Genomic DNA, 140,711 nt, shown 5'->3' with positions numbered 1-140,711 from the left:
AATTTATAACTTATTTCTCTGGGCTTTAATTGCCAGAAGCCTCAGCACTGGTCAGTAATCCTAGGCTGTTGTGATGGTCTGTCCTGTCCCTTTAAGAGACAAGCCCCGCCTACTCCCTCCCTTGTCCACCACTGAGGCAGGCAGATCTTCCTTCTACTTCCAGCCTGAGCTCTCTTCCTTCTCTCTCCCAAAGAGATAGCTGCTGCTGTGGCTCTTCTCCTTTCCCCCTTCCTCTCCCTCTCTCTCTCTGTTTCTTTCCTTGTCCCCTTTCTCCCTCCCTCTCCTCTTCCCTTCCATAACCCACTAAATAAATACCCATCCTCACTCTGTATGGGGTACCTATCCATCTCCGGCTCTCACCTACCGTGTGATTCCCTGCCTGGGATCTGCTGTCCCATGGGCCCCTCGGGGACCTGCAGTGTTTTATTTTTACCATTACAAATATTAAAGCCCAGAACAGCCTTAGGTATTGGGACCCTTGGCTCCTTGTATTATTACAGCTCTCTGACAGAGATTGTTGGGACTCTTGGCATTTAAGACTTGGGAGGTTTTGTCTTCAGCTCTTCACAGCTGTCTTCTGCAGCCCGTGTTCCCCATCCTATGCTCTCTGCAGCTTCCTTCCCACTGCTGCACCTCCTGCCTCTGCTGCCTTTCTGGCTGATCCCACTGTACTCCCATGTCTCCCCATCTCTTCTTCATATTGCCAGCTCAAGATCTAATAATAACTATCAAAAGCAGGCCAGAAAACACCAGCCCTGAGGGATGGAGAGGTAAATGAATGGGGAGGAGCACTGTTCTGCAAGCAAGAGGAGCCGAATTTGAATTTCTAGACCCAGATGGAAGCCAAGTATGGCTGCACATGCCTGTAACCCCAGAACCAGGAGCCAGAAACAGGTGGATATCAAGAGCTTCCTGGCCAGCCAGCCAATGGCACAGTGACAGATGTGCCTGGTTTTTCACATTAGCCTGTGCATGCACATGCACCTGTACATTCACATGCACACAACACACACAGAAAACACACAGAGTACTTTGATAGAGGCTGTTAAAGATTTATTTGTATTTTTAAACTATATGTATGCGGGTATGTGCACATGGTGCCTGTGGAGGCCAGTCAGGAAGAATCTCCAGCAGATGGAATTATAGGTGCTTGTGAGCCACCTCAGGTAGGTGACAGTAGTGGATGTCCTCTGGACGAGTACTTACTATGCACTTTTAATCACTGAGCCATCTCTCTAGCCCCAGCAGAAGCCCTTGCAATGCCACGCATGAGGGGGGTCCCCTAGCTGACTCAAAAGAGTGTTCCAGACAACTTGATTATTCCATAGCCAGAAAAAGGGCATGGCATGGGAGCCCCTCACGCAAATGAAGGACAGTATGCACCAGTCATAAACCTACTGAGTCACCAAAGGAAGGCATCCCCCTGTGCCATGGGCAAAAATGGCTGCTAGAGTTTTTCAAGGTTTGAAAAGGCAGAAATTCAGCGCAAGCAATTTGTAATTCTGTGTTTGATTAGTGCCTTCTGCAACCAGGCATTTTGGCAATAAGCTATGGTCTAACTCTATCCTTAGGGTATCAGTGAAACATTCAGAGTAGCCAAACCATGCTTATGGAGCCCAAAGATAGAGCTTGACTGACAGTCCTCCACAAAAGGCAGAGAGGAGCCAGGGAAGGACCTAACAACCATCAATTAGAGTCAAATTGCCCCAGCCCAACCCCTACTGGAACATTTAAGTTAATGAGAAAATAAACATTAAAAGGAATGCTTACAATAAAGGCCTATTGTTGCCATTAACAATGGCAATAATTAATAGCTGGGAATGACAACACTTGCCTATAATCCCAGGTCCAGGCTGAGGTAGGAAGGTCAAAGTTCAAAGCCAACCTGGGCTACATAGCAAGTTCTGTGTCAAAACAGAAACAAAATTGGAAACATCAGTAGTGCTTTTATAATATTTAATGGTGTTTTTCACTGAGACAAAACCATTGGAGAGAATCAGGCCATTTTATCTGTCTCAGTTCTACTGTGGGATACATGCCAAAAAATAACCAGAAGCAGGGACCTGAGCAGGTTTCTGCACACCCATGTCCATAGCAACATTAGTCACAGCTGCTGAGAGGTGGAAACAAATGTGAACTCACAGGTGACATGCGAGCGAAAGGAGTTATATACATCAGACTGTTACTGCAATGCGATGGAACTTTACTCAGGATTTTCAGAAGGAAACAGACCTGCACAGAAGACATTTACCGAATGAAATAAAGTACATAACAGCAACAAACATCCCATGATTTCACTTACACAAGCCACTTGGAGGAATCAAATTCACAGTGACTGTAATGGCTTGTCTTTAACTTGGGAGGATCTAGACTCACCCAGGAGACAAAATTCTGAGTTTACTCATGAGGGATCATTTAGATTGATTTAGCCTCTGCACATGCCTGTGAGGGATTATTTTGATCAGGTTAATTGAAGAGGGAGGATTCACCGTAAAAATGGGGAACATAAGGGCCGGAGAGATGGCTCAGTATTCAAAGCACTTGTTGCTCTTGCAGAGGACCTGGGTTCTGTTCCTGGAACCTACATTGTGGCCCACAACCATCCATAGTTCCAGTTTCTAGGATCCGGCACCCTCTTCTGAACTCTGGGGGCACCAGGCACACATATAGTACATATACATACATGTGGAGGTTTGAGTAAGAATGGCCCCCATAGACTAAGATTTGAATGCTTGGTCACCAGGTAGTGGCATTGTTAGGAGGTGTGGCCTTATTGGAAGTATGTCCCTGGGGTGAACTTTGAGGTTTCAGATGCTAAAGTCAGGTCCAATGTCTCTCTCTTCTTGCTGCCTTCTAATTCGGATGTAGAGCTCTCAGCTCCTTCTCCAGTACCATGTCGGCATGCATGCCACCATGCTTCCCATCATGATGATAATGGACTAAACCTGTGAACTGTAAGCCAACCCCAATTAAATGTTTTCTTTTACAAGAGTTGCCATGGTCATGATGTCTCTTCACAGAAACAGAACACTGACTAAGACAATATTGTAGACAAAACACCCATACACATAAAATATGTAAGTTATTTTTAAAAAGTGGGTAACACCATTTGCTGGGATTGGGTCCTGAGAAGCACAAAAAGCAGGAAGCAAACTGAGCACCATCATCATTATCTGCTTCCTGGCTGTGAATGCAATGTGCCCAGGGACTCCATGCTCTGCTCCCAGGCTTTCCTTACTATGATTGACTTCACCCTTGCACTCTGAGCCAAAATAAACCCTTTCTTCCTTAATTATGCATTTGTCAGGGCATGTTATAGTAACAAGAAGAGGGACTAAGACAGAACATTGGTACCAGGAGTGAGGCTGCTACTATGATAAACAAGATCACATGGTTCTTGGGCCTTCGAAACTGGTTTGTGGGAAGAATGTGGAAAACTTTGGTAAACAGAGCATAATGGACATTCTGGTGGGAACTTGGGAGACAAAATTCTGAGAGAAATACAGATAGTGGAGGCTGGCTCACAAGCTTCTGTGGGGAACAAAGGACTCCGTTAGGAGCTAGGATAGAGGCCAGATGCTGTTTTGGCCAAGATTCTTGTTTTATTTTCCCTAAGATTAATTTTTAAATTGTCTGTAATATAAATACCCTCCATTTTGGGGTATCTCAGTGTACATCACTTGCCTGGCATTCAAGAGCCCCTCGACTCAAACTCCAGCACCAGAAAATGAGAAAGGAAGGAAGCAGGGAAGGAAAAGAATGAGAAGAAAGAAAAGGAAAGTAAAGTAAAAAGGCAATTTACACACTCTCCTATACTACCCAGCTCAGTCAAAAATTTCATGACTAAGTTCCTGAAAACACTACTTTAATCAGTGTTCAAAAGAGTAAAGGTGTGGAAAATACCTGCTGTGGAGATTAAGGGAAGCTTAGTGACTGGAGAGATGGCCTAGCAGTTAAGAGCAGTGAATGCTCTTCCAGAACATCTCATATGTGTGGCAACTCAACCCTCTATAACTCCAGCTCTAGGGGATCTGACATCATCTTCTGATCTCTCTCCATGAGCACTGGACACATGTGGTACACAGACATACAGGCAGACAAACAACCATACATATAAAATAGTAAAGGTTCTTTTTAAAGAAGGGAAAACTTCTATTTAACAGTGAAGGACTCTGGTAAAGACCCCAGAATCCAGTTGAACCAGGCATCTGAAAGGATATGTGTTCCAGAATCCCAGAAGGGATGGCAGACTGTGGGTGTGGGAGAATTGTCTGTATTCTGTCAACCATGTATTTTAATAAAGCACTGATTGGCCAGGAAGAAAGTATAGGCGGGTCAACCAGACAGGAAGTAGAGGCAGGGCAATGAGATTAGGAGAAGGCTAGGGAGGAGGAAACTCCCTCCGCCAGTTCTGCCCAGACCACCGGACAGGAAAGATGTAAGCTGCCCCACTGGAAAAGGTACTGAGTCATGTGGCTAATGTAGATAAGGATAATGGGGTAACATAAGTTATAAGAACTAATAAGTAGCCTGACCTAATGGGCCAATCAGTTTATAACCTTATGGAGTCTTGTGTGTGATTTTCCTTGGGAGTTGCCGGTTGTGGGGTACCAGGTGGGACTGAAAGACTCCCGTGGGCGTCTTCCCTCGGGAGAGACCCCGTGCCCAAAGATCAGTCGAAAACACGCAGCCGGATGCAAATAGCAAGAGGTTTATTGGATACACAGGTACCTGGGGCTGCAAAGTCTCTCGGAGGACTTGCGTGCCGCAGGTTGGGGGTGAGGGGTTCTTATAGGAGAGCAAAAAGCGAGGTTTACAGAAGCAAGATGCAGGGTGGTAAATTTTTAACCTAGATAACAATGAGGAGACTATTCAGCGGTTTATTGTTCCTCTCATCCTGCCTCCCCCTTTCCTGGCTGGCGACCAGATGTCTGATTGCACAGCCCCTGACTCGTGAGAGCCCCGCTTTATACGTGACTCAGGCCTCGCAATCCTCTCTCTCTTTGTTTCTATGACCAATTCATAAATCTCCTGTCTTGCAGCCAGATAAGGCTGTCCTCAGGTATCTTTGCTCAGCATTCCGGAGGCACTGAATTCCGGAGGCCTTTAATGGAGCTTGTTATCTGCTCAGCATTCCGGAGGCTCTGAACTCCGGAGGCCCTGAATTAAGCTTGTTATTTGCTCAGCATTCCGGAGGCCCTGAGCTGAGCTTGTTACTGTGAATCCTTTGCAAAACAGTATAACTATGGTTAAAACTAGTTGGGGTCCTTCAGGACAGAAACCCCAACAAGCCGGCCCCTCATGTTACAGACTGCAGGTGCATTGCAGAAGGAGAGTGTGTGGTTTTTACACAAGAGGCCCTAGATCAGTCTCTAACACCAACAAACAAGAGAAGGAACATAGTCACGGCGGACTGCACAACCTGTACAAATAGTTAAGTGTGCCAAACTCTATCTAAATCCCAGATCATTGTCTGACCACAGCTGAAGCCCAAGCTAGATCGTGTAAACCTTTATGTTTTATGCTAAACATTTTACTTCTCACGAAGCCCATGGTCTGACACTCACAATTCATCGGTCAACATACAGAAAAGAAGTGCGAAGCAAGACTCGGGAGATGTGAGCAGTTGTGTGGCGGAATGCTTGACGAACATACCAAGGCATGCGTTCGATCTCAGCACACAAAGCAACAAAGCCACTGGACAGTGGTTCTCAGCCTGTGGTTCATGACCCCTTGAGGTCAAGTGGCCCTTTCACAGGGGTTACATAAAAGATATCCTGCATATCAGATATTTACATTACAATAGATAACAGAAACAAAATTACAGTTATGAAGTAGCAATGAAAATAATATGCTTGGGGGTCACAACATGAGGAGAAGTATTAAAGGGTCGCAGAATTAGGAAGATTGGGAGCCACTGCGATAGGAAATATCAAGCCCTGTGCCCTGTTCAATATTTTTTTTTTTGTATGGGAAGGGTTATTTTTTGAGACAGCATTTCTCGGTGCAGCTCTGCTGTCCTGGAATTCTCTGTAGACCAGGATGACCTTGAACTCAAGAAATCTGTCTGCCATTTTCTCCTGAGTGCTGGGATTAAAGGCATGTGCCACCATCACATGGCCATGTTCAACTGTTAATAAGCTGTATAATAATGGCAAACAGGTTTATTGTTTCAATCTCAAGTTTCCACTTATAAAGAGAGATGATTAGGGACTATGCTACTTCTCTGTTATACCGTCTGTCTGTCTCTCCTCGTGAGACTGGCTACCTCATCACGGTCTCTCACCCACTACGCAGCTCCCTGCCTAGGACTCATGGCCACTTGGGGAACTGTGCCATCCCTGCCTGGGACTAGATGCTCTCGGGACCCACTGCCCACTGCCGCCACTTGGGGACCTGCAGCGTTTCTGCCGCTGCAGTCACTCAGGGATCCACAGCATTTTATTTTTACCATTAATCCCACCTGACCCATTGGCTTAGTCATTGTGAGATATGGTGTGAGAGGGACTTTTGCAATGTCCCTAGTGAGTTGGGACTGCAACAGGTGACAGAATATGCCTTACAGAAAGAGCTTGAATGTGGAGTTTTATTTGAGAGAAAGGGAATGTGGAGGGGAAGAGAAAATGGGAGAGACAGCATAGAGGGAGGGGGAAGAGAGAGGGTGGGGGGAAGAGACGCAGAGACTTGCTTCTTCAGAAGAATGATGGGGGGTGGAGAGAGAGAGAGAGAGAGAGAGAGAGAGAGAGAGAGAGAGAAAGGAGGGGAGAGGGAGAGCGAGAATGGCAGGGAGGAAGAAGAGAGGAATGTGGGTGGAGCATGTCTCTTAAAGGACCTTTGCATCCGTGTGCAATCAGAACTGCTTGCCTTAAGCAGAGGAGTACCAGGTTCCCAAGGGACAGGGCCAAGATATGCCTGGATACTAACAGTCACATACCTTTCTTATACATCCTAGGACTATTTGCCCAGGGATGACACCACTCACAGTGGGCTGAGCCCTCCTGAATCAATTAGAATTCAAGAAAAAGCTCCATCAGCCAATCTGATAGAGCCAGTTCTTCAGTTGAGGTTGCCTCTTTCCAGTTGACTCTAGTTTGTATCAAACTGACAGACTCACCAGCACACTAGGGTAGAATCTGTTATCGGCATTTCACTAAATGGTCATGCTGTCAAAGTGCTGTCTACATATCTGTGTTTACACTCATAGACCTAGGCTGCTGTCCCTTGTTCAGAGGAGCTTCTTTTTTCAGTGGACCCCAACCCATGGAAAGATTTGTGACTGGCCAAAGTGTCGAGAATAAGAGACTGAGTGCTCAGACCTAAATGAGAGAGACATCTGTGCTACCACCCATCAGGAAACATTGTAGGGGATGATGATGGGAAGAAGATCAGAGACAGAGGATGGGGAAGAGTGTTGTGCTCTGCTGCCTTCTGGATATGGCATGGCTATCAAAGTAATGCAATCCCAGTAATGTCGTTACCTACACAAGATCAAGTCAGCCAGATTTCTAGCGTAGATGAACCAGATGATGTCCAGACACCATTATCACGGAAGAGCTCTTGGCAACTGAACGGGGACTGGGTGGGGGAGAATCACTCTTCTGTAAGGATTGCAGCCCCTGGTAGATTTCCCAGGCCCCAGTGACACATTGGAGTGAAGTTGGAGGGAGATGTGTTGAAAATATTGGGAGAGGTGGAGAAGGGAAGTGGGGGGTTAAATCTTATCATACTCTATTGTTGATATACATGAAATGCTTATGAATAAAGAAAGTTTGGGGGACTTTAGAGTTGACTCAGTGGTTAAGAGAACTTGTTGCTCTAGCAGAGGACTCAGGTTTGATTTCCAGTACCTACAAGTCAGCTTCAAACCATCTGTAACTGGCTCAGGTTTCTGGAATCTGATGCCCTTCTATGACCTCCACAGATGCTAGGTATGCACATGGTCCACAGACATACACACAGGCAAAATATTCACATGTAAAACAATAAAACAAATAAATCTTAAAAAAATAAAGAAAACTGTAACGAAACAATTTCTACATCTAAGTTTTTCTGTTAGACCACTGACTAGTTTTCTCCATTTTCTTGAAGCTTATTAGGCTATCTTAAAACAGGTATTTAAAATTCTCCCCCTAGGTTTTAGGCAGTCTAACTACTATCTAGCTGTTTTCTGGCTCTTTGTCTTTTCCATTGGGCAAGTTCAGGATGCTTATTGGTTTATTGCGTCATCTGAGTATTGAGGGATTTGGTGTTTGTTCAAATCTTTGGAATCTAGCTTTGTGCTTATCTTTCTAAAAATTATAAACAGCCTGCTAACTTCTGTGAGCTGTCATCTTCAGATAATGTCCCTATCCTAATCTATGATGTTTTCAGTTGATGGGTTGCCATTGTTTCAACACTAGAGGGAGATCTGAGCCCAAGTTTGTCCCGACTGTACACCTGGTAGTCTATTCAGGATGAGCCCGAGGAATAATGAGAAAGAATAGACTGCCCCACCCCTACACCCCCCACTAATCAGAGATGGGCAAAATTCCATGAGCAAACTAATTCCAGGACCAGTGTTTTGCCTGTGGCCACCAATGCACCATGTACCACCCTGATCTGAGAGCAACACAGTACTGGAATAAGATCAAGGTTGACAATGCCATAGGCTGCCTGATGCTGATGCTGAATTATGACTGAAATAAGACTGCTACAACCATCCAGAGCAACCAAGCATAAAGGATGCTGACTGGAATGGAAGTCTGGTAGCCTGGGGTGATGTGTCTTTCCTTGGCTCCAGAAAAAGGAAGGAAGGAAGGAAGGAAGGAAGGAAGGAAGGAAGGAAGGAAGGAAGAAAGAAAGGAAAGAAGGAAGAATGAAAGAAAGAAAAAAGTTTTAAAAAACATTCTGTGTTGTCAAATAAACCATCAAGTAATATTATTAAAACTAAAATTAGTTTTAATTAGCTTAATTAATTTAGTTTCTAAATAGCATATTCTCACACTTGAAAACACCATCCATCACTGATAGATTTCCACACTAATTAACTAGAATATGAACCATTCTGTTTCCAAAACTTGTTTGTTTTCTTTCCAATACTTAATTTGGTGATACAGAAAAGTTTTCAGTTTCTATTTCCTTTCATAAATGACATTAAGAACTTACATAACTTTCTCCATAAGAAAAGAAAAGATGACTTAACACTAGTAGACCTCTACACACACACACACACACACACACACACACACACACACACACTCCCATGACTGCCATAAACTCTTATCTATGTTTTTTTATCCTATACAAGGGAACAATAGTCTTGACCCACTTTCCTTTCAGACTGCCTACTTATCCCCTTAGAGTTTCCGTGGCCTTCTTCTGTGGCACTTTTCCTAATAAGTCACCATAGGACCACTAGAGTCCCCACCACACGCCATATTACCGCCAGCACTACGGAAGCTTTGCCATAACTGCTTTGTGAATCTTACTCCTCCTCAGATACCTCCTGTGGCCCAGATTCCTGTGCCTTTGTTCTCTTTATCTCCACCAGTTATTTTCCTCAAGTGTCAGCAGCTTTGGGTTCAAGAAATGGAGGCCCTGAGTTCAGAAAAACTATGCTAACTTGCTTACGCCCTCACACAGTCAAGGTGAAGAAGACATGTTATTTTTTGGAAGGGTGGAAGGAAGCCAGGGCACCCTGATGAAAAAATGTCCAGGAGGTAGAGGTGGAATTGCCATTTCTGAGCAGAGATGGTGGTGGTGAGGAAAAGCGTGGCAGGACTCAACACCTGCTTAAACACACCTGAGCCACAGGCTGTGCGCCAGTCAGGTAATTCCTGCCATCTCTAGCTTTGTAATACTAGAGGAAGCTTCAGCTAACACAGGAGCAACACCCCTGGGTGTGAAGGCTTCCTGGAAGGGGAAGTGTGCCCAGGGAGCTCTTATCCTTTACTAGCTTGGCATGACTGTGTTCTGGACATTATGGTCCAGCCTTTTGACATTCTGAAGTAACTCTGCCCCCTATAAAGTTCATACTCGAGCACCACATAATTGAGGGACAAGATAACAGCTTTTCTGCTCCCCCAATAATAAGTTTGTCCGCTGATGCAGTCAGTCAGATCAAGCTGAAATGAAAAATTTAAAGAACAGATTTATTTGAGAAAGCAACTCCCGGGAGTGTTCTTTGGTCCCAGAGATCAAGGTCAGAGAAGCCGCACAGCTGAACTAAAGCAGGGAGATTATATAGCTTGTAGGCGAGGACTGATGACATGTCTGCCAGAAGCTGGGTTTGTGCCCAAGTATGGTCAAAAGTTGACTGCTTTAGGCAGGAACTTGGGCTACTGGCAACTTTAGGGGAAGGGCTGCCATAGTCATCAAGAATGTGGAACTGGGCTTTTTGGTGCCTTTCCTTTGTTTGGAGAGTCTCTGAGTGGGTAGTGTTTGGAGAAACAGGAATGGGGCTTCTCAGACCTTGCAGGAACTGAGGTTCCTGCAGCTGAAGGTTCCAATTGAGCAGTCAGGATCTGCAGAGAGACTCTCCAGCTGCATGGCAGATCAAGGTGGGGTCTCCCTGATGTCCCCAGCAGTCCTGAAGAGGTAAAGAATATTACATTGCTCTTGGTCTCTGCATATACACTGTTGAGTGGACATTGTGGGCTTCTCTGCTTATTTCATCACATGCCAGGTTATCTTGAGTGGTGTTACTGGGGTCTGCTTATCAGGTGCAGCCTTGGATGTGATGGGGTTCCTAAATAAGCTAGTTCTTTATGTCTAAAAAGCATTTTATTATGCTTATCACAAATGGTTATGTATGCCCTTGTATGTTGGAAGGATGTAATTTGATTTTTCATTTTACAGGGAGTTACAATTAAGAGATTTCTTTGAGGTTCAGAAGAGATTTTGAACTTTGGACTTTTAAACCATATTTAGACAGAGACTATGGGGACTTTTTAAGTTCAAATGAATGCATTTTACATTATGCTATGGCCAGGAGTCTATTGAAACCATATTCCAATGTAGGCTCACACATTTGAATTCTTGGTCCCCATTTGGTGGAACTGTCTGGGAAGGATTAGTGTGTGTTGGAGGAGGTATGTGATGGCTACTGTTGGTTGTCAACTTGACTACATCTGGAATTAAGTAAAATCCAAAAATGGAGGGCACCCCTATGAGGGACTTTTGCTTAATTAGGAGTAGGAAGATTCAGGCTTTTGAGGTATAAAGACATACTTTTAATCCAAATCTTTTGAGTTTGGAAACCCCACATCTTTAATATGACTCTTAAGGTGGGCTGACACATGTCTTTAATTTGGGCCATACCTCCTGCTGGAAGCCTATATAAGGACATGAACGAAAGAAGCTTTTGATCTCTGCCTACTTGCTCTTCTCTTGCTAGTAGGTCCATCTCTTCATTGGTATTAGAGACCAGCTTTTCAAGATCCCAGCCAATGCTGAAGACTAGATGAGATATCCAGCTGCATGCACTGAGCAGCTACTGGATTCTGGGGCTTTTTGTTCACAGCCAACCATTGTTTTTGGATTATCTGGAGCACAGCCTATAAGTCATTCTAATAATTCACACATATATATTCATTCTGTAGGTTCTGTTACTCTAGAGAGGACTGACAGTGACAAGGTGTGTCCATGAAGGGGGGCTCTGAGGCTTCAAAAGTCTCCCACCACTCCCAGTGTGCTCATTGCCTCTTACTAGCAGATCAAGATGTAAGCTCTCAACTGTTCCTGCTACTATGCTTTTGCTTTGCCATCTTGAGCTTTAACCCTCTGAAACTGTAAATCCAATTAAACACTTCCTTTTATAAGCTGTTTTGGTCATGGTGTCTTGTCACAGAATGAAAAAATGACATATTGTAGTAGGAATACTGGGGGTATATGTCTTAGTTTCTTTCATGTTGCTATGATAAAATTCCCCGACAGAAGCCCCCTCCTGAGGTTCCTGAGGAATGGCGAGTTTGGGCTTCTGTTTACTGGATAGCAATCTTCTGCTTATTCCATCACAGTCCAGCCAGGGTTGGGCCCAGGCCATCATTTAGGACATTGTCAGCAGCACTGCCATTAGGGAAACCTGCTTTGGACCTAACAATTTTATATTTCAATTAAAGAATATGCCCATTCATATTCTTTCTTTTTTTAAGGTGGTCCTGGGCAAACTTTATTACTTTATCCTGGAACCTCAATTGCCACATCTATAAGATGGGAATGAGACTAGCACCCATTCCAAAATTAGGTTTAAATACATTACTTCCCTTATTCACCCCCAGAGGTCGACTACCTCGGGCAAAGAGCATCTAGCTCCTCTGAATTAACCCAAACAGCCTGCAACAGATCAAAGTCCCCATGCTAATTCCCAGACTGTTCAGGCCTGGGCACCACCTCCCACTCCTTCTGGCCCCAGGAAAATTAGCCAGGCTTGCCCTTCCCACTCGGTGCTGTCCTCTATTCCCTGGGGCAGCCCAGCAGTTTGTGTCCCCAATAAACTTTTCTTTCTTTCTTCTTCTTCTTTTTTTTTTTTTAAAGATTTTTATTTATTCATTATGCATACAGTGTTCAGCCTGCATGTATTCCTTCACACCAGAAGAGGGCACCAGATCTCATCATAGGGGTTGTGAGCCACCATATGGTTGCTGGGAATTGAACTAAGGACCTTTGGGAGAGCAGCCAGTGCTCTTAACCTCTGAGCCATCTCTCCAGCCCCCCCCCCAATAAACTTTTCTTTCTAGCTAAGGAGAGGTCTAGTTCATTGGTTTCAATGAGTCTTCCTTACAAAAATATTTTAAGGAATGATGAAACTGATAATTTAGCAAAAAATAATGTTTTAGAAAGTATATCTAGCTTAGAAAGGAAATGAAATTAGAAAATTGAGAGATTGTGTCAGAAACAAACACAGATTCTGATGACCAGACTCCCTTCGCCACCTCTGGGTCCCACTTTCTCTAGTTTTCTGGTCTTGTCTCTTTATCTCCAAGAAGAGAAAAGGGAAATATTGTTACAGCCTGTTTTTGGATAAAGCCTGCAGGGAGAAGAGATCTCAGACTTGTAAAAAGATTTTCTGTTTCAACTCTACTATCTGGCTCTTTCTTACATCTCAGAGAGATACAAGTTTTCGACCTTGTTTTTAATCAAAAGCACACTCTTAACTAATGTGATTGTGTCATGCGTGTTCGTGATAACTTTTTATGCAGTTATATTATCTGTATGTATCATTGGTTGGCTTGGAACTCACTGTGTAAACCAGAATGGCCCCAAATGCATAGAGATCCACCAGCCGCTGCCTCCTTAGTGTTGGGATTAAAGGCGTTCATCACCATGCTTGCCGTTCATGCAATTATTTTTATGTGTCATTTTGTGTCTAGGGCGTCATGGAACAAACTCCTAAAATTAATAGAAGTAACTGAGCTGTGTGTGTTCACGTGTGCATGTGGTATGAGGGTGCACATGTTCCCTTGCTTATGGAGGTCATTAGGTCTGTGTCAGGTTTTTTCCTCAGTCACCCACGACCTCAGTTTTTGAGGCAGGATTTCCCACTGAACCTAGAACTTATCCATTTGGAGAAGACGGTTGGCTGGTGAGCTCTAAGGATCCATCTGCTCTCTTCAGAACTGGGTCGGGGACTAGCCATGCACTGTCATGCTGACATTTGTGGAAGTGATGGGATCCAGTCATGTCCTCACATTTGCACAGCAGGTGCTTTGCTGCCTGAGACCAAGCCCCACCCCCCATTTTATAGTTTCTAAACCGACTTCAAGCTAAAGCCACTCTTTCTTGACATGTCTAATTTGAGTTCTGTGTGTTGTGAATATGATAAACATTTGTAGGATCTTTTTATACATGCGTGACACACATAGGCATACGCCTGTTTACATGTATGTGAGCATATGCATATGTCTACATTAGTGAAGAGGCCTGAGGTTGAAGCTGGAAGTACCAAGCTAGGCACTTGCTCTAGGGATGACCCCCTTCCTGCCTTCTGAGCACTGAAGTCACAGGCTGCCACACAGGCAGGCATCACGTGGGTTTTGGAGTTCCAAATTCCAGTTTTTTTTTAAATTGTTTTTATTGAGCTATGTGGTTTCTCTCCCCTCCCCCTCCTTTTTCTCCCCTCCTCTTCAGCCCTCTCCCATGGTCCCCATGCTCCCAATTTACTCAGGAGATTTTTGGTTTTTTTCCACATCCCATGTATTTTAGATCCATATATGTCTCTCTTAGGGTCCACAAGTCCTCAATGTTGTCTAGGTTCTCTGGGATTGGGAACTGTAGGCTTTTATTGTTGTTGCTGTTGTTGCCGTTGTTTTTGGGTTTTTTTGCTTTATGCCTAAAATCTACTTATGAGTGACTACATATGATATTTGTCTTTCTGGGTAAGGGTTACCTCACTCAATATGATGTTTTCTAGCTCCATCCATTTGCCTGCAAATTTCAAGATGTCATTGTTTTTTTTTTCTGCTGTGTAGTACTCCATTGTGTAAATGTACCACATTTTCCATATCCATTCTTCAATCAGGGGGCATTTAGGTTGTTTCCAGGCCAAACTCCAGTCTTTCTTCTTTTTTTTTAATACATGATTTTTATTGATTCTTTGGGTGTAACACGAGGGCTGGCTTGTTGGGGTTTCTGTCCCACCCGGTACCCCACAACCGGCAAATCTCAAAGAAAAATCACACATAGGACTCCATAAGGTTATAAACTGATTGGTCCATTAGGTCAGGCTTCTTGTTAACTCTTATAACTTATGTTACCCCATTATCCTTATCTACATTAGCCACATGGCTCCGTACCTTTCTCAGCTGGGCAAGTTACATGCTGCCTCTTTGGTGGTCTGCGCAGGAGTGGAAAGAGAGCTTCCTGTGTCCCAGAATACTCCCAGTCTCTTTACTCCACCCCTACTTCCTGTCTGGCTTTCCCGCCTATACTGCCTGCCTGGCTAATCAGCGTTTTATTAAAATATGATTGACAGAATACAGACAATTCTCCCACACCATTTGGGAATTTCACATTATGCACCCCAATTCCATTCATTTCCTAGTCCTTCCATATTCACCCTTCACTCTTGTAGTGTTCTCCCGAAAGAAAATTAAAAAGAAATAAAACTTAACAAAAACAAATAAAAATATTAAACAAGAAATACAAAACAACAGCAAAATAGAAAAACAAACAAAACCCACTTTGTTCCTGTCTTCCTGTCTCTCCGTCACCTCTTCATGTATCTTAGAGGTTTTGGGAGCTGTTGTGTATCTTGCAGTGTACCCTCCTGTTCAAACAGTTTTGATTGCAAATGTTCATTGCATAATGTGTTGTTGGTCTGGCTCCAGGCTATGGCTTGTGGTACTCCATCAACACTGAACCCTCATGGAAACGCCTCTCAGATATCCTGCTGTTGTCCCAGTCGAGGAGATGCTGCGGCCATTGTTCTGCAGGACCTGCCCCTTCATGTGCTCCAGCAGGCCATAGGTGGGATAGATGTCAAGATGTGCCATCTCAGTGCCTGGCTGGTAGCTGGATTGGCCAGTCTGGGCTGCTGGAACCATTCCCCTGGGGTGAGCGGTCGATCCAACTGTCCCACACCCATGGTGAGGGGTGGGGTCAGCTTTCCCAAGTGTGGGGAAGGGCTGGGGGTGATGGGGGCAGCTCTCCTATGAAGTACAGGGTCAACTCTTCTGTATGGGCCTGGTGGCAGTGTGGTCCCTACACTGCAGCATGACCCCAAGTGTCAGCCCAGACCCTGGGTGTCTGCATGGCCTTTGATGGTAACAGGAGCCATGGATATCAACACCCACTCAGACATGGCCCCCAGCCACAGCTTGGGCTAGGGTGTCACCATGGCCCTGGGTAGCAGCACAGGTCACTCAGATCTGAATGGCCCTGGTGGTAGCATGACCCTCATATACCAGCATGGCCTCAGGTGTCAGCCTGATCCCTGGGCATCTGCATAGCCTGTGATGGTAACGGTCGTCACGGACATCGCGCCAGACCCTGGCTGCGGCAGGGCCATCCCGGTTTTCTTTCTTGTACAGCAATCGTTTTATCCACTCAGCCCCAGGATGAGGTTTTTACCGCTACTGCCACTTTTTGAAAACAACAGGTTTGCCAGGTATGGTGGCACCTGTCTTTATCCCAGGACTTGGAGCGAGAGGCAAGCAAATTTCTGTGTGTTCAAGGCCATACTGATGTATATGGCAAGTTCCAGGACAGCCAGGGCTGCATAGCGAGATCATGTTTCAACAAACAAAAAAACAGATTTGCCTAAGATCTTGGTTAGTATTTCTATTGCCATAATGAAACACCATGAATGGAAGTAATTTGGGGGAGAAAAGGGTTCATTCGGCTCTTGTTTTCATATCACTGTTCACCACTGGAGGAAGTCAGGACAGGAACTCAAGCAGGGCTGGAACCTGGAGGTAGGAGCTGATACAGAGGCCATAGAGGAGTGCTGCTTATTGCCTTGCTCCCCTGACTTGATCAACCTGCTTTCTTATAGAACCCAGGACCAGCAGCCCCGGGGTTGCATGACCCACAGTGAACTGGGTCCTCCCATCAATCATTAATTAGGAAAATGTCCTACAAGCTTGTCAATAGCCCCATTGCATGGAGACACTTCCTTAATTGAGGTTTCCTCTATGACTTTAGCTTGTATCAAGTTGACAGAAATCTTGCCAGTCAAGTCTAGATAAGATGCAATGCTAAAAAAAAAAAAAAATGGGACTAAGGAAGAAAAAAAAATCATTAAAAACCCTACTTCTCCTCCTTAAGGTTTACAAAGGCGTCGTAAATTTTACTGGTAACTCTCATGTCGTTCATTAAATCATAAATATGGCATGGCATTTGTTATGATAATTTATCTTTATGTCTTCAGATTTAAGGAGGAAGAAAATAATTTTGTAGCTATTTACTAGATCAACATTCTTACTACAAAGGAAAACAGGTGATTAAAAAAGTACAAGATGAAAAACAGGTAGAGACAGAAAGGTCAGATTAATCCTCCTTTTGACTGCTTTGTGGGCCCAGAGGAAAAGATACTTTCTGGCAAGAACAGTTTCTGGGTGGCTGTTATGATGTCTTAAATCTCTAACAAATTGTTCACTTGAGAAAACACAGAAATACCTTAATATTAAGACTCAGAGTCCGTGTGTGTTTCAGGCACAGCTTCTTAGACTTTTAACTGAAGTATAGTTATTTTATTTAGGAAATATATTTCATAAATTTTGTAAAGAAAAAAGCTATCTTTAAAAAGAGGTAGCGATTACAGATAAAAATGCTCTTTTTTGGTTGTGTGTGTATTTGAAACAGGATCTTAATATGTAACACTGGCCTTTAACTACTATGTAGACCAGGCTAGACTCAAATTCATAGAGAACCTTCCTGCCTTACCTACCTAGTTCTACTATGAAAGGCATGCACCACCACCTGGCAAAACTGTAATTTTGCTGAAGAAACGTAAAGAAATAAAAAAATACCCTTTTAATTTAGAATTTTATTGATCTATTTTTATGTTTATGAGTGCCATGCCTGAACATATCCCAGTGTGTGCATGCCTGGTGCCTGCTGAGGCCATACAAAGATGCCAGATTCCCTGGGACTGGAGTTACATACAATTGTGAGTTGTCATGTGGGTGCTGGGAATTGAACCTGGGCCCTTTGGAAGAGCAGCCAGTGCTCTTAACCCTGTGCCATCATTCCTGTCCCACAAAATAGCTTTTTTTTTTTGAGCTGAGTTGGTGGAAATGCCTTTAATCCCAGTACTTGGGAGGCACAGAAGCAGGTGAAATGCTGTGAGTTTGAGGCCAGCCTGGTCTACAGAGTGAATTCCAGGATAGCTAGGATTGTTAAACTAAGAAATGCTATCTCCCCCGTCCTGCAAAAAAAATATTTTTTATTTATTTTTAAAAATGTAATGTGTATGAGTTTTATGTACATGTATGTATACACTCACACATGTCTGTGCTTGAGAGGCCAGGAGAGGGAGTCTGCTCCTGTGCTGTGTGATTTCTGCCAACTTGACACAGGCTAGGGGCATCTGGGGAAAAGGAACCTCAAGTAAAGAGCAGCCTCCATACGCCTGGCCTGCTGATATGTCTGTTGGGCATTTTTTTGGTTACTGATTGATGCTGGCAGATCTTCTGTGGGCATTGCCACTTCTGGGCAGGGGGTCCTGGGTTGTACAAGAAAGCAAGCTAAGAACCTAGTAAGCACTATTCTGTCATAGTCTTTGCTTTGAGATTCCTGAGGTGGATTTCTTCAGTAATAAAGCAAACCCCCTTTCTTCCCAGGCTGCCTCTGGTCATGGATTTATACCAGCAACAGAAACTTAACTAGGACAGATCTCAGATCTCTTGCAGCTAGAGTTACAAACTGCTATGAACCATCATGAGGGTTCTGGGAACCAAATTCAGGCTCTTTGCGAGAGTCATCTCTCTAACACCAGACATGCTTTTAAATTACAAACGTTTTAGATTAGTTCTGTCTTAAGGTAAAGAATGTTTCCCAAATGGAAATTAAAGTCCAAGGGAATACTTAAAGTTAGGGGACAGGAGAGATAGATATCTCTGTGGCTAAAAGCACTGGCTGCTCTTCCAGAGGATCTGGATTCAAATTTGGCAACCTGCCTGTTGGCTGGCAAGCCTCTGTAACAGTAGTTTCTATGGAATCTGCCACCCTCTTCTGGCCTCTATGGGCATGGCATGTGTGTGGTACTGAAGACCAGCTGCTTTCTAAGAATCCTCCAGATCTCTAACAGCATAGTGGGACCAGTGAGACAGCCAGTTGTGTACAGTATGCAACTACCAGATTCTTGACCTTTTCATCATGAGACAAACCTTGTTAAACTACTTGATCTACAGTGTGTAAGGGACTCTAGTAAATCGTGTGTGTGTGTGTGTGTGTGTGTGTGTGTGTGTGTGTGTAAAATCAGTTCTCTTCCATTATAGAACCCCCAGGAACAAATTTTCAGCTTTTGAGTCCTCCCTCTACTTTGCGGAGGGTCTTCTCTGTATGTTTCCCTTGTGCGTGTTTCCTCCCCCCAGTAAATGTCTTCTTGAGCTGCGGATTATGTTTGCAGTGCTTGGGGTTTCTCTGCTGCTACCTGTGTGCTTCAGATTTTCCCTGCCTTTTTATTTTTTAACTGGAAGAGAAAACAAACCCAACCAAGACTCATCGACTATATTATTTCTAGGCTGTATCATTTTAGGGGTTTGTCTCCAAATTTCTTCTGAAGGCGGCATCATTTTGAGACCTCATCTTGGGATTTTTTTTAAAGACCAGTGACTTCTCAAAATGGGGATGAAATCTTCTAAGATTCCCTCAAGTTCCCCTCTGGCTTGCCTCCTGGACAACTGGAACAGGCTAGACCCTCAGGTGCTTAGGGTGACAGTCTTAGTTTTGTTCTCAACCATGCATGACCTAAATATCCTCTAGGAAATAATAACAGGTGGCCCCCAGGGGAGCCCTTCAACTCTGCCATTATTCTTCAATTAGAGTTGTCCTGCAAACAGAAGTACTTGTTCCCTATGTTCAACTGTTCCTTTACCTGCAGGACCATTCAGATCTTGCAACACTGCAAAATGGGCCCACAGACTTTAATTGTAATATGTGACTTGGGAGGGAGCTTGTACAGATACCTGATAGGAGCTGCTGGGTGTTGTAGTTCAAATGGGATCTGAACTAACTGTGGCCAATGGCCCACCCTGTCTAGAAGCTGAGGCTAAATCTAATTTTATTTTCATTAATTATGGTACCCCACTCCTCTGGAAAATAGCCTCCAATAACTTCAGGGAGACTTCCTGTGTCCTAACCACACAGGTTCCTTGATTAGATGAGGCAATTAAACATCCCATTGACAAACTGATGGGATTAGGAGAGATTATTCAAAGCAAGCAAACAAACAAACAAAGAACATGTTGTACTCATGGGACACCGATGGGCAATTCTACAGAACAAAACTCAGTGGGACTGTATCTTTCTTTCAGACTGTGACCTGAAAAATGGCATCTTGGCTTTGCCCTGAATAGGCTTGGGACCCAGACTACAGCCAAATTTGGCATCAGGTGTCCACTACTATCAAAACTTATGTGTGGTCCATGGGGAATGGTATATATTGTTGGGAGGGACTAACTAATGATACAATTACTCTCATCAATTTCTCCTTTGAGGTTTCCAAACACTCCTTCAATCCGACAGGACTCACTCAGCCAGTCATACAGTTACTAAACAAAATGTGTGTTAATCATGATGTCCTCATTAGCCTTGTCTGTTAATGCTTCCCCTGAGGTTGCATCTGACTTGTGAACTTGAATTGGCTGATGAAAGGCTCCGTGAACTCTTGAATCAGACACATGGCATGTTGCACGATATACTTCCTACAGTAGACACTGGTGACAGAAAGATCATCAGTCGCACTGACACCTGTGACAAAGCCTGTCAAACATTCTTTGGATGCTTTTCTTACCTGTTCTCTTACCCCAGTAAGGACAAAGCTCCTCCAACTATTTTTCTATCTGTACTCTCAGTAGGAATTGCAGTAATAACAATCTCACTTTCTGGGTTTATAGATGCTACCACACTTGTATGATAAGCTGCAAAGATATACACCATCACTAAATGACTGTCTTATGCTTTTGATCATCACCTCCCATTAAGTTTTATCATGGCCCCTTAAAGGGTTCCCCTGGGCACTCTGATTGCTCACACCCATTGTTCACCCTTTGCTGGCTTGAAGTATGTAAGAGTGACCATTGCTCTCAAACCCCTTACCAATAGTTAGGGTGACCTCTGAGAGACAGGAACAAGAGGCCAGGAGTTAAGACTCCCTGGTAGACAGACAGCTAGGGAAAGGGGCTATGATTATGTAATCAAGGTGGTAAATTTTCAAGACAGTCTTCCTCAACCTCCTGACTTGAGACAAAAGCCTGGCAGCTTTGGTCACTCACCAGGAGGCCTTTTGCTGATGGAGTGACTCAGCAAGCTCAAGGCCGGATAAGGACGAGTCACCCAACTGTTGCACACCAGACAACCATTCTACCTATCTTCAAACTGGACAGCCCTAAAGTAGGGGAGGAAGACACTTCAGAGGCTTTAAGACCCCCCAGTTCTCCAGAAGGGACTGCATTTTCAGCTCTCTGTGCCCCGCTCCCCCTTTGCAGAGGGTCTTTTCCTCTAGATGTCTGCCATGTTATAGGTTTCCTCAGCCCCAAGAAATGCCTTCCTGTAACTGCTAAAAAATAAAATAAAAAATAATAATCAAATAAAAACATTTAAAATATTTCAATGGTAATAAAAAATTCAAAGTTAAAATATAAAGAAAATAGCACAGATATGATGAGGTTGTCTATATAGTTGAATGTATTAAGATTCCTAAGTTCAAAAGTCAACATCCTAATCTTGATGTAGAGCTGGTGTCCGGGTCTCTGTTTACAATGAGATTTCCTTAAAGCAGTGGGAAGAAAGAATAATGATATCCAGCAATTCTCCCACACCCATCTTCAGGCTCCTGATATGAGGCTTAGGGTTAAACATAAAACAAGAGACAAATAAGGGGTTTTGCTTATCACTGACCCACCATTGTCTGGGCTCCAATCTCTCTCACAAAGGAGCTGATGGGCTCACAGAACTGTGATGTCTCCCTCAGATTCCTCTCTGGGTTGGACCTGCCTTTTCTTTCTCCCAGCATGGCACGCTTGGAGGAATTCCAACTCCTCAGGGTTTGTCCGTCAACCCCCTGATAGCTGAAGGGAGCCTTCTCTTCAGTCTTTGATTCCGCTAGGTAGTTACATTAGAAACACTTCCAAAAAACCAGCTTAGAGAACAAGAATTTTATTTTTCATTTTTTATCTTTTTGCAAGTGTTGAAGGAATTTAATTTTACTTTTCAAGTCCTGGAAACAACAGTGATTAAATAACAAAATATAAGGAGCAGTTTAATTACTACCAGCCGGGTCACGTGACCTGAAATCAGCGAATGCTAGCCAGATTACAAACAACGCCCTTTAGGAAAAATTGTGTTTGGATTCTGCTTCAGAGTGACTGTTTATCCTGTGTGCATGGAGTACCACAGTCAGTAAAAAGAGGTCAAACAAATCACATGGTCTGAGAAGGCCTCAGTGAGGCAGCAGCTTCAATGCCAGCTTTCATGCAGTTCGTAAATCCAAGTCCCCAAATCTCCGAGTCATGAACTTCCAGCGCAGCTACTTAGAGGTTTGTGAAAGTTTCGGGGCTCTTCAGTGTAGAATCCACGTGAATTGCTCTCTGGCTCTACCAATTCCCGGAAGACTACCTTGGATGGAATGCTAGTAATAAAATTTCATTTGACAACACTGTATGACTAGAGAGCAAGGATTTTTATGTTTTGTCCTTTTACTGAATGAGTCATGAAAAACTCTGATTAGATTTTATCCAAATGCTAAGTTTATGTTTCACTGTGGGCTAAAATCTTCACTGCCTTAGCAGTAGAAACATTCCCTTAAGAAGAATTATTCTTACTTGGGGCATTCTTGCTAAATTATACAGTAACTAGGAAACTTTTTTAGTGGACAGATACTTGAGCGCATTTGTAAAATTGTCTATTGTCTAAGATTCTCATTTAGCCTTCGGTCTTCAGCCCTCTAGACTGGTGCTCAAACACACACACGACAGTAACCGTGGCAACTGACTGGGGTTCTGGCTTCTTTAGCCTAACGCCTTCCCATCAGTTGGAACTTAAGTTCTACCCTTTGGGGTGGAAAAATCACTAATCTCCTTATAAAAATAATTACCAATTGTCCTATAAAAATAAAGATCATATAAGCCACCTCTGCTAAAGGGAATGTGAACGAGAACTCCTGGGAAGAAGCTGTGCCTGCAGACTGACTGACTGGCTGGATGACTGACAGACAGACTGACTGACTGACAGGCTGGCTGACTGACGGACTGACTGACAGACTAACTGCTAAGAATGTCATCTTGGTTCTATAGAAAAGCTTCCTCCACCTCACTCTAACTGCCTCTTTGATGTGCTCACCAGCCTTGCCTTAATTTATGACCTTCTTCGCTCTACAAAACTCCATGAAGCTGCTTCCATGTTGGAACATGGAATTTAGGCTAACATAAATCTGTGTTCTGGGGCCATAGTCACATAAATTTGGCTCTACAATAAGCTATCTCTTATTTTAAGATGACATCTGTGTTTTTGTTTTGACAGGAAACATTCGGCACGGTCATACAGGATCCCTAAACATAATAACTCAAAATGCAGAACTTTGCGGGTCAGTCGACAGGAGACCCCTAGAACAAAGAATGACAGTGCTGAGAACTAAACCGCTGTGCGTCATAACTGGAGAAAGGACAGCGCATTCAGCCTAGAAAGAAGGCCTCTAGCAGGCCTTTCTACCTGTTTTCTGTGCTGCAAAGCTTCAGGAACTAAATTCACAGATACACACTTGTCACCTTGAACTTGAGCCACCTTCTTCTGAAAGCACATCCACGTAAACCTTCTAAAGTTGAGTGCTAGTTCATCTACTTACATCGACATTCAGTACCCCAGGGTCTTAGTTAGGACTTCTATTGCTCTTAAGAGACATTATGACTGCTCACCTCTTATAAAAGAGGTGGCTTACAGTTCAGAGGTTCAGTCCGTTATCATCATGGCGACATACAGGCAGACATGGTGCTGGAGAGGTAGCTGAGAGTCCGACAACTTGCAAACAGCAGGAAGTGGTCTGAGATGCCGAGCATAATGAGACCTCAAGGTCTGCCTCCACAGTGACACACTGGCTCCAACAAGGCCATACCTCCTTATAGTGCCACTCCCTTTGGGAGCCATTTTCTTTTCCTCTGCCACACCAAGTGTCCTGGCTAGTTCTTTTGTCCACTTGTTACAGCTATAGGCATTTTGGAAGAGGAGCTTTCAGTTGAGAAAATGTCTCTGTAAGCTTTGCTAGCAGGCAAGTCTGCAGTGCATTTTAAAAACTAGTTTTTGACATTGGAAGACCCAGCCTACTGTGATTTGTATTTTCCATGGGCTGGTTGTCCTCAGCTCTATGAGAAGGCAAACTGAGCAAGTCATGAATGAGCAAATCAGTAAACAGCACCTATCCTTGGCCTCTGCATCAGTTGCTGCCTCCAAGTCCCTGCCTTGGCTTCCCTAGATGATGGAATTATAAGCTTTAAGAAGAAATAAATACTTTCCTCTTCAAGTTGCTCTAGTTTATAGTGTTTTATCTCAGCAGCATAAATAATAAAGACACTAAGTAAATGAACTGAAGCCCTTCTAACAGCCATTTTACTAACTCTCAGTGTTCCTGTTTTTAGGGCTGGTGAGATAGCTCATCAGGGAAAGGTCTTACCCTGTAGGCTGACAACTTGTGTTCAATTCCTGAAACCATATAAAGGGGTATGGAGAGAATCTATTCCATGAAGCTGTTCTTTGACCTTCAGTGGCACACCATGGCTTATGTGTACGTACTGCCCCCCCCAAAGTTAAAAAATAAAGTAAGATATACTTTCAAATCTTTTAATAGATATTTTAAAAATGATTGGAGATATTTGCAACTTTCTTTGTGTATTTCTAAATGATAGAGATAATGCCAATCTTGGTTTTAATGAAGAATGCAAACTAGGACAGCAAAGCAATTCCTTTTTGCAAAATGGTTGAACCAAAATCCAAACTAGGTAATAAGCATGATAGAGCAGGAAGTTCATTCGATTATTTTATAGAGACTTATAACTCCAAACTTTAAGGGCCAGGGGTAATTCTATGCTTTAAAATCTAGAGACGAGGGGTCTAGACACTCAGGTTGAAGGTTTGTCGCTCAGGCTAACCACTGGCAAACAGCCTTGTTCTTGGCTGTCCTGTATTTAGTGTACTCGACAGCATTACTTGGCAACAACAGACAGAAGTAAGTGGTACCTCCTGATGATAAAGCTGTTCCTCAGGCCCAAAGCAACACCCATTATAGTCTCAGGCTTGGGATATCTGAAACCCTCGAAACTTAAGGCTTGGCAGCTAGGTCCCTGGACCTCACCCAGCAATTAGGGCCTGTAGTTTCTCTTCTCTAGCTCCTTAAAACCTTCTGCCTTTGCTCAGCCTCAGCTCTTCAGTCTCTCTTGCCTTCTCTCTGTACTGCAACTGTCCCTAATTTCTAACACGTCTGGACCCTTGCACAGATCATAATTCATTAGCGATTAACTCAAAGTTACCAACAATGCATCAGTGTTGCAAAAAGAGAAGAAATAAGGCACTTCTCCTCAGAGTCCATTAACTAGGAGCGAGTTCATAATGAATTCTCTCCTACAGGTTCCCATGCCTTCTGTGTCTGTGTGTATTTCTCCCCTTGACAAAGGGCTTCAGTCTATTTATTGGACAGCACATAGGGAAGGAATGGAATACTTGACAGAAACCCTTAACAGAGCTTTAACAGGGATAAGGTTGCTGGTTCCAAAAGACCTCAGCTGACCCAGACAACAAACATCCTTGTCTGTCAACTCATATCCATAAATGGATGCTTTCCAACCTTTATGGTAGAGTCTAGGAAGTTGCTTCAATTTCTGTATTTCCTTCTTTCAGCAAATATGCATGTGCGTTGTGTGGGTCAGCTGCATGAAAAGCATATAATTTAAGATCACAGCTATGCCTGAGCTTAGGTTGTAAACGCTGATCACATGGGAAATCCAAGGCAAACAAGGCTGGCTGGTACATTGTTCTCTAAAAGATAGAATAAACGAACCCAGTAGGATAGCAGTATTAAGTGATGTCTCTCTCTATATAGTATTAATTTGTCCAGGAGGGGCCAATAAAAATTTCAGTCTTGTAGAATCTGAGATATTTTCAGATTATTGTATCTGCCAGTTTCTGGAACCGTCTGCCTCTTTCTTGTCAATATCGTGCCATTGCCACTGCTGCTACTCCTACTGATTTTGCCGCCTTTGCCACCAGCCTGGCTGTTTGGTAGCTTCTGCCATCCTTTCTTTATGTTACCAGCTCAGTGCACTCTAATAATGATAAAGATCAAAGTTAGGCAAGGTTGTTCCCTTTTTTGAAGGATCCTAGCTCCAAAGCTTAAGATGTGAGTACCTAGTCTGCAGAAAACTGCAGAAACCAGGAAGATAAAATGGGATCATTGTCAGGATTGGGGCAGTGTGTTTGTGTGTGGGAACGGGTCAGTGAATTTCAGCAGAGAGGGGAATAGCAGGGTATGAATAAATCTGGTCAGGGAAATGGGAAAAGGAGGCGCTTGTCGGGGAGAGGGGGGCTGTCTTAGTTAGGGTTTCTATTGCTGTGACCACAGCAACTCTTACAAAAGAAAACATTTCATCGTGGGGCTTGCTTACCATTCAGAAGTTTAGTCCACTATCACCATGGTAGGGAGCATGGCAGCATACAGGCAGACACGGTGCTGGAACTGAGAGTCCTACATTTTGATCCAAAGGCAGCAGGAAGTGAACTCACTGGGTGTGGTTTGAGCACATATGAGACCTCAAAGCGCACTCCCACAGTGGCACACTTCCTCCAACAAGACCACTCCTATTCTAAAAAAGTCACACCTCTTAATAGTGCCACTCCCTTTGGGGGTCATTTTCTTTTAAACCACCTCAGGTGTAAACACGGAAGAAGCTGAGGAAAGAGTAAGGGAGAATGGTAGTATACAGGTGATCTGATAGGGGAAATGGGAAAAGTGGGGCTCCTTAGGGAACGGAGAGGGAGGTAACCACAGGAGATGGAGGGAGGTGGGTGAAACAACAAAGATGTCTGAGAAGCCACAGGAATTATACTATTAACTATTTACCTTAAAAATACCTACAATGCGGAAACAACCTACCTAAAGGCCTAGCACTACCACTTCTGGGTATATACCCAAAGGATACTCAATCACACCACAAAGACATGCACTCAACTATGTTCATAGCAGCATTGTTTGTCATGCCAGAACCTGGAAACAACCTTAATGACCCTCAACCAAAGAATGGATTAAAAAAAAAGGTGGTTCATTTATATAATGGAGTACTACACAGCAGAAAAAAAAGACATCTTGAAATTTTTAGGCAAGTGAATGGATCTAGAAAGCATCGTATTGATTGAGGTAACCCAGACCCAGAAAGACAAATATCATATGTACTCACTTATAAGTGGCTTTTAGACATAAAACAAAGAAAAATCAGCCTACAATTCACAACCCCAGATAACCTAGACAACAAAGAGGACTCTAAGAGAGAAATACATGGATCTAATCTATATGGGAAGTAAAAAAAGACAAGATCTTCTGAGTAAGTTGGGAGCATGGAGATCACGGGAGAGAGCAGAAGGGGAGAGGGGAAGGGAGGGGAGCAGAGCAAAATATATAGCTCAATAAAAACAATTAAAAAGATAGACTATAGATATTTTTATACATATATGTAAATATAGATAATATGTTTTTAGAAGATAGGTGAAAGATAAAATGATAAATAGATAGATAAAAAACTGATAAAATTATGTAGAAGTTGAAAGCATTATATTAAAAGCTATGCAGGTAAACAAGATATAGACCAATAAAACAAAGCTTTAAAAGAAAAAAAGCTGGGCTGGAGAGATGGCTCAGAGGTTAAGAGCATTGCCTGCTCTTCCAAAGGTCCTGAGTTCAATTCCCAGCAACCACATGGTGGCTCACAACCATCTGTAATGGGGTCTGGTGCCCTCTTCTGGCCTGCAGGCATACACACAGACAGAATATTGTATACATAATAAATAAATAAATATTTTTAAAAAAAAGAAAAAAAGCTGCTGAAGATACAGCTACCTATGTGGTCTTGGACCTGATAAAATTTCCTCACTCAATGTGATGCTTTCTAGTTCCATACATTTGCCTGCAAATTTCAAGATGTCATTATTTTTTTCTGCTGTGTAGTACTCTATTGTTTAAATGTACCACATTTTCCTTATCCATTCTTTGGCCGAGGGGCCTTTAGGTTGTTTCCAGGTTCTGGCTATGACAAACAAGACTGTTATGAACATAGTTGAGCACATGTCCTGTGGTATGATTGAGCATCCTTTGGGTATATACCCCAAAATGGTACTGGTGGGTCTTGAGTTAGGTTGTTTCCTAGTTTTCTGATAAACTGTCATACTGAAATTCAAAGCAGCTGTATCATTTTGCACTCCCACCAGCAATGCAGGAGTGTTCCCTTTACCCCACATTCTCTCCAGCATAAGTTGTTATCGGTGTTTTTGATCTTGGCCATTCTTACAGGTGTTAAGATTTCCAGGTGTTTTGATTTGCTTTTCTCTGATGACTAAGGATGTTGAACATTTCCCTAACTGTCTTTTAGCCATTTTATATTCCTCTGTTGAGAGTTCTCTGTTTAGGTCTGTACCCCATTTTTCTACTGGATTATTTGTCCTTTTGATGACCAATTTTGAAAAGACACTTTCTAAATACTGTTGTTCTCTTGTCTTACAGCCAGGTGAGTGGTCACCTCCCTGAATTGAGAACACTCTCCTTGTTTAGAGCACTCACTATAGGCCACATCTTACCTACATTGCTTCTAGCTTCAGGTTTCCCATGGCACGCTGAAGCCATCTGGGTGGATTGTACTCCATGTCCTTTCATGCTACCACCCTCTCTGGAAAGAAAGATGGAATGTTTGACTGTTCCCGTATGCTTCTGCAGCTGGTGGGTACCAGCTGAAACAAAGAAAACAATTGGCAACCAAGCCAGGGACCCTATCTCTGATCAGAAGGGAGCATCCTAGTGTTTGGGATAATAGGCTTAGGGACAGTGAGTCATGCATTGGTTTGGGCACAGTCAACCTCACTTTTGATCTTTTACCACCCCAAGAATCCATAGGTTGCTTCCTCCTACTATCTGGAAATATTCACCATGAATTTTCATATCTCCATTCTTCATCTAGTTCACAATAGGGACAGGTTTTCTAGAAACTGTGCTCAAACTCAATATTCACGCGACACAGAGGTTAGAACGGTGATCTACAACCATGGTATAATGAAGACTGGGAACACTGAAGAGGCGCAAATGCTCCTATATGCCTGTGTTAGTTACATTTCTGTTGCTGGGACAAAATACCATGACCACAGCAAATTGGAGAAGGAAGAACTTATTTGGGCTTATGCTCCCAGAGAGATAAGAGTCCATCGCTGTGGGTTGGCAAGCCAGTAGACAGGCAAGGTGGCCAGAGAAGGACGTAGAGAAATCACATATTCAAGTCCAAGCATGAGGCGGAGGATGGGTGGGAAGTGGAGTGAGGTTATAAACACGCAAAGTCCACCTCTAGTGCCATACTTCCTCCAACAAGGCTCTTCCTCCCAAAGGCCCCACAACCTTCTCAACCAGCACCACCACCTGAGCCTTTGAAGGACATTGCCGTTCAAACCACAGCATATGAGATAGCAGAGATGGAGGTTCTACTGTCACCACCTGTCACGCTGGAGGTGAGCAGGTTGTTTTCATTCAATAACAACTGCTTTTCAGGCTTGTTTTTCACAGTGCTGCACCCCATCTTCTGGCACTTTCCTCCAGCCCTCTCTTCTGTGATATTTCCTGCGCCTCGGTGGGGAAGAGTGGGAGGTAGGTATAGATCTACAGTGACTTCCTTGTTCCGTAACCAGGTAAAATTCAGCAGGTCATAGCGAGACACACAATGCTTGGGGAAAACAGCTCATTTCTTTCGATGCTACTACACCGGGTGATCTCTGCTGAAGATACAGCCACCTATGTGGTCTTGGACCTGATAAAATTCTGACCGGCTTCAGTTTCTGTTCATGACCTGAACGTTAGTAGATTCTAGTGCCCCCTCTTTGACACTGGCTGATCTTCAATGCTCCAGACGGCAAGAACATAACCTGGACATCTCTTGGGACAGGAGCAAAGTCTTGATGACTTTTCCCTCAGTGTTATTGTTGGGGTGGGCTCCCCAGTGATGTCATGCTTTAATAGCTCTATGTCACTCGTGAAGGCTATGATAGTTTGCCTGGAAAAGGAAATTCAGTGGTATTTGGGCCTTTGTTGATTAGTAAATCTTTCTGTACCAGATTGGACTGCTAAGACATCCAGACTTGTGGACTGAACTAGCTAGCTACAAGGTTCTTAGCCTTTTCAGTATGGAGACAGCTGTCCTATCTTCAGTTATCAGGTTGATACAATATAGAGTCAACTGTGGAAACTCAGTTGCAGAGTTGCCAGATTAGATTAATTTACGAGTGTGTCTGTGGGGACATTGTCATGATTGATGTGGAAGGACTCAGCTCACCATGGGTGGCATTAGCCATAGGCAGGCGACTCTGAGCTGCGTAAGAAAGTTATCTCAAAATAGATCCGAGAACAAGCCAGAAAGCAAGATGGGAAGCAGCTTTCTGCCGTGGTTTCTGCTTCAGTTCCTGCCCTGACTTCACTTAGTGGTGGCTTATGATCTGAAAGTGTAAGCCAAAGAGACCTTTTTTACTCCCTCCTCGCCCAGCTGCTTTTGGTCAGTGTTGTGTTTTTGTTTTTGTCTTTTTAAGTCACAGAATGACAGTCATTGTTGGACCTCTCAAAATTTATTGTATACGCCAAGAAATCCCCTTTTGACATATATTCATTCTGTCAGTTATTGTGGTGGTTTGAGTAAGACTGGCCTCCATAGACTTATAGATTTGAATGCTTGCTTGGTCAATAGAAAGTTCCGCTCTTTGAAATGATGAGGAGGTGTGGCCTTGTTGGAGGAAGTGTGATACTGGGTCAAGCTTTGACATTTCAAGGGCCCAAGCCAGGTTCCGTGTCTCTCTCTTCTTGCTGCCTGACTCTGATCTGAATGTAGAATTTTCAGCGACTTCTCTAGCACCATGTCTGCCTGTATGCCACCATGCTTGCCACCATGATGATAATGTATTAAAGCTCTGAAGCTGTAAACAAGCCCCAATTAAGTGCTCTCTTTTCAACAGCACACTGACTAACACAGTTACATTCCTCTAGATCTGTCCAATACAGATACTATGGTACTAGATGCTGTCCTACAGACTTGGGGTGGAATTGTGATGGTTGATACTAATTGTCAATGTGACAGAGTCTAGAATCACCTGGGAGACGGGTCTCTGGGTGTGTCTGTGGCAGATTGTTTTGATTGTGTTAAATGAGGTGGGAAGGCCTGCACATTGTATGTAGCATCAACCCTTGGCTGGGGTCCATGACTAAGGAAGAATTCTTTTCGTTATTAGGCACTATGAATCCTTACGCTAGTACTGCTCAGATTCTGCACCAGAATATATTGCTTCTGTAGAGGAAAAATTAGAATCATTGTATCTAGGGTAAACATCAGAATGAAAGATTATTTTCCAGAAGGACTTAGACCTTGAAGTGCGGAAAACAGTGATTGCTGCTATCTAAAGAGCTGTTTTTCTGAAGGAGCTTTACAGCCCTTGAGTGACCTTGGTCACGAGACAATCCTGGCACACCTGGATATCTTGGATTATTGGGTCCTGGAAATAGTACAAATATGGACCAAAGTGGCAGTGGCTTTGCTTCAGAAAACATATAGATTAGATCAGGGCTTTGACGTGAGGAACTTGTGTTATCCAAAAAACAACTGTGTTTAGCAATCAATAAATAAGCCTTTGCATGGCCGTTCAAGGTTCTGGTCATAGAAACTGTTCCTCCCAGTTTCCAGAGAGCCTACAATTCATCTTGGAGTGACTCTCTTTCTTTGCCCAACCACACAATACTGAACACCTGACAACTTCAGATGATCCTTACAGAAACCCTAAGGGAGTTATGAAGAAACATGCCATAAAGACATTGGAATTCATGGAGGAGGGCGTTGGCCACAACCAAAATAGTCTGATTTCTAGCCCAGGGGTGTTCATGGTAAGTCATGTGAATGCCAGTGATCTGCGGACACTGGAGGTAGTAGACACTCTTAGAAATCTTGGGGAGGGAAAAGAATAGGGAGCCACTGAGAACGATTTCCCTGGACTGCCCACTGACATCAGTTCAGACAGCTGGTTTTCTCCCCATTTCTTTAGTTATGCTTGATAAGAAGGCTAGAGCGGCATCCGGTCTGGCTTAGCTGCCACTGTCTGTTGATTTCCAATCTCAATAAAATGCGAAAACTTGTTTTTCTTTAGTGACCCGCTTTACTTACAAGTTTATGCTTGATTTCAATATCAATACTTCAAAGCCTGTGTATTACTGGAGGATAGGTAGAGCTCAGTTTTCTGCTTTCCATTAATTTCCAGTTTTCTGCCTTCTGTTTAAATTGCCCCCCCCTTTTTTTTTGGTATGATTTTACTGTACTCTGAGGTTGCTGGCTTCCTAGCCTCTCACTGAATCTCATCTGTTTTTATATTCTGATCAGCTTTCTCTCTCATCACGTTGCTTTATCCCAATGTGAAGTTTCCTTCTTCTCTAGAAAATATTTCTAATCACAGAAGACCAGCTGCCATCATAAATATCCATGAGGACTTCCTTTCTATTGCTCACTGTGGTGTTAGGCCAGTCACTCTGATTTCCTGCTCTTAGCCTGGGGACCCAGAGACTGCACAGGAAATTGATTCAAAAGCTTCCTCATTTGCCAAAGCGAGGGCACAACCTAAACCTCCTTGGCTCCAGCACCATCCACCCCGTGTGGTCCGGGGCTTCATGGATCACTGCCTTGAGTATTTGGTCCCAGGCACTTCCTCTCAGGAAAGATCAGTTGTTGCAAGAGTGGGTTTACAGACATCTGCACCATCGAGGCACAACCTGAAGATCCTCGTCAGAATGGCTTCTCAGAACCCAGCCAGAAACTTTTCCTCCTTGGACCCTGCATAAATCCCTGGTCCTCAGAGCCCTCTGCAGGATCACAAGGGACTTTTTTTAGGGGGCAAAGGGCATCATAAATCCAGTGATAACAAGCATGGTTTGGCAAAAATAAGAGCTAATGGGGCTGCTCACTTGGCTCTGGTGCAGCTCCCCATTTCTTATCAAAGACACCCCATCCTTTGTCCCTCCAGGTCCTAACTCATTGGCTCAAATAGACCAGTGGCCTTGGTGCTTGAGGTCAAACTGCCAGGAAAGGAGGGATTGTTCCCTTGCTGGTGTCACCCTGGAGACCCCCAGCCAGCCTTTGCCCCAGGGTGGGTGCATTTGTGTAATAACATTTAATGACAATAAAAAGAAAATACTTAAAAATATATTGAAAAATAAGAATCGTACAAATTTATGGACTAGAGTGCAAAATTTCAACACACTTGTATGACGCATAATAGTTAGGGAGATATCATGTCAGACATTCAATGTTTGTCTAAGTTGAAACATTCCAAATACATATTAGCTAATTTGAGATATTTAACTTACTTTTGTGAAGCTCACTTACCCTATAGCATTAGAGAACCCACCTTTGTGAAGTGTGAATTAGCACCCTCTGTGGGGGTATGCAGACTTGTCAGGACGGCTATTGCTGTGATGGAACACGATGACCAAAAGTAACTTGGGGGATTTGCTGGCTAAGTTTCCATCAAGTTGATAGTAACAGGAGTCGTCTGAGAAGAGGGAACCTCAGCTGGGAAAATGCCTCCTATGATCGGGCTGTAAGCAGACAAGCTAGGCATTCTCTTATTGGTAACCGAGGGAGAAGAACCCAGTCTATTGTGGGTGGGGACACTCCTGGTGCTGTGGAATATTTTTTGGTGCATTGTAAAAATGTGTTGCTCTCACTGTTACTAAAAAAGTTATTGGTCAATAGCTAGGTAGGATTTTCCGGGCAGAAAGAATGGTGGGAAGTAGAAGGGCAGAGTCTGAGGAGTCAAGAACAGGCGCAGAGAGAAGGAAGATGATCGTGCAATGTTGAGAGAAGGTACTGCCATGTGGCAAAGGGTAGATAAGAAGCAGAGGCTAATTTAAAATGTAGGAGTTAGCTAGTAGCAAGCCTAAGCTATTGGCTGAGCATTTATAATTAATATTAAGTCTCTTGGGTTTTTTTGAGAATGATTCCTGCTATACAAAAAACATCTGCTTACATCCTGGCCTGGTGGTCATAGGTTCTACAGGAAAGTAGAATGAGCAAGCCATGGGGAGCAAGGAAACAAGCCACTAAGCAGCACTCCTCTATGGCTTCTGTGTCAGCTCCTGCCTCTAGATTCCTACTCTGTTTGAGTTCTGGTCTGTCTTTCTTTGATGATCAGCTACAATGTAAAAATGAAAGCTAAATAGACTCCTTCCTCCCCAAGTTACTTTTGGTCATAGTGTTTCATCACAGTGACAGGAACCCCAGCTAAGTCAGAAACTAGAACCAGGACAGTGGTGTGTCATGTGACAGACCTGACCATGTTGTTTTGGGGAGGATGATGGGAGGACATTGGAACATTGGGGTAGAAAAGTCATTGTGTGTTTAAAGCGTGGTGAGCTGTTCTGTGGGAGCTTGGGAGAGGAGAGGGTTGAGAGAAATGCAGATGATGGAGGCCTGGCTTGTGAAGTTCCAGAGGGAGTCTGAGAGTTACTCAGAGACTCTATTGGGGTTGTTACCTATTTTGAGTTAAGAATCTGTGGTTCTGGTTAGCTGGGGCTTAAGAATCAGCTGTGATTAACAAGACACCAGACCCACTAAAGTCAAACCTTTGCTTTTGTGGGATAATCAGGGCTGGGCAGCTAGAGCTGAGAAGGAAGTGGTGAGTAGGAAGAGAGCAGCATCACTGAGGTGACAAAGTGCTTCCCTAGAGTCAGCACAGAGAAGCTGTGTTCCTGAGGTGGCCAGGGTTGTACCTTTGCTGGTGACCAAAGTTGGTAATGTTTACCAAGGTGGTATTGGTTCTGAAGATCATGGAGAACAGTTGAGGCTTGGCACTGGGTGGTAGAACTGGAGTCTTAACTTATTTTTTGTGAAGCTGAAGAGAGCCCAGGAAAGGCTACTGATGAAAGTGCAGCCTAGTTGCGGTAGAAGATCCCAGGATGTTGGAGACGCCAGTACTATGGCGTGACCACCAAGAACAGCAGCAGCTTTGGAGTGGAGTCAGCCTGAGTTTAGGAGACAGTCTGTGTAGGCTGCAGAGGATGGAGCTGGAGAAGTGACTTAGGTCCTTTGGAGGAGCCCAGACTTTGAACACCAAGTTATTTACACAGTTGGAGTTCAGTTTTGCTTTGTTTTGTTTGTGACTGTGCCCTAGTTCTTCCTTTCTTGAAAGGAGAGAGTATTTGACTTAATTTTTATTTTATAGGACTTGTTGAATGTGACGTCCCTGCAAATACTATGGCTGGCAGGGGCAAGAGGAAATCCAGCTGAACATGACCTAGTTAGCTGGTACTGGTTCAGACTTCTAGAGTCTGACACCAGAAGGCTTATTATAGGCATATTTAAGTACAGTGCAATTTGGAAAAAAGTTTCGTAGTGCAATACAGCTTTCTGTGCACAAGGAGGCATAACTACATCGAAACTCTTCAAAGTACGTGTCACTTCTCCCGTGAAGAAGTTGGATAATAGAGATAGGCTGCCTGCGTCATCCTAAGGGCCTGGGGGAGGATCTGGCATGGTCTCTGTTATACAGATAGCACAGAGGTCCTCTGGGATATTAACCACCTCCAATTCTGGTTGTGGGAGTTGGTGGGAGCCCCTGACCACACAGATAATGCAAAGGTCACCTAGACTATCAGCCTCTTCCAGTTCTGTTTGTAGAAGCTTGGTATGGCCAGACCCTAAGGATAATACAGACGATCAGGTTACTAGTCCCCTCTATTCCCAGACTTCTGGGTGGAAAAGCAGGTTATATATCTTTTTCTTTGAAAAGACAGCCTTGCTTGTTTTGTATTCCCGGTTTCCCTAGAACTATCTGTGAGTGGGAGAAACTTCATGCTCCCAACACTTGACAGACTAAACTTTTAAAGAGACTGGATTTTTAAAGAGACTTGGATATTTAAAGAGACTAAATTTTAATGTGTTTAAGTTTGTAAAGATTGTGGAAGTTGTGGAATACTCTTTTTGTACACTGTGAAGATGTGTCTTTACCAAGGTGATTTATGATTGTTTTAATAAAGAGCTTAAAGCACTGGGCTGAACTTTTGGAGTACAGTTGAAGAGAGGAAGGAAGGATCATATAAACAAGAGGGGTCAAGATCATGATTGGGAAAAATATGGGTGACAACTATGTGATAGGTGGGGCTGGCAGGGGGACCAGGACTTATTCCAGATGCATGAACTGGCTTTTTGGAGCCCATTCCTAAGGTGGGATACCTTACTCAGCCTTGATACAGAGGGGAGGGCCTTGGTCTTGCCTCAACTTGGTATGACAGACTTCGGTGACTTCCAAAGGGAGGCCTTAACCTCTCAAAGGAGTGGATGGGGAAGGGGATGAGAGGGATATTGTGAGGAGCAAGAGAAGGGGGGAGGGAGAGGAAACTGGGATTTATAAGTAAAATGAAAAAAAATTTAAACAAACAAACAAAAAAAAGCTTAATGACCAATAACTAGGTAGGAAAATGTTAGGCAGGATTTCCAGGCATAGAGAGAAAAAGAAGTGAGGAATCTAGGCCCTAGGAGATGGAGAACCAGCAAGACATGCAGTTGGAGAGGAACAGTCACAAGTCACCTGGCAGAAATGGCTTAATTTAAGTTATAAGAACTAATTAGGAACTAGCCTAAGCCATAGACTGAGCTTTCATAATTGATAATAAGTCTCTGTGTCATACTTTGTGATCTGGCAACCCAAAGAAAAATCCAACCACATATGACCTCCAGTGTGGGTGCTTGATTATCTAAACAAAGGACCTGAGAAAGCTAAGAAAAGTTCTGGACAAGGAGCCAGATGTATCTTCCTAGTTCTGCAGTCTCTCAGGCTGTCTGGTACTTGGTGACATACGGAGCTGTGGTTACTGACTGCTGCCTGAGGGCGGGAGGCAGCCAGCAGTGCCACACACCAGCACTGTGTGCTAAGCTAAGCCACACAGTGATTGACATGGGAGTTTAAGATTTGTCTCATGTGGTCAGAAAATGCCACAGATGCTTAGTAAAGCCAGGACCAGACACAGGAAACCTCTAAAAAGGTACAGTATATTTAAAAAATGTGACTAGATATGAAGAAAGAAAAGAAAATGAGTATAGATAGTCATAGAAAAATAGTTTAAAAATAATAAAGTATTTAAGAAGAAAGTAATGTAATATCAAAAAAATAAGCCACATAAGGATGCAAAATATAACATAAGGAGTTTTTTATGATGGTTTGTTAATTTTGAAATTTTTTGAATGTTAATGAACAGAGAATGACAGTTGCCAAGAGCTGTTGGATTGTAGAAGGATCTGCTGAATTAAACTAGCTTATGCACTTTAGGGATGTCTTGACCTCAAGATGGAAGTTGGAAAATGTATTGTGTTGGGGAAGAGGTCATGATTTTGTTTCCAGAGAAAACTCAAGGCTATGGATTCATTCAAAGTTGATCGAGATCAAGTTTGATCAGGAGAGATCCCCTGAAAATCCTGGCTACAAATACAAATACATAAACCTAGAAAAACTACAAGACAAGTTATGTATGTTTTACCTGCCCAAACATAAAACAGAAAACGATCTTTGATTGGCTTGTGTACAACACATAGACCTTCATGTATTAATGCAGATATGTATGTTACCTTTGAAAGTTTGTATGTTTTCAGAAGGGAACCAGACATCAATGAAAATGGATGACCCAAGTGATTCAGCCTCTCTGTAAACAGAGTGCCTGTGATATATTTTCCTCAGGGTTCTACATCCATAATAGCTTCAAGGCTCTTGGGCTGAAATAGTCCAGCCTCACAGACTATTCTTGTCAGGACTTTAGATAGACTTTGCACTTTCTTATTGTACAGAAACTGAACAACAAATATTACAACTAGCTCTTCTAGGACTTGACCATTATCCTAATTTTTTTGGGGTCCTCCAAAGATGCCATCATACCCAGACACCAGGAAGCAAACTAAAGAACATAATGCCTATATTCCTAAGAAGTGGTGTGGGTGGTTTTTGGTCATTTGAAGGGTTATGAATGTTTGTCATCACTAATTAAGAAAATGCCTTGATCTTATGGAGGCATCTTCTTAGTTGACTCTCCCTGTTCTCAGGTGATTATAGCCTATGTCAAGTTGAATAAACTAGCCAGCACAGGGCCCTTGTAAAATTTGGTAGTAGTATATGTTTTGTGAATATGAACAACAAGAAATCAACTCAAAATCCAACACATAGTGAACCTGAGGTCTTCCTGGAAGCACCTGTGTTCCCCACTTAACACCAGTGTAGCTGAACCTGCACTGTGTGCTCTTTGCCTTGCATCAGTAAATGAATACTTTAGGACACAGACTAGAGATCATGGTCTGACATGAATCAGTGTTTTTAACTATATGAAGGTTTTTACTCTTACAGAAACATAATGGTTTAGTTATAGAAAACAAAGACTTTCTCAGCATGTAATAATTAAGTTAGTATGTCTTTGGATTGTATGTGTAATAATGTTTGATTGTGTGGCTCTTGCATTCTTGAGCTTACAGCAGCTGTGTTACCTGAGCAAGTCTGAATCATCAACGTTCTATCATGGGTCAGGGAGTGGCTCCTAAGGCTCCACCACTTCTCTGGGAGTGACAGGCAGTTAACAGTTACTGGAGTAACACTCTTCTTTATTACACGGGACAGAGAAAGAAGCTCACTCTGGAGTGTAATTCAGGCTCTGTGCAGCAAGGAAACAGTTTCTGGCAACTGAGCCTGGAATAGTCATGCAGAAGCATTGATTGATTGTTACACAAAGGTTGTTTATTATGGGTCAAACTAGTTCCTCAAACCAAGCTTTTGGTCTAATCTGTATGTTCTCTGAAGGAAAAGAATCATGAACCTGCAACTTCAGTCCTTACGGTGCACTCTTTGCAGTACCCAATAATGTTAGATGCTCAAGATGTGCCAGGATTGTCTTGTGACCAAAGTCATTCAAAGGATGGAAAACTCCTTCAGAAAAACTACTCCATAAATCATAGAAAACAGTCACTGATTTCTACAATGATTTCTTCAAGGTCTAAATACTTCTAAAGACAACTATCTCATTTTAATTTTTACCCTAGGTACAATGAAAAACAACTCTTTTGTTCCAATGTTTATCCTAAACACAAATGACTCTACTAGGTTCTCACTATACTGGAGAAGGGGGAATCATATTGTCAGTGGTGGAGCCACTGGTAGGTTGCCCGTGCTCACAGAAGCAACCCTAATTAAATTCAGTGGAGTGTACCTATACTCCCAACACACACACACACACACACACACACACACACACACACACACACACGGGGGTGAAGTGGGACTTGGGAAGAAGAAAGGGGAGTGGATTGAGATAAGAGAGGATGATGGGAGGGTATGATCAAAGCCCATTATAAACATATAGTAAAATTGTCAGAGAATTAAAAAAGAAGGCTTGATTTTAAGAAATGACTTTTGAGTCAAGCATGGTGCTGCTTGTCTGTAATCTCAGCACTGGGGAGATGGAGGCAGGAAGATCAGGAGACCCCATGCCATAAGACAAAATAAAACAACAAAACAATATATTGCTGTTGATAATTTTTTAGTTTTATATAAAAAATTTATTCAATTAATTTTGGTTTATGATTAGAGTAGAACTTCCAAAATGACCCTAGGCAGGGCTTCTACTATATTGAAGAATGCGTGTGTCTATCCAAAAGGTGTTCTTAGCATTGAAGACTTAGACATCAGAAGTCAGTTTAGCTCTGAAAAATATTGATGTTGCTTTGTGTCCTGCAGTATCAACTATTCAGTTAGGATTAATCCTTTGTGTAAAAATAAGCAATTATATACATTTCATTGCTTCATAAACTTGGTTTCATTTCTAATAAATGGTAAAAATAAACATTAAAGAGTTGTTTTAAAATAAAACTCTTTGTATTTTAACATCAGCAAAGGTTTGATCTATATACTTATTTTATGTATCAGAGTGAAAGGGATCCTGTGTAGAAAAAGTTTAAAAATCTCTGTTATAAAATATCTGAATTTATTATGTGTCCTTCCAACCCTTCCTGGCCCATTAACATCCTCTTTCCAGTTCTTTCCAGGTTCTGGTGACCTCCCTTTCCTCTCCTCCTCCTCTTCCTCCTTCTTTTTCTTCTCCTTTCCCTTTCTTTCTGCTGGGTCTTGGACCCAAGGCCTTTGACAGGTTAGGCATGCACTAACACACACACACACACACACACACACACACACACACACACACACTCCATATTTTCAACTTAAGAATGAGTCGTTTACTTTCTACATTCAAGAACATGTGGTATGTGTCCTTCTCTGTCTGATTTGCTTTCTTAATGTAATACTCCGCTGGATCCATTCATGTTTCTTCAAATGATGTCATTTCATTCTTTTAAAGCATGTTGCAATAAACATGCTAGTGCAAGCGTCTCATTAAAACTGGGATTTCAATTCTTTTGTTTATATACTCAGTGTGGAATGTCTGGATCATGGTATATCTATCCTCCTTCCTGTGGTACTGGAGATTGTACTAAGCACTCTACCATTGAGCTATAGCCCAATGCTCCTTATTACTTTTTGACATGAGACAGCATCTTGCTAAGTGGCTTAGGCCAGACTTGAATTCTTCGGTAGCCCAAGCAGGTCTTGAACTTTAATCTTACTGCCTGAGGCTTCTCAGGAACCTGATTATGAACAGTGCTTCCCACTCCACCTCAGATGGTAGCTCCACCACTTCTAGATTTTCAGTAACCTCCTATTTTCCAAAACAGCGATACTAATTTACACTTTCATTAAGAATGTGAGATGGAAGCCAGGTAGTGGTGGTACATGCCTGTAATCCCAGCACTCGGAGGCAGAGGCAGGTGGATCTTGGTGAGTTCAAGGCCAGCCTGGTCTACAAAGTGAGTTCCAGGACAGCCACGGATACCCAGGGAAACTCTGTCTCAAAAAAACAGACAAAACCAACCAAACCAAAACAAAAAGAATGTGAAAAGCTTCTGTTACACACCTCACAGCATGCTTTTGTCTGGTGACAGCCATTATAACTGAGTTGAAGTCATACCTCATTACATATTTTTAGAAAATTTATGTGTATGAGTGTTTTGTCTGCATGTATGTCTGTGCACCATATGTGTGCATGGTGCCTTCAGAGACTAGAAGAGCGTGTCAGATCTTCTGGAGCTGAAGTTACAGACTATTGTGAGCCACGATATAGGTGCTGGGAATCGAATCAGAGTCCTCTGAATGAGCAGCAAGTACTTTTAACTACTGAACCATCTCTCCAGCCCCTCATTATGGTTTTGATTTGCATTTCTTTGATTAGTGTTGTTTTAAATATTCAACAGAATATTAAAAACTTGAATACACACATATACATGTTCATTTATCCTCTTGAAAAATATCTATTTACCTACTCATTTACTTATATTTATTGTGGTGCTGGGGTTTGAATCCAGGACCTTGCACACATGTAAGGCAGATTGACTGTCACTAACGACTTCTCCCTTGACCATTTTTTTTGGGGGGGGGGAGCTGGTGAATCAAAATTCTTATTTTTTTAAAAAAATTCTTCTATTTTAGAAGTGAATCCTTTGCCGGATGAATAGGAGGCAAATGGGTCCTCCCATCTGGGGGCTGTGCCCTTTGTTAATTGTTTCCTTTGCTTGTTTTATTTTTCTAATGCCAGCTAAAAAATATTTAATTTATGTGTCCAAATGGATGTTTTGCCTGCGTCTACGTCTCTGCACCAAAACTTCAGTGTCCAAAGAGGCCAGAAGGAGCTGGTCATTGAACCCAGCTCCTCTGCAAGAGCGAGCTGCCGGTGATCTTAACTTTCAAGCCTTCTCTCCAGCCCCTTGTCCCCTTGCTTTCTCCCAGTCGTTTCATGGCTTCCATTTAGGTCTTTGACCCATTTTGAATTGATCTTTGTGTACAGCAAGAGATAGGTTTCTAGTTCATTCTGCAGGAATACTCAGTTCCCCGGCATCATTCACAGAAGAAATGGTCCTTCATCCAATGAGTGCCCTTGCTGTCTTTGTTGAAAATCGGATGGCTGTGAATATATGTGCGTGGTGGGGACTGAACTCTTGTTTTACAAATGCTTGGTAATGGACCCTAGGTAAGAAAGGCCTTCTCAGAATCTCAAGTAACCCAGAGTAAAGAAAGGTTTTGGTTGATTCTCGGGTTGCTTGATTATAAAAGCAGAATTCGATGTGGTCTTGATCTTCAGAGTCCAGGGAAGGAATGTGGAGCATTTCTTTTTCTTTGTTAATTTAGCATGGAGCTTAGTTAGTATGGATTTCTTTTTTCCTCTATCTTTTAGCCTGTAACTTAATTTAGGACACACCGATTTTTTTTTTTAAACATTAGAAAAACTAACACCTATTTTTTTTTTTTGAGAGTCACATGTAGTTTCTTAGGTCGCTGGACTCAATAATTAGCTCTATACTTTCCGTCAGTATTCTATTTTCTCTCCAGTTCGCAGATGTCTCTGAAACTCTCAGTTCACTCAGGTTTAGCACTTTGCTTTTTTTTTTTTTTTTTAAACAAAAAACTTGTTTGGTTCCCGTTGTTTATTTTTTCTCTTTTGTTGATGCTTTTACTAGGTTTTGGGACCTGGATTATTTGTTAATATTCAAAACAAGTTAAGAACGCCCTAGTGACGTCTAATATTTCAAAGTTTTAATAAATCGAGGATGCATTTAACTACTGAGGAGCTAGTGGGAGCCTACACACACGCTGTCCACGGACCACATTAGTTCACAGCAACTCAAAGACATCCCGAGGGATAGTCCCAGCCTGTTTACTGGGTATACCGCAGTAACTGTTTTTAAAAAGACTCAAGTTTCCTTCCTTTCCCTGATCAGCAAAGGGGAAACTGGATCCGCTGCCACGTAGGAGTTTCCAAATCGTCTCTTGGGACCAGCAGGAATCAGGCGCAGGGCCTGGCAGTCGGAGCTGTCTTCTCTGGGCTTCTGGGCGCGGGGAAGGCGGAGGAAGTCCCGGGAGCTCGGCGCCCCTCCGCTAGGGCGCGGCTCCTCCCCTCGGCCTGGCTGGGGGCGGACACGGGCGGCGGGGGGCGGGCGCTGCGGCCCGGGGCTAGCCGGGAGCCCTTTCCACGTTTGCAACGCTGCGGCGCGCCCAGCCTTGCTCCTCGCCCCTCCAGTCCAGGCCGTGCGATGGCGTTCGGGGCCCGGGGCTGGCGACCCCGATCGCTGCTCTTGCTGCTGCTCTGGGTGACCGGGCAGGCGGCACCCGTGGCGGGCCTGGGTGTGAGCTCCGAGCTTCAGATCGAGCGGCGCTTCGTGCCGGACGAGTGTCCGCGCACGGTGCGCAGCGGCGACTTCGTGCGGTACCATTACGTGGGGACTTTCCTCGACGGCCAGAAGTTCGACTCCAGGTACCCCGAGCCCTCCTCACTCCCCAGGGACCTCTACCAGCCCTCCCCCTCCGCCGCCCTCCTCCAGCCCCTGGAGGTGGGCTGAACCTTAAGCACGCGACCGCAGCGGAAGGTGGGACTTTGAGGTTGGGGTCGGGACCATCCCTTCCTCCCTTTCTGCCTGGTTCAGCCGCACACGCTTTTACACAGTAGTGTAAAATGGCCACTCGAGGACACCTCCAAGAGTGGGCGATGCCCGCCCGCTGTCTTCCTGGCGGTCCTTCCCGATTGGTCCCTGAATTTCATCCCTTGAGGACTAGAAGGAGGCGGCGGCGGCGGCGGTTCATAATCGCAGCCACAGTACTACACTGTTGAGGCGCTGGGCACCGGTCTGTTTGTATATATACATATGCATGAGCTCATTTAAATATTTTGGGAGTTCCCAGAAGAACCTCGTCTTCACCAACGAGGTAACCGGGACCAGCGAAGCCTGCGCAAACGGTGGACTCAGGCTGTGGAAATTCAAAAGCAGTGCCTGTGTGTAACGTCCTGTGCCTTCCCCTTCCGGCTTCACAAAAACTGTGGGAGAGACGGCCTGGAGCAGCCCTGTGGTCTGGCCCGCATCACCTGTAGTCAAGGCTGAAGGGCTCACTTCAGTCTCTCTCCTCTCCCAGGCTGCTGTTACCAACCTTGGGCTGTGCCCTTGTGGTGAGCCAGTCCAGTAGGCGAGTAACAGTTGAGCCTCTTCTGTGTGCCTGAGTGGGCTTATAACATATACAAGCAGCCACCCCCATCTTTTTTGACTTTGCAGACATTGAGAATGTAAAAACAGTTTAGCTTGTTGGTACTTTGTGGCACAGAGCAGGTGCTTAGATATGGTCATCTTTACTGTTAACTATTTTAGGGTACACACAAAGAGATTGAACACAGGACTTTGTTTAGTCTAGGTAAGCCCTTTGTTGCTGAGTTATATCCCCAGTCCCTATCCATACAGTTGTTTCCGTAGTAGCTTTCATATCAACCAGCTTTATCGAGGTATTCTCATGCCATGCAATTCTCCTAGAATGGAGAGGGCTGGTGAGATGGCTCAATGGTTAAGGTCCTTGCTGCCAAGTTTGATGACCTAAGTTCAATCCCTGGGACTCCCATAGTGGAAGGAGAGAAATGACTCCCACAAGTTGCCCTCTGACCTCCACAAGCATGTCCACACCCCACATAGATGAATAATGTGAAAAAAATAGATTATACAATTTGGTGGGTTTTAATATGTGGGTTTTAATATGTGGGTTTAACTCCCACAAGTTGCCCTCTGACCTCCACAAGCATGTCCACACCCCACATAGATGAATAATCTGAAAAAGATAGATTATACAATTTGGTGGGTTTTAATATGGCCATAGAGTATTGTGTAAATACCACAACTCTGTAATTCTCGAGGGTTTCCATTACTCCAGAAAAATGCTGGGTCTCTCCCACCTCACATCTCCTCCCTCCCATTTGGACTCTCTGGAAGCTACTGTTCTGGACAGCTTGCGGTACTGATTCTCTTCTTTCACTGTGCATTCCTGGGGATGCAGAAGTTGAACTCAGGCTGCCAGACTTGCTGGCAATCTCTCTGTTCCTGGCTGAGCTGTATCGCTGACCCATCATCAAGGTTTTGATCCTCATTTCTCTAGAGATGTTGAGCATTTCTCCATGTGTTCATTGGTTATTTGTTTTTTTTAATATGATTTATTTATCTTTTATTTTATGAGCATTGGTGTGAAGGTGTCATGTCCCCTGGAACCGGATTTTCAGACAGTTGTGAGCTGCCATATGGATGCTGGGAATTGAACCCGGGTCCTCTGGAAGAGCAGTCAGTGCTCTTAACCGCTGAGCCATTTCTCCAGCCCTTCATTGGTTATTTGTATATCTTCTTTGATTTGTTCCTCATTATATAATAGGGAATGAGTTTTTTCTTTAACTGAAGGTAATTAATAATTCCCATTAGAACAGGTTCTACTCTTTGGGGGTGGCTGGCACTGTTAGGCAGTATAGGACAGTGGAAAGAGCACCTTGGAACTACCATAGCATTTATGTCCTGCCTGCCCTCAAGAGATCTAGTCTCTTATGTTTCTCTCTGATGCTGTCATTTAGCATAATCAAGTAATTGCAAAATGGTAAGGTAGGCATGGTAAGAATAGCAGAGCCTGCACCCTCTCACAGAAGGCCACACCTAGTTTTACCCTGTGCCTTCACACAGTTTAATTATTTTTATTTCAGAAGAATCCATTTACCCTCACAAGACAGTGAAGAAAATATCTCATTACAGACGAAGAAAGTGAGGCTAAGAATGTCCAGATGACTTGCTCTAGACGCCTAAGAATTAGGTGGTCATGTGGGGATTTTAATGCAGGCAGTTTATGACCATAATCTACGTTCTGTAGTCAGCCCATAAATATGGTGGGAGAAAAGTGAGAAGCAATGGACGCGTATAGAAGGCTTGACTATATGTTGTGTGTGTGCCAGGGGTGTGTGGTCAGGATGGAGTTCCTAGACTGCACGAGGAAGGCCTAAAGAAGACTAAAATGTATAAAGGAAGAGCTGAGGAGGAGGGTTTGGTGCAGGGGAGGAGATATCGCTGGTGGTAGGGTATGGAACTGGGTATATGGTGTTGCAGAAGTGAGGTCTGAGGAAGGGTTGAAGGAAGAGTGGGGAGGTGGCAAGAGGAAAAGTAAGAGGAAGCTAGAGGTGAGGGTTTTATAAAAATTAAGAAGACTTTTAAAACTTTTCATTGACATAGAATTATGCATACTTATAGGAAACAGTGTAATAGCCAAGAGCCGGCCAGCTTTGGTGGGATCTTGCTTTCTGGATGTGGACTGTGACTACGGACAGTAGAAAGTCCATAAAGACTCTGAGTCCTGGGGCTCCGGCATCCGATTTACCACTCACAAGCAGCTGCTGATGGAAGACTGAATGTGAGGGGCCAGACACTGAGGAACTGTTTCATTTTCCCTCTTAGGTCTCTATTCCTTTGGAATTTGTGGAACTTTAGGATATGAGTTTGATAATCTCTTTGTTTTTAAAGAGAAGATTTTTGTTATTTTGAGTTCTGTGTCTCTGTAAGGATATGGGCACGTGCAGGTACCCTCAGGGGCCAGAGGTTTTGGATCCTGCAGAGCTGGAGTTAGAGGCAATTGGGAACTCCCTGATGGTGAGTGCTGGGAACCAAACCCGTGTCTGCTTAAAGTTTCCACTGAGCCATCTCTCTAGCCCATAACTTTGGTAGTCGTGGACAAAGTGTGTGCAGAGAGGAGAAATCTAGGAGTTTGGACTTTGGCTGCCTTGGGGGTTTTGCCAGAAGAAAGTGGCAATTGTCAGCCTGATGAGATGGCTCAGTGGGTAGAGGCCCTTGCTGCCACACCTGATGACTCATGCCCCCCGTAAGTAACTGTTAGAGAAAGAAAAGGAAATGATGACTTGTATTCTCAGTAGAGCCATACACCACCAAGAGCTTCTCGTGCCATGAGTTTTTCTCTGTCTCTCTTTCTGTGCCTCTGTTGTCCTTTTCTGCGTGTGATCATTCAGTCACACAGCCCTTGGTCGCTGCTTTGGATGTGGCGTTGATTAACTCTGAGAGCTCGTGAATGTGCTGCTGTGTCCACTGTTGCCAGGGCAGGCAGAGTGCAGCCTCCATGCTGTGGAGCTGCTGGTCAGCCTTCCCAGTTTCATCTCAGGAGTTTCATCACATTCCTAGGCATGAGAGTATGGGGGAACATGTCTGTGGCTCGCATTTCCTTCTGGGGCCAAAGTTGAATATGCTTCTATTTCCATTGTCCTGACAAAAAGTGCCTCTCACTGGTTCATTCACAGAATTCGGGCCTATCTGGAAACCTACAAGGTACTTGACTGATGGTACCATGTGCCCCATCGAGTCTTTGGTGGGTAGGTCAAGCTAGCTGCTTTAGCTTTCAAGCTAAATACATCAAAATCACCAGGAGAGATCGTTACAGTTACTGATTTGCTAGCTTTGGGGTTTGGGTCCAAGAAGAATTTGCATTTGTGACAAGTTCCCTGCTGATCCAGCCGTCTTGGATATCGGACTTTGAGAACCTTTGCTCTAAGAGAACCGTAGATTCGATGAATCTCGTTTTGGTACATTGTTATTCATTCAACCATTCATTGATTTATTAAAGAAATACTTATTGAGAGCCTACCCTTCCAGGTGCTGGAGATGGCAACAGTGGCTAAAACAGAATCCAGGCCGTGTGAAGTTCGCAATTGTAGCGGAAGAGGCACATACTCTAAGTTATACAGCAAAATAGATGCTGGTGAGAGCAGTAGAGACAGAAAGAACAGTAGGAGGTTTGAGGTGGGAGAGGAAGCTCTAGGCTCAGGAAGGTGTGGTGACATTGGGCATCCTGATAATAACTGATTTCTGGACTCCGTGGTAGACTCTCAGTGCCTCATGTAAGTCAGAGAGTACCCTGTGAATGGCAGACATCGGTGCCTCTGCCAGTTTCAATGAGAACGAGCTTTCTCTCTGCTGGGGAAGACCTGATGCTTGAGATAGGCCTTGAGCATTGTTGGGATTTTATTTCTTCATTGTAGAGAGTATCTAGAGAAAGGGGTGTGTGCAAAACCTGGGCATGCACAGTGCATGCCCAAGGAACAGAAAAAGAAAAGAAGGAGAAGAAGAAAGAAAAGAAGAATCCATGACAGTTGGAAGGAGGCAGAAGACCCAGAGCTGGTCAGATGTGGAGGAGCCATCCCATAGAAGCCCTGACAGCTACTTTGTGTAGAGTATCCAGGAGGTCTTCAGTGGAAAGAGTATGAGTAGAGAACCCTCGTTCTTAGCCTTGTTGCAGATTTATTTAGCCTAATTATTCAATTACGTTTTCAATGTTGGGATATAACAATGAATGGACTCTAACAATGCTGGAATATAACAGAATGAAAGCAGACAAAAGCCATGCCCTTGTCATGGTTGAGAAAAGTACGCAAACCTATTCCAGTTGACTAGAGCAGAGAGCAGAAGGAATTGCTGGAAGAATCTCTGGTGCTGTGAGAAGTTCCAGAATCATGATTTCAGATAACTTTCTCCAGATCCCCAAGGGGCTGCATAGGAGATTTCCTCAGAGGAGAGTTAGCTTTCCACACTATACACTTGACTAACCAGACTCTATCTCAAGTCCAGATTCCTGGGAGAGAATTTGGTTGGTTCTGTCTGGGTGAGCTGTGTGCTGTATAGGCATTTAGTTATCAGTCTGTTGAAGTTGGGACCCAGGCTCATCCCTTTAGTAGACCTGGCTGTTAGAGAAGAGCCCCTGGGCTGGGTGGTATCAGGGTAGTGCTGGGGTAGTATTGGGGTGGGCCGGGAGAGAGAAATGTGTGTAGCTAATGAGGGCATACTCACAGGCTGGCAGTATTTAGCGTGTGAATGTACTGTGGCAAGAGCAGTGATCTAGAGAGCTGCAGGTGGCGTGTGTGCCCCGGGATTCCTTCTGACTTAGGGTCCCTGGAGGCTATTGGCAGGTTGGCAAGGCACCCTGGGAAGTTTTGATTCTCTCTGTGGGGCATTGCAAGTTACTATCCATACTATACATTCATAAGAATGGTTTGATTTGGGTGTGTTTTTCTGACTGAGCCCTTGTTAAGAATTATCTATAGGAACCTAACATTTTAATCTGTGCAGTTGCCAAGAGCAATCCTCTGTAATAGGAACGTGACAGCTTGACTTTGCTTTGAAATGTTTCCTTTTAATATTTTAATGTGCTGGAGATCATCCCAGCTCCCGCCTGTTCACTCTCTCTTTTTCGCCCTTCTCTTCCTTCGTCACAACCTCCTTTCATTTTTCCATCTGGGCAGCAGACAGGTAGCTTGCCAGATCATTTACTGGTGTCTTTATCCTGCCAGTTGCCATTAGCTGCTGGTAGACGTGGCTGCTTTGAGAGAAATAATCTTAGCATCTGGGAACCCAGCCACCTTTGGGAGTGTATGGCAGTGGGAGATAGGAAAGCCAGACCTTGCCTGTCCTTTTGGAGTGTGCAGCTGGATCCTTTCTTAGTGGAGGAATGTCATCAGGGAAGGAGGCCAGTCACCCTGCAAGGAGGAGACTTTTTCACTAAGGGCTGAGATGTCAGGATCACAGTTGTCCTGTGAAGCAGATCCTAGGTGAGGCAGCCAGCCACCTTGAGTTGGCATGGGGGAAATTGAACTATCTGGGAGGTGCCCCAGGTGGTTATACCCAGGGCTTTTTTTTTTCCCACATGACAGTCTTGGGTATTCTGTGTGTGTGTATGTGTGTGTGTGTGTGTGTGTGTGTATGTGTGGTTTTGAGATAGGGAGGACTCCCTGTGTCACCCAGCTGGGCTCCAGCTTGGCATCTTCCTGCCTCAGTCTCTTCAGTACGGGGTTTGGAAGTGTTTGCCACCATACTTGACCTGTTAATTTTTGAGACAGGCTCTCCCAGTGTTGCCCAGGATTGGCTCAGATTCATGGGTTCAGAAGATCTTTCTGCCTCAGCCACTGGAGCAGCTGGGGCTGCCATACTAGCCCTGGTAGTCTTTGTAGTGTTCGAAAAACATTATCTTCAGTTTTGAATTGTCCAAGTGGAATCTTAAACTAGAACTTAAAGCAAACTGACTTTTCTTCTAGCTGATGTGTGTAACAGAACTGAGGGAAAAATTGTCTGCCTCTTCTGGAATTTTTTTTTTTGTCTCTGAATCTGAGATAAGAGTAATTTTAGCAAAGAATAGTATAAGCATGTACCATTTAATTTTAGTTTTAAAACATATTTATTTTTGATTTTTACGTGCATGTGAATGTGCCTGAGTGTTTGTTTATACACCATGTTGGAGCCTGTGGAGGTCAGCAGAGGACGTTGGGTCTCTTGAATCTAGAGTTACAAGGTAGTTGTGAGCCATCATGTGGGTGGTGGGAACCAAACCCGAGCCCTCTGCTCTGCAAGCATAGCAAATACTCTTAATCATTGAGCCTTCTTCTCTCCAGCCCCACCAAAAAAATGAATATGGAAAATAGTGTAGGACTGGGGGTATAGCTCAGTGGCAGAAATGTGAGGCTGTGGGGCTGAAGAAATGGCTCAATGGTTAAGAGCACTGATGCTCTTCTAGAGGACCGGTGTTCTATTTCTAGAACTCACATGGTGCCTCACAATCCTTTGTAATCCCAGTTCCAGGGGATCTGATGCCCTCTTCTGACATTCATAGGCACCAGGCATACAGGTGGTACACAGCTATACATGATGGTAAAACATTCACACCTTTAAAAAAATTAAATGTGTGTGAGGCCATGGATCCAATTCCAAGTACAACAAGTAGTCACATATATGCACTGGTTAGGTAATTTTATGATGTGGGATTCCCCTTTGTGTACTGTGAATACGACTGGTTAATTAATAAAGAAAAGTGGCTTGGCCTGATAGGGCAAAAGAATAGAGGTAGACAGGGAAAACTAAACTGAATGCTGGGAGAAAGAAGGGTGGAGTCAGAGAGAAGCCATATAGCTCCACCAGAGACAGGCGCCGGTTGGAATCTTGCCGGTAAGCCACAGCCACGTGGCGATACACAGATTACTAGAAATGGGTTAAATTAAGATGTAAGAGTTAGCCAGAAAGAAGCTGGAGCTAATGGGCCAAGCAGTGATTTAATTAATACAATATTTGTGTGATTATTTCAGGGCTAAGTGGCTGGGAACTAACTAGCGGCCTCCTCCTACAGCAATTTTTAGAACTTAAAATTCTAATTGCCCAGCTGCTAAGAATTGAGAAAGGACTCCTGGGCAGGTGTGGTCCCCTGTTGCATTGTAGACTTCTTTGCACAAGCCTTCCCAGGTTCTAGAAGACCCACCGGATGGACCTTTGGCCATATCTTGCGTTACACACTCTTAGATCGGTGTCTTCTTATTTAGATCCGCTCTGTTCTACTTGCTTTCAATTTTCCAAGGTTTTATTGCCTTCCCTGGCCTATTTTGGCCATTTTTGCTGTTCCTTTAATCCTTTTGGAGGGAAAGGCATAGGAGGCTTTATGGATTCATATTACTATTTGTTCTTTTGGTTTTTTTTTTTTAAGAAGATTTATTTGTTTCATTTTAGATGGCATGTATTTGCTTGGGTATGGGCATGAACTTGTAAGTACCGGGAGAAGCCAGGTATTAGATCCCCTGGATCTAGTTGTTAGCCACCCAACTGGATCCTCTGCAACAGCAGTATGACCTCTTAACCACGAAGCCATCTCTCCATCCTCTCTTTTTTTTATTGACATTTTTTTTTTTTTTTTGGAGGTAGGGTCTTGCTGTGGGCCAGGCTGGCTTTAATCTGCCCACCTCAGTGTTCGCAGAGCTTGGATTACCGGCACGCACCAGCCCACCCAGCGTGCCGTTTGTCCCTCCATCTGTTCTTTCTTGCTGTAGGAAGCCTGTATTCAGAGGCGCAGCCTGTTATTTACGCTGTAAGAATAGAGCCACCAAGTCCTTATTTATGTAAGTGATATGTTGCGAAGTAATGTGTGTCTAATGTGTAGACAGCTTCCTGAGTGGAGTGTGATGGATTTTTCGTATCACCAGCGACAGTGTTGTGGCTGGAGCTACCGGTTTTTGTTGTTTTTCCGATTTTTTTTTTTGAGACAGGGTCTCAAACTTGCTGACCTTGACTTCTGATCCTCTGCCTCCACTGCCTGAGTGTTAGGATACAGCTGTGAGCCGGCAAGGGATTGTAGTGTTGGGGATGGAGTCCAGGGCTTTGTGTGTGCTGCAGGAGTACTCTACTGCTGAGTTACATCCCCAACCCCCCAACCCTACCTAGCTAGACCCCCCCACTTTCTTAAATGATGACTTCATTTTGCAGTATCAGTCATTCATAGAAAACACCTCAAATCTCCTGGAGTCAGAGATAACTTTCTAGGACCATTTGGTGTTTTTTTTTTTTTTTTTTTTTTTTTTTTTTTTTTTTTTTTTTTTTTTTTTTTGTGCAAATGGGAAAGAAGTTCCATGAGACTTCATCTATAGCACCTAAAATTATTTTTATGTATGATGTCTCATGAACTATAACTCAACATCTTCATATGATTCTCTTTTCTAAGTGTCAAAATTCTGGGTCTTACAAAGGACAGACATCTAAATCTTGCCTAAAATACTTAGCAGTGTTTTTAAAACTATAGAACAATTTTTGATCATTTTCATCCTCACAACCCTTCCCAGATTTGCCCCTCTCCTCTCTCCTCACAGCTTTTTGTCCTTTTTTCTTTTTCTTCATCAAGACAAATTTGTGGTGCCCACAGGTTCTTGGATATGTGGTCTTCCAGTGGGGATGGTAGCTATAGCAGGGGCTATACTCTTAGAAGAAACTGACCCTTCTCTTCCTGCAGCTAAGGATTGCAAGTAGCCCCTCAGCTGGAGGCGAAACTTCCTTACTCTCCATGCTGGGCTTTGGTTTGACTTGGGCTTGCACGGGTCTTGTCCTAGCTACATATCTTGCAGACTGCCACTGGGAGGCCCTACAGATCCTGTCACCCCCTGGAGGCAGGTAGTAGTGTCCAGGGCTAGGAAGCAACTGTCAGCGAGTGTGCAGGGCCAGGCAGCCAGTGGAGAGGAAGGCGGGGTGTTAGACATGCTGTTTCCCTGGCTTTTCTAGGTCCGTTTCTCAGCAGCTTCCCTGGTGATTGGTTCTGCAAGGCTCCGCTGTTCGGCCTGTGCATTTATGACCCGCCTGTCCTCTAGCTTTGGCTGGTTTCAGCCATAAGAAAGAAGGAGGGGCCCTCAGAAGAAGTGAGGTGGTAATCTTTAGGCCCTACCTGTAGGGTCGCCAAGGTTTGTGTCTCTAAACCAAAAGTCTGAGCCCTAGTTATGTGTCACTTAGCTACAAAAACTCCCTGGGTCCCCCCCGGCACAATATAATAAAATAAAGGCACTCCCTTCTTAGCCTTGGGCTGCTGACCTGTCCACTGTCCTGCTCTGCCTCGGTCCATACTCGTGCACATAGCCCTTTGCTAATAAATCAATAAAGTTTACCATTGTAACCTAACCGTGTAAAAGTATAGAGTAGCGGTGTGAATTGCATGCATGTTGATATGTAGCGGCTCTCTAGGACTGCTTTTCTTTTTTTTTTTTTGTCTTAAAAACTCTTAACTCCATAAGCATTGACAATCCCTTTCCATTTTCACTGTACCTCCCTTTCCTGGTAACCACCTTTTACTTTTGTTTCTATGAGTTTATTTTTGTTAATTTTTATTTTTGAGACAGAGTTTCACACCATAGCTCAGGCAGCCCTGGGGTTCCCTGTAGAGCCCAGGCTGGCTTCAAACATGGTGTCTCCCTGCCTTAGCTGATCAGGCACTGGGATTATAAAGTCCCTGTGCTCTTATCTGGCTCGTGTCCTTTGTGGAACCATACCTGCAGTGTTTGATCTTTCCTGACTAGTTCATTTCACTTCACGAATCGCCCTCAAGATGCATTAGCGATGCACAGCCTATCACAGGGTTTCCTTCATTTAGTTCCTTCACTTTGTTTACTTTCCCCCATTTGTCAACTGTTGCACGTTTAGTTTGCTTGCATATTTTTGGCTGTTGTGGGTCATGCTGTAGTGAGGATGTTTGCACAGATATTCTCTGCAAGCCTCTGTTTTTAATTCTGTTGGGTAAATAAGATTCTTGGGCCTTCTTTTACTGCTGAGTTAAATTTTTGATGCAATTCCTTTTCCCATGGAATTCCTTTTTCCGTAGTAGTTGCACTATTTTACCTTCCCACCCACAGTGCACAAGGTTTGCGTTTCCCCACATGGTCATCTGTGTCGGTTATTTTCTGTGTATTTTAGTGGCCTCCCTGCCTGACCTGGGGTGACAATTACTATCATTGTTTTTAATTATTAAATTTGTTGTTTAAAATATGTATCTCTGTGTGTCTGTCTGCATGAGTGTGTATGTGTGGGTGCTCACGGAGGCTAGAAGTGGGTGCTGGATCTTCTGGGACAGGAATTATAGGCAGCTGTGAGCTGCCCAATGTGGGTGCTGGGAACCCAACCCTGGTCTCCTAGGAGAGCAACAGGCATCCTTAACGGTAAACCATCTCCTCAGCCCCCTGGATTCTGTTTACAGATGAGGAAGCTGGGGAGGCCTGGAGAAGAGCATTGACTGACTTGAAGTCAGAGCTGGGATTCAAGCCTGGGTTTGTCAGCTGCAGAGCCGCCTGAGGTCAGCCTAGGATTCAGGACTGAGGAGGGAGACAGTAGTGGAGGGGGTAGATGTGGGCAGTTTTTAAGGAAAGCTGCGGAGAAGGCAAAGCTGGAGTTTAGGGGAAGAGGACAGTGGTGCCAGCATAACCCGAGAGGCAGGAGAGGCTGTCTGTTGAAGGTAGCATTTGAAGTCCTCTGGCCAGGCTTCCAGATGGTTTGGTATCTGCCTCCAGTCCCTAGGTAAATTCCTGCTTTGGAGTCTGCTGGGAAAACAGAGATTGGGCTACAGTGGCTTCATGCCCTGACTGTGTTTAGCCCCTTGGCAGGGAAGGTCTTATTCCTGACTCTTTGTTTTGGCTTCCAGTGCTATGCGTGGAATTTTCCTCCTGCCCCAAACCAAGGCCACTGAGAAGGGCCAACGGGTCTTGATCTCTCTAGGGTAGTGGAGACGGTCTTTATATTCTAGAGTGGGTCTGTCTGTGTAGATCACAGCAGAACCTGGAACCCAAGCTGCTTGAGACCCGTCTAGGGCTGTGGGTTAGATTCTGGTTGGTGGCACATCCCTGTTCTGAGTGCTCCATAGCTGCATGTGGCTAGTGGCTACCATATGGAAGGCACAGGTTTCGAAACATGCTTTTATTCGTTCTGAGTCGGGATGATAGGTAAGGAAATTAAAGTCAGTGATTGTCCACTAGGTGACACTTACCCCTTGAGACCCGAGTTGTCTGCTTGGGAGTATACTGACCACCTGCACTCGCCGGAGGAGGGCATGCAGGTGGTAAGTGCTCTGAAAACACATTATGGTTTCAATTTGTAGTTCCTTGGGGCTTGGTAATAGTGAACATCTTTTTACATGCTTGATGGCCATTTGTGTTTCTTCTTTTTTGAAGAAGTGTCGATTCAAATGTTTTTCTTAGTTTTTTGTTTTTGTTTTTGTTTTTGGGCTGGGTCCATTTGTTGTTGTTGAGTTGTAAGACTTTAGATTTTCTAGGTAGGACTCCCGTATGTGGTGTCTTAGTTATTGTTCTTGTCACCGTGACAGAATACCTGGCAGAAGCTGTTAAAGGAAGGGGAGGATGACTTTGCCATGTAGTCTGGAGGGTTCGGTACATCATGGCGGGAAAAGCGTGGTGTGGAGCAGCTTGGTCTATGACAGCTGGAGGGTGTGGTGCTGCCGTTTACATCTCAGCCAGCAGGAGGCAGAGAACACAGGCCAGAACTGCAGGAGGCTGGAACCTCCAGTGGCCTAGGTCTACTTGCTGGGCCTCATATCCCAGAGGTTCTCTAACTTTCCCAGATAGCATTACTGGCTATGGACTGAGTGTCCAAACACTCTGAGTCTGTGGGCGATGTTTCAGATCAGACCTCACGGTGGTTCGTGTGTATCCACTGCTGTTCCGTAGGTCCTTCCACTCTACTGATTATTTCCTTCACTGCGAGGATTTTTTAAGTTCGACACAATCCTACTTGTCTGTTGTCGCTTCAGCACCCTGTGCTTTTGCTGCTGTTCAAGACACCAGTGTAAAATCTAATGCTAGGAGGCTTTCCCCTGTGCTTTTGGAGATGGAGTTTAAGAATGAAGGCGGCCTCTCATTCCTTGATCTTCCCGCCTCGACCTCCCCATTGCTGCCATGATGCCTATGAACTATCAGGCCTGTTTTCTTCTAGGATTTTTGTAGCTTTGGAGCTCAAGTTTTTGTCTTTACCATGCTTTGCCTTTGATGGCATAAGGCTAAGACCCAACTTTGCTCTTTTGCATGTAGACATCCAGATAGATTTTCTGGCACCATTCGTTGGAGCCCTCGCATTTCATCACCACGTGGTCTTATCAACAACCCCTTGATCATGTACGAAATGGTTCATTTCTGGGCTCTCTGTTCAGTTTTGCTGGTTTCTGTAATTTAAGTCTGAGATGCACTGCTTTCATGACTGTAGCCTTCTACAGTTAAAGGCGAGGAACTAGGGGATACTGCATTTGCCCTTCTTCCTAGGGTTACTGTGGCTAATTTGAGTCTTTAGACATTTCCAGATGAATTTTAGGATATTTTTCTACTGCTGGGAATGTGCTAGGAATTGCCCTGGCTCTGTAGGTCTCTTTGATGGTGCACGTGTTTTAATGAGATCATGTCTCTTTATCCACGAACACAGGGTTGGGTGTCTTTATTTTTGTTCTCTTTAATTTGTTTTTGCTCAAAAAGTTGTAACATTTATTTATCATGTGCATGTGTGTGCCTGAGTGTCTAGTGCGCACATGCATGTCTGGAGGTCAGAGGACAGTCTACGGGAGTTGGTTCTCTCCTTCTACCATGTGGGTTCTGAGGCTCAAATTCAGGTTCTCAGGCTTGGTGACAAGTGTCCTTACAGGGTAAACCACCTTGCCAGTCCTCTTTAATTTCGTTCAGCAGTATTTGTCTGTTTTTCAGTGCATAGTTCTTTTGGGCCCTTGTTTGGTTTATTTTATTGTTTTGCTATTGTAGATAGACTTTTTTATCGACTAGTGATTATTTACTGGTGGTATGGGCACAACTCATTTTTGCTTATTGACTTCTGTATTGTGCCACGTTGTCCTTTACTAGTTCAGAGGAGGGTAGGGGAAGAGGGGGAGATTGCGAGAGAGAGCGCTTCAGAGTTTTCTACGGACAGTTTCATGGGTGAGCACAGTAATCCTTTACCTTGCTTCTCTCCAGTTTACATGCCATCTACTTCGCTTTCTTGATGAATTGCTCTCACCACTTTTTCCAGGACTTTGTTGCCTAGAACTGGGAAAGTAGGCATCGTTATTTTATTTATGAGCACATGGAGAGCGTCCGGTCTTTCCACCGTTGAGTACAATGTCAGCTGTGCACAGCACCTTCATTAAGTCCCCCTGGAACTGCCTGGTTGGATGAGCCATCTGTTTCCTGCTGTTCCCCGATTGGGACATCTATAAAAGGTGTGAACGAGCTGGCCAGTGGGACAGGCTGCGTAAGCGCTTATTCTTGCGTTGCAGAAATGATTTTCATGATCAGTTCTGGGCTTGAGGCGTCTCATGAGTTTGTGCCAGTTGCACTGATCAGCATAAATCGAGAACAGCTTCAGTTTTTCCAGATGGCCAGCCTTTTAAGCAATAGATAACATTGGTTTTGCATGGTTAGAGCCTTATGTGTCTGGGTGTGTATGTGGTACATTTTCTCATCATTGCTCACAGTGCTATGTGACCATCAAAGGATGGAATTAATACTGCCAGGCTGATCATCAGAGGAATTAACAGTACTGTGAGGCTGTGGAGCCTCCAGAGACCTGTGCCAGCCAGGAGCGGAGAGTAAGACTGTCCTGGATTCTTATGTCTTTGTTTTTTTCCCACTTGGCTAAATTTTGAGCTTGAAAAAGTTTTAACCCCCAGGGAGACTGCATGCCTGAGTCCCTACCTGTGTGGTGTAAAGATCATGAGGATTCAGGGATTCGAAGGGGATTCAAGTTCTTTGTGAAGAGCTTGCTTTGCTGCTGGACCTAACATGTGAGAAACACTCTGTCAATAGCAGTTACTTTTGAAGATGTGCAGTAAGGTGTGGGAAGAGAAGCACCACACGCTCTCTCTCCTTCGTGGACACTAGCTCCAAATCTTTAGATTTGAATATGCAATCTGAAGTATCTGAAGAACCCCACAAGAACGGGACTGTGGCAGGACGGAGAAGGAGGAAAAGCACTAGAGAGGAGTGCTATAAAGCGGCAATGGGAAAAATGTGCCCAGGGAATTTAACTGTGGATACAGGGGGAGAGTGAAGAAGCAGGGATAAATAATACTAAGGGTGTTTGAAAAAGGGCAATGTGTTACTCTATAAGTTTAGTTAAAAATATATGTACGTGTGCACATGTGTATGTATGTATGGTGTGCATGCTACCCTCAAGAGCCATGCTTTGAACACAGTTCAAATCCCTGCGCCAGGATGGGAAACTTCAAACAAGATGGAGGTCAGAGCCACGCAAGAGACTCCTAAAAGAATATGGTTTATTGCCATTTTCCTTGATAGCCTTCCAGAATTTGAAGGACCTAGTTGTAAGACCCTGTTGCTGAAGATGCACATAGCACACACTTCAGACACAGGGCATGGAGGAATAGAGCTGGAACTGACCTAGTAGGAGACACTGTGCAAGCTCTCAAGGGAGGAATGCAGGCAGTAGCTCTGGCCAGCTGTAAAGGCTACAACAGTACTCGCCAGCCTGGCAAGGTATCCCCAGCAGTGCAGTAGCGGCGCGTTTATCTTGGGCATTACCAACACACAGTCGTCTGATGGGACTTATGGCCTGAAACAGGAGGGATTCATGCTTGGTACCATAAACCTAGTCAGCTTCCCATGGCTGGAGAGGTCATAGACCTGAGAGAAGAGCCTGCTACTGCCGTTTTCTAACTGCATTTTAAATGGATATCCTTACACCCGCAGATAACGGTAGCTCTCGCGCCTCATCCAAGAGGCTACTTTCTACAGCAGATGGAGACTGTGATGGAAATGACAGCTGACCAAAGCGCAGAGGATAAGTGCCTGGGGTGCCCTGACAGATACATCTGCAGTGTACCCCCCCCCACCCCCAAAGCTCAGGGGAAGGCATGAAGAAGGATTGTAGGAGTCAGAGGCCATTAAATAACGTCCCTTAGGTATGACAGGGAGAACACACCCATGAAGTAGTCGGTATGGTTGCCTGAACAAATCTATAATGCCACTATCTGCTGATATGCCAGTGTTGATGGGGAAAATTCCACATGGTTTCACCCCTAGATGAAGAGCTCTACGTGGTCGTTGTCTGCTAAGAGAATCAGTTTCTTCCATGGGTGAACTCCTGCATAGATGTCCAATCCCAAGTGATCAGCCTTCGGATTGGATAACCTATGTTTATATAAGAAATGCTAGATGTATAAACATGCATATATATATGTATATAATATATGTATGCACACACACACACGCACACGAGTATTGGGGTGGGGCACAGTCATCTGGTCATCTAGGCAATCTGCAGGCTCTCTTCCTTGGGGCAGACAGAGCATTGGAATTCTGGGAAAGGCAGAAGACTGAATCACGAAAAGGAGAAACCACTTGGCAGATGCCCAGACAATAACACTTGGGAGTTAGAAGGCCGCCGAAGTGGAGAACTTGGCTTGAGCCTGGATAATAAGAGTGGTAGGTGGAGAGCTTGGCCCTGCAGGTGCAAAGAAAGAATTGTGAAGAGACAGAAAGGACAAAATACCAACTTTATTAGAACCAACAACTCACACCAAGGGAGCTAAAGGGGCCCCAGAGGTGAGAGGTCACTCTGGGATTCTGGGTCGCCCTTTTTATAGGTTCCTTAGCGTTCTCCTTTCTGCACCCCTTCTCCTCCCTGCATGGTCTGGCTGGAGTCCTCACTTGAGTGGACTTGCTTCTCAGGAGCAAGAAGCAGGCCCTCTTAAAGGGCCCCACACCTGATTTCCTTATCAGATTCAGTCCCCAGCCTTCCTTCAATATGTATATGCATAGAACAATGATAATTAAATAAGGGAGCATGAATTTGGGAAGCAGGGGATGGGAGGGATGATAGGGGAAGAAAAGGAGTGGGAAAGAAATAGATACAGTGCTCATGTATGAAGTTCTCAGGAGAGAAGGCTCCGTGCTAAGAACATTGACTGCTCTTCGGAAAGACCCAGGACCCCTGTGATGGCTTACAGCTATCTACAACTCCAGTTCCAGGGGATCTGAGGTGGGCACCAGGCATGCATGTGCTGCACAGACAGACATACATGCAGGCAAAGAACTCATACACATTAAGTAAAATAAGCTTTTAAAACCAAATAAAGACTTGTAAATAAAACAAAACAAAGCCCCCAAACCACTCTTGATTTAGTTTGCAACTCCTTTATACGCAGTGTAGTTTTCAGTGGAATGATTTGGGACCTGCTAGCTGTGCCTACAATAGTCTTCTATCACCAAAACGATTCTTTGAATATCTTATTTTAGTCTAATGGACTTTTAAATAGGATTCAACGCTAAGTGTGTCAACTTCTTAGAGAATGAACTAGCTTGTTTAAAACAGAATGTGTGCACTTAAGAATTGCATTAAGCTTGGGAACTATTCTCGTTCTACAGATGAGGAATGCATTTCTACAGCCACTCCCTGCCTTTGCATTCTTGCTGCTCCCACATATGCTCTGTCTAGGGAGTCTTGAAAGCTTCGCTTTCGGATTTGTTAGCATGACATTAAAAACGGCCCTGAAGGTGATCCAGAGATTATGGCCGGGCTCAAGCAAAAGTCAAGAGCTGGCATTCCAGGCGGTGACACACGTGCCAGCGTGGTGGTACAAGGCTGACACATGTAGAAGCCTCACGTACTCCTTTGTGCCTTAATGTGGTCTCTGTGAAATCCTGCTTTCTGTTCATTGACCTTCAGGAAAGGAAGGCAGTGAAAATGGGGTGTAAGACTAGGAGGAGGGGGTGAAGGGGGCAGGTCTGAGGAAGCTGGCTCCACTGCTTGACCAAACCGTTCATTAGGAGAAAGTGAGGAAAAGGCAGGAGTTTCAAAAGGAGGCTTGGCACAACCTCATGAATTAAATGCTCTTACTTATTAATTGTTCTTTTCTATTTTTCCTTGATTTTTAAGAAATAGATCTTTCCATATTATCTATATATGAGTAAATGTAAAATGGTATATTTACACTGTAGCTCTGTTTCCTACAGTGTGTGTGTGTGTGTGTGTGTGTGTGTGTGTGTCTCTGTGTGTGCCTGCTTGTCACAGCACACATGCACAGGTCAGAGGATGTCTGGTAGCAGTTGGTTCTTTCCTTCCATCTACCGTGTAAGTCCTGGGGACCCAGGTTTTGTCAGGCTTGGCAGCAGGCACCTTTGCCAGCTGAACCATCCCGTTCGGCCTACCCCTCACTTACTGCCACTGTCGTTCTTGTGTGAGTGAGTAGGAATCCTAAAGATGGCCGCAGTCCATTTCATGGTACATCTGACTAAGATGCAGCCAGGGTCCCACCCTTGAGTTATCTCCACTGTTAATTACTGTAAACCAAGATCCACAGCAAGTTTTCTTTTGCTTATTTTTCTCTATTTCCACTCATTTCCCATAGCACTCTGTCTCTTTTCTTTGTTGTGCAGCACTGGAGGTGAAACCCAGGGCTTTGCAGTGCTAGGCAGCTACTCTTCCACTGAGTAAGCCCACAGACCTCTTTCGCTTTAAGTCTGGAGCCAATTTCACCAGGCTGCCCGACTGGCCTTGAACTTGTGATCCTTTCTCCTCAGCCTCCCTTGTAGCTGATCCTCCATAAGGGTTATGAAGCCCAGATGTGTAGTCATTTTTTTTAATACAATGTTTGAAATTATGAGTCTCTGCCAGTTTATAAAATACTAATAGACAAAGTTCTTGTCTTGAACTTTATTATTTCTCAAAGCACGTATCCATCATCTCCTAGAAGGTAAAAGTATTGCTGAATTTAACGTTAGAAAGCAAGGGTGTATGTCCCAGCCATGATTTGTTATTATTGTCTGACCCGTCAGCACGTACTAGTGTGCATCCCCTCCCTGCTGCACGTGCCTCCTTGTGCTTAGGGCATCAGAGGGCAGCTTTCAGGACTGGGTTCTTTGCTTCCACTGTGGGTTCAGGGGATCAAACTCAGGTTGTCAGGCTTGTGTGACAATCATTTCTAAGTAGATTTGTTGGCAGTATTCAATTTAATATAAAAACCAACTCCTCAAATGTCCAGCGAAGACATTTCCTGGGCCAGTAACTCTTTGGTAGGTCGTTCCCTTGGCTGTGACCTTCATGAAGCTGCATTCTCTGTGGGGATGACTATGTTTTTATCTCTCTCCCCCTATCTTCTGGATCTTTAGCTACGACAGAGACTCTACCTTCAATGTATTTGTGGGAAAAGGCCAGCTGATCGCAGGGATGGACCAAGCTTTGGTTGGGATGTGCGTGAATGAGAGGCGCTTCGTGACGATTCCCCCAAACCTTGCCTATGGAAGTGAAGGAGTGTGTAAGTTTTCACTCAATTTACAGACACTTTTGCAGGCTTTGAAGCCAGCCTGACTGGAGAATTTGGGATCTTTAATTGGGGGGGGGGGAGGAGAAAGGCCGAAGAGCCTCAACTAGCATTTCCTTTGTAGGTTTACTTCTTAGATGCAGAAGAAAGTGCCAACTCAGGAGTATCTAATGAGGTCCAGATGAGAGGAGTCTTTCTCTCACTTTATTTGGAGGAAGGATGTAGGAAGAATGGACCTTTTGGAATTGTACCTTAGTGATGGGTTTGGATTCTTTGGACTTCTGTTACATTGATCGTAATGGTCAATTGGCTTTTTCCTTATGGAATGTGAAGAAATGTTTATTTAACCCACTTAGGCCATTGATAGCGGACCAAAGATCCCACCGAAATCCAGCCTGGAGAACCAGTGAGTTTACTGAAGTAACTTACAGAAGCATGGCTGAGGGGTTACTTCAGGGAGTGTGAGTCACTCTGCAGCAGCTGGATTGGTCAGAAGCCCACTGTAGCATGCATGGGTGACCCCACATAAAAGCTGTGTCCTCAGAGTTCCCTGTGCTCTTCAGGGCACAGTCCTCGCCTTAGCCACTGTTTACACTTTGCAGCTTTGGGGAGAAACCTAGGAAATCTTGTAACTTTTCGTTAGCTTCCCCAGACTGCTGCACCTGCTTTCTCTCTCCTTGAGGGAGTGATTGAGAAAATAGCATTCGACAGCGGCCTCCTAGGGAATCTCTGTGTCGCCAGGAGGGGGCAGACTCTCAGTGCGAGCTCACTTTAATTTCCAGCTGGTGTGATCCCTCCAAACTCGGTACTTCATTTTGATGTACTTCTGATGGATATTTGGAATTCTGAAGACCAGGTTCAGATTCAGACGTATTTCAAGCCTCCCAGCTGTCCTCGGACTATCCAGGTGTCCGATTTTGTGAGGTACCATTACAACGGAACATTCTTGGATGGGACGCTGTTTGATTCCAGGTAAGTTCCACGGTCCGTTGCAGTGTGTGGTTCTTTCTGTCATGTCTCCTTTCTGTGCCCATTTGGAAACCAGAAAAAGCACTCAGCCAAAGGCACTCATACCTAGGACCAAATCCTACCCCATATAGTTTTGGTTAATGTTTGATACTCCGTGGTGCCAGAGTCAAAATAGAACACCTTAGAAGAAATAAAAAAAGCAATCTTGATTTCATTTAAAACACATTTGAAGATTTCCACTTAAGAGCCACATTTCCCAGGAATCTCATGGGTGTTTGACTCATTTATATCGTTTGCCCATGGGAAGGGAAGAAGAGGGTTGGAGAGAGGGCTGAGAGATTAAGAGCATTAACTGGTCTTCCAGAGGTCCTGTGTTCAATTCCCAGTAACCACATGGTGAGACCTGGTGCCCTCTTCTGGCCTGCAGGGTTATGTGCATGCAGAACATTGCATACATAATACATAAATACATCTCTAAACAGGTAGGGGAGGGGACAATGAAACTGCAGAGACCTTTGAAGCTAGGATAAAAACCAGGGAACTCTCTGAGGCTTTCTGTAATACAGAATGTTCAACGAGTGGGATAACTGTTGACTCTGCTCTAAATATGAGCTTTTTGCTTCTTCCTTATATCAGGGAGCAAATATGGGACCTATGCCTGTCACTAGGGATGAGTGTGGGCTCTTCGTTTATCTGAGATTTGAGAAGCAAAAATCCCATGAGTTAGAAATGATATAGAACGTGTTTCCTTCCCCTTCCTTCCTTCCTTCCTAGCCACAATCGCATGAAAACCTATGACACGTACGTGGGAATTGGATGGCTGATTCCGGGGATGGACAAAGGGCTGCTGGGCATGTGTGTTGGGGAGAAGCGCATCATCACCATCCCTCCTTTTCTGGCCTATGGCGAAGAGGGAGACGGTAAGTCCTCTTTCTCAGCGCGCTGCTCATTCGTTTTTACACGTTTGGTTTTTGTTTATGCGTATGTGTGTGTTCCTGCTTCTCTGTATGTGTACCCCATGTGTGTGCCGCCTCCGACACCAGAAGGGAGCTGCAGATCCCCCAGAGCTGGAGGGATAAACCATTGCAGGGAACCGACCCGGGGGCTTTTGCAAGAGCAGTAAGTGGATTCCTGGGAATTTCTCTAGTGCCAGGTTTCTTGCTAGCCCCATAATGGCTCCCTAAATCAAAATATCTCTTTTTTTGCAGTCATCTCTGTACTTCCTCCATCTCGACTATCCCGTTCCCTCAAGTTCTTTTCCCCTCCCTTTCTCCCCTTCTCTTCCCCTTCTGCCCTCCCTTCTCCCCCTACTCCCATGCTCCCAATTTTGTCAGTAATCTTATCTATTTCCCCCTTCCGGGTGGATCTTTATATGTTTTTCTTAGGGTTCACCTTGTTACTTACCTTCTCTAGAGTCATGGACTATAGGCTCATTATCCTTTGCTTTACAGCTAGTATCCACTTATGAGTGAGCACATACCATGTTCATCTTTCTGGGTCTGGGTTACCTCAGTCAGGATGGATTTTTTCTACTTCCATCCTCTTGCATGCAAAATTTAAGATGCTTTTTTTTTTTTTTTTTTGCTGAGTAGTACTCTAATGTGTAAATGTGTCACATTTTCTTTATTTGTTCCTCAGTTGAGGGGCATCTATGTTGTTTCCAGGTTCTGGCTATTATTAATAATGCTTCTATGAACATAGTTGAACAAATGTCCTTGTAGTATGATTGAGTGTCCTTTGGGTATTCCTTTAAAAGTGCTTCTAGGTCCTGAGGTAGGTTGAGTCCCAATTTTCTGAGAAACCGCTATACTGATTTCCAGAGTGGTTGTGCAAGTTTGCATTCCCACCAGCAATGGAGGAGTGTTCTCTTTACCCCACACCCTCTCCAGCATAAGCTATCATCGGTGAAAAACAATTTTTTATACAACATATTTTGATTATAGCCTTTCCCTTTCTCAACTTCTCTCATGTCCTGCCCACCTTCCTACTCCCCCAACTTCATGCACTCTCTCAAAAAAGAAAAAAACAAACAAAAATAAAGAAAGCCAATGAGACAAAACCCCCAAACAAACAAACAAGCAAACAAACAAAAAACCCAAAACAGAACAAACAGTGGACAAAAGCATGTAGTCCATTTTGTGTTGGCCAATCACTCCAGGCATAGGGCCTGCCCTGGAATATGGTTGATAATTTCACTGAGACTTAATTTGAGAAAACTAGTTTTTCTTTTTCCTGTAGGTATTGATTGCAAATAGCTTCTTGGTTAGGGGTGGACTTGGTATTCGCTTCCCCTGATCAGGGCTGGGATTTTGTCTGGTTAGAACCTGTACAGGTCTTGTGCATACTGTCACAGTCTGAGTTCATATATGCATCAGTTCTGTTGTGTCTAGAAGATACCAAAGAAGCTTCCTTTTATTCTCTTTATCCAAAAGCATAAAATATGTGATTTGTTTACCTTCTGAGTCTTCCCACTCCTGGCGGGAATATTTCCGTTCTGGGGGAAACTGCTATACATACACCGGGCATACTACATACATAAATAATTGTCATTTGGTATAGTTTTGAGAGTAATGAAAAAAGTAGAAGTATATGTTTTTAGTACAGATAGAATTTTTTAATTTTCTGAGAAAGGTCTAATTTAGTGCAGGCTGGCCTTGGATTCATTATGTAGCTGAGGATAACCTTGAATTCTCATCATCCTCCATGTGCCCAGTGCTGGGATTGCACTTGTGTTCCACCATACCTTGTTTTATAGGCATAATTTTTTGTCTTCAATATTTTTGCTCTGAGGTTGACTGAACTCATGGATGTGGAACCCACGAATACAGAGGGTAGGCTGTGTCCAGCACATCCTGTCTTAGAAACATCCAGGAATAGAAGCACCGTGCAGAAATGAGATAGAAAAGATGTAACAACTATTTTTAGATCGTGTGTATCACCTTTTGTTTGTCATCTAACTGCTGTTTATTTATGTTTTGTTTTGGATAAAGAACTTATGTTTATAAAAAGTGGCTCTTGGTTTGAAAGAACAAGACTGTATGCATAGCATTTTCCAGAGCAAAGTCACAGGTTTGGAATTTGCACATTTGAATGTTTACAGGGCACTTGTGCAGACAGAACCCACGGGAGTATGGGTTTGGGTTTCCCTGTGGGTGCAGGCTGCCTCCAGAGCTGCTCATTGCAGTGCGAGCATCTGAAGCATGTTTGTGGTGCTGTAGTGTGCGGTCAGGTAGTGTGCTGTACCCACTAGCCCATTGTTAGACAACAACCCAGGTTTTCCTTGGCTGGGAGGCTTTAAGGAGTGAGGAATACCCACACAGAGGGCATGAGTAGTGGCTAGAGCACCTCCCACATTCTGTGTCTGGAATGAGTCGTTCTTCCATTTCTCTCTAGGGAAAGACATCCCTGGGCAGGCGTCCCTCGTCTTTGACGTTGCATTGCTGGACCTCCATAACCCCAAGGACAGTATTTCCGTCGAGAACAAGGTAGTCCCCGAGAACTGTGAGCGCAGAAGTCAGAGTGGGGACTTCCTCAGGTATCATTACAATGGCACGCTCCTGGATGGCACCCTCTTTGATTCCAGGTAAGGAAACTACTTTCCCCTCACCAGAACAGCTCAGTGAAGTGCAGCTGGCACCGTTGACCATGGGTTAATAATTCCACCAGTGCTGACTTATATTTTAACCTGCAGTATAGGCCTCTCTTTTCAGATTCTGAATTTGTTCCTAGGTGGTTTACAAAGGTTTCCTGATTTACATGTCTTGAAAGAAAACGGGAGGGGCTTACCCTAGACACCCGTTATATTCCTTCTGACTCTGAACCCCACTGTAGACTCCGAGGTGTGGCGTGGTCAGAAGCGAGGTCACAGAGATACAGTGGACAAAGAAACAGCTGTCTGTGGTGCCCTAGCTTCCCCACATTGGCTAATGTTGGAGTTCTCCGAACATCAGCTTCACTTTATCCCTTGTTTCTACATGGTCTGAGATGGTTCAGTTCAGTACGACCAGCTGGAGGAGACAGCTGGGCGCCTTCAGCTCCCTTCTGAGTGGATGCTGCAGAGGGTAATTACACTGCCCCATCATCAGCACAGATGGCGTCAGTGCATAGTGCCCTCAGCAAGCTGTGGCATGTCTTGTTCATTCAGGTGGCAGGCTAGTGTTGAAACCACTCCTTTAGCTTCCTATAAACAAGTGGTGACAGAACGTCCTGTCTCTGACGTAATAGATTTCTCATTTGTTTATGTATCCAAAGCATCAAAGGGGGACTTTTTTTTATGATATTGCTTTTTTGGGATAACTCATCCTTCTTAGTCTTAAGATCTCGTCTACATTTTTTATTAAATTTTTCAAATAAAAAATAGTCACATGGTTCAAAGTAAAACTAAGTAATAAATTAAGATAATCAATGTACCTGGTCTGTTTGCCTCATTTGTTCTAGTCTTTAACATGAACAATTTTAATTAATTAATTAAGATCTATTTATTTTATGTATGTGAGTGTTTTGCCTGCATTTATGTATGTGTATCTCACGTGTGCCTGGTGTCCACAGAAGTCAGAAGTCATTAGACCTCTTGGAACTAGAGTTATGGATGGTTGTGAGCTACCAAGTGGGTGCCGGGAACTGAACGTGGTCCTCTGCAAGAGGAATCAATACTCCTTTAACTATGGAGCCAGCTGTCTAGCTCCAGTGTAACCATTTTATAAGTGTTTCTCTTACTTTTTCTTTTCCTTCCCTTATCATCTTTCTCCCCCCTCCTCCCTTTCTCTCCTCCCTTTCTCTCTCTCTCTTCATTCTTTTGAAAGTTTATAATTTTGGATTGAACCCCAGCACTTCACATTGAGTTAAAGCCCAAGCCCCCCCACCCTTTTTAATTTTTTGAAGTGGTGTATCTTACACTGATCTTGAACTCCTGAACTCAAGGTGGTCCTAGTAGAGTGGTATGTGCCTGTGTTCCCAGCTAATTGGGAGGTTGAGGCAGGAGGATTACTTGAGCTTGAATGTTGGACAACATAGGGATTGCCCTGTTGAAGGAAGAGAGGGAAGGAAGGAGGTGGGCAGATTATTTTTCTGGGCATACTAGATTTTTGCCCACACAATGGAACTGTTGTTTCTGCAGGTCTTGCATAGTTTTCAGTTTGAGTATAGTGGGATCTCGCTTGTCCTAACATAATAAATTTTGTCCTAAACTTGGGTATCAATTCTTTTTTGGGACCATTTATGGTCTCATTTATGGTTTTACTACTCTTTGACATTTAAGACTTTTAATTATTTTTGCACCTAAGTCTTCAAGTATGTTTCCAAGAAGAATCTTTGGGTCAAAGCTTATATGTTAATTGTATGTGTATTTAATTTTAATGTATTCTTAATTGAAATAGAATCATGTCAGTTTCTCATTTCCTGTCTACTCTCTTACATATATTTTTATAGGTTTTGATAAACATTCTCTGTATATCATTTAGAAGTAAGAACCAGGTTTGATTGCTTATGTTTTCAACCCTAGCACTTTGAAGGCTGAGGCAGGAAGATTTTTCTCAAGTTTTGATGCTAGCCTAGTCTCAAAACACAAAACAAAGCAAGTTAAACTTTGGTAAATTTCAAGAGAGAAATCATACCTATGATTTTAACCTGAAGTTCTTTGGTTACTGTTTCCAAATATTTATTTAGATATCCTTTATTATTATTTTTGCCTATTTTTATATTGCTGGTATTTAATTTACCCTTATTGATTTGAAGAAATTAACCCTTTGTTGGTTGATATTGTTGAAAGCATTTTTCTCTGTTTGCATTTTTATTGTTCTATATATTTAGTGTTTTGACTGTAAGTATGGCATGGGAAAGTTCTCTGGTCTTGCCTAATTGGCATTCTAAGTGCAACCTATTTCTGGGGACCTTTCCCCCTAGAGTTGGGAAAATTTCTGCTATGATTTTATTGAAAATGTTTTTTTTTTTTGTGCCTTGAACATGAAATTCTCCTTTTTCTGTGCCTAGATTTGGGTTTTAAATTATATCCCATAGATCTTGACTATTCTATTCATATTCTGATATGTTGTCTGTCTGTGTTGCTGTCTGAATATTGCAATTCCTCCACCTTGTCTTCAAGCTTCGCCACTCTGTCCTCCTGTTGAGCTGCTCTGCTGGTGAGTCTCCCCAACTTACAGGACATCCTGAAATTGTCATTTCCAGTGTTTCAGTTTTGATTTTTCAGTATTGTTAAAAAACACATGTATGTATGTATGTGTGTTGGCATGCACATTACGTCCATATAAGTGCGGGTATCTGCAGAGGCCACATTCCCGTGGAGCTGGAGGTGCATGAAGGTTTAGGCAGCTGCTCTGGATGTTGCAAACTGAATTGGGGTCTTCTCTCTTAACCACTGAGCCATCTCTTTGGCTCCTCAATATTTCTCTTTATTAAATTCCACTTTATATGCTGTATTGACTTTCTTATTACACTTATTTATTTCTGTTCTCTGTTAATTCACAAGTTTGTATTCTGTTTGATTTCTTTGGATATATTTATAGTTAATTATACTTTTGACTTCTTTGCTTGGGATTTCATCTGATTCATTTCTACGTGGGCCATCCTGTGGAACTGGCAAATCTTGATGGAGCCAGGCTGTATTGGTTTTACACAGCCCTTATGTTTTAACACTGGGACCTGTGCATCTGGGCTTAGGCTTTGTTTTTGTTCTTGTTCTTTTCACGTCATCCTTAGTTTTTCAGTGGAAGTGTCTCAGTGCTCAAGAGGGCCTGGACTTCCACAACTGGAGGTGTCACTCTTGTCTGCTAGAATGGCGCTAAGGGCACCAGGCTCAGTCTGGTATTTCTAGGGAGAAGAGTACTGTCTCCCAAAACAATTGCTATCAAAGGGAAGGCCCAGTGTGAAATTATGTGATAAACGCAACACCGTCGTTGTTTAGACAGTACTTGTTGTAGGAGTTCGGAAACACTGAAAGTACTTCTTACGCTCTGCTGTGGGTGTGAGTGGGAAGGGAAAACGCAGAGGAAGACTCATAGTATTGAGTTGATTTCAAAAGAAAGATGGAGGAGAGACCTGTTAATACTGGGGCGAGAGGGAACTGGGAAGGAGATAGGCAACTCCCATCAGCTCTGTTGTATGTGGCTGCTTCTCTCACTCCCATGCCTTTTATAATGTGATCATACACATCGTCATTATAGCATGTTGTTTCTGCAGGCGCCCTCATGCTCCCCACTCCTTGGGCTGTGAGTAATTTCCACAGCTGCTGTGGGTGTCCCTTATGAGTGACCTCGCCCTTTCTGTCTTCTTTCTTAGCTACTCACGGAACCACACCTTTGACACATACATTGGGCAGGGCTATGTGATTCCTGGGATGGATGAAGGCTTACTTGGTGTTTGCATTGGAGAGAGGCGAAGGATTGTGGTCCCTCCTCACCTGGGCTATGGAGAAGAAGGAAGAGGTGTGTATTACCTGCCCTCCTCACTAACTGGCTGTTTCCACATTGCTCAGGTCAGCGCCAAAACAAGGAAGCCAGATGCAATGTAAGACTCCATCCCACTGATGCCTGTCATTTCTAGAGCTGTTTGGTGGCAGCTGCGTCCCCTACCCATTTTCCTTTCTGAAAAATTTAAAATCTACAGCAGTGTTGAAAGGACTGCACAGTGAATTCTACTTTGTTTCACCAATTATTAATATTTTACTCTATCTATGATTCTATCTATGTATGCTTATATGTTATATACAATATATTTATTTATTTTTATTTTACCTGTATGAGTATTTCACCTGCACGTATGTAAGGTTACTATGTATGCATTGTCTGAAGAGGCCAGGAGAGGATACTGGATCCCCTGCAACTAGAGCAAAAGACAGTTATGAGCTGCCATGTTGATGCTAGGAGCTGAACTGGGTCTTTTGGAAGAGTAGCCAGTGTTCTTAACTGATGGGTCATCTCTTCAGTCCCAACATTTTACTCTATTTTAACTGTCTTTATATTTCTTAATTTATTTTAAATAAAGTAGTTGAAAGTAAGTGTAACTTTATCTCCCCCTTTTGGTTTCTATTTTGCACACTAAGAAATCCCCCTATATAACTGTACAATTCAGAAACATTAGCAAATTTAGTGAGGTGTGTAGTTAGAACCTTAATTCCAGGGACATTTTGTCACCCTAGGAGCAAACTTCCTTTAAAAAGTTGTAGAAATAGCTCAGCATGGTGCATGTGCCTGCAATCCCAACACTTTGTAGAAATAGCTCAGCATGATGGCATGTGCTTGCAATCCCAACACTTTGTAGAAATAGCTCAGCATGATGGCATGTGCCTGCAATCCCAACACTCTGTAGAAATAGCTTGCGTGGTACATGTGCCTGCAATCCCAACACTCTGTAGAAATAGCTTGCATGGTACATGTGCCTGCAATCTCAACACTGTAGAAATAGCTCAGCATGGTGTATGTGCCTGCAATCCCAACACTGTAGAAATAGCTCAGCATGGTGCATGTGCCTGCAATCCCAACACTCTGTAGAAATAGCTCAGCATGGTGCATGTGCCTGCAATCCCAACACTCTGTAGAAATAGCTCAGCATGGTACATGTGCCTGCAATTTCAACACTTTGTAGAAATAGCTCACTTTGTAGAAGTGCCTGCAATCCCAACGCTTTGGAGGTGGAAGCAGGAGAATCAGGAATTCGTAGTTATTCTGGCTACATAACAAATTTGAAACTAGCCTGAGCTAAATGGGACCTTGTTTCAAAAACAAAAACAAATAAACAAAAAACAAACCACAACAAAAAAACAAAATAAAAATGGATACAAAAATGTATTTTATTTTTAGGATTAGAGAAGTTTAAGACCTCCAACCTCCCTAAATCACACCACGAGAAGTTAATGCTACTGTGGTAGACATATCACATTAAAAAGTGTCCATGAACCTCTGAATATTTCTTTCTTCAAAGGGTATATTCTGGTGTGATTAAGGACCTTGAAGCAGGGATGGTGTTCTGGGTTATCCAGATGGCCCTGAAATGAATGCTTTGAGTGTCTTTGCGGGAGGTAGGATGTGCGCTGGATGAGAACTAAGCTTGACTGAGACTGAGAATGTGGGCGTGGTCACTGACGTGGGTTGTGTTTGGTTGGGGTGAGGGGTGGGGGAGACGGAACACAAGGTACAGGACAAGGAAACTCTTTCTTCTGGGCCTCCAAAGAGCACACCCCTGCTGGTGCCTCTGACTTCCAGAACTGTGTCTGTTTGCGTGTCCTCTCCTTGTCTCCCTGTTGCCTGCTTGCTCTCCTCTGTCTTCCCCTTCCCTTCCCTCTCTCTCTCTCTTACAGTGCTGGCCATGGAGCCTAGGACCCTGTGCGTCCTAGGCAAGTGCTGCTCTGTTGGCTTCTCCCCCGAACCCCCACCATCTCAGTGTTTGTGATTTCAAGTCCCCAAATTTGATGTAATTTCTTATCCCAGTAGTAGATATTTCTGTACTTTTGGGTGTATCTGTATATATCTGTAAGTTAAAAGAAATGTATGTACTACGTATGGGGTATGTACGTATCTATATTCATGGCTTTCGGGAGGCAGGAGAATTCAAGTCCAGCCTGGGCTACCTAAGTCGGCCCTTTATCAAAGATGGATAGGAAGAATAAGGAGATGTCTGCCACACTCCTATATCCCGAAAGAGATCATCTTCCCATCATGCTGTGTTGAAATTCCCCTCTTCCAGTTTGTTGTTAACAGTTTTATATGTCAACAGGTATTTTTTGGTTGTGTGCTTAACCTTTAATATTGCCAAGCCATCTCTCCACCCTGTCAACAGATGCTTTTAATAGCTATATAGTATTCAATATTTGAAATCATGTTTGTTTTTGTTTTTGTTGCTGCATGTCTATCTTCTTGCATTAGCTTTTGCTGAGTTACTTGACTTCCTTAGGGATAGTTGACACAGTTTTTTTTTTCTTCCCTGTTTTAGCATGGACTTATATTCCTTTTACTGCTGGAATTCAGGCTGATCTCATTGGCTGAATATATTCACTTGGTTAACCCTCTTCTGACTTCTGTTCACATATAATATAGATCTTGACAATTTTCTCTGGAGATTTCCTCACAGAGGATCCAAGGTGCAGCAAGCTGATTAGAAACTAGAGGGTTTCATTTAAGAGCAGTTTTTCCTCTCTGGCTTAATCTTCTGAGTTTCTGGCCATAAAGGACCATACCTAAGGAAATGTGAGCTGGAGCCAGATGTGGCAGTGCATTCTGTCACCTCAGCACTCGGTAGGAGACTTAGGAGTCAGAGGGTGTGCTCAGTGTCTTAGTTACTTTCTGTTGCTGTGATGTGCTCAGTGTCTTAGTTACTTTCTGTTGCTGTGATAAGACACCGTGACCAAGGCAACTTGTAGAAGCATTTATTTTAGGCTCACAGTTTCAGAGGGTTGGAGTCCACGATGGCAAAGCAGCAGTATAGGAAGCGTGGTGGCATGAATAGCTAAGAGCTTCGGTCTGTATGTAGGAGGCAGAAAGAATCAACTAGGAATGGCACGGGCTTTTGAAACCGTAAAGCCTGTCCCTAGTGACTCACCTCCTCCAACAAGGTTATGTCTGCTAATCCTTCTCAAATGGTCTCACCCACTTGGGACCAAGCATTTAAATATATGAGCCTATGGGGTCATTCTAATTCAAACCACTACGCTAAACTGATAGTGACTTTGAGGCTAATATGTGCTACATGAGACCCTGTTCCAGATATACACATACATACACACACACAAACATACATACATACATACATAGAGAGAGAGAGAGAGAGAGAGAGAGAGAGACAGAAGGAGAGAGAAAAAAGATAAAAAAGATGGGTTAGTATACAGTGGTAAAAATGCTTTTTTAGCATACATGAGGCCCTGGGTTCAGCCCTCTGCAATGAACTAAATGAATGAATAAATGAATAAATAAATTAATTAATAGGTAAAATGGGCCTTGCTTCCTGTCCTGTTTAGTGTTTTGATACTACTGTGCCAAGTTTTAGTTCTGGCCAACCATACACAGAAGCAGGTAGTTTCTGAGTGTTCTTATTTCATTATGACTTGAGAAATGATCCTTCCTGTCTTTAAAAACAAAACAAAACAAAACAAAAGAACACACTGATGAAAACCATTTGCTTAAACTATTTTTTCCTTTTGGCTCTCCATCAAGTATGAGACCGAGGTCTGCACAGAATTAAATGAGGCTTTGGGAAACCTCCAAAGAATCATAAATGTTATGAGCAAGAGGCTACTCCATCCTGAATCCCATGTTGAAGTGTAAAATGTAGGTGTTGTTGTGTAAACGGAGACTGTGCTTTCGTGTCCCGGCTGCCCACACCAGAAGGACATCCCACATCTCTCTTGTGCGGGGGTGGGAGGTGTGCTGCATCATTGCTTTGGATTAGCACTCTGACTTTTGGGGATGGTTACCTGCTGATTCCTGGAGCCCTGGTCCAGAAACACATAGGATGCAGCTCTGCCTAGCTTGTTACTTCCTCTTAGCACATGGGAGTGCCGGGCACTGAGGTCTCAGTCAGATTGGCAGCAATGAGCCCCTGGTGGAACTCACAGCGTCTACCAGCATTTTGTTCTGTTATAGCCGCGTCACTTGCAGGGTTAGTAAAGCAGAGTGGGACTTCTGGAATCATTCTGGTCTTTTTTGCCTTGCTATGTCCCTTGAGGACAGCTCTGGATTGAGGACACTTGAAAGTTTGCAACTCTGAAATGCAGCTTTCTTGTTAGAGAAGCAAGCTTCTTTGTATCTGGGATTGTGTGTGTGTGTGTTGTTATTGTTGTTGTTGTATATGTGTGTGTGCACATTGGGTGGAGGCCTGAAGTTGATGTCAGGTGTCTTTTCTTGATTGTCCTTCCTTTTATTTTTTTCAGAATGAGTTTCTCTGAACCCACAGCTCATCCATTCAGTTTAGGCTAAATGAGCTTCAGGCTAGGATTGCAGGCATGCAGTCTGTGCCCAGAGTTTTGCATATTCTGGAGATCTGAATTCAACTTGTCATGCTTGCGTGGCAGGCACTTTGCTGACTGAGCCTTCTCCCCAAGCCCTCTGGGATTGCTTGCACAAAAGCTCATTGAAAACTGGAAACAGCTGTGGGTAGTGTTACTATAATAAGGCTTGTCATATAAACTTGAAGACCAAATGTTTGATCTGTAATACCACATAGAACAGCCAGATATGGCGGTATTGGCGTGTGCACCAAGGAGGCAGAGACAGATGGATCTCTGGGGCTCCCTGAGCGAGCCTAGATGACTTGCTAAGTTCAAGAACAGTGGGAGACCATGTCTTAAAAGGATAAAACAACAACAACAATAACAACAACAACATCAACAAAAAACCCCCCAAAACACAGAAAAGTCAACAGTGTTCATGGCACAATAGCAGAATTTGCCCTCTGGCCTGCATATGTGTCTCCGTGTACTTACACACACATGACCAGACACAACAGAAAGTGTTACTGTAATCGCTGTGTAGATATGATAGTAAGACCCATAAAAGTTGAGCTTTTTGATTAATGCCGTAGAATGGAGCCATAGTCAGACCTAGAACTTTCTAATGTGTCTGTGTCCCCATTAGGCAGCGGCGTGTTGGTTTCCATATGTGGTGAACTGAGAACTCAGACCAGAAGTTCCAGAGATCTCAAAGGGAATTAGTAACTGCCAGGAAGTGGAGCATTCTGCTGGGACAGACCGCCTACTGGCAGCCCTTGTCGTCAGCCTTAACTGGCTCTTTGTGGGCTCAAGATTAATCCTTAGGGTTCAAGGTCTGTCCTCTGGTTCTACAGGTGAAGGAACTCCCATTTTCCGGTCTGTCGCAGATGCACTAGAGTCATGCTGAGGTGTTGGGAACCCATCAGAGAATAAGAGCAACAATAACTCCCTGCCCACACAGAGCCCAGATCCTCATTGATGCCCTCACTAGGATGTTTGTGTCTCTGAGTGAGCTGGGCTCCTGGGAGACTGACCCACATTAACTTCCTAGAGGCTGACAAGCAAGCCTAGCTAATACAGTGCTCACTGAGTGGGTGTGTGTCTGTCTCTCGACTGACCAAGATGTCTGTGTCAAAGAAGCTACCTTAGTCATCAGCAGAGTGCTTGGCAAGGTAGGAGCAGATCCCGGGAATGCGCAGATTTCAAACTTCTTTCACTGTGTATCCCTGTGGCCTGGAACTTGCTATGTAGATCCCACTGGCCTAGTGCTATGTAGACCAGGCTGACCTAGAATTCAGAGATCTGCCTGTCTCTGTCTCCTGAGTTCTGTGGTTAAAGGCCCGTACCATGCCCAACCATAGTTTTTCTTAAACACAGTCACCTAGGAAAAGAAATCCCTGGCCCTTTTCTGGCCCACAGGCCCTCGAATGTTGGTGCAGTGAGAATCACCTGTAATTTGTAGGGAATTGAGTGGCAGTGAGCCACGCTTCTGTGTTTTTACCTTGTTCTCAATCCAGAAAAAGTTGCTACCACAGTTAACATCCCAGAATGAGGCCCGGGCACTGACATTTTAATTTTTCTTTTTGAGACAGACTGTGTCCATGTAGCCCAGGATGACTCTAGAACTCAAAATTCTCCTGCCTCAGCCTCCCTACTGCTGCTGACATTTTTAAGGTTCTGATGTGATTTTTTTGAGATCTATCATTAAATTTTTTTTTGTATTCTTCAGAGATGGAAAATTACATTATTTGATTTTTTTTTTTTTTTGGAGACAGGGTCTTACTGTATAACAGTGTCTGGTTTGGGGTTTGCTATATAGTTTAGGCTGGCCTTAAACTGGCTCGTCTGCTTGCTTTTGTCTCCCGAGTGCTGGAGTAGTGCATGCCTTTCCCATTTTAACCATTTTTTGTTTGACTGGATTTTTGTTAACATAATTGTTGAGTCATTATAGAATAATAGGTATCCCCCTTTACTTAGTTTCCTTAGTGGTCATGTTAATAAAATCATAGTCTAAGTATCTCATACAAGGATGTGCATATTGTGTATATTGATCAAATCTTATTCAAATTTCTCTAGATTTACTAATTTTATCATATGTGGAAAAGAATCATTGTCTATCACAAGCAAGCTATATAGTAGTTCCATATCTTCCTTTTTTAAAATTGTTTTTAATTGAGCTATATATTTTTCTCTGCTTCCCCCCCTTCCTCCTCTCCTTCTACCCTCTCCCATGATCTCCATGCTCCCAATTTACTCAGGAGATCTTGTCTTTTTCTACTTCCCTTTTCTATTAGAGCCATATATGTCTCTCTTCGGGTCCTGCTTGTTATCTAGGTTCTTTGGGGTTATGAATTTTTTTTAACTTTATGTCTAAAAGCTACTTATGAGTGAGAAGGGAAAATACACACACTAACAGTCATTTTAACCACTTTTAATCTTACAGAGGAATTAAGTATATTCACAGTGTTATTGAAGTCATTCAGGTTAAAGCTCCGGAAGCCCTTGCAAGTTAGGCTCAGCCTCATCCCCAATATACCAAGAAAGAGATAATGATTGATGAAAAACAAGTGAGATTGACTTGAGTGGTCACCCTGGACAGATGAAGTGGCCTGAAAACCTCCTTCCGTATATCCATCTTTAGTGACGTGAGGCTGAGGTTTAAATAGAGGGCGAGAGGTACATGTATCTGAGCAGTCCTGGTCAAGGTGTGCTCCTGCCATCACTGACTTACACCTGTCTGCCTCTCCCAAAAGATGGTTTATTTATCATCATAGCTTTTTATTATTAACTTTATCAGTAGCTGTCCTGAAGAGCCACCTTTGATTCAGGGATCCTTTCCACAGGAGTTGATCATAGACTGGTGACTGCTTCACAGGTGGAGGTTTGTGGTCTATGGACAAATGAACACATAGAGATCATGATCCTAACTGGAGTCTCATCACTAAGCCAAGAGATACCCGATCTCAAGGACAAAAGTCATTATTACTCTTTACGCTGTAACTGCCCAGAGGCCATCTGGCCAGTGCCCAAACTCATGGTTGATAATAAAAGAAACTATTTCACCCAACTGCTTTGGCAAACAAGGTCTGAGTGAAGTTAAATAAGAAACTGGCTGGAGATCTGACCTCAGTGATTGACTTCAGTTTTATTCTCTTTTTAAAAGCTTTATTTATTTTGTATCGGTGAGTGTCTGCTTGCATGCGTGTATGTGTGCCACATGTGTGAAATGTCTTAGAAGGCCAGAAAAGGGCATGGGTTTCCCTGGAACCAGAGTTATAGATGGATGTGAGCCACTATGTGAGTGCTGGGAATGGAACGCAGGTCCTCTTCAAAAGCAACAAGTGCTCTTAACTGCAAAGCTGTCTCTCCAGCCCTGCTCAGCTTCAGTGAAGCTTATCACTTCCTGGTTCTTAGTGGAGTCACACTGTGGGTGCAGATGCTTTGACGAGGCCCTGTTATAAAACCACAAAATTCCACAAACGCAGCAGTGACAGCCACAGCTGTGCCTTAGGGTAAAGACACAAATTTCCCTATAATTCTTAACTTTGTGCCCATGTTTTCCCATTTGTATATTGAAAATAGAAGATTATGTCAAGTATTGGCTAATATATATAAGCAGTAGGTGCTTATTAAAAACCAGGCACTCATCTAATGGCTTTATTTGTGCCAGACCTGATTATGCCCACCCTGTGTGGAACAAGCTGGATGCATTGCAGATACTTTTTGACTCTGGCATGCTAATGTAAGGGATATGCACAGTACAGTTTGTGTTTCTTTTATGAAGTTTATGATAGTTTTGCTTTTCTTGAGTAGTAGGTTGGACACTGACCTACGATACACTACAGTTCATTTCCTATGCTGTCTCTTCTGTTGGGACAGGGTGAGCCTTCATTGGCATAGGCTTGAGTTTTCTGATCTATGTTTCACTGAGCCATGCCTCTTTTCATGCTTAGTAATTGGGGCAGTGGGTTGAATTCAAGTTGTACTCATAATTAGTTTCATAACTCCTATCAACTGTGTCTCTGTTCTTTTCAAGTGCAAAATGAAGATTAGATTATGTCTGACATTCCTTTTGGCTTCTTTCCTTTAGTGCCCCTTCAATTTCATGCCTGGACCCCTGGGTTCCTTGCACCTGCCAGTACTGGGGAGGCAAGTGTACTGTAGCTTGGTGGACTTGTTCATTGATTCCCTGTGTCTCCCCTTTAGGGAATATTCCTGGCTCAGCTGTGCTGGTGTTTGACATCCATGTGATTGACTTCCACAACCCTTCAGATTCCATCAGCATCACGTCCCATTACAAGCCTCCTGATTGCTCTGTGCTGAGTAAGAAGGGGGATTACCTGAAATACCACTACAATGCCTCACTCCTGGATGGGACTCTGCTGGACTCCACGTAAGGGTACCTGGGAACCAGATGTGGAGGGAGTTTTGGATAGTAGTTCTTGCTGTCTTCCTCTCTTCATCAGATACTGGGTAGGGGTTGCTTGGTCCAGCCCTCCCTAGTGTGTAGTGTAAGCCTTCTCAGTGCTCAGTGTATCATTCTGAGAGTTCCCTACTGAAGATCTTCCTGGCTCTAGACTGTTTCTTACCTGGTGGAATGCTCTTTCTCAAAGTCAGATTTATATTTAATAACTAAACCCTTGGAGCCAGATGTAGTGACTTACACCTCTAATTCTATTGCTCGGAAAGCTGCAATAGAAGATAGAAAGTTAAAGTCAAATACAGATACATAGTGAGACCCTTAAGTGTGTTGTTTTTATCTAAGATGTTTTATTTACCAATAAAGACCCGGGAGTCAGATGGTGGGGTGAAGGCCTGCTAGATCAGAGAAGCTGCTAAGCAACCAGCTGGCCTTCCTTTTTGGCTGGACACTCAGCAAGAGAGCATCTCTCCTCTTACCCCAAACCAAAAAGGCTTGTAACATTCTAAGTCCCTCCTTCCTCCTTTCTATGCATCTCTCTATTCTCCTGGGTCCTCCATCCTCTCTATGGCTAATTCTTGTCAACTAGTTACTGGCTCTGCCCCTAATCCAAGATTAATTTTATTAGCACAGTCTCAGAGTTTCACAGAAAGATCAAATATCCCTCAGCAAGTAGAAGCTAGTGTTAGAGTGGGGTCCATGGGCTTTCTTTGTCCTCGTTTGTTACAGAAACTGTGTCCTCACTGGGGTCCCACCATGCACAGTGGCACAGTCTGCAGACTGCTTGGCCTCTCTGCTGATGGACATTTGTCCCTACTTACATGTCCCTCCTGATTCCAAAAACATCCCTGAATTCGTGGTAGGAATCACTGCTCCTTCTTTGTCCGTCTCCTTACATGTTCTGTTTTTATCTTCTGGCTTTGACTTATTCTTGTGTCTGTTATAACCTAAATCCTTTAGGGGCACCTGATTTGCTTGTTGATGTTTTTTTTTCTTTTGTTTGTCCAGTATCTAAAACACAAAGGATCAATTTATAAACGTTAGGTGATAGAAACAAACCTGGAAATCACAAAATAACGTAACCCTGTGACCCCCAAGTTTCAGTTGAGTCTGGAAGTGAAGCCTGTCTTCTCTCTGGGAAAGGACCATCTTCAGACTTTATATTTCTGTATGGGGACATCCACTTTTGTGTTCAGCCTAATTCAGATCCCTGAGCCCAGAGTTTGGGAGCAGAAAGAGTTTCCTTCTGCTGCAGTTTGTTCTGGGCATGGAGGTGCCTCTCTTTTACCTGTCCCTCAGCCTTCTAGCTCTGAGAACCTGACAAGGTCCTGCATGCTGGTACATCTAGAGTTATTTTATCAAATCAAAAGCTCATTCATTGTTGGAAATACTATTTTATGTATCTCTAAGAACACAAAAGTATTTTTCCAGGAAGTAACAATGCTCTGTCTGTCATAATCACAGAGATGTTAAGATGTGTGTGTCAGGGGGAAAGTCCACATTTTAGAATTAATGAAATATATCCTTTACTTTGGTGGCCCAGATTCACAGAGATATGGCTTACAACAGGCCAGTGACTGGTTATGGAACTATTCAAAGTTAGTGGGAATGACTAGCTAGCTCACACACGTGAAAATGGCTCAGAAGGTTAGCGCAGTGCAAGTCGCTGTTCCGTTCCTGCTCTGCTGTGCAGACCAAGAAAAGGGAAGCGAGGGTGAGCAATAAAAGGACTTCTTTCTCGTTGGTGCAGAATGCACTTATCAGAGTTCCCGTCCTCTGTTATGTTTGGTGGAATCACCGTATTCTTACCGAGGGGGAGCCACGGGATGCAGGGGGGTCTTCACTTTGTGCTTTGGGAGTCGTCTGTGTCCCATGGAAATCCAAAGGCAGAGCAATGGCCACACATCCTTCTTGGTCTCTAGTGTGTGAGATTACAAATAAAGGGATTATGGGAAGGTGGCAGGCACCTGCCTTCCTCATGCTATCTCAAACCCTACGTGGGTACAATAGACATAACCAGTTCACTGGTGTGGGCGCTTGCTAGGGTTTCCACTGTGGTGATGAAGCATGTCACCATGACAGAAGCAACTTGGGGAGGAAAGGGCTTATTTGGCTTCATCATTGAAGGAGGTCAGGACAGGAACTCAAACTGGGCGAGGACCTGGAGGCAGGAGATGCTGCAGAGGCCATTTGAGGGGAACCCTGCAGGTATCCCAGCAGGAAAGTGAACTGCAGAGAGGTGAGACTGAAAAAGTCAGTTAAGATCGACATTGTCACCCTGAGTCAAGTCTTCAGGGAGTCTGATATTAGACAGTTTATTCCCAACAAATTTAGACACAGTATAAACTGGAAACAAAGTTTTCCTGGTATATATAGTACAGTTTCTGGTGCACAAGGAAGCATGACTTCTCCAGTACAATGCTACTTCTGGAAAACATGGAGATTTCAGTGCGAGACTGGGCAAGGAGCCAGAGCACTGAGGGGACTCATGACAGGAAGCAGGAAGCCTGGGGGGGGCAGGGGTGGGAGAACCCAGAGGAATGAGGGTGGCTTTTGACAGTCCCACAAAATAAGTAAATAAACAGAAATAGACCCCAGAGAAAAGAAATAATGGAGTTGTTTGCTTAGAGGATTCTCTTACTGTCTCTGTGTTTCAATGGGGTGTTTGTTATGTGGTCAGCAAGGTCTTGAATATTCTCTAAGCCTCAGAGACCCGTACTGCTTCCAGATGGGATCAGAGGCAGCATGGAGATTCCTGATGGCTGAAAAGGCTCAACAGCCAGTGGGTCAGAGATGGCTCCTCGGCAGGCCTCTCCTGAGGATGTCCTGTGCCAGTGCTGGCTTTGGGTCATTTTTCTCCTAGGTAGGGTAAGCACAGGGGGTCATCTTGGGTTCGCTGGATTCTGAACATCAGCCGGCCTTGGGAAGGAGGGCAGGAAGTGGCAGTCCTGGCCTGTGAAGGCTGGGAGGCTTGGGAGACATCTGCTCCTTGTGATGGGCACCAAGGGAACGAAGAATGTGATAGCTGTTGTTTGCCTTTGGGAAGTAGCAGGAGTGCTGTAGCTTTTGAAACAGTGATTGATTTTCATTCATGGCTGAGCCTATGGGGCCCACTTCTCAGCTGGGTCCTCAGGATCCCTGAACTTTGTGGTCAGTGGAACCCTCGTTGGGATCTTTGGAGTTGGAGACTGTACAGATCCCAGTGTCTCACACCCCTTTCTTTGCTTTCTATTATCTCAAGCATATTTATTGTCGACTGTTATTATCTCTACATGATAGACAAAGAAACCAAGATTACATTTCCCAGGGCAAATGAAATGACAGAGCCAGGATTTTTAAGTGGTCTTAATGGCTGGACTACCTCTTAGCTCAACACCAGGGTTCTACCTCAGGCCATGAACCTAAAAGCCATGTTTCTCAGCCTGTTTTTTTTTTTTTTTTTTTTTTTTTTTTGTTCGTTTTGTTTTGTTTTGCTTTTTGTTTTTTTGAGACCAGGTTTCTCTGTAGCTTTGGGGCCTGTTCTGAAACTAGCTCTTGTAGGTCAGGGTGGCCCCGAACTCACAGAGATCCGCCTGCTTCCCGAATGCTGTGATTAAAGGTGTGTGCCACCACCACCTGGTTTTAGCCTGGTTCTTGCCTGCAATGCTAGCAGTTTGAAGTCTGAGGCAACAGGATCAGGAGTTTGAGGTCATCCTGGATTACATGGTGGTTTCAAGGCTATCCTGGGCTACATAGTTTTTCTAAATAGATCAGTAATAAATGAAATAAAATCCAGGCTCCTATCTACATTATATAGTCTACACTCTCATAAAATGCCTATCTAGATACAAAGAACTTACTCCTTGAAGCCACTGGAGAGCCAGCTATCACTAGGAATATATCCATGTCACTCAATGCTCCTACTTCCTTCTTACCAGAATTCCTGTAGGATCCCTCATAGCAGTAAGTTCCCAAACCAGCATGCTCCTGTACTGCGAAATGGGCATTTTGTCTTGATTTTCATGCCTTTGACAGTTTAGAAATGGGCGGGCTGGTTGTTTTACAGCGTGCCCTGCCATGGGTCTGCCTGACATTTCCTCAGAACTGTATGTGTTGAGCAGAACACCCTCCGTCACCATTGAGGGCACTCATTTCTTCTCTTTTTCAGGTGGAACTTGGGCAAAACTTACAACATTGTGCTGGGATCTGGGCAGGTCGTGCTGGGCATGGACATGGGTCTCCGAGAGATGTGTGTGGGCGAGAAGCGGACAGTAATCATTCCACCCCATCTGGGCTATGGAGAGGCCGGCGTGGGTAAGCGGTGGTGTGCAGGAGTGCTGGGAATTCCCTATCTAGACTTCGGGCTTTTGGTGCCATAATTAGGGGCATAGGTGTTGCTTCTGTGTTAAAGCTACGGAGTTGTTGGGGTTTGTGTGTGTGTGTGTTTTCCTGTTTTAAGTTTTGAACATTTTTGTTTAAAGACCCCTGAGTTTCGTTTAAAGACCTGTGTTACTGCCCCTGACTGCTTTAGAAAGGTTAAGCTTCAAGAAAACACACCAGTGGTCTGCAGGTTCATCTGCCAGGCCTCAGAGGAGGGGTCTGGGTGGTTCGGGGTCAGGCCGCCTGCTTCTTCGGAACTGTTTCCTGGACCAGGTACAGAGTTAAAAGCCATTGCTGTTCACTGCTCTGCCGCCTGTAGGTCAGGAAGATGCTCTACGCTAGAGATTGCTTCTGTGTTCTGGAAAAGCCAAATACTGCATCCCTGCAGGGGCACATTTTACTTTATTAGATCCTGATTCCAGAGCACTCCTTTATGGTGTGTACCCTGCAGACAGCTGGTACTGAAGGGTTCCAGTTAGTAAAAGTGTGTGACATTTCTTTTTCTTAAGGAAAACCCAAACCAAAAAAAACAAAACAAAACAAAACAAAACAAAAAACCATGCCGGGTAGTGGTGGGGCATGCCTTTAATCTCTGTGAGTTCAAGGCCTGCCTGGTCTCCAGAGGGAATTTCAGGACAGACAGGGTTGTTACACAGAGAAACCCTGTCTCCAAACAAAAACAAAACAAAAACAAACAAACCAACAAAACCAAAAATCCAAACTAAAAGAAATATCAAAATAGATCAGTTACTGCCTGCTCCTTTTACTTATCCCAGAAGAAATGCTTCAAAAACTGTGTGTGTCCTTCTTATGACATATAATTATATTATACACTATATGTAACATAGAATATAATTTAGTGGAAAAGTTTGTGCTTGGCATGCACGAGGCCCTGGGTTTAATCTCTAGCACCAAAACTAAAAAGCAAATTTCAAAACTATAATCTATAATTTTTAATAATTATAGCATTTATTTTTAATACATATAGGACTTCTTTTGAGTCTTACTGTATATATTAACCTTGAATTGCATATAGTTTTCAGGCATTGTTATTGTCCTTAAAGTTCTGCAGTTAAATTTATCCTAAAATTCTTTAGTTGGGGTTGGGAGTACATTTCAGAGATAGAGTGCTGGCTGAACATATGGAGGCCGTGGCTTGGTCTCTGGTACCTCAAAAGGAAGAAAAGGTTCCACAACTGTTGTCCCTACTAGTGGCTTTCAAATGTTTTGTTTTTACCAAAGAATAAAGCAAGAGATACTTTTCCTATAGTTGTTACTTTTTTGGTTTTCTGAAGCAAAGTTTTCCCCTGTAGCCCAGGTTGGCCTCAAACTTTCAGTCTTTTTACTCCAGCCTCCTAAGTGCCAGGTTTACAGGCATGGTCAACACACCTGGCCTAAAGATTTTATATTTCATTTTGTGTTCCACATAAACATAGAATTGTTTCATTGCATGTTTGTGTGGGTTATGTGTGTTTGTGAGTGCATGTGTGGAGCTAGAAGGCAATGCTGAGTGTCTTTCCTTAGGTGCCATCCACTTTGTTGTTTGAAATGGTTTCGCACTAACCTGGGACTTAAATAGACCAGACTGGTTGGGCTCAGGCATCTTGTCTGCCTCTACCTCTCCCCAGCTTCCCCAGAGCTAGGTTATGAGGAGTGTATGCTGCCATACCTGCCTCGATGTCTGTTTGACTTTCATTCATTCATTTGTTCATTTAGTTTGTGTGTGTGTGTGTGTGTGTGTGTGTGTGTGTGTGTGTGTGTGTGTGTGTGTATACATATGTGTGGAGGTCAGAGGACAAATTGCGACATAAGTTTTCTCCTACCATGTTGGTCCTGGGAATCTTACTCAGGTTTGGTGAGCCATTTTGCCTGCCCGTGCCTGACATGGGTAATGGGAACTAAACTCAGGCTCTCTCCCTAGCCTCTACATTTAGTTTGCACATAAATTGAGACTCAGGTTTCATGAAAAGACATACATCCTTCCTGTATGGGATATTCAGGGATCTAGCTTATTTTATTCCTTTAAGAAGATTCTGGTCACCCTCCTTTAAGCTGGCCTCATGCCTCTGTGAGGGGTCACTAGCTGGAATGAGTGGCCTCCTTGCAGATGGCAGCTGGATACCGCGGAGGGCAGCATGGGTGGATGGTCCCAACCGGGTCAGCCTGTGGTTTAACACCATGCTCTGTTCCGTTGCACAGATGGAGAGGTGCCTGGCAGTGCCGTCCTGGTGTTTGACATTGAGCTGTTGGAGCTTGTCTCTGGCCTTCCGGAGGGGTACATGTTCATATGGAATGGCGAAGTGTCTCCCAACCTCTTTGAAGAGATCGACAAGGATGGCAATGGGGAAGTCCTCCTGGAGGAGGTAAATGGCCTTTGTAAGAGGAGGCTCAGCAGTTGTTCAGGGGCCTGTCAGTGTGCCGAGGACAGGGCTGGGCATGCAGATGGTGGTAACTAGAGCATGTGTGCACTGAGGACTTTCACACACATTCCCACGTGCAGGAACAGAGCTCCTGAGAGGTGTAGGGTTATCTCAAATGCACAGATCTGAATTCGATTCCCAGTCACTGGGTGCTCGCGGCAGGTCTGCCTGGACACATGTTCTCTGGCTGCTGCCCTCACAGCAGTCAAAGGAGAGGTCTGCTTATGCTTTAGAACAATGCTTCTCAACCTGTAGGTCGCGACCCCTCTGGGGGCGCATATCAGATATCCTGCACATCAGGTATTTACATCACGATTCACAGCAGTAGAAAAATTACAGTTATGAAGTTTCAACAAAATAATTTCATGGTTGGGGGGTCACCACAACATGAGTAACTGTATTAAAAGGTCACAACATTAGGAAAGTTGAGAACCACTGTTTTAGAAGACCCTGCCGAGAAAGTGGTAGCCCATGGAAGGTATCAGCTACCCAGTGTGTGAGCCAGGGCCTTGGCTTCTTAGGGGAGCTCAGCAGTCTTTTGTGTTGTCACAGCGCCTGGAGTTAGAGCTCATGACTTGCTCCCTCAAGCACATGCTGCAGTCTTAACTCTGTCTTCCTGCACCATCAGCTTTTCCTGGACCTGGAATGTTCCATTTACTATCACACATGGTTTTGGTTTTCTTATGTCCATTCTCCTTTGTGTTTGCTACATGGTGTCCGTGGGTTGCCAAGGCTGCTCTTGAACGTGTAATCTTGTGTTGTGTTGGGGTGATAGGCATGCACCATCATGCTCAGCATGATTATTTTATATGTCGTGTTATGTCTTTCCAGAGTTTTCATTTCTTTGCTCCTTTTACAGCAAAACCTCAAGACTTGTCTATTTTTTTATCTTTTGCTCCCATTTTTTTCTTGTTTGTTTGTTCTTTTATTATATTTGTTCTTTTGTTTTGAGAGAATGTTTTGCTGAGGCTGGCCTTGAACTCATGGTCTTCCTGCCTCAGCCTCCTGAGTGCTGGAAATACAGCTTTATTTTGTGCCTGGCTTTATTTTGCTTTTATGAAATGGGTTCTTCCTCTCTTACCCAGGCTAACCCTGGGTTCCTGAGTTCAAAGCATCTTCCTTCCAAGTAGCTGGGACTTTAGCTTTCCACTGTGAGCAGCTTTTCATTCTTTATTTTCATTTTATGTGTATGAATTTTTTTGCCTGCATGTATGGTCCAGCACATGTTCTGAGTACCTCCCAGGCAGGCTTCCTCCCTGGGCATCTGAACCAATGAACTTGTCTCTATGCTTGGAACAGACTCATTGTAGACAACTGTTTGGCTCATTCCCCGACTTCCTTTAAGCCTTCGTACAAGTCTCCCTAACCCCAGAGGTTCTTTCCTGTCCCCCAAATTTCACTCTCCCTATTTAACCTTACCTTGCTCTCCCCACTCTCTCTTTGGTGGAACATTCCTTTTTGTAACTTAAAGTGTAATTTACTTATATTCATGTAGAATATCAGTATCACAAGGGCAGCTTTGTTTATGATGTGTCCCATGATTTAGAATGCTTGGCACATGGTAGATGCTGGTAGGTTTTTAGTGTGAATGAAGGAATGTGTGGGTGCAACATTGTTTTTGGACTGGTTAGCCTCAGGTAGGAAGCTAAAAAGTGGCTGAAGCTTATTGGATATCTGGGTCTTAAGGACGTGAGGTCCTTTAGTAAAGGAATTTAAAAACACTTGAATATTATTTTTATTTTTAAGGTTATGTGTATGAGTGTGTGTGGGAATATATACATGTATCTAACAGATGCCAGAGAAGTCCAGAAGAGAGTATCAGATCCCCTGGGGCTGGAGTTTGAGGTGATTGTGAGCTACCCAACATGAGTGCTGGGAACGAAATGCTCTTAACTGCTGAGCCATTGCTCCAGTCCCGAGACTAGGGTCTTGCAGCTGCCTCTCAGGAGAGAATCCCAGGGCCGGTACTTCTTGAGGACAGCTTGGTTCGGAAGCACAGCCTCTTACTTTACAGTCTCCTCACTTTAATGCCACAATATTTCAGGCTTGGCTCTGCCATTTCTCACATTTGTCCTGTCCCCTCCCCAGTTCTCGGAGTACATTCATGCCCAGGTGGCGACAGGCAAGGGGAAGCTGGCTCCCGGTTTCAATGCTGAAATGATCGTGAAGAACATGTTCACCAACCAGGACCGGAATGGAGACGGGAAGGTCACGGCCGAGGAATTTAAGCTCAAGGACCAGGAAACCAAACATGATGAACTGTAAGCCTGACACAACCAGTTTGGGCCAAGGAGTGCATGACACCAAATGACCTGTTGTGGCCGAGCGTGCTGTCAGTGTGAAGGTTTCTAGGAAGGGGTGACATTAGCAAACAATAGGTGGGCCGTGTAGTACCTGGAGCATACATTGGGGTGGGTTCATGTCCATGGTGAGTGAGCACTTGGGTGGATTTCCAGCGATAGTAAGTAGAGTCTGCAGAGGGCCTTGGCATGGGAAAGTCTGCACTGCCAAACTGTATTTATGAGTCTTCTGGGAAGCTGTGTTACTAAAGGAACATTATTTCATAGAAGACATAGCTGTCATGGAGGAAACAGAAGTGCCAGGTGTCTACCTAGAGATTTTTTTTTTTTTTTTAATCTTGCTGGTGTCTTTAAAAAATGTCCACTACATGGGCAGAAAGATAGAGAGCATGAATGCTCCAGCAAGATTCCCAGACAGCAGCCAGTGCTCTTCTTAATGCCCTGCTCTGGTGATAGCAGGCCCTGTGACCCCCCTCCCCCACCCCTCGGTCACCTTCCCTACAAATCCCCATCCCCTGCTTTTCCAGTTCACTACACTGGCTGCCCTCCAATTGGTAGTGGTGTAACTTGAAGGTTAACAGGAGCTTCCTGGACAGGAAAAACCACAGACCAAATGGGAGCTGTCTTAGCCCACGAGGAGATTTGGCCGATATTTGCTCTGTAGGATTATGTGCTTGGCACATGCTATCTTCCCGATACTGTCCTGTAGGGCTCTCTCTCTCCACTCCGCGTTCCTTCGGTTAGGTAGATACATGTAGGGCTGATTGCTGGGTTTCGCCGGTCAGCCAACAGAAAACCTTACTGTGACTAAGGTAGATGTGTTATGCCAACAAATGAAGGTGACTTTTTTTCCCCCACTCATTTGTGTCTTGGAGGGCAATTTGGGGTCTCCTGCTGTAGAAAAGCAATAACATTATTCAGTCCAGCTCATTCCCATGCCATGTGGTAGCCATATTCCTGCCTTATGTCTTGTTCCCAACTGGTGTTGGCATTTACCTTGAAGTGATCAAAGGTTTCCTTTTGAAATGGCTTTTTTACAAATTGAAATTCCTTGTTTTGTACTGATGTTGCCCTGAGTTCATGCAAATGCTGTGCACTTGTTCAATGGAATTAATGTTGGAAAACTGATTTTTTTTCCTGATATAAAATGTTGAATTATATCATCTGACTCTGTGGTGTTTTCTTTGAAAATGGAGAGGATCTTATAGAATACAGAATGCAGTCAACCTCCTTGATGAAAACTCAACAGGACTGGGACAGCTGTGGGGGGACTGGCAAGAGACCCACTAGGTAAGCTACTTGAAAGGACTATTTACAGGAGTGGGCAGGGCTCAGGGGCGCAGAAATTGGTGAGATACTGTGGAGATAGGGTTGCTTAGCAACAGCTGGAGGCTGTTTGCCATTCTTGGGCCTGGAGGTTAAGGGGAAACAGCGGGAGCAGAGCAGCCTGAACTTATGTGTTGACGCATCTAGCTCCTTCCCGAGCCTGGGTGGCACTGCTGCCAAGTGAAGAACGAGAGACCATCTCTCTCACCGTCCTGTCTAGTGTCGGCCGTCAGCTCCCATCAGGTGAACCCTTACCTAAGCCAGAAGGAACGGTCCTCAGGGACTGGGTTTCTCAAACATTGGTCTCATGGAGTGGGCGATTTGGGGCGATGACTGAGTTGGCGAAGTTGTTGCCATGCAAGCATGAGAACCCAAGTTTGCTTCCCAGGACCCACATCAAAAGCTGGACGTGGTGGTAAGTGCGCACCATCGAGCGCTGAGGGGTGAAGCAGAACTGTCTGGAGTTCGAAGCCATCTTGGGTTACAGAGTGGGTAATACCAGGCCAGTGAAGGTCACATAGCAAGACCCCTCTCACCCATCTACAGAGAGAAGAGGGTGATCTTATTGGCCTGTCTGAAGGACTGGAACACTAAGAACTCACTGGCGCTTTTGCCATCCACTATTTTACCATCGTAGGCTTCCAGGAACAGGACTTTAAAGTCCTTCCCCCTTGGCTTTCCGAAGGAACACGAGTCCATTTATTCAATGAGAGTGCTGCCGATTTCTTAGGTCTGCTCAGTCACGGAATCATTTTCAGCTTACACTGGATATTTAAAATGCCGGGGAAGTTTGGATTATTTATTTATGTTTTTGAGACTGGGGTCTTATGTGTCTCGTTTATTATCGAACTCTCTTGTCCTCAGTGATCCTTCTACCCCAGCTTCTAGAGTAGCTAGGACAACAGACACCCTCCAGCACACGTGGTTTAGCTTGGAGTTTATTCAATTCTGAGTCTCTAGCCTAGGCTGGTCTTCAACACCTCCTGCAGCAGAGGACTGGGGTTACAGGTGTGTGCCATCACGGCTGGTTTGGTGGGAAGCGTATAGGCAACTGGAATGGTAGTGTGGTCTTCTTTTATTACCTTGTGAGGTGTAAGTTTTGCTGTTACGTATTTTGGATTCTGTGACCTACCTACCTTTTCTTTTTATTACTTACTGATTCTTTGGGATTTTCACATCATACAGCCCAATCCTGCTCACCTCCCAGTCCCTACATATTCCCCCCCAATCAATTAAAAATAAAACAATAACAATAATAACAAAAACGACCTTGGTCCTCTTCTGTCTCTCCAACACCTCTTCATTCATCCTAGTGACATTGGGTGCTGTGGTGTGTCACAAAGTGTATCCTTTTGTCCAATCAGCCCCACCCACACAACGTTCATTGCAGTAAGTCATTGACCTGGTTCAAGGCCTCTGGCATACCGTCTTCACTGGACCCTCACCAAAACTCCTGGACATCCTGCTGTTGCCCTGAGTCATGGAGCTCCTGTGGCCATGGTTCTGCAGGACCAGTGCCTTCGTGTACTCCAGCAGGTCATCTATGGGGTAGATGTTGGGGTGGGCCAACCCAAGGCCCAAGATGTGGGTATGGGAGTAGCTGAGCTGGTCAGTTGGGATTCACTGGGACCACCCCCCTCTGGGAAGGGGCTTAGCCAGCCCTGATGGGGAAGCTCAGCCAATCACATTCTGTTTAGGGTGTGGCTCCCTGAGGCCAAGAAGAAAGGATAAAAGCATCCAGGTGTGCTTGCCCTCTCTTTTTGTTTCTCTCTGTGCTCCTGGTGTTCGCGGGATCATTGGTCATGTGAGTTTTCTGTTTTTCCAATTATTAAATATATTACTATTTATCTTTGAGCTGGTCTGATTAATTCTGTCGATCGACCACGCCCATCAGCCCTCCTACACCCATGGCCACCTCTTTTATACTTATAGTGAGGGGTGGGCTGTCTCTTCAGAGGTCTAGGGGCCAGCTCTCCTGCTGCAGTGTCCAGTGAGGGGCAGGTATGGCCTACCTTTTCACCGGCCCAAGGAAGAAAAAAAATTGAGCTCAAATGAACTTTCCTCTTCCTTAATTATCTTCTTTATGTCAATGGAAAAGCTGACTATATAATGTAATCAACAGTCCAGTTTAGTTTCAAAGTCTACTTTGAGCTGACCTGTTTGGTACCTCATGTAACTTGGAGACTACATGGAGAGTTTAAGGTACATTTCCAGTTTCTAGTGCTTCTGTGATCCTCTTCCACTCTGTGTTCCTTATGCCCATTTGCAGATGTCAGGGTTTTCTGTTCTTTCACCCTGCCTATTTTTCCAACAATCTGAACTTCATTTCTTTCGTAAGACGGACTTCCTGTTGTATTTGTTTGTTTGTCTTCTCTGAGTTGTTTGAACATAGCTATCATCATTATTTTAAAATTCTGTCTGGGAGTTTCCGGTCATTTTCATTAGGGGCCATTATTAAGGGACTTGTATTTTTGGAGGTATGTGTATTTTATGGATGTGTGCGTTGTTTTTATTTCTTCATTGAGATTTGTGTCTTTGAAGCTAAGTTTGGTGGTTGAGTTTTTTCTTTTTTTTCAACAGGTGTGTGTATTCAGCCTTTAGTAGCATGGTTAGGATTGTGATTTCCCATTTGGTATTCAGGGCTACAGTCTCTATCCAGGTCCTGTCTTCTACTGGTCATCTAGTCAAGTGCCTGCAGTGGGTAGACCAATGAGGGTCAAACAAGATTTCCCTAGTAGTGTGGCCTGATCATGAGTCTCAAGCTTAGACAGGACAACTGGAGGGTCCCAGTCATATGGTGGGCAGGGTTCTGGAGAATCTAAAGGGCAGGGGAAGACTGGGCCTCAAGACAACAGTTGGTGGCTCAGAGAGTTGCTGGTGGAAAATGGGCTGGGATCTGGTTAAGTCCCAAAAAGAGTGAGAGAGGCCTGGGGGTGGTGTGGTGAAGATAAAGGTTCTTGGCAAGCTGCTGAGAGCTTGGGCAACTTAAATGGAGTGTTCAGAAGTTCTGAAGACTACACAAGTAATCTTCTCGGATCTTAGGACTACTTGGAACAGCTGTTTCATCCAGCACATTAAATTTCTGTGAACCATTTGCTTTTCATCTCCATGGCCCTAACTGCACAATTTACTATAATTTGTTTAAGATCCTGCAGCCAAAAGTTTTTCTCAGGTTAATTTGTACTACCAGCTCACCGTGGTGACATTTTGTTTGTTTCTGACAAATAAGGCTTGTCTGGAGATCAGAGGGTGGAGCTAGTCACTAGTTAGTCTAAGAGGTCAGGCAGTGGTGGCACACACCTTTAATCCCCACGCTTGAGACAAAGCAGGAGTTCAAGGCCACCCTGGGCTACAGGAGGTTGAATCAGTTTTAAAGAGAACAGGCTCACACACTTAATCCCAGTACTAGGGAGGTGGAGACAGGACTACAAGTGGGGGTGGAAAGGATCTTGGGACATTCAATCTGAGAACCTGTAGAGAGAGAATATCCTGTTCCGTCTAAGGATTTCATAGAAGCAGAGCTGGCTGCTCTGCTTCTCCTAATATCTGACTCCAGGTTTTTATTATTAAAACCAATTAGAATTGGCGCTACAATCCAGTGTCCACGTGCCAGCATTATGATGGGATGCTTGACAGAGCTCTGCCCCTCACTTTTGCAGAAGAAAAGCCCATTTGCTTCTTTTTTTTCTTCTTGAGATAGAGTCTCGCTGTGTAGCTGTGTGGCTCGTTCACTATTCTCATGTCTCATCCCGAGTACTTGGGTTGTACGCATGTACTACTGTACCCAGCTCCAACTTCTGATTTATAAAACCCTGCTGTTTTACCTAGCATCCGATGCCATTCTTTCCTTCGAACCTCAGACTGTTGTGTGTTCAGTTCTTTGACCACTAAACCTTCCGTAACATCTCTGCATGCTCAGCTCTTGCCTAAGAGAGATTCTTTCTCCTTTAATGCTCACAGCTGGCATCTGCTCTCCTATTGGGTAGCTTCACTACCACTGTAATGGTCTGTCCTGTCCCTTTAAGAGACACTCCCCCCCCCCCCTTTCTGGCCTGAGCTCTCTTCCTTTCTGTCTGTCTGTCTGTCTGTCTCTCTCAGGCAGCTTCTGTTCTTCTGTCTCTCCCTTCTCCCCATTTCTCCCCTTCCCCCCTGTTTCTCTCTCTCTGCTCTTTCCCCTTCCCCCCTAAATATATAACCCACTAAATATCCAACTTCACTCTCAGTCTCCGTCTCAGTCTCTCACCAGCCATGCGGCTTCCTGCCTGGGACCTGGCTGCCTTCGTGGCTTGCTGTGATCTCAGGAACTTCTGCCCACTGCCGCCACTGGGGACCTGCAGCATTTTACTTAAACCATTACAACCACCTCCTCAAAGAAGTGCAGATTCACATTATTGTGACATACGTGATATGTACACATATGCATTGGATGTGTGTGAGAGATAGGGGTGCATTGTGCATGGGCACATAGCCTGTATGTGGAAGACAGAGGACAACCTGTGGGAGCTGGGTCTACTACCCTGTGGGTTTTGGGACTGAACTCAGGCTGTCAGACTTGGTGACAAGTGTCTTTACCTGCTGAGCTACCTCCTCAACCCCATAACTCAGTTCTTGATGGCTACATGAAGAAATTAAAATCTGAAAACCAAACCTGAATGCAAACACCCTGAGCTTCAGGAGTAACCGGGTAGCAGTGATGATGGGTTACAAGCCTGTAGCAGCAGGTGTGTGCAGGACTGTGGAGAAAACCAGTTCTCAGGACGTCCATGACACCTGACTAAGTGGGGGCCGTATGCTGCTTAGAATGCAGATCCTATCCTGTGCAAAAGCCTTGGGTTTGATCCCTAGCATTTAAGAAAAAGAATGCAGATCTTATCTTCATTATTTTTGCGAGACAGTTATTGTGTAGACTAAGCTGACCTCCAGCTCGTGTTCCTCCCCCTCAGTTTCTGAGTACACATTGTGTATATCCATTGTCTGCCCCATTAACTTCAGTATTCTTTACCTGCAATATATGCTATTTATGAGGCATATTATAAAGCCCTTTGTAAATAGCCTGTATGAGAAGCTGTGGGGAGTGGAGGAAACTTCAAATAACTGTGGAAGGAGTGAACGAAGTCCTGAGTGGATGTGTATTATTGACCAGGACCCCAATGCCCTCGACCCATGGGAACTGGCAGTCTTCTCTGGCTGGACTGAAATTGACAGCTTATAGCATCAACTGCTCCCTTACAGACACCTCCTACTGGGACTAGCTAGTTCTTCCTGTGCTGTACATAGAAACAGCTCTGAGTTGTTGCCTAGAAGCAGGTGCCACTCCAGCAGAGCGAGTTCAGCCCACTTGAGCCAGTTTTTCATCTGTGTGTCTGTTCTTTCTTCGGTCTTTAAGGGCCCTGTAAATGTTAAAACTGAACAATACTTCAAGCCATTTTAAAATTTTTCATTTGAGATGGGATTTTGCTATGTTGCTGAGGCTAGTCTTGAACTTGTGTGGGCTCAGCCTTTCATGCTGCGGGGACTGTCCCTGTCGCCACATGTCAGGCTTACCATTTACTTTCGAGTTTATTTGGAAATACTTCATATTAAATACTTTTCCTCTTTCATATATTGTTTACTAAAAACTTAAAAACATCAATGGCGGATCAGGATAAGAGATTTTCTATCATTTAACCTTGCCTTTCTGCCCCATGTGGTTGGACTAGAGACTGCTCTTCCCAATGGCCAGACCAATCAGATCATACTTGGTGGCTGTAAGCAAACCACTTAGTTGTCCTCAGGATCTGAGGTACAAATGTTACAGTCAGGATCAAATATATGACGGTGGGAACTAAACCCTCTGGAACGAGGCCTGGGCCCTGACTTTGCACTACTTAGTCTCCCAGGGACCCAGTGTGATGGCCTGATGAGATGCCTTGGGCATCTGAATACCTGATCCCTAGATGGTGCTGCTGTTTGGGGAGGCTTACGTGTGGCCTGGAGGAAGTCCGGCATCTGGTTGTTGGGAGTAGAGACCCCCTCACTGCTAGTTTGCTCTCTCTGCTTAGTGCCTGCAGTTCCTGCTTCACCACCCTGAAGCCTAACTCCCCTGGACTAGAAATGCCCTAACACACGCTCTCTTCTCTAAGTGACATGGCTGTGGTGTTTCAAAACAACAATAGAAAAGTAACTAATATATATTCAGCTAGTCTTTGTTTCTGATAAGTTTACAAGGAACTCTTTTCTTGTGTTCAATGAAAGAAAAGACTTTTCATGGACCTCAGTATTTTTAAAGGACAGATTAAATTTTTCCAGCACTATTTTTTATGCTTAGACATATATTTTGAAAGTAGGATTAATATAACTATCTACTATGACAGAGATCAGGATTTATATATCACAGAATGAAGAAGGAAACTAAGAAGAAAAAACACAGCAGCCCCTAATAAATACAAATATTTGCTGAATAGATTTTTTTTTTTTGTTCCTCTGTCTCATGTAGTTGAGGCTGGCTGACTTGAAACTGATCTTAAATTCTTAATTTTCCTGCCTCTGTTTTCCATGTGCTAGGATTACAGGCATAAGCCGCCTTGACAGGCTGAATATGATCTCAATAGCAGAATTTAAAAAAAAAAAAACGCTTTTAATTTCAGGTTTATTTTCAGTGTTTCACACAGATTTGTAACGTTCGTGATATGGACACCAACAGTTTTTCAGATACAAAGTGCTGGACTTCCCTGGCAAATTTTTTTTTTTCCAGACAAAATAACCAAACAAAACATTATTTTAGGAGATGGTGTTATCACACTCCACCCAAATCACAAATCTGGCAGTGGTTAAAATCAAAGACACTATCACCTGCCACACTATCACTCTGAGCCTCCACACAGTGCCCAAAAACTGAAGAAAACCAAACTACAAAATTCACTTTGGAAAAGGGAGTTCTTTTTCTAATTTTGGCCTTAAGATCGTTTTTAATTGCTTAAAAAAATCTGGTGAGTGTTGTGTGTGAAAGAAGGGGCTGCAGGTTCAACACATCTGAAGATCCGAGGACTCCCACCTGAAGGGAAAGGGGAAAATGCCAAAAGCAAGAATGTCTTATAAATAAGAGTCTTTCCTCAAGATGGCTGGTGCTGGTTTCAGCTGCACCTGTGGGAGACGTCTTCTCACAAATGGCTTGATTATAATGTCTTTTGTAAAATCGAGTTGACAACCTCCAATGATTCTTCTTTTACTAAAACAATATCGTAAGAGTCCATGTATTGTTCTAAAAGGTCGTCTACCTAATTAACAGAAGAATAAAAATACAATAAACATCCAGAGAAATGCAAATAATTTCCACTTTAACCTCATAATATTAGATCTGTAGAATATAAATCTATCTTTTTTCCCCCTTTTTGAGACAGGGTTTTTCTGTATAGCTTTGGAGCCTGTCCTAGAACTCACACTATAGACTATACTGGCCTTGAACTCACAGAGATCTGCCTGCCTCTGCCTCCCAAGTGCTGGGATTAAAGGTGCATGCCACCACCGCCCAGCAAAATCTAATTTCATAAAAGTTGTAAAATAAAACATTCTCAAATTCTTTTTAAAGGAAGTAATTTTGTTTTTGATTGAGGTTTTAATTTTCTGAGACACGGTCTTGCTGTCTAAGCTTACCCTGGCCTTCAGGCTGAGTCCTCCTGCCTCAGCCTCCTGGTGGCTGCGAAGACAGGCCTGCAGCATCACCGCGGCAAGCTTATTCTTTGGCTTAGACTCAGGGACAAGAAGTTTCCACATGGGTACTTTTCTCCCTACATAGTTTCTTTCTACTCTGGGGGCTCTGACTTTGGGCAACTCTGTACAAGGAATGTTTGGCAACGCATGAAGACAGCTTCACGACTAGGAAGTACTGCCTGCTGCCACTTGGGGACTGTGCCCTCCACAGCTCACACAGTCTGAGCTTCCTATCTCCTCTGTCACTCCAAAGCGGGACAGTAAAATACCTTTCTCACCTGCCTTTGGCAACTGATTACAAGGTTTCATCTTACATTTTTCAAGAGAAAATTAAACTGCAGCCCCACACACTCACTCTGTCATTCAGATACCCAATTTTCAGAATGTGTTCAACGTTGGCTACGCCGTCTGCCATCCTCAAGTCTCCCTGGGAGTCCCCCAGCAGAATAATGTTGCTGTTGTCTTTCAGTTGGTTGAAATAGTCTGTGTTCTTCAAGGCACCATCGTGTTTGTTGAATACATGAATTAGTTCTCCTTTGAATCCTTTCAGTACTCCCTATGAGAGAGATTTAAAGAACCACGTAAGAAAAACTTTATTGTATTTATTCATGGCATGCATATGTATACAGGTGCAATGTGGCAGTGAATATTTGAAGGGTGAGGGGACGACTTGACTTGCAGGAGCTGGCCCCCTCCTTCTACCCTGTGCACCTGGGGATTAAAATCCGTTGTCAGGCTTGGTGAGGAGCACCTTTAAGTACTGAGCCATCTCTCTGGCTTGAAATAATAGGTTTTACAAACTCTACTTGTTAAATCTTTTACATTTTACGATATTAAAAAGATGCCACTATTTGCCATATCTTTAAATTTGTCTTGATTTCAAACATGGAAGTCCAAGACAGGTAGGAGGGCTCAAAAAAAGCATATTCTCTTTTTTAAATGGCAAAACTCAGCTAATCAATAATTCAACTTTTCATTTTGTTCCTAGTCAAAGGATTCTATTTTATGCTTTTTGCTGTTATTTTATTTTGCTTGAGACTATGTGGCCTAGGCACTGAGCTCATGACCCTAATAACCTCAGCCTTTCTGAATGCTGGGATTACATCATTCTCCGATATACCCAGAACATTTTACAGTATACTCATTGAAAAAAAATGCTAGTATTATTCGTATCTTTTTTTTCACTTAAGATGTAGTCTTTAGGGTTGCACTGTTAAATTACTGTCGTGTAAGTTTTGTGAATTTTAATATTCGCTTATTAACTTGTTAATAAAACTTTAAGGAGAGCATAAAATATACATACAATACTGAGAAAGCAAATCTCATTAATAGTCTACGGGCATCATCTAATTTAACAAACATCTATATGATATTAATAAAGAACATGTGATTTACATGATTAAAATCTTTTAGCCTTAAGGAATGAATTCATATCCTTACATTTTCATCAAAATCCATGAAGTTGGATACCACTTTGACATTTGAATGGTAAACTCCAGCTTGACGTATAACTTCTTCAAGCACATCACCGATACCAGCCGAAAATATGAACACAGGGATACCGTGCTGATGAAGTTTACCAAAGAAATTCTCATATCCTTCCCTGCAAGTGGAGACAGAGTGGTAATGAGCAAGATCGATTTCTCTCTCTCTCTCTTAGAAAGTATAAAACAAAAATATTTCTACCTACTTCTGCAAATCATATTCTCATTCTAAAACAGTGACCAAGTCAGCAGGCGACTCTTTGCTTGGCTCAGTTCCACAGTTCCAGCTAGACGTTTTAGACTCACAGCAAGCATGGATAAAAGCCTAGAGTTTACACCATTTAAAAGCAAGGGGTCAAATCATACTGCGAAAAGCCCTTTAAAGTCCACTAGGCTGAGCTTGAAGGCCACCCGCCTGAGGTCCTGCTGCTCTGCCCTCCCTACCTCCAGAACTTCGCTGCTTGTCACCATATTACGAACAAGTTGAAAAAACTGAAGGTTGGTGCAAAGTACTGAAAGTAAGCTTGGTGATTTTCACAAAGTTATAACCCAAACACTATAAATAGTGCACACACACGTGTGTGCGCGTGCATGTGCGTGCTGTGCAGTAATTACTAAGTAGACCAAGTTGGCCTTCAGCTGGCTGTGATTCCCCGATCTCTGCGTCCTAAACACTGTAATCACAGGTTTCAACACTAAGCCAAGCCTTCCAAATATTTTACCTATAAACTAAAATGTTTCCCTTCCCTGTAAAGTTTTCAAAGCATAAGAATTCCAAAGGTGATTCTTATGCTTCTGAATCATGTAGATTCAGAAACACTTCTTAGTTGAAACCTTCCTAGCTTATAATATTTCCTTTAAATTTCAGATCTTTCAAAACCAGTTTCCTAAAGAACTTGAAAATGATAATGGTTATTTAAGTCTATACATTATTCTTAATTTTTTTTTTCAAATTTTGGAGAAAGGAAATACCAATCATCACTTAAATCTTTCAATGCTCTTGTCAAATCTAAATGAACAAACTTCTTTTTTTAAAAGACAGTTTCATGCACCTCAAGCTGGCCTCAGACTTGCTATTTTATTCAGGATCCTCCTGCCTGTATTCCCCAAGTGCAGGGACTAGTGCCACCATGCCTGGGTTTTAAAAAATGTTTTACAATTTTATTCTATGTTATGGGTGTTTTGCCTGCATGTATCTCTGTATATCATGTGCATTCCTGGTGCCCATGGAGGCCAGAAAAGGGTGTTGGGTCCCCTGGAACTGCCATGTGAGCGCTGGAAATCAAACCCTGGTCCTCTGGAAGATCAGCATGTGCTCTTATCAGCTGAGCCACCTCTCCATCCCCTTACTGTGCCAGTTTTACTCAGTGCTCATATCAAACAAAGCTGTCGGCGTGCTAAACAGGCACTCTGATAACTGAGCTATCCCCCCAAACCCTAATAGCTCTAACCTAGAATATTTTTCTTATCTCACCACTATTCATTTTGTAATAATGATATATTTTAACCGTTTTATGGAATAATGTCATAGCTTATTTTGATTAAAACACGTAATTGAATTTATACAATAGTTAATTATATAAACAATAAAAACAACAAAACCCAGGAGACTTACTTGAGCATGACATCAGAGTCTGCCACTATCTCTTTAAGTTTGGCTTTTGGTATGCCTTGTTCAACAAGCAAACCATGTGATTTAGTATACCTGGAATTTATGGTCAGAGGAGGGGAGAGATACCAGTTAAAATCTTAAAACTATTATCTTTATTATCAGGGACCAGAGCTTATTCCACCCTCAGATAAACCTAACTGCAAACAGTCCTTTATCCACAAAGAAATCAGTCTTGGTAAGTTTTCCCAAACTAACTCCAGTTTTGATTCTGCAGGTTGGCAGAGAAAGCCTCTGTTTCACGTTCACTACAACACACAGGTGAGCTGTCCACACTCCCTGACAGCCACTGAGAATACTCCTGGTCCACAAGTTAAAAGTCGATGCTGCCACTCAAACCAAAAACACTTTCCACTTTAGGGGTTGCTTTTCAGAGAACTAGGGGACTCTTCTGCACCTCTACATTTGCCAAGGTCTGTTCTGTCCAAGAGCTCCACACAAAGCTCTCACCACGGTCCCCTTGAGTGCTGCAGTTTGAGGAACAACACCAGAGGCCAGGGCTGCATGTTGGGGCGGGTGTGGTGTGGACCCTACTTCTTTTTCTTTGTTCTTAGATTGTGTCTTGTCTAAGAAGCTTTAAAATACAGATCTTGCTTTAAGACTTAAGTGCCGGATTTTTTATTTACCCTCACTACATGTCATCGTGAGACCAGTCACAAACTGTTAATTCCCTAGAGTGACTGTCAGTCTTTCTGTATTTATTCTATCTGCACTTGTTACGGGGGAACACTGCCACAGCCTGTAACTGGGCCTCTGTGCTCTCAGCCCTTCAGCGTTCCCAGGGCTCCAGATGCACTCACCACTCTACCATGTAAGGGAACTTCTCTTCCACGGTGAGGTCGGGAGCAACCTCAATGGCGTAATACTGCTTCTTCAGCTGCAGCAGCTGGAAGGAGAGGGTAACTTAGTGGTGAGGATTACAGTTTTGTCACTTGCCTGATTATCACAGAAAACAATGCAAAAAATACAAAACAATGAGGCCTTTAAGCTACTTTCCAGTAAAGAATAAAGTTGGAGATGGTTTGATCTTGGTTTACATATAATTAGAGACAACAGCAGAAGCCACCTTTCTTCCAAGTCAGCAATTCAGAAGTCATGAGAAAAAATGAGAGGCTTACTCTCAGCTCTGCTCTGGAAGGCATTGCGCATGTTGGGCTAGTGATCTCTCTGACCTGCCACTGAGCTACAGCCCAGCCCTAGTTGGACTTTCTATTTTGGGCCCGGTTCTGTGCTAGTTACCCAGGTGGCTTTGACCCTTTCAAATCCTTCTGCCTCAGCCTAAGTAGTAGGATTACAGGCCCAAACCACCAGACCTGACAACAAGTTTAGTCCTGAAATCTAAATAAAGAGCTTTGATGGGCACCCTGTGCCGCCGTTAAGATAGAGGCAGGCACCACAGGCATGCCCTGATCAGTTTAAGGGGGCAAATTAGCATGAGACTCAAGCACCTTGCCTTCCCAGTTAACGTAAGGACCCAGAGGACTGTAATAACAACTTCGGACACTGGTTGTGCGGTCACTGGTTGCACACCCTGTAATCCCAGCACTTGGGAGGTCAAGGAAAGGGGAATGAAATGTTTTCTTCAGCTAGCCAGTGAGTTAAAAGCTGAATGAGACACCCTGTCTTGAAGGGGAAAAAAAAAAAACCAAGATGGAATAAATTTGATATTTATTGAATACTTAATGTGCCAGATATAACTTAAAAGCACTCACTTCTTTTGGGGGATGGGGGTGGGTGGAGGATTAGGTCTCACCATTTTGCTAAGACTGACCCTAAACTTGAAATCATCTCCCTTCAGTACTCTAGTCTGGGAGTACACGCGGATGCCATCATGGCTAGCTTTTGACATTCATTCCTGTCTGAATAAAATAATCAGCGGAGGCAATGAAGGATTAACTATACATTTGAAATGATATTTACCTTTTCTCGACATTCGTCTGTAACAAGTTTACAGTTGTCAATGATATCTAGAGAGAGAGAGAGAGAGAGGGAGAGAGAGAGAGAGAGAAAGAGAAAGAGTGAGTGCATAGCATCGGCATTAAAGAAAATATTCTGGTTGATGCTACCACTAATAAAGAAAACTTGCTTCTTCTATTTTTAAACGCCAAGTCAGTTACTATGGTTGGTGCATTTTTGGCCGCAGTGCTGTATTTCAAATGGCACCACTACAAGAGGATGGCTTCAAGATCTGAGATTTAGTGATTCTCCACCTCAGCACCGCGCGAACAGTTCAGCGGGCCGCTATTCTCATCTTCCTTTTTAATAAACAGAAGCAACAGATACATCTCAATATACATCATTTTCCTTTCTTTTTGTTTTGAGAGGGTGAACTTGGTTAGTTCTTGTTAACATGACACAAACAAACTATAGTCATCTGGGAACACCAAGAAGAAACACCAATTGAGGAACCGCATTCAACACATTGGCCTGTGGCCATGCCCGTGGGGCATTTTGCTTGATTAGTAACCGATGTGAAAAGGCCCAGCCCAATGTGGGCGATTCTTCCCCAACAAGGGTCTTGGGTAGAATAGGAAAGTAGGCTGAGTAAGCATTAGGAGAGCAAGCTAGTAAACAATATTCCTCCCGTCTCTGCCTGAGCTCCTCTCCGGTTCCTGCCTGAGCTCCTGTCTTGGCTTCCCGATACACTAAACCACAGCTGCAGCAAAATAACCCTTTTCCTCCCCAAGTTGCTTTTGGTCGTAGTGTTTAGCAAGAGAAACCTAACTAATAAACAACATTTGATAAATGTTACTTTTTTAGGTTATTGCAAAATTTAAACCCTTTCAAGTAATTCTTGGGTAATAAATAGACTATACACAGTAAGAAATATTTTGAAGTCTTCATCAATTCCCTTTACTTCTAAAAGCACACAAAAAATAGCCATTTACCTAAGAGGAATAAAAACAATTTCTCAAAACATAATAAGAAAAGCGAAGTTTCTTTACTTTTAAAATCAAAAGGAGAAAAGAAAAAAAAACCCAGTCATTTCCAATTACATTCATTTACTTAAGAGCATCACTTACTATGACATGATGGGCATCTTCTCCCATTGTAGGAGAACCTACTTAGCGTCATATCAAAGTCTGTTATTATCTGTGAGAAAAAGGAGAAGGAAAAATGTAAATGAGTGCACCACAGCCACAAGCTCACTGTGCTAACCAAATGCACAGCTGGAGCCTCTCCACTGAGCTGCCTGGGAAGTTCCTCATCTAAACCCGTAACACACTGATTTGAGTGATTATTTTTTCAATTAAAAAGTGTGTGTGTGTGTGTGTGTGTGTGTGTGTGTGTGTGTGTGTGTGTAGGACAACTTCCAGGAGTCTTTTCTCGCCTTCCAACTTGCTCTGGTGAGGTCTTACTTGTTTCTGCAACACTATTCTGAATACCACTTAAAGAGATAATAAATTAGCAGTTGGGCAGTTCAATATCAGAATATATATAAGAATATAATATAAGAATATAGGAATTCTTATAATGAAGTTGGACTAAATAACTGTTTCAGCTCCTTCACATTTAGTCTGTGATTCTCTACTTCCTGGGATAATACATGCCCGTGATCTTAGGAGTTGGAAGCAAACAAAAATCTAGAAGACAACAACAAACCATAAAAAGCCCAAGCCAATAGTGAGAGAGAACATGTAAAACTCAACTGTTTTAATTTGACAATGACTCAGTTAATTAAAATACAGAGTAACTTGAAACTGTACTCTTTTAAGTACGACTCCTGAAATAGTTTAATATATGTGTATAGTATTAGTTACCTTAGAACTTAATACTAAAAGAAGGCCCAAGTGTCAGGCCCGGCAGAACCCAGTGGGAGAATTGGTGATAGCACGGCAAGGTCTGGAGCTTATTCTCCAGCCTGCTCGACGGCTCTGTCTCAAGCTATTATTCTTTTCTTTGTTTGTTTTCAAGTAGAGTATTTCATGCATTTAGACCAACTCTAGGTGACAGATTTTAGATTTTACACTCCAAAAGTATAGGCAAAAAAAAAAAAATCCATTACTAAGGTTTTGTCAAAACAGGAGAGTAATAAATTTGCCTTCCCCCGCAGTTGCTAGGGACTGGAGCCATGGCTTTATCCATGCCCCGCAGCACCCCATCAGTAGCCGCAGACAGACAGGTGAGTCTGCTCCAACTCTCCACACAATATACCTCTTCCCCTCCTCAACTCTTCCTAGACCCTTCCCACCTCCATGCTTTTGTGCTCTCTCTCAATAAGCAAACCAAAAATCAATACAAGGAACCTAAAAAGACAAAACACCAAACCCCACCGAATGTGGAGTCTGTCTCCTGTGACTCCTGGGTGGGGTGCCCTGGAGCGCGGCTCCCCTCTCCCAGCCGCTGTCACTGCAATCACCTGAAGTTTGGCAGCTCCTCCTTTAATGAGACCACAGATGATTTCTTCTACTCTTGTAGGATTCTTGATGCGCACTGAGCTTTTCTGAAATTCGGGCATCTAAAAGTGAAGAGAAATGAGCACCTTTACCTCACTTTCCCCAATTCAGTCACTACCAAGAAACTTGTATTAAAAAGTATAAAAATGCTGAGGCATTGTTTTAAATAAGAAAGTCACCATATAAAATTACCATTTATATACACAGAAAATTTACAACCTAACTAGTTTCCATCTAGAAAATTAAGATAAAGTCATCTAGTGTGGAGGCACAAATCTGTAACCCCAGCAACTGGATGCTGAGGCAGGAGGATCTTATGTTTAAGGACAGTTGGGAAAACATAGCAAGAGCTTACTTTACACAAAGAAACCTAACAAAGTAAAATCCCTGCATTTATGATTCATTTACTCTATTAGAAAGTATAATTTTCACCCCTTGATCGAAGAATGAATAAAGACAATGTGGTACATTTACACAATGGAGTACTTACATACAGCGGAAAAAAAATAATGACATTATGGGCAAATGGATGGATCTAGAAAACATCATATTGAGTGAGGTAACCCAGACCCATAAAGACAAATATATGTACCCACTCATAAATGGCTTTTAGACATAAAGCAAAGAAACCCAGCCTATAATTCACAATCCCAGAGAGCCTACACAACAATAGGACCCTAAGAGAGACATACATCGATCTAATCTACATGGGAAGTAGAAAAAGACAAGATCTCCTGAGCAAATTGGGAGCGTGGGGATCACGGAAGAGGGTGGAAGGAGAGGAGAAGGGAGGGGAGCGGAGAAAAATGTTGAGCTCAATGAAATCAATTAAAAAAGTATATTTTTCTTATATAATTATGCAGGTAATAAGCTTCTCAGAATTTATAGAACATAAAAAAATTGCTTGTTATTAATCAAAATAGGATCCAAGAGAATACCTGAACTTGTGGTAGACTTATTTCTTCTGGAATTTTTTGCATAAGATTTAATTTGAGTATGGTGTTGCCCACCTTTAACCCCTCCACTTGGGAAGCAGAAGCAGGCAGATCTCTGAGTTCAAGGCTAGTCTGGTCTACATAGCTGTTTTAGCCCAGTCAGGGCCACATTGTGAGGCCCTGTCTTGGAAAACAAAATAAAAATAAACAAGATCCCACTAGGGCACCCCCTATGGTCTTACCAGGTGGAGGGAGGAAGATCACTTGAACCCAGAAGTTTGAGGCCTGCTTTGACAACATAAATTGGTCTCAGTTTTAAAAATTAATTAAAACTTAAGAAATAAAGTATGTAATTTAGTACACATAGGTTATATGCAAATATCCCACCATACTATGTAAGATAAGCATTGTGCTGGATAGTTTTATGTCAACTTGGCACAAGCTAAAGTCATCTGAGAGGAGGGAGCCTTAATTAGAAAATGTCTCTATAAGATCAGGCTGTAGGCAAGCCTGCAGGACATTTTCTTAATTAGTGATTGATGGGGGAGGCCCCATTCCTTTGTGTGTGGTCCATTCCTGGGCTGGTGATGCTGGATTCTCTAAGCAAGCAAGCCGAACAAGACACCAAGAAACACTCCTATATGGCCTCTGCATCAGTCCCTGCCTCCAGGTTCCTGCCCTGTGTGAGTTCCTGCCCTCGCTGCTTTTGATGATGAACTGTTATATGGAACTGTGAACGAAATAAACCCTTTCCTCCCCAAGATGCTTTTGGTTCTGGTGTTTGATCACAGAAATAGTAACCTTAACTAAAACCAGTATTGAGGATTAAAATTTCATTTGTATTAATATTTATGCTTTAAAATATTTCTGGGCAGAAAAAAATCACATAATTATTCCTTATAAATTTTTGCAACAGATAATTAAAACATCTTTAAAATCTGCAAAGTTGTTTTAAGATCATTGAGTCTTCTCCTTATACTGTATCCCAGATAATGCACTAATTCTTCTCAGCATATGAACAGACTTCTTTCAAAGTAAAACAACTAGAAAGTACCTGGGATTTATGAAGATTTTAGGGTTGCTCAACATTTTTATATTGGGTGCCATTTCTTGTTTGAACTCAATCACGAATTGAAGGAATCTGAGAGGAATCTTAACTTCAGGAGGACATGATGCTTGCATGTCTTGGAAAAGTGTCACAGAAAAAATGATCATTCACACTATGATGCATAGCAAGAGCAAAATGTTCCTTAGAAGAAACAACTATCATAAAGTTCAGGATTCTCTGAGGTTCTGTTTTCATTACTGGCAAACAAGTAGTATGTCACGCTCTTAATCTCCAGTGACCAGCCTTCTTCCCACCGTTATCACAAATACTAACGGGGTCCATAGACGCCGCTAGACTTTTAGGCTTTTATTTCTGGAGACTCTGAACAGATGAAGTCTGTCAGGTCCCATGTTGTTCCTACATATACATTAGAGTTCAAAGGCAACAATTCAGGCAGTGGTGGTGTACACCTTTAATCCCAGCACTCGAGAGGCAAAGGCAGGTGGATCTATGTGAGTTTGAGGCCAGCCTGGTCCACAAAGCAAGTTCCAGGACAGCCAGGATTACATAGAAAAACTCTGTCTCGACCTCCCCCCAAAAAACTCCCCTCCCCTCCAAAACAAAAAAGCAACAATAACCCCAGCACCCAACCAAAAGACCAGAACATTTCCAAAAGACTGGAAGATAACGACGGAGGTATATAGGAAAGGGAAATACATTCAAATACTGTTTGTGAAATACCTACATTTAATTGGGCTTCCTCACCTCTTCTTTTTTGTTTTTGTAGGGGAAGGAAAGAAGCTGGGAATCAAGTCCAGGGATTCTCAAATGCATGAGTTCGACTATATCTATAGCCCTTGCACACTTTGTTTTAAAAGTCATATCTTAAAACAATGATAATGTACCTGCAATGTACCACACCTTGGTACTTTTAAGGTAGACCAGACCTCGTGAGTCTTATAAGGGGGGTGAGTGGGTGGCTCAGTCCATAAAGTACTTGTTGCACTTTATGAGCTGGGATCCTGGGCTTGTTCATTAGCAAGCCCAGCAGAATCAGTTAGCTTCAGATTCAGTGTGATTCTCTGTTTCATAAGAGTAAGCGGGGAGCAATAGAGAATGATACCCAATGTTGATCTCTGGCCTCCACATGTATGTACATGCAAAGACCACACCCACCAAGCCTCAATGGACATAATAAATACTGTGTGTCTACTTTGTATAACACTCCTGCTAGAGACTAGATATGATGTGGACTGATACACTCCTGCTGAGTTAAGGACCTAATTTAAGGACCACTGCCATCTTGGAGGACCCTTTCTGCAGCTCCCTTACAAAAAGCTCAGCTGAGAAGAGCATATACTTGATTCAGTAACTAAACCTATTGGAGCTGGTGAAATGGCTCAGTGGTTAAGACTGTTTGCTGCTTTCACAGAGGATCTGTGTTCCCAGCAGCCATGTCAGATGGCTCATAACTTTGTAATTCCTCCTTCAGAGGATTTAAGCCTCTGTACCAGCACTTACATGCAAGCACTCCTCCTACATACACATAATTAATTTCTAAAAATCTTAAAGTAACTTATTATAGCGAGAGTTAAACAAAGGATTATGTTGCCACATTTTCACCAGAAAATGGAGCATTTTATTTTATACTGAATATAATACCTTTCCTCAAGCAAGCCATACTCTCAAGGTTCAGCTAACAAGAATACCTGGGTCTAGTGCTTCATACGTTTAATCCCACAGCACTCAGGAGGCAGAGGCAGCTGGATCTCTGAGTTCAAGGCTAACATGGTCTACAGACCAAGTTCTAGGACAGTCAGGGCTACATGGAGAAACTGTTTCAAAAAATCAAACAAAAGAATATTAACTAAGACCACTTGGTGGCGCCCATCAACCACCCTGCTTCACCTACATTTTACACTTGGTATATTATAGAAAACTTTTCCTTTTTTTAAATCATCAATTATGATAATTGTTACCCTCTCAATTATTTTCAGTAACAAGCAAATTGAAAACTCAAACTGCTTCAGAACTTTTGCAGGCTATTATAAGATCATTTTATTCTTAATTATTATACATCAAAGAAGACCAATGGCTGGGGCATCATCCATGCCTGCGACTCTGAGAATACACGAGCATCCATTCCAAGTAGATACTCAGTGAGCACCCAAGGGCTCTGGAGGAGCAGACAGGTTACAACAAGGACATGATGACTGGTATTTTATTTACACTTTCCAACACTGAAGGGTGGATGATGCAAGTGTTAAGAAATACAGGACGGTGGCTATAGCTCATGGGTAGAGTCTTAACCTAACATCTATAAAACCCCGTGTTCAATCCCAGCAAAAGAAGAAAGGAAAAACACAGACAGACAGATACAGATAGATACACCACACTCTTTGTGTGAAACAAACACACAGAAACACACAGTTTAAGCTGATGTATATTGAATCAAACATTACCATGTTTACTAAAATTTATATTTCTATGGTTTTATGTACTAGTTAAATAGTGAACAAAAGAGTATTTATTTATTAATTTATTTTCTTTTTATTATTCTTTTGAAGACAAGGTTTTACTGTGTAGCCCTGACTGGCTTGGCATACCCTGCATGGCTTAAGCTGGCCTTGAATTTGTGGCAGCCCTGTTGAAAACTGGGATTACAGGTACATGCTACCAAGTCTGACTCCAAAAAATTTTATCATAGGGAATGTGGAAAGCTGATGGTACTTCCCCAAGGTACCGGAACAAGCTCCTTCCATGGCTTTAGTACCACCATATACAGAAGACAGCTGCTTCCTGGGCCTTTCCAGGAACCCCACACACCTTCTGTCATAGGCAAGGTTGGTGGGTTCACACTATTATTTATATAACACTCTCACTAGCCCAGCTGGCTTCAAACTAGCTATGTAGCCAAGAATGACATTGAATTCCTGATTTACCTGTTTCTACCTCCCCAGCAATGGGCTTACAAGTGTGGATCACCTCATTTGGGTTTTATGTAGTGTTGGGGATTGAACTGAGAGCTTCCTGCATGCTATGCAAGTCCTTTAACAACTGACCGACATCCCCAGTCATTTTGCACCCTTTCCTTTTCTTAATTTGTTTTTAACGTTTGCTTGCCTGCCCTGCCTGACTCCTCATCTGTCCGTCTGTCCATCCATCCATGTGTGTGTCTGCTTGTGTGTGTGCAGATTAAAGGACAACTTTTAAGAGTCAGTTCTTTCCTTACACCACATGGATCCTGGAGACTAAACTCAAGTGTCATGCTTGATGGCAAAACCCCTCACCCACTGAGATCACTTTAAACTACACTTAAAATATTTCATTCTGAATGAATAGCTTACATACGAAAGTGCCAAAGAATACAGAAAAGAATGGGAATCAGGCTGTGGTAGGGTATGCCTGTAATTTATGCCAGGGGCTCAAGGTCATTGTTGGCTACAAAGTGACTTTAACCAGCCTGAGTCACAGAGACCCAGCTTTAAAGAACAAAACCCAAACTATACATGCAAACAGACAGAAAGGGAGTAAGACGTATATAATGCAGGTATGGTGGCACATGCCTGTAATCACAACATTACCCCTCTCAGGGCTGAGACAGGAGGATCTCATATTCCTGACATACATACACAGTGAGACTCATGTTCAAAAAAGGAATAAAAACAAACAAACAAAAAAACCCAGCAACAACAAATTCACCAAAACCTAGCCATCCTTTTATGTTAAGAAGAACTATAAAATGTATTATATTTCATGCAAAATCATTTCAAAGATATTTGCGAGTCAGTTCAGTAGGTACTTGAGATTTTACCATTTGTATGCCCAGCATCATGAAGAAAGTCCTATATAAAATTCCAGTCCCACAATTGTATAGTTAAAGAGGAAAAAATGGAGAAGATACACCGTTTACAGGTGGAGCCGGAAGTACTTGCATACCCACCATTTTCAAAAGGTCAGCAGACTCCTGATTAGTCATTTCTTGGTTATTCAATCTTCTGCATTTCCCCAGGTGATGTCACAGCAAGAGAGGGGGGAAAAAGGTACACGTGACACACTTGCATTTGAGGCTCTTACTATATGCTAATGACTACGAAGACAGTACGTTAGTAGGATTTAAATACCAAAAAATTGCAGGCTGCTCGCTCAGCAAAGGATTTCCTCTATTTAGTAAAATTTGAGAATGAAAGTATTATATCAAGAGTTGGAAACTCTCTTCTAAGAACTAAAACAGTACTGATAAGTTTGAATACAGAGGTAAAATGGACTACATATTTGCAATAATAGACTTTACTGCAAGATTTGTGCCATCTATCTATCTACATACATATATACATACACACACAGGTCTCATTCTGTAATCTAGGCTTGCTGACTCCTGGGTAACCACCTGCTTCAATTTCCTTCTGTTGTGGAATTAATGGTGTGAACCACTATGCTTGCTTTGCAAGTATATATTATCAACACTTTTTTCTACACAAAGGGTGAAGCCTGTGAGAAGTGTGTTGCTAGTGCCAGATCTACAAATAAATTAAAATAAAAGAAGAAACATAATATACAAAAGTATTTTCCCTTTAAGTTTTTCAAAAACTGTTCATTTATCTATTCTCCCTACTGTGTCTAGTTAGTGTGCCCGCATGTGTATGTGCATGACGTCATCCATTGGAGTGTGGGAACTCACCAGTGGTTAAATGTCTAGAGAAAAGTGACCTCTTCCAGCAGCCGCCAATTGTAAACAGCTCCTCAGTTAGAGGAGTTTGAGAGAGCCCTTCCCCCTCCATGCTAAATTTTCTTAAGTTAAAAACTTTCTGTGTGTAAAAGTCTGTGTTGTGTTTGCATTTAGCAAAGTGTTTGGGACAAAGCCGGTACACAATGTGCTTGTCAAATAAAATGAGCATTTTATTTTATTTTTTAGTAGGCTGCTGGGTAAACTTTATATTCATTAAACCAAAGGAAAATATACCTTTTCATTATTCTGGTTTTGTCCTATAGTATAAATCTTAGAGACAATTACTAATTTTTCCCATAATGACTTTACTTTTACTTTACTCCAGGTAAGTAAAAATATAATGATCAAAGCCCTGCTTTAAATAGCCAGGTAAGGGCTGATGACGTAGCTCAGTAGTAGAGGGCTTGCCTAGAACATAGTCCTGGACTTGACCTTCAGCATGGCAGAAAAACAGAGATAAATTAGTGTGAGCTGAAGCCACACTACTCTTGCAGAGGATTAAGTCTGTTTCCAGCACCCACATCAGGCCCTTCACAATGGACAGTGCTGGTTGCCTCCAAACTAGTGGCAATCCTCCTGCCTTATTGCTGCAGTTACTGGGGTTATAGGCAGACATCACGCTCGGCAGCTGCCGGCTTTTACTAATTCACATATACTCTGCTAATGTCAACCCAGCTTTCCTTTTTCCGAGTGCTCACCAGGGTGACCGAATTTAACCTCAGCTCATTGAAGTAAACCCGTGTGAATGTACAGTGCCGTGCCCAAACCTCACTTTGAGACCTGTGTTGTGGTGAAAGTGTAAACACACACAGAAAGACAAAGTTGCCGGCATTCTGGGACTCTCTGAAAGAAGATACCGACCATCAGGGCTGAGTATTTTTAACCAGCGGTCTTGTAAGCCTACACCTGGTGCAGATAAAGGTCCAGCTTGTTCTGCCAACTGTGGCAGATGCTTCAGGAGGAGAGCTGCTGGAAGAACAGTGAGCACAGAAGACACATTCAAAAATAGAACGTGCTCCCCTTGAACTATGAACTCTCTTCGAAGTACATCTGGAATCCTGAACTCTGAGCTAGAAAAAATAGCAAACTAGGTAACAATTCCTCTGCGTACTCTCAGTAGGAGCTCCAGGTTTCTAAGCGTGGTAATGCAAGGCTGTGTAGAACAAGGCTGAAGAACGAAGCAAGAGGTAAGGACTTAAGTTTGTTATGTAAGAATTTGTTACTGCCTGTCATTCTGAGGTTACAGTTTTTTGTTTTTGTTTTCTTTTTTTAAATCACTAATATGGATAACCTGTCTACGTAAGCAATTTACTTGCTTTAGAACAGACTAAAGATTCTGAGTGTAAACTGAATATCTTTAAAGGCTTGTTTCACTGTGGCTCACTGGAAAGCAGAAAAAAAAATAAACCGATTAACATAGCTTTTAAGTGGCAACTCTGCTTTAGTTTTGATGCGTGCAGAAACAAGAAAATTACACTGATAAGGTAATGAAATTTTACAGTGTACTGTGTTTTGTCTCTTACATGAGAAAAGGAACACCTCACTATAACACGGAAAGGGCTCTGGCAACAGTATTAACTATGCCTGGCAAATTCACTGTTCTTTATTGCACCTCTCTCAACTAACCAACACTATTTGTCTTAAGTTCGGTGTATTAAGATGTCAAATTTTATAGGTTGATTATCCTATGGAAATATAAACTATAAATTCATTTTAATGGACGATTGAAATAATTTCCTTGTTTCATTTAAATAATTTTCCCTAGAAAGAAATAAACATCCACAGACTGGAAAGTGAAACACTCTCGATACAGACAGTAAACAAAACTGAAACTGAGCAGCTGAAGCTGTAGGAGGAAGCAGAAAAAAAAATCAGACTGTCTATTTCAGCAATTTATGCCAATTTCCTTAGACAGGCAAACAACAGTCAGGATTTTACGGATAATTGTGAAGTGTGTAAGCTCAGAACTAGTCCTCCAGCCTTCCGCTCATGTCGGTTCTCACACCCAACGGTGTTTCAAGAGAATAAACCAAGGCACGGAGAAATTATGCTGCTGATCCTGAACAGACTCTGACTTCTTCCTGCCGTATACTTTCTCCGGGAACAGCAGCACAGGTCATGACAGCATCCTGTAAAACTGAGTAAGCTGCTTGTCCACCAGTCTGGTGCGCGGTCGAATTTTAAGAAGAAGCTACATGAAACTTGAAAAACTCAATTATTTAAATCTGATGCAGGGCCAGGCATGGTGGCACCTCCCTGCAGGAAGCAGTAGGTCTCCAAAGAAATCAGACATAGCCACAAGCATTCTAGATTTCACTGTAATACGTACATATGCTCCGTGTTTTAAGGATGTGTTTTCGGAGGTTCTGGACATGTTAGGCAAAAGGTCTATCACTGAGCTACACCCCCCAGTCCTTAGATGTCTGAATTTTAATTTTCAGTATGCAGGTCGTTACTTTATAAATGTAGCTTTTATCAATTCATAAAATATACCAGTATCACTCTAGCCTACAATAGCCTGAGTAAGGTTCACATGCATAAAAATTAATTTTATCACTAGCCATTATAAAGTCATGTGGCTCTGTGCACAATTAAGTCAAATAGCAACTGAACATGTTCTCCAGTTCTGAGAGCACTTCGCCTTTGCCTAACATCCGTATGTCCAAATAAGAATGCTTAGAATCAGAGTCTGTAAAGTTTAGGTACTGAGCCTAAGACATCAGAAAGTTTTACACACTTACACCTGTGCAAACTACAAAGAGTTTTACATTTCACTACATTAAATTAGTCTACTTTTACTTCCTACTCTGTACACTTACATGGCCAAAGTTTCATTAAAATAAAGAACCAAACTGGGGCCACGGCAAGTTAAACACAAGAAACTCAGGTCTTCAGGAAGAGCGAGCACTTACTTTGAAGGTAACCGGACACGTCACGGCAGCACCAGCAAAAGAAAATTCTTCCTGTCTGAGACGCACTAATATAGCACAAGGTGCAACGGAGGGCGGCTCCCAAACCCTTGACTAAGCTTATGCAAACAGTCTTGTGACGCAAGTGAGAAGTACTTCACTATGCTATGGGAGGCAGCCCTGCCGGCTTGCAGCTCGATACCATTCAGTTTACAGAACCTAACTAGCTGGGAAAACATGATGGCTAAGAGCTGGTAGGTAGCTCAGCACTGGGAGCAACTGCTCTGCGACCTAAGCAGGAACTGTTAGTGAAACTTTTAAGCCGCCCCTTTCCTGTTTCTGATTGCACAACACTGGTAACGTGTGTGCGCCTCTAGGGGACGCTCCACTTCGAGACAAAGTCAAAAGATGAAATTGGTTGCTGGAGCCAGAGAAGGGGGATAGGAGGCTGTTGCTCAATTTGGCAGAGTTCAGTTTTTAAATGAAAACAGTTCTAAGGGTGGTGTGTAGTGGTGACAGAGCACAGCAATACACATGTATTTAGTGTCACCAAACTGTATGCTTAAACTTGACTTTAAATGGTATCTCTTGTATTATACATATTTTACTCCAGTGGGATTTAACATTTATTTCAGTGGCTTTGATATTTTCTTTATATTTTTCCATTAGTTTTTTGATAAATTTTAATAAAAAACCATGAAAACTAATTATAAAACTGGAAAATACAGGTACAGCAGCGTCCACTTGTGGTCTCAGCTACCTAGGACCCAAGGCAGGGAAATCACCGAGTCTATGTGGATCAGCCTGGGTAATATAGTATGAGGGGTTTTGTTGTTGTTATTAAAAAGGGAGCTAAAGAGATACAACGTTTTTATTTTAGAAACAAAACTAGTCTAGTTTTTAAATTGAGCAGCAGGATGGCAATATGCTAATACTGTACCAGGGCCTGCTAGATAAGGTAGAATATGGGCTCTGGGGAGCTTTATCGTCAGGCGCATGGTTAAGCTGTACACATGTAAATATTTTTTTTCTATCAGCTCTCTCAATGGTGCTCAGAGAAATTTAATACAGGCTGTATTTTAGTAATTAAACTTTGTGAAATAGCAAGTTTTTTTTATTTATTTTTTAAGAGAAAGGATCTTAATATGTTGTTCTCAGGCTGGGCTCAAGCTCCTGGGCCCAAGTGATCTTCATGCTTCCTAACCTCCTGAGCAGCAGGACTGCCCACTGTAAGTCCATTACCACAGCTGTACATTCACTGTACAGTACTTGTGGGCTCACCCAACGCTTGGCCTCAAACTCAGAGAGACACCACCACCACCACCACCAGTCCTGGCTGGGTGTGCATATTCACTCGTGTAGGGGTGCTGGTGGTGGTGGGGCTTGTGCAGGTCAGAGGTCATCTTCAGGTGTCTTCCTCCTTAATATTGAGACAGAGTCTCTCATTTAAGCCCAGAGCCTGATCATTCAGTTAGGTGAGCTAGCCCGCTTGATTTGAAGATTCCTTTTATCTGCCTCCTTGGCAGAGGGATTACAGACACTAAACCTGCTTGGTACTTACATGGGTGCTGAGAATCATAATTGCAGTCTTATGTGACAAGTGCTTTACCCACTGAGACATTTCTCCAGCCCCAGGCACTGCTATAAGATTTAATAAGGTTCAGTAACAAAACATTTCTCTAAAAGGAAGACCTATTATATCTAATTAGTGATGGAGCTTCAAGGACAGCAAACAAAAAACTGCTAACTACTCTAACCTAAAGATCACCTCCTTTAACAAAGGAGTTTGGGAGATACACTTCCATACTTTCTGAGAGAATATTTATAAATATTACTGAGAGCTGTAGATATAAACATTCCTTCCACATAACACTTAGGGTAGGATAGCTTATCCTAAAGAAATATGGTTGTAAATAAAGATATAGTTGCAAAGATATACACTGTAGATTTGTTTATAATACCAAGAAACTGCAAGCAGCCATAATGACAAAACCTAGTTAATTCTTAACACAGGAGAGAGATGGACATAGTAACACATGCCTGGAATCTAGCCCTTGGGAGGTAGAGGCAGGAGGATTAGGAATTCAAGATCGTCTTTGCCAGCCTAGGCTACATGAGATACTGTCTCAAAACCAAAACAAAATACGGAACAGTAACAAAACATAATTCTAAAACACAAGACAGGTAGGGGGTAGGGCTGTGGCTAGGTGGCCGGGTCTGTTTAGCATGTACAGAGCCCCGGGCTCAAGCCCAGCACCATAAACACAATAAAAGAGCATCAGAGATGAACACACTCTAGCATACACATGAAACAGACGTGTGTTTATATATGACCATTGCTGGATATGGTGCTTCTTATAAATGATCATTGCTGGATGTGGTGCTTCAGGCCTATAATCCCAGTACTTGGGAGGAACGAGCAGGAGGGTCAATGTTCTAGGCCAATAGTAAGACCCCATCTTAGAAACAATAAAAGAAAATATTGTAAGTACCTAAAATTTCCTAGCTCCTGTGTGGGTGTGGCTCAGTACACAGTGTGATCACACAGAATACCTGAGGCCCCGCTTGATTCCAAGCAGTGAAAAAGTAAGTGATTAAATGACATGAATAAATAAATAATTTCATTACATTCTAAGTGTGTGGACATCCCTCATTGTCTGTCCCTACCACCCTGCATATCACATGTCACTGTCCTTCCGCTTCCTAAGTGAGTAGAGGTGTACAGCTGCTAAGCACCAGCAGGAGATTCAGTCTAGGAAGCAGAGGAAGTCTAAAACAGGACACATGAGAGGACCCACGGCAGTACTAACTGCCTACTTTTATAGCCTTTGTTTTAGAATAGAAATGATTCCTTGGGAAATAAATGGTATGTTTAAATGTGAGAGTCAGCAGCAAATAGTATTAATATTGTCCATAATCAGAAGAGGTGAAGAACATCCTGACAGATAACAAACCAAGACCTGTATTGGGAGCCAGGTCCTCATAGCACACCCAGGTCTGCAAAGCAGAGGTAGAAGAGTCACAAGCTCCAGTCACAAAGCCTTGTCTAAAGCATAGAAATAAGAATCCCCCCTCGAGGGACTTGGATTGTTAAAGTCCGAGTAATACTTGCTTAGGGTTTGCACTGGCAGTCCTGAAGCACGCCAACGCCCCTGACCAACGCCCTAACCCAGTCAGGTTAGCATGAGAGAACTCCACACAACTCCCTTCCTCACAGTAAAGCAATATGGAACCTGGAGAAACTAAGATATTTATTACCTTTATGTCAGTTATATACAAAAGCTTCAAGGTTTTTCCTTTTAAGTCATGTGGAGCTACTGTAGGTAACGATGTGCACACACTTGTGCCACTGGAGGCAAACACTTACATGACAGTGATTGAGAAATAACACTGTTTCTGCTTGTAAGACGGCTCAGCAGACAATATGGGTGACACCTAAGTTCCATCCCCCAGATCCACACTAGAAAGAAAAAACCACCAACTCAATAAAAAGCTGTCCTCTCAACTCCACACATGGCAGTGCTTGCAGACACTCAAGCGCATGCTCTCTCTCTCTCTCTCTCTCTCTCTCTCTCTCTCTCTCTCTCTCACACACACACACACACACACACACACATACACTAAATACAGAGTCAGAACAGTATGCCATAGAAACTATTGAATTAATGACTCCTACTTCAAGACACTCCCAACGGGACTGATGCTCATATGACCTGACACCCTTCAGCAAAGGGAAATCCACTGGTCTCCAATGGCATGCCACTGGGTGTATCATGACACTCTAGGGCAGGGTGCAGGCCAGCACACAATAAATCTAATGGTATTTTTGTGAACTTTTTCTTTCATATTGGCCTTTTTTTGGTCTTACTGATCTTTTGTTTGTTTGATTTTTGTGTTTTTTTTTTCCCGGTTGTCTTGTTTTTTGTTTAGAGATAGAAAGGGAAAGAGAGACAGAGAGAGACTATGAATGATGAACAAGAACAGAACTGAGTGGCAGGGAAGTAGAGAGGATTTGAGAGGCGTTGGTGGAGAGAAGTGATCAAAAATGTATTATTGTAAATTTTAATTAAAAACAAAAGAACAATTTTGGGGGCTGCGGACATAATTCATTGGCCTAGCATTCATGAAGCCCCAAGTTTGAGCCTCAGAACCACAAAACAAGCAACACAAACCCAATTTTTCCTCCCATAGTTTTCCCACCGTTTTCTGAGAAGGGCTAGAGAGAAGCCAGAAGTCACAGAGATTGCTCTTGTGCAGTGGAGTGGACTTTCATCTCTGCACTGGGACTGGCCTGGCCGAAACCAGCCATACCCCTCCTAAGGGCAAGCACTAGACGAGGAATTCAGATGCCAAAGGGCAGAGGTTTCTACGCTGAACAGGACTTAACTATCTTCCAGGTTTTTTCCATTCTGAGACTGTAATTTATATTTATCTTATTACCAAGAATGGTAATCATTATCAAAGGAGAAAGTTAAATCCATTTGTGTGTTTGAGTAATGACTCAGAGATTTTTAGCACGTCAATTATTTAACTGAATCAAAATTATTTCATAGTTTGCCACTATGAAGTTTCTTAGGGCTTGGTCAGCCCTGAAAATACAAGAATCTGAGTTCAGTCTCTAGAACTCCCATGCCAAAAGGCTGGGTGTGGTGACCCATACCTGTAATTTCGGGGACTTGGTGGCCAGCCAGCTTTGCCTACTTGGTAAACTGGTTGGTGGGTTAAAGTCTGCATGATGAGGAGAGTCTATGGTTCCATATCAAGAGATACTGAAACCGTCCCCCCAAACCTCAACTGAGAAGCTTGAGTTTTCAAACTTGCTTTGAGAAACTCAAACATGGTCTTTAACTGGCTACACCTTTCTCTTAGTTAAAAGACGTTCTATGCTTCCTGCTAAGTGTACCATGTCCTGGTATCTCAAGAGCTGCCTCTTTCAAACTATTGTCTCCATCGTATTGCAGCTGAATATCTGTGCCGGAAACAGAACAAGGTGAAAATGTTTCTGTCTTGGACTTTCCACCACACAGTTTGTACTCTGCTGAAACACTACTGCTACAGATTGCTACTTTGTATAGGGCATATTAGCAACAACGGGAAGGTAAGCTTTTCCTATTGGTGCATTGTCGTGAGACATTTGTACACTGTGAAGAGGCATTGCTGTGATTGGTATAATAAAAAGCTGCATGGCCAATAGCTAGGCAGGAGAGACAGGCAGACCATCCGGGCAGAGAGAGGAAGATAATACAGGCACACAGGACAATGGGGATGAAGAGCGAGCTGCAAACACAGAATGGGAGAGAGGTAAAAGCCATATGGTAGAATGTAGAGTAATAAAAATATGGACTAATTAAAGTTATCAGAGCAAGTGATACAAGCCTAAGCTAAGGCCGAGCTTACATAATTAAGAATAAGCCTCCGAGTTGTTATTTGTGGGCTGGTGGTCCTCACGAGAAACATACTGCGGTGCATCCTGATACACCGACATGGAGAATACACAGAAAGACAACTCGCCACACAGCTCACAGTGTCAACAACACATAACAAGCACAGCTAACTGGTTATGGGCACTGCTCCGTGGAAAAGCACATGCTTTAGTTATTACGTAGGCGGCCTTGGGAAGACTCCTCACACAAAGACAATTCAAGCCTGCAATGGGAGGCCAAGACAGAAGGATCATTGAATTTACAGGCTAGTTTGGGCAACATAGTGAGACTCACAAGAAAAATAAATTAAAAATTAAAAAAAGCACAAGAAGATAAAAAAAATGATTAATTGCACTTTCAGAGTCTAAAGCCTTAAACACACTAATTATAAGCTAAATTGAATGCTGTAATAGCCGATACAAGCAAATCAAGTATCAGCAAGTGATCAGAGATGAAGGACAGGATCACAGGTGATTTTCTTTCATTATTTTCTGTAGTGATGATGTCGCTAACTACCTGGAAACATCAATTACCTAAGTTTCAGGCAGCCAGACTCAGCTTTAGCTAAAGACAGTTGTGCTACTAATTAGAGCTAGATGTTTTACGAGTTAGGCGGATAATGCAGCATGTACTTGGTCCCGAGTGCATGCTATCAATCCAAAGCGATTTAGCTTCTCCTTCTAGAGTTCTCCAGTTCCAGTGCATTGTAGGCTCCCTTGTCTTTCCAGCTTCTTTTCACTCTCCTTTTTTTTTCTTTTTAAATACAGGGTTTCACTATGTAGCCACAGGCCTTGAATTTACCCTCCTCCTTCCTTAACCTCCCAAGTGCTGGGGTTGTGGCATGCCCTGTGCCATTCATGACACTAGTCTTTTTTTTTTTCTCCCTAACGCTAACTAATGTCAGGAAGTTTCAGTTTTACATTTCAGCATGCTACAAGGCTTAGAAGTTCTCAGCTGGCTCCTACCTGCTTCTCCAAGAATCCATCTAGTGACTCATCTGTTCTTTTAGCACTCTAACAGTTTGACAAGACAGACCTTGGCAGATGTACTAACAGATCGCTGCTCCCGGGGAAGCTGCATATAAGAATATGGTGATTTGAAGGCTGGAACACTGGCCCAGGGCTGCAGAGTACCGGCTGCTGTAGCAGAGGTCCTGGGTTCTGTTCCCCGCCTCACACAGCAGCTTATAAGCATCTAGAACTCCAGTTTCAAGGGATCTGATACTCTTCTTACCTCCCTAGGCACCAGGCACACAGTGTTTTGGCAAAACACTCATATGCATAAATAATACTCATACACATCTTTAAAAATATCATTCTATTATTATTTTGGCATTTATTGTTTTCTCAAATGCACTGGTTCATGAGAACCTGTGTCTTTGACTCTCAAGCAGCCTGAACTACAGGTGGGCATATTACCACAGCTGGCTTTGACTGTGGGGTTCTTTTTCATGCTGTCTCCAACAGAAATCCCCAAGCAGAAGGGCATGGAGGGCAATATAAATGAGGCGCTGTGGTGTGTGACATGACAGAGGAGACAGACAGGAGTACAGGGAACTTTTCAGGCCACACTATCTCCTTCCTTCTTGAAGAAGGAACTTACCAAACAGATTAAGCAACTCCTCATTAACTGCAAGACAATTTGTACCTTCTTATTCTAGTAGATTAAAACAGGGAGACAAGGCAGGCAGCATGTACACAAAATGACAGAGAGACAATGAAGTCTGTCATAACTGTTGTCACACAGCTTAGTGGTCAAAGTAACTCTGAGGGCTGAAATAAGAGGACATGACCTGCCAGCCATGGCGGCTCACACCTTCAGCCCCAGCACCCAGGAGGCAGAAGCAGGCAGATGTCTGTGAGTACAAGGCCAGGTTACATAGTGAAATCCGTGAAATCCCGACTTAAAAAAGGAGTACGTGACCTAAAGACAACGAATATATACTAAGAGAAAGACTAAAGTACAAACACAGGGTCAGAGAGGAGCTCAGCACGCAGCTCTTGCCTCATTAGCAAGTGTCTGGTTCACTCTCTAGCAGCACACAAGGAGTGCAGCTACACTGGACAGCAGCATCTACCGCAGGACAAGACTGCCACCTGCTGACAGAAACCTGCACCGTGCAGATGTTTCTGACTTCTGGGATTGTGTGTGTGTGTGTGTGTGTGTGTGTGTTTGTGTGTTGTTGTTTTTGGATAGCTGTTTGCTTAATTAAACAATTATCTTATTTATTTTAGGGATAGGGTCTCACTATGTACCCCTGGCCTGGAACTCACAGGCTCCATTTGTTTCTACTTCCTGAGTGTCACCTGCCCAGTCAAGAATGATACTTTAAGGGAGCAGAACAATCTCTCGGGTAAGGTGTTCATACTACATTTAAGTCAGAGGTGAAAATGCCAATGTTGTGGCACACGCCTATCGGCCCGAGGCACAATACACAGTTAGAATACAAGAAACGAGAAAGGGCCACCTCATTCTCCTGGTTCTTCTGGTTTAAATATCCTGCTGGCTGACACCCATGATCTTCAACATAACGAACTACGCGCCCTGCTGAAGGAGTGGAGTGGCCTCTCTGAGAAGCACCACAAACTGTTAAATGACTAATGAACCATAGTTAACTCCCTGTCACCCATGCACAGGGAAGGATCTCTTTCATTCCTGATGGTTTTGGTTTTACTGCTTTGGTTCTGCTGCTGCTTCCTCCTCCTCCTTCCTTCTTCCTCCTTTTTTTACACTGGGATGGGATCTCGTGCAGTAGCTGATGCTAGCCTGGGAGAGCCCAGAGTAACCTAGAATTTGTAGAAATCATCCTGCTCCAGTCTCCCAAGCACTAGGACTATAAGCATGAGTCACCAACCTAGCCTTGATAAATGTCGCTTATCTATCTGACAGCTTGCACAATGTACCCAGTAAGTCTCCTCTTTAAAGGCAGAATTCTTTGAATTAAAAATAAAGAAAACTAGAACAGTATATACACACACACCCAATCTAAATTTAGCTGCTAACTAACTAGCTCTGATGGCCCCAAATCAGTCCCAGTACTTGAAAGTTTACCAGGAGGATTGTTAAGTTTGAGGCCAGTCCTGCCTACACAGTGATTTCTAGAATAGTTGGGGGTACATAGCAAGAACCTGTGTTTTAAAAAAAAGGTTTCCCCACCCCCAGATCACAGCTACTTCTGAGGCTGCCGGGGCATGAGCAGGAGCCCTTTAGGCTCTGAGGGGTTCCTCAAAGTTGCACAGCTGGCAACGAGACCAGTCTTCAGAAGGCTAAGGCCAGAGCATCATGCATTTGAGGTCATATGTGGCTATATAGCAAGACCTTGTCTCAAAATAAAATAACCAATCACAAATAAGGATGAAAATCAGATAATTAAGGGGACAAATGCCCAATGGTAGGGTACTTACATGCTGAGCATGTGTCAGGCCCTGAGTTCCATTCCCAGCAGAACCACAATTTAAAGTACATGTTCTTTATGTACCCTAAATATCTCTAGAAGACTGCAATGCTTACATTACTCTTAAAGCACGACAAGGCAAATGAAAGGATTCTGCACAGAATCATTATGGAACATCTCAACTATAGTTCTACAAGTTGAAGCTTCTCTCTCTCTCTCTCTCTCTCTCTCTCTCTCTCTCTCTCTTTCTGTGATGGAACTGAACCTCTGATCCTACTGCCTCAAACTCTTGAGTGCTAATGGGATGAAAGGCGTGTGCCATAACCCATGGTTTATGGGGTGATGGGGATTGACTACAAATCTCCCTGCATACCAGGCAAAAGCTCTCTAACTGAGCTACAGTGCCAGACCCCACCAAGCTTGTTTTAATGTCTGCTCCCTAGTTTTAGATTTTAGTAAAGCCAATTTAGTGTGTGCTCAGAGAAAAGCATCAGTTTAACCATGCAAAGGTCATTCTGGATTTTATTCTTTATCTATTTTTTAAAACTACACAAAGAACCTTCAGCAAATTAGCCACTGACACTAATCAACAGCATCAGAGAAATGCAAAATAAAACTACCCTGAGATGCCCCCTTACCCCAGTCAGAATGGCAGTCATTAGGAAATAACAAATGAGAGCAAGGCTGTGTCCACTCTGCTGGAAATGCAACCTGGCTCAGCACTGTGGAGAAGAGTATGAAGAGTTAAACAAACAAAAACTACAACCCCATTACAGCCTAGTCCCTATGGGACACTGTAAATACTTCCAGTGAAGAATACGGGTGATTAAAAAAAGAATCCAACTAATGCCTGGACCCCAGAAGTATAAGTCTTAATACAAGAATATAAGAAGCATGAAATACATCAAGGGAGTATAACTCTTAAAAATTACTACTCACATATTAACATCCTCTAACAAGAATAAATGAGATGAAACCCCAGAGAAGGAACCCAAAATGTTTATCACCCTGTCCCACTAAAGAGACTAGGAGTAGAACAAACATCTCAGCGTATTAGAGACTAAATACAACACACCTACAGCCAACTTCAGACAAAAGGAAGGAAGATTCAAAGCATTTCCACTAAAGTTAGGAATAAGGCAAGGGCGTCCATTTTCTCCATCACTAAATATAGCACTTTAAGTCTAAGCTTGGACAAAAGAAGGAAATAAATGGGACACAAATAAGAAAGGAAGTCAAAGTTTGAACATGCCATGATTCTATGGAAAAAGACCACAACAGCTGTGCCCCATAAGAAGACTCTTAGCACTGATAAACACTTTTAGTAAGACACGGATATACAAAATTAACACACAAACATCTGTAGGCTTTCTACATATCAATAACAAACATGCTAAGAGAGAAACCAGGAAAGCAATCCCATTCACACTTGTATTATAAAGTAAAATACTGGTGACTGAAGAGATGGTTCAGCAGTTAAGAGCACTGGTTGCTCTTCCAGAGGACCTGGGTACAACTGCCTGGAACTCCAGCTCCAGGGGATCTGACACCTTTTTCTGGCCTCTGAAAGTATCTGCACTTATGTGTGTTTTACACACACACACACACACACACACACACACAATTAAAAATGAAATATTTTTAAAGTATCTTATAATAAATCTAAAGAATGAACTTAAAAGTCCTGTACAATTTTAGAACACACTGTTTAGGCAGAGAGCTGGCTAGACCTGAGAGTGCACAGCTGTCTAGAACCCAAGAGAGATGAAGGCAGGAGGATCAGTTGAGCCCAATTTAGATTAGTCATAAGATTCCTTTCAAAAAATGCCAGGTGGTGGTGGTGCACATCTTTAATCCTAGCACTTGGGAGGCAGAGGCAGGCGGATCTCTGTGAGTTCCAGGCCAGCCTGGTCTACAAGAGCTAGTTCCAGGATAGGCTCCAAAGCTACAGAAAAACCCTGTCTCAAAAAACCAAAGAAATTCCTTTCAACAAAACAATAACCAAACAAAAACCTCAGATTGCTGGTCCTTATCTGCAGATTTCTGGTTCAGACTGTGTATATGAAATAGGGCTACATAATTTACTTTCCTTATATCACTAGCAAGTGGAAGAACTGCGTCTAAAAATAATGCTCCATAGTCTCTGGTTAAGCCAGCCCTCATGCTACAGCCATGATTTATGTAAACAGCTTTTGGGAGCCTTGGCTCACACTGCTCTGTTAAGGAAAATATTCTTACCTCTCAATCCCCAATCAACGGTTATGCTGCTAATACAAATATGGAAAGTAGACGGATGAAAAGAGTGTTTGAACAAACTAAAAATGTGAGGCACTTGCTCAAAACTGGTCCATCTGTCACAGAGATGAATACACAATAAAAGAAATAAGAGAAAACAGTAACTGTGTCAGGAAGCAACTCGTAGCTCACTAGCTAGGCTATCAGACTCGTCCTTAGGGTTGAAAGCTGGTTAACTGTGACATGAAGATAAGCAGGAAGCATGACACGTGGGACTCAGAAGACAAAGTTATGAGGCCTGCCGTAAACATTTCTGAAAGAGTTGCTAATTTGGGGATTCAAGATTATCTCAGGGGCTGGGGAGACAGATCGGTGGGAGAGTACTTGCCTATGCTCAGACAATTCCACAAAAAGAGAGTTGGCTACAAAGATAAAGTCAATGTCAAGAGGTTAGCACACTTACATCTCTTATCTTAAAATATGTTTTCTTCAGATTTGATGAACTGACTTCTACTCCTCCAATACTGCCATCAATGTTATCTCCTACTTCCTTGAAGACATGATTTCTCACAAATTAGATTTGGTTATTCTTTTTAAAGTCTGTGACCTTTGGGTTTAATTTTATCAGTACTTCCCTCTTCTCAAACTTGACCAATGTACCTCATAAATCACCTTCATTTTCAAAAGGAAACAAGGTCATAGTTCTTAAGTTCTTACTTCATTTTCAAACCTTGTTTCATCTTCAAACTTGGTTCTAGGTTGTATTCTCTGAAAAGCAAAATTATAAGACACACACACACAGTGCTACCGTTAAAACATAAACCTCTCTCAGTTTCTTTCTCTTTCCCCTCTTCCCTCCATTCCTACTGAAGTCTAAAGCCTATCTTTTTCTTAAGGAACCCAACTCCTAGTTTCTGCTGATCCACGCTGAAGTTGTTTTCCATGGTGTAGGACCTGCCTTCACATGAATACCACTTGAGTCACTCCACCTGATCTGAAATGAATCATACTAAACACACACACAATGTAAAATCCTGGTACCCAGGAAGTAGGCTGTCTCAGTCACCTTTCCCACTGGTGTGACAAAACAACATGACCAAGGCAACTTACAAAAGGAAAGCATTTAACTTAGAGCCCATGGTTCGAAAGGGTTAGAGTCCATGGCCATCACCAAGGAATACAAGAGAATAGCAGCCAGGAAGGCGTGGCTGGAGCAATAATTGCGAGCTTACATCTATCTGATCTACAAGCACAAAAAAGAGCTAACAGGAAATGATGTCGGTTTTTGAAACTTCAAAGCCCATCCCAAGTGACACACTTTCTCCAACATGGCCATTCCTAATTCTTCCCAAATAGTTCCACCAACTGGGACCAAACATTCAAATGTATGAGCCTATGAGAGCCATGCTCATTCAAACCACCAAGTTGGCATGGACTTCTTTGTGGGGTGACCCTTCTTCCACTCAGTCCTCCTACTCTTGACTGGGTCTTTACCCTACTGTATGGCAAACCACCTACCTGGTGGTCCCTCAGGCTTCCCTGGGGTCCTGGTAGTCATTGTGACTCTTGTTCTACAGATGAGTTCTGGTAACCCATCTGGGCTCTTGTCTTACTAATGGGGTTCTTGCCCTTCCTTTCTTAGTTCTTGCTTCATACGTAGCTTGGAAAACTAAGGACCTGAAAGCAAAGGAAATCACAGTGACAACTTTTGGTATATCCAGTTAGAAACGTCCTCCTTAATTTTCATCTTGTGCCAATCTCCCTGGAAGACAAAGTCTATTTAAAACGCTAATCTCTAAACCTCTGTTATTACTAGGACAATACTTGATCCTTCTCACTATTCCTACTCTGCTGAACTATCAGATCTCAGTTTATTTTCCAGGATAAAACCCAATCGAGGCCTGTAAGGACACCGCGAGGGACGAGAGGTCAGGCATGTCTCTACAAATAATAGATTTGCTGGGCAGTCATATACGAATAAACTAACAGGTAGATAACTGTCAGAAAATGCCAACTTTATACAACTTTCATTTGCATCACAGAAAAATGGAACTTCCTAAATGTGGAGGAATGAGGAGGGGAGGATTTTGTTCTAAGGGTGGTCAACACTGGGCCTGGGGGTGCAGCTAAGAAATAGAATGCTTTCCTCAAATATTGAATCCCCAGTGCTGAGAACAGCAGCAATAACACACATAGACACACACAGACACACAGACACACACAGACACACAGACACACACACCTGTAAAAACAACAATTGAAACTTAAGAGCTACGAGCAAGTGAGGTATCAAAGGAAGTGTGTCATGCACACAGAAGAAATGGGGAAGAAGAGTCAGTGTCCAGGTTGGGGTACACAGTTCTGAGCAGAGTATGTACCTAGACATGTGTATGATCTTGGGCTCAATCCTCTGTATCAAACAAAATAGCACCTAAACCCCCAAACCAAAACCAAACAAACCAACAAAATCCTTCTGTGCAGGGTTTTCATTTTCATTACAGAAAAACAAGGCTAGCTTCCTAAATAAATGTGGGCGAAAGATGAGGTGAGGGTTTTGTTCTCAGGGCAGTCAACACTGGGGCTGGGGGTGCAGCTCAGTAGAATGCTTTCCTAGTATAGTAAATCACTGGTGATGAGAACAGCAACACATACACACACCCCATTTCAAAATGCAAAAAAGCATAAAACAAACAAAAAACTAATCGGGGGAAAAATAGGCTAATGTCTTTATCATTCAATTAAAAAAAAGATATACTGAGAGAAGGTTAAAAGGGCATATATACACAGAGAGTAAGCGGGCTTCCTAGGAGGCTACTTCCTTTCTGTGGGAAAAACTGTGAGGGAAGGCTGCTCAAGGACAAACATTTGGGCAAGAAGACAGGAACTGGGAGCACCCAGGGGCCTCTCCCACCTCCCTGCCGGCAGACTCGTAGCCTGAAGGAAACTGTAGCCTGCCTCAATGAAGTTTTTTTTCTTGGCTCTCTTGGCAGCATTTCAGTCCTTTCCTGCATTTTAGTTGGTTGTCTTTCCCAACAGATAAAACAAGAGGCACTGACTGGCAGGTTCCATCAAGGACCATGAAAATGACAAGTCTGACCTAGAACTGTCCATGGGGGACTGCAAAGGAGGCTGGAAACCAGCTCAGTAACATCGTGAGCCAAGCACGTATTCAGTGGTGCAGGTGAAGCTGAAGGTCTGGAAAAGGCATGGCTAGTCACACTCTCCCAGAAGGACGGGTGTATATGCCTCTACTGGGCCGTCTCTGCCTACAGGGCAGCCTCTTTGTACCTTCCTCTAGATAGTCACCTGGCTTTTGCTTCAGACACAGAACATTAGTCTGACTGGATTTCCATCCTAAAGCCACAAGGGACCCCCCCCCCCCCCCCCCCCAGCCTGTAACAGTACTCTTCTTTCCCTGGAAAGAAGAATCCAGGGAAAACAATCCCAAGCTTAGAGAGAGAACTTTCTGAGTTACAGTTTGCTCAGGTGTAGAGAGGACAGGCAACCTATGCAGGGCCACACCACTTACAAAGTCCTGAGATGCTGGACCCAATGTTCCCATGCTCATGGGCTCCACAAGGTTATCCAGAGTTAATGCCCAAGCAAGGAAGATACTGTATAACAACTTACAAAAACAATTTGCTCCTAATCTACCTATCTTTTGTCTTTCTTTCTTTCTTTCTTTCTTTCTTTCTTTCTGTCTGTCTGTCTGTCTGTCTGTCTGTCTGTCTGTCTGTCTTAAAAACTATAAAGACAAATACAGTTTAATAACTCTGAGCAAATATTAAAACTAAAGCAGGAGACCAAGCAAATGTGTATGTGGTAGCAGGATGCTTTTGGCCAACCATACTCAGTCTTCTCTCTGATGGAGCAGTCTCTCTGTTGGCTGTTTCTGGGCAGCATTTGACCAAGGAATGGCCATCCAGAGCTACAGACACAGGCCCCTGCTCTGGGAAGATGTCTGAATTGAAAAGAAAGACTTACTGTTGGGGACTGATGACATCGCAGGTGTCTTAAAGTGGCTGTCGTGAAGCCTGGCTGCCTGAGTTCCATCCCTGGGTCCCAGGTAAAGCTAGGAGAGAACTGATTCCACAGATGTGACCTCTGACCTCCACACATGAGCTCTGACATGTGTGCATGGACATACATATACATACAACAATAAAAAAATAAATAAAAGATTTACTCCCATTAGGCAGTCTGTTAGATGATGCTTTAGCCAACGTCTCGAGCAGAAAGGTGTTGAATCTAAAGTACGCATATTGCTAATTTCTGCAGTTCCATGGCCCCATGACAACATGACTCCAAGACCAGCACTCAATCTGCTTGTCTCGAGTCTTCCAGGTTCCTTGATCTTATCAGAGTGTTTGGGGCATGGTAACTATGAGTATTATAAATTCAAAAATGGCCTCTGTCTCATACTTGGAAGGCTGAGGCAGGGCTATTCTGTGTTCCATGCATGTCTGAGCCACACACCTCAAGGGCTGACCAGGCTCGGTGAGTAAAGGCATCTGCAGCACACACCAGGTGACCCAAAGCTGGTCTCCAGAGTCCATGCAGAGGTGAAGGACAGAACAGACCCTCAAGTCGCTTTCTGACTGCCATACGCATGCGTGTACTCCTCAATAATAACTTTAAAAGCTAAAAAGCAAAACCCCAATGTCTATGGGCTCTGAAATCCAAGCACCATAAGTGTATTTCAGATACAGGATCTACTGATGAGAAGCATTAAACCTTGTTTTGGAGATTTTTGTTGCCGCTGCTTGGTTTGTTTCCTCTTTTGGCATTTTTTTTTTGGTTAACATTTCACTTATTTGTGATTCAAAATTAAATTTCTTTTAAAAAGTGGATCTGTGCAGCATGTGTAAGTCTGTTGCCTGAAGAGGACAGAAGGCCCTGGATGCTCCGGAACTGAAGGGAGAGATGGTGCTGAGACATCCTGCGGCTTCTGGGAACGAAACCTAGGTCCTCTATAAAATCAACAGGTGTTCACTGAGCCATCTCTCCAGACCCACAGTCACCATTTCTTATCTTCAAAATCTCCTGTCACATGCTTAGTGGTATACACCTGTAGTCCCAGCTAATCCAGAGACCAGTAAATTCAAGACCAGTCTGGGCGATCTATGGCGACTCAGTGTCGAAATGAAAATGGAAATGAGATTGTAAAGGGTTTGCTTAGTATGCAATAGGTTCAATCCCAGTATGGAAAAAATTAAGAATCTATTGTAAATGTTCATTTGCAATGCTAACATGTATTAATATTTTTGCATACTTCTTTGAAATTTTTTTTCACACAGATAGGGTGGCACTAGAATTGTGATTTGTGTATCAAGCAGCAGGAAATAATTCACCTTGTCTCAATGGCTCAAAGCTGTTATAAGAAACAACCCTGGTAATGTAGAAATTAACAACAACGATGACCATGTTGTCCTGATAGGGTAGAGAATCTGGAAATCTGGGCATGATAGAGCAATCCTGTAATCCCAGCATTATGGAGGCTGAGGCTGGAGGACTCTCAAGTTCCCAGTCAAACTAAGTTACACAAGGAGAAAGACCCTGTTTCAATAAATGAATAAATCTAAGGACCACTGAAAGTGATACAGTTTCAACTGCCTCGAAACTGTATATTGTTAGAAAAATTTAATTCCATCTACCATTTTCTTTTGTTTTGGGGGAAAAGGGTACAGGGCCAGGCATGTGGAGACAGCAGGATAATCTGCAAGCTGGTGTTATCCCCCCATAATCCCATATGTTCTGGGTATCAATTCCAGGTTATCAGGCCTGGCATGAAGTGCTTCTATTCACTGACCTTTCATTTAACTTTTAAAAATCAAATAAACTATCACCACTACTACCAAAAAAACCCCAAACCCTTTTAGACCACTAGAAGTACATTACTAAAAGAGGCCCTGGGTGGGGTGTGACATATCGTAGTCTGAAAAACTTCTGTCCTAAAGGCCAGGTAATAACTCACATCTATAGTCCTAGTTAAAGAGGATAGGGTGGGAGGTCATTTCAGTCCAGGGGTCTGAGACAGGCATAGGCAATACAGCAAAGACCATCTCAAAACAAAATAACCTGAACACCTGGCCTAGTTTTCGTTACTCTTGCCACACCATTTACTGGACAGCCACTATTTCATTTTCAGCTGGAAAACACGATTTGACGGGACTGTGACAAAGACAGAAGACCCAACTGACAGAGCTCTCAGTGGTCAAATGGGAACAATATTAACAGCAAATCAAGCAGTACTAAATTTCAACTCCATATATAAGATAGCTATCTATGAGCCTGTGTGATGCACACATAAGTGAGGACAGATGAATTTCCGGTACAGAATCATCTCAAGATTAACACAGATATTTTAATCCCAAGGATGGGAACTGTAACTCTGTACTGCAATCACAAACTTCTCATACTTACGTCTTTCCCAAGGGCACATCTTGAGGAGGAGATGGAAAATAACTGACTGTGGAGAATGCTGACAAACACACCTCAACCAGAGACAGCTACAAGTTACAAGTTAGGCTGACAGCAGGCACCCCTGCTACGTGGTAACAGTAACACTTCACAGGTCACCACTGAGAAACTTACAACCCTAGTCAGTCATGAGAAAACCCTCTGATAAAACCCAACCAAGGACAGGCTACAAAATATCTAACCACAACAACCTGAAACCATGCAGGACAAAACCAAGTGAAGTCTGAGAAAGTGCCCCAGTCAAGAAGAGATAAGGAGCTTGGAGGTGTAGCTGGGGGGTGGGGGGGAACACGTGTACAGAGGCCCTGGGTTTAATCTCAAGACCAGGGTGGGGTAAGATAAGGAACCACGATGACTAAGTGCGTTGTGGTACTCAAGAAGGACTCCTGGAACAGAGAAGAACATTAGTAAAATTGAAGAAAATCTGAGGAAACAAAACAAAAACCAACCACGGGCACTTAATAATGTGTCAATATTTGTTCACTAACTGTATTAAATGAATCATACTAGCCATTAATAACAGGGAACCTAGTATGTGACATAGGAAGACTACGTAAATCCATATTGTTCTAAAATAAAATGCACAGAGAAAGTGTTTGATAATGACAAATTAATCAGTAATCTTAAGAGATTGTAGGTGTGAAAAAGAGAAATCTGGAGCTGGTCATGGTGGTGCATGCCTGTGATGCCACCCAAGGCAGGGCTGCAAATTCAAGGCAAGGCTATACAATTTAGAAAGACCCTGTCTCAGAAGGATGCAGTCTGGATGAGGGCTAGGGGTGTACTAACAAAGTAGGTGGAAAGCCCTGCAGTCTCTACCCCATATAGAGGATGTATGTATGTTGAAATCTCCATTAATGAGTAGGGGTAGACGTTAATATAGATGCAGGGAGCACGGACAAGGATAATTAAATTTGTAAAGTAGTAGGCAACATTGCTAAATGGCTGCCTTATCTCTCTGAATACTTCCAGTGTGCCTTAGAATTGGTTTTCTCTAGATATCTAGGTTGCTATGTTCCTGGATATTTCCACCACGGCATGCGTAGCTCACTAGCAACTCCCTAATGTCTTTCAATTAAAAATGCCCTGGCCAGCAGGGTGGCTCATGCATGTATGTAATCCTGTACTCAGGAGGCTCAGGCAAGAGGATCACCATGCGTTCAGAAGATAACAACGGGTGTCATTTTTTCCCCCTAGCCTATCTTGGTTAGGCAGTTATATATTATCTGTGACCAGAACAGCGATATTCAATGGATATCCCTGAGTTTCTACAAATTCTATGAATCTAGGGTATAGAGATAGGCACACTAGACCCCTAAACCATGGCTATTATAAAGAGAAAGAACCAGAGCTGGAATCCATATTTCAGGTCATTCAAATACCCACCTAAGTTTACAAAAGCAAAATAATTTCTTCTCACATTTCCTACTGAAATGCTACTAGCTTGCCTTATTACAGCACATTACTAGAATGGCACACATTACAGCTAATTTAAATCGATGCACTCTATGTACACGCAAAGATGGACCCATCTGTTGGTATTCTTGATGGGCCTTCATTATTTTCACAATGACAGTAAACCCTTCCTTGAGATTGTGAAGAACCAGTCCATAGGTTAAGTACATACAGAAAGATAGTGACATCCGCTTATAAATTTCAAATTATCAATTTTGAGTACGGGGCAAAATAAAGCCATTTAAGTTCTTTACGCAGGCAGTAAAACTTCTGACACAAATTGTTTGCAACCAGAGGTATACAAAGAAAATAAGCTTTAATAACACACGAGTAGCCTAAAATACTGTTTAGAATAGTAATAGATCGTCAACTTTATATTCTGGTTCCGGATGTTCACTTGTACTCTAATTAACAAATCACACTCATCACGCTAAAGTCGACAAGTACCATCAAAACAAAAACCCCAAACGAAACATATCCAACTTGGGAACAACAAACCACTTTCTAATGTACCTCAAATGGAATTCTTGAGACCATTTTTTTTTCACGAAGCTGTAAATAATTCTTGAAAGAACATTTTAAAGGAGTCACGCAGGAGCTTTGGAGGACGGATACAAGAACACTTCTTGGAGCATTAGACAAGGAAGAACATCCAAATACTCGAGCTATTCCAATATCTCACTGATTGGCTGGCATTTCTAAAAATACCGAAGATGCTGTTTTCATAACATAACTTAAAGGCAGCCCGGATGCAAAGAAAAAAAAAGGTAGGAAGGAAGGAAGGAAAGAAAGAAGGATGGAAGAAAAGAAGGAAGAAACGACTCCTGGACAGGAGTCTGAATCGGATTAGCTGCACCTCCTGGAGGCGTGGGCCGATTTGAGATTAGCTCTGGAGAAACGGGTTTTGCCGCTAGAGGCGGTTATCGCGGAGCATCTATTCGTCCTATTCTCTCAGACAGATACCGTCAAGCATCAGCACGCGTGCAGCCAGCCCTCGCAGTGCCGCCTTCGGCCCACACCGCTTCGGCTGCCCGCGTGTTTGCCGCTCGCTGCACCCGCACTCACCATCTCGATGATCTTGGTCTTGCGGCCCGTCTTTCTCTTCAAGGTGAATATGTACTGGGCCAACACCACGCCCGCCACCACCGCGCACACACTGGCGCTCGCCACCGCGCCCACCCGCGCCACGGCCGCGCGGTCCATGGGCAGGCCCGCGTGCGCCCGGCGCGACAGCCCGAAGACCGGCGGCTCCCAGCCCAGGGGCGCGGCACCACGCCGCACACTAACTCGCAGCTCCGCCCCGCGCGGTGGAGACTGAGGAGGCCCCGCCCAGGAGAGGCGAGGGAGGGGCAGCGGGGCGGGGACAATGCACCCCGTCCCCGGAACCCCGCCCCTACCACAGGGGCGGGACTTCCTCTGACCCTGACGCCAGAGCTGCGCCGCGAAGACCCGGAAAGAAACATCTGTAATTCGCGGCTTTGAAACAAGTAACGCTTATGTAGTCCAGAATCCCAGCGCTCCGGACGCTAGGTTGTTCCTCTAATACACAGTAAGACCGTCCAAGAAATACAGGCGAGCTCTGCGCCAGTGAAAGAGACTTCAGCCAGTGCCCACTCAGAAACTGTGCCCGGACTCTGCTAACATGGACTACAACGCCCAGCAGCCTCAGCGGCGCCGTGCCGACTTGCGCTACTTGCCTTCCTGGGTTGGAAGGCCAGGGTTTAGGTTTCCTGGGGCGATCTGTGTGCTACTAGTGTTCCCTTCTCAGGCCCATCCTGCCAAGCAGTGTGGGCAGCCAGCCTTGCAGTTGTTCTCACTTGCCTAGTGTTTTTAAAGGGGTTGATATCGTTTCCCCTGCTTCTCTCAGAATGGTTATTACGGGAGTGCAAGAGAAATTTTTCAGGGTAGTCGGTCCAATTCTGTTGAGATAGATGCTGCTGTTTGATTAGGCTCTCTGCCTGATGTGTGCAACCTAAAGAAGTCAAGAATTAATAACTGTGGAGGAGAAGGAATTCTTTTTTTTTTCCTCTAGGGTTTATTAGCTGGTCTAAAAGCAAATTGACATACGACATATTAACCAAAGTAAAACAATTTATGTATTGTTCAAATGGCAGTCCTACAGAATTATGAGACTCAAGCTGGTTATGGTGCATCATGCTTCTAATATCTGCACCGAGCATCCTAAGGCAGGTTGATTGCTGCCAATACAGTGGCCAACTAAGTATGGCCATGGACAAACAACAACAACAAAAATCTCAAAATAGCCAAAAGATTGAGGCTAACATATACCATCCTGGGTTAATGAAAGACATATATATTATATTTAACAATTGTAGAGTGAGGTAGAAATGCACGGTGACTAAAGGTTGCCTTCTGCAGATGAAAATGACCTAAGTGATAGGGTAGCCCTGAGTTCGCAGTTATGTTTGGGGTAGTTTTTATCCTGATGCATGCACTAATGAAAATGTCCAAATGTATATATTTCACATACACATTTCTTCTGCACAAAGGTTGTTTAAAATTCTAAGGAATTTGTATTGATTGTTCTGTCGCTGTGATAAAACACAGCATGACCAAAGCAGCTTAAAGAAGAAAGAGTTGGCATATGGTTCCAGAGGACTAGAATTCATAGCAGTGCTGACAGCATGGCAGCAGGTGGCAGCAGGTGGCTGGCATGGCTGCAGGAGGAGAAAGCTGACAGCACACATCTCAATTACAAGCACAAAGCAAAAGGAGCGCCACCACAAATGATGCAGAAGCTCCAAATTCTCAAAGCAAGCTTCCAGAGACATGCTTCCTCCAATGAAGATGCATCTCCAAAATCTCCCCAAACAGCACCACCAACTGGGGACCACATGTTCAAATATTTGAACCTAGGGGGATCACTCTCACTCAAATAACTACAGAATTTAAGGGAAATTAAAGGGCTTTTCCTGCTTTGACCAGCTCTCAGTATCTTTCACATCAAAAATAATTATTGTACCAAAGTGGCATGTTTTCTTATGGCATCGTCTGATCTCCTTTAACACTATCTTGAGGTGATGTGGCTTGAATCTCATCATAGTTAAAGCTAAATATTACTCTTTCTCTCTGTCATATGTTCTTCTCTGCCCCATCCCTGGGGCCACTGCAAAATATTCGTAAAGGGAAATGCATAGAAAGATAATCCCAGAAGGTGGTTCAGAACCTGACATCTAATGAAAACTTCTGTGTAAATGGCACTTTTTATCCTGACTGGCCGGTCCCAAATAAGCACAGAGAAGCTTATGGTAATTGCAAAATGCTCAGCCAATAACTCAGACTTATTACTAAATAGCTCTTACATTTTAACTTAACCCATATTCCTTATTTACACTGTGCCATGTGGTGGTATTTTAAAGATGGAAGATACACAGAGAATCTGGATACAGTATATTATTGTGTTGTCTTTGAATTATTTGACAGCTGAGGAAGGAGCAACAGCTGCTAAAAGAATTTGATTTTAAATGCTGCTGAATTAATGCAACATATATATTTTGAAAATGCCGTGGCTTTGAAATTTAAGTCAAGAGATACGTTACTTTGGAGAAGGGGTTTTGTTTTTGCTTCCACAGGAAATGAGAGGCTCTGGCTTCATCCTGGGTTAAGAAAAATCAGGTTTAGCTAAGCGGTGGTGGCGCATGCCTTTAATCCCAGCACTCAGGAGGCAGAGGCAGGCGGATCTCTGTGAGTTCGAGGCCAGCCTGGTCTACAAGAGCTAGTTCCAGGACAGGCTCCAAAGCTGCAGAGAAATCCTGCCCTGAAAAACAAAAATAAAAACAACAAAAAAAGAAAAAGAAAAATCAGGTTTGATCAAGGAAAAACCCCTGAAAAATCTCTGATAGGAGCAGATGGCCTATATGATCCAACATTTCAGAGGACCATTTCCTCTGAGTTCTACATCCAGAACAGCCTCAAGACTGCTGACTGAGGTGATCAAACCTCAGAGAATATTCCAGTTAGGACTTGACCATAACCCTAAGTTTTTTTAGGTTCCCATAAGATTATTAGCACCCCTAATCAGCAGGAAGTATCATGGAAAACTATGCCTACATTCCCCAAAAAGGATTGTGAATATTTGTCTTTGTTTAGAGTGTTAGTTACAAAAGTTATGGATAATGGTCAGGAAGAAAGCTAAACAAAGGTGATTAGATTCAGAACTTTTGTTTTGAAAAAAAATGGAAATGCTGTGGGACAATGGTCTTGAATCCTGTAAAGATTTGTCACTTGTATAGGTTTAATAAAACGTTGATTGGCCAATAGCCAGGCAAGAAGTATAGCCTGGGAAACCAGAATAGGAGAATTCTGGGAAGGGGAAAGGCTCAGTCTGCACTCATCACCCAGACACAGAGGAATCAAGATGAGAATGCTCCACTTGGACCAAGCCACGTGGTTAACACAGATAAGAATTATGGTAAATGTGAGATGTAAGAGTTAGTTAATAAGAAAGTCTGAGCTAATAGGCCAACCATTTTATAATCAATGTAGGCCTTTGTGTGTTTCTTTGAGACTGAATGACTGCAGAACTGGGTGGGACAGAAACTTCTGTCAACATTTATTAGCATGGCACGTTCATCTACTCCCTCTGCATCTGCTGAAGACTTTTCTGACTCTGCCCTTTCTCATCCCATCATTCTGCTTGGCTTTTCTGCCCAACTTTATCCTGCTCAGCTATTGACCAGTCAGCTTGTTTATTAAACCAATCATAGTGACATATATTCACACAGTGTACAGAATTATTATTCCACTTCATTCATGACTGTAATTAAACATTGACTGCACAGGTGCCTGTCTTACTTTTATATCACTGTGATAAAAGGCTGCAACCAAGGCAATTTATCAATAAAAGTATTTAATCTGGCTTGCAGTTTCAGGGTATTAGTGTTCTTGATGGCAGAGTGAAGGAACAGCTGAGAGCCCGCATTTTACTCTACAACCAGAGGCAGAGCAAGAGAGCATGCAAAATCACACAAGTCTTTTGATACCTCAAAGCCCACCCCTAGAGACACACCTCCTTCAACAAGCCCCATGTCCTAATTCTTCCAAAACAATTCCCCCAACCAGGGACCAACTATTCAAATATATACACCTATGGGAGCAACCTCTTTCAAATCAAATATGCCTTTTCCACATTTGTTTTGTGTAGGTGGAAACTGCTCTTTTGCTCTTGGCTTCCCAGACCCGAATAACCACACAGAAACTATATTAATTACAGCACTTCTTCACCAATAGCTTAGGCATATTTCTAGCTAGCTCTGTATTTTAAATTAACTTATTTCTATTATTTTGTATTGCCATGAGGCTGTGACCTATCTGTAAGGTTCCATCTGGTGTCTGTCTCCTTGGGCAGCTACATGGCATCTCTTTGACTCTGCTGACTCTTTCTCTATATCTCTATTTGGATTTTCTGCCTGGCTTTACTCTGCTAAGTCATTGGCTGAAACAGCTTCTTTAATAACCAATGGTAATAAAACATATTCATGGCATACAGAGGGGAATCTCATATCAGTTTTGTGAACATATTTCTCTGATGTCATGTAATGCTTTTTGAGGAAATAAACGCATAGGTAAAATTCTATGAGCGTGTTTGAGTAAAGGGTACAAGAAATTCCAAACTACCTTGAGGAATGCCGTGCAGATTTTAAACATCCTGTCAGTGAGTGACATCTGCTACAACTGACAGAATTTGTTCAAGCAGATTTCAGACTGTGACTGAAGTAGAATGAAACGACCAATAGTTCCTGCAGTAGGATTATTGCTCTCTATCCCTTCTTTATTTTGTAGACCACGGAAGTTTTGATTAATTGTGCCTCTGTCAGATCAAATTTCATAGTATTGGGGGTACTATGAATGAAAATGTCCCCCATAGACACAAAGGGAGTAGCAATATTTGAAAGGATTAGGACTTGTGATCTTGTTGGAGTAGGTGTGGCTTTGCTCAAGGAAGTGTATCACTAGGAATGGGCTTTAAGAATTCCAATTTCAAACCAGGCCTAGTGGCCTAGTCTCTTCCAGCTACCTGTGGATCAGATATAGAACTCTTAGCTATTTTCTAGTACCATGTCTGCCTGTGTGGCACCATTCTTACCACCATGACAATAATGGACTGTACTTCTGAAGCAATATGCTCATCCAAATTAAATGTTTTCTTTTATAAGAATTATAAGGAGTCATTTATAAGTCATTCATAAGAGTCATGGTGACTCTTCATAGTAATAGAAATCCTAACTAAGACAATTCACACACACACACACACACACACACACACACACACACACACACACACACACACACACACACAGTGCTTATATTGACTACTAGGTAAAAACAGCTGTGTAAAGCCAATAGTGGTAGCACATGCCTGTGATTATTTGGTAGGGCAAAACAAGTGAATCATGGTTTGAGGCCAGTATGAGTACACATCAATGACTTGTCTTAAACAAAGGTAGACAGCTTATTGCTCTCACTAAGGCTTTGAGCTCTATACTGAGTGAATAGAGAGAATGGTAATCCTTGTCTCATTTCAGGTTTTAGAGGATACGATCTGGGATTTCCCGTATAGTATAATGTTAGCAATAGATTTGTTGTATATAACTTTCATGGTGTTGAGATATACTTCTCCTGTTCTCACTTTCCTCAAGACTCTTATTATGAGGAAATAATGATCTTTGTTGAAGTCCTATTTTCATCACCTGCGAT

The 140,711-nt window shown here is 43.2% G+C and overlaps 2 protein-coding genes across 5 annotated transcripts; one reads left to right on the top strand and one right to left on the bottom strand.

Moving 5' to 3' along the window:
* Positions 1-42,982: 42,982 nt before the first annotated feature.
* Fkbp9 (FKBP prolyl isomerase 9) lies at positions 42,983-89,981 on the top strand. The gene is made up of 10 exons (XM_048440419.3): positions 42,983-43,282; positions 62,270-62,415; positions 63,204-63,393; positions 64,165-64,310; positions 66,784-66,973; positions 70,684-70,829; positions 79,529-79,715; positions 83,890-84,035; positions 86,301-86,464; positions 88,610-89,981. Exons 1-10 carry the CDS (start codon positions 43,062-43,064, stop codon positions 88,784-88,786), a joined length of 1,713 nt encoding a protein of 570 aa, XP_048296376.1. The 5' UTR covers positions 42,983-43,061; the 3' UTR covers positions 88,787-89,981.
* Positions 89,982-96,758: 6,777 nt separating this feature from the next.
* Positions 96,759-135,220, bottom strand: Nt5c3a (5'-nucleotidase, cytosolic IIIA). Of its 4 annotated transcripts, none has more exons than XM_048440423.3 (10): positions 135,060-135,164; positions 111,313-111,367; positions 105,350-105,448; positions 104,013-104,082; positions 102,910-102,956; positions 101,790-101,875; positions 100,936-101,025; positions 99,277-99,439; positions 98,192-98,392; positions 96,759-97,403 (listed from the first exon to the last, which is right to left on the bottom strand). In XM_048440423.3, the coding sequence occupies exons 2-10, from the start codon at positions 111,346-111,348 to the stop codon at positions 97,302-97,304; spliced, it is 894 nt and encodes a 297-aa protein (XP_048296380.1). In that variant the 5' UTR covers positions 111,349-111,367; positions 135,060-135,164; the 3' UTR covers positions 96,759-97,301. The 4 variants fall into 4 exon arrangements, with proteins under 4 accessions (XP_048296380.1, XP_048296379.1, XP_048296381.2 ...); XM_048440422.3 differs by lacking the exon at positions 135,060-135,164 and adding an exon at positions 115,011-115,260; XM_048440424.3 differs by lacking the exon at positions 111,313-111,367 and having other exon boundaries at positions 135,060-135,220.
* Positions 135,221-140,711: the final 5,491 nt, after the last annotated feature.

The sequence above is a fragment of the Myodes glareolus genome, chromosome 6 (genome assembly GCF_982192425.1).
Source record: "Myodes glareolus chromosome 6, mMyoGla1.1, whole genome shotgun sequence".
Classification (NCBI taxonomy): Eukaryota; Metazoa; Chordata; class Mammalia; order Rodentia; family Cricetidae; genus Myodes; species Myodes glareolus.
This window is presented reverse-complemented; position numbering and strand designations above follow the sequence as displayed.

What these genes read in the sequence shown, in the direction of transcription:
- Fkbp9 (XM_048440419.3), top strand. Translation starts at nt 43,062, where the DNA reads ATGGCGTTCGGGGCCCGGGGCTGGCGACCCCGATCGCTGCTCTTGCTG. An exon ending in GGCCAGAAGTTCGACTCCAG is followed by an intron (nt 43,283 to 62,269) that starts GTACCCCGAGCC and finishes CTGGATCTTTAG; the next exon opens with CTACGACAGAGACTCTACCT. An exon ending in GGCACCCTCTTTGATTCCAG is followed by an intron (nt 66,974 to 70,683) that starts GTAAGGAAACTA and finishes CTTCTTTCTTAG; the next exon opens with CTACTCACGGAACCACACCT.
- Nt5c3a (XM_048440424.3), bottom strand. Translation starts at nt 135,197, where the DNA reads ATGGACCGCGCGGCCGTGGCGCGGGTGGGCGCGGTGGCGAGCGCCAGT. An exon ending in GAGGAGCTGCCAAACTTCAG is followed by an intron (nt 104,083 to 105,349) that starts GTGATTGCAGTG and finishes TTTTTCTCACAG; the next exon opens with ATAATAACAGACTTTGATAT. An exon ending in TCATGGATTTTGATGAAAAT is followed by an intron (nt 98,393 to 99,276) that starts GTAAGGATATGA and finishes TCTCTCTCATAG; the next exon opens with GGAGTACTGAAAGGATTCAA.